The sequence below is a fragment of the Staurois parvus genome, unplaced genomic scaffold (genome assembly GCF_062004578.1).
Source record: "Staurois parvus isolate SC_StPar_1 unplaced genomic scaffold, SC_StPar_1.0 ptg001254l, whole genome shotgun sequence".
Classification (NCBI taxonomy): Eukaryota; Metazoa; Chordata; class Amphibia; order Anura; family Ranidae; genus Staurois; species Staurois parvus.
In genome coordinates, this window is record NW_028319050.1 from 321156 (window position 1) to 465334 (window position 144179).

Below are 144179 nucleotides of genomic sequence, written 5' to 3' on the forward strand. Positions count from 1 at the left end.
ATCTTTGCACTCCCTACAACCTCACAAACACCCCCTTTCCTCTCTCTGATCACAATCTCATCACCTTCACAGTCTCCTCGTCTTCAAACACCTATCCCTCCAAGCAGCCAACAATTACCCGCAGAAACCTTCACAACTTGAACCCGGCTCCTTTCCACTCTGCAACTGACCAACTCTATGACAGAATCTCTCCCCTGTCCTGCCCTGACCTGCCCTCTGCTGTCTACAACAGTTCACTGTCATCAACATTAGACTCCCTTGCTCCCCTAACAACACGAAGCATCAGGCCCCGACCATTACATCCCTGGTAGACTGACCACACCAGACATCTTAAGAGACAGTCGTGCGCTGGAGCGATTGTGGTGTAAATCCAAATCTCAGCAAGCGTTCACCCGATATAAATCTGCTTTCTTCACATACAATTCCTCCCTTCATGCTGCCAAACAAGACGACTTTGTCACTCTCATCAATACCTTGTCATCCAGTCCTTATCATCTCTTCTCTGCTTTTAACTCTCTACTTTCTCCACCTCCACCCAGTACCTCACCCACTGCTTATGAGATTGCAAAATATTTCAAAAACAAGATTGATGCAATTTGTAGGGACATCTCCACTGCACAGACATCCATCCCACTCAGCATACCTTATACTAAACCTCCCTCAACACTTTCCTCTTCTGACCTCGCTACTACTGAAGAGGTCACTAAGGTCTTCTCAGAAGCCCGTCTCACCACCTGCCCCCTGGACCCTGTCCCCTCACAACTACTACAGTCACCCTCTTCTTCCATCCTATGCTCCCTCACTCACATCTTCAATCTTTCCCTCTCTACTGGTGCCTTCCCCTCCCCTCTAAAGCATGCGCACATCACTCCCATACTTAACAAGCCCTCCCTGGACCCCACCAACCTGAACAACTTAAGACCCATCTCCCTGCTGCCATTTACCTCTAAACTCCTAGAACGCTTAGTCTACAATCGCCTGAGCTCCTCCCACCTCACCGACAACAACCTTCTTGACCCTTTACAGTCTGGCTTTCACTCACTACACTCCACTAACACCGCCCTACTAAACCTCACTAATGATCTACTAACTGCTAAAACCAATGGCCACTACTCCGCACCAATCCCAACCAATGACCACTACTCCGTACTCATCCCAACCAATGGCCACTACTCCGGACTCACCCCAACCAATGGCCTCTACTCCGGACTCACCCCAACCAATGGCCTCTACTCCGGACTCACCCCAACCAATGGCCACTACTCCGGACTCACCCCAACCAATGGCCACTACTCCGGACTCACCCCAACCAATGGCCACTACTCCGGACTCACCCCAACCAATGGCCACTACTCCGGACTCACCCCAACCAATGGCCACTACTCCGGACTCACCCCAACCAATGGCCACTACTCCGGACTCACCCCAACCAATGGCCACTACTCCGGACTCACCCCAACCAATGGCCACTACTCCGGACTCACCCCAACCAATGGCCACTACTCCGGACTCACCCCAACCAATGGCCACTACTCCGGACTCACCCCAACCAATGGCCACTACTCCGGACTCACCCCAACCAATGGCCACTACTCCGGACTCACCCCAACCAATGGCCACTACTCCGGACTCACCCCAACCAATGGCCACTACTCCGGACTCACCCCAACCAATGGCCACTACTCCGGACTCACCCCAACCAATGGCCACTACTCCGGACTCACCCCAACCAATGGCCACTACTCCGGACTCACCCCAACCAATGGCCACTACTCCGGACTCACCCCAACCAATGGCCACTACTCCGGACTCACCCCAACCAATGGCCACTACTCCGGACTCACCCCAACCAATGGCCACTACTCCGGACTCACCCCAACCAATGGCCACTACTCCGGACTCACCCCAACCAATGGCCACTACTCTGGACTCACCCCAACCAATGGCCACTACTCCGGACTCACCCCAACCAATGGCCACTACTCCGGACTCACCCCAACCAATGGCCACTACTCTGGACTCACCCCAACCAATGGCCACTACTCCGGACTCACCCCAACCAATGGCCACTACTCCGGACTCACCCCAACCAATGGCCACTACTCCGGACTCACCCCAACCAATGACCAGTACTCCAGACTCACCCCAACCAAGGGCCACCACTCCGTACTCATCCCAACCAAGGGCCACCACTCCGTACTCATCCCAACCAAGGGCCACCACTCCGTACTCATCCCAGCCAATGGCCACCACTCCGTACTCATCCCAGCCAATGGCCACCACTCCGTACTCATCCCAGCCAATGGCCACCACTCCGTGCTCATCCCAGCCAATGGCCACCACTCCGTGCTCATCCCAGCCAATGGCCACCACTCCGTGCTCATCCCAGCCAATGGCCACCACTCCGTGCTCATCCCAGCCAATGGCCACCACTCCGTGCTCATCCCAGCCAATGGCCACCACTCCGTGCTCATCCCAGCCAATGGCCACCACTCCGTGCTCATCCCAGCCAATGGCCACCACTCCGTACTCATCCCAGCCAATGGCCACCACTCCGTACTCATCCCAGCCAATGGCCACCACTCCGTACTCATCCCAGCCAATGGCCACCACTCCGTACTCATCCCAGCCAATGGCCACCACTCCGTACTCATCCCAGCCAATGGCCACCACTCCGTACTCATCCCAGCCAAGGGCCACCACTCCGTACTCATCCCAGCCAAGGGCCACCACTCCGTACTCATCCCAGCCAAGGGCCACCACTCCGTACTCATCCCAGCCAAGGGCCACCACTCCGTACTCATCCCAGCCAAGGGCCACCACTCCGTACTCATCCCAGCCAAGGGCCACCACTCCGTACTCATCCCAGCCAAGGGCCACCACTCCGTACTCATCCCAGCCAAGGGCCACCACTCCGTACTCATCCCAGCCAAGGGCCACCACTCCGTACTCATCCCAGCCAAGGGCCACCACTCCGTACTCATCCCAGCCAAGGGCCACCACTCCGTACTCATCCCAGCCAAGGGCCACCACTCCGTACTCATCCCAGCCAAGGGCCACCACTCCGTACTCATCCCAGCCCAGGGCCACCACTCCGTACTCATCCCAGCCAAGGGCCACCACTCCGTACTCATCCCAGCCAAGGGCCACCACTCCGTACTCATCCCAGCCAAGGGCCACCACTCCGTACTCATCCCAGCCAAGGGCCACCACTCCGTACTCATCCCAGCCAAGGGCCACCACTCCGTACTCATCCCAGCCAAGGGCCACCACTCCGTACTCATCCCAGCCAAGGGCCACCACTCCGTACTCATCCCAGCCAAGGGCCACCACTCCGTACTCATCCCAGCCAAGGGCCACCACTCCGTACTCATCCCAGCCAAGGGCCACCACTCCGTACTCATCCCAGCCAAGGGCCACCACTCCGTACTCATCCCAGCCAAGGGCCACCACTCCGTACTCATCCCAGCCAAGGGCCACCACTCCGTACTCATCCCAGCCAAGGGCCACCACTCCGTACTCATCCCAGCCAAGGGCCACCACTCCGTACTCATCCCAGCCAAGGGCCACCACTCCGTACTCATCCCAGCCCAGGGCCACCACTCCGTACTCATCCCAGCCCAGGGCCACCACTCCGTACTCATCCCAGCCAAGGGCCACCACTCCGTACTCATCCCAGCCAAGGGCCACCACTCCGTACTCATCCCAGCCAAGGGCCACCACTCCGTACTCATCCCAGCCAAGGGCCACCACTCTGTACTCTTACTACTTGACCTCTCTACGGCTTTTGATACGGTTGACCACCCCCTCCTCCTTAAAAAACTCCACTCTCTTGGCCTCCTAGACTCTGCTCTCTCCTAGTTCTCCTCCTTCCTATCACAGCGCTCCTTCAGTGTTACCTATAACTCTGCCTCCTCCTCTTTACTCCCTCTCTCTGTAGGGGTCTCTCAAGGTTCTGTCCTTGGACCCTATCCTCCATCTACACCTCCTCCCTTGGTCACTTGATAAACTCCCATGGCTTTAAGTAACATCTCTATGCTGATGACACACAAATCTATCTTTCTACCCCTCACCTCACCCCTTCAGTCTCCTCCTCACCTCACCCCTTCAGTCTCCTCCTCACCTCACCCCTTCAGTCTCCTCCTCACCTCACCCCTTCAGTCTCCTCCTCACCTCACCCCTTCAGTCTCCTCCTGACCTCACCCCTTCAGTCTCCTCCTGACCTCACCCCTTCAGTCTCCTCCTGACCTCACCCCTTCAGTCTCCTCCTGACCTCACCCCTTCAGTCTCCTCCTGACCTCACCCCTTCAGTCTCCTCCTCACCTCACCCCTTCAGTCTCCTCCTCACCTCAACCCTTCAGTCTTCTCCTCACCTCACCCCTTCAGTCTCCTCTCACATTACTAACCTACTAAGTGACATATCGGCATGGATGTCACTCCACTTCCTCAAACTCAATCTTTCCAAAACTGAGCTCTTAGTATTCCCTCCAGCCCATGCCCCCCCCGACTTCTCCATCAAGATCAATAACACAATCATCAGTCCCTTCCCTCATGCCAGTGTGGGGGAGATGTACATGTTTTGGGGTGGAGCAGAGGGGTTAAGAAGTGAGATTTTGGGAATGCAGGAAAGTAATATGAAAAGGAGGAGTAGAGGGGACATATGAAAGGTACACGGAGTGGGACTCAGACTTGTAAGAGATGTTTTCTGGGGTGTTTGCTTGCAGTCTGTCCAGCATGCAGGAGAGTTACTTGTATCTTCCTTCTGCTTGAGTTCTCCTGCTTTAGTTCAACTGCTTCTTAGCACTCCATCAACGCAGCACTCACTGAAAAGCAGCACCCCCATCAGTGACTGTGCCCCCCCCCCCATCAGTGATCTCCCCCCATCAGTGACTGTGCCCCCCCATCCGTGATCTCCCCCAACAGCTGATTTAAATTTATAGGGAGATGGCCAAATGAGCACTCATCTCCTCCCCAATTAGGAACTGATAAGGATCAGATGAATATGGGGGATGATTCTCAAACAGACCAGACACAGGCTACAGTCATAAAACGGTAATAAGATGTTATGTTCTATTTACACCCAGTAACCCCCCATCATGTCCGTCCTCTGCCTCCATAGTCCTCTCCATCCTCTGCCTCCATAGTCATGTCCGTCCTCTTCCTCCATGGTCACTGTGACGTCTTTTATCTCCAGCAGATGATGATACTCAATATTTAGAAGGACACAAGGACCTCTACAAGGACGTCATGATGGACAATCAGCCGCCCCTCACATCACCGGGTAAGAGGAGACTTTATTGTAAAGGAGAGAGCAGTACGGAGGATCCACCTAGATCCCCCATCATCTGATAAACACATAGAAACAATGGATTCAGTCAGTGTGTGTGTTTCCTACAGATGGATCCAGTCATGGGAACCTACCAGAGAGATGTCCCTTTCCTCTGTATTCCCGAAATTCCACACAGGAAGATCACAACTATGCAGAACATCATCAGGTAGATGTGTATAAATCATAACTATTAGTGATTGTTCATCAAGGGTGTTTGTTACATTGAATTTACTTTTGAATGTTCAGAGTGGAATCCTCGGGGATGATAATATTGATGTTAAAGAAGAGTATAAAGAGGAGGATGAGGAGTATGGAGTGATGGAGGAGTTTTCAGAAGGACACAAGGATATGATGGAGCCACCTAATACCAGGAACCCACCAGAGAGATGTCCCCGTCCTCTGTATTCCCGGGATTCCACACAGGAAGGTCACACCATCCCTCAGTATTACAAGGTTGGTGGGGCGGAGCATCTAGAACATGGACTTGTAGAGATGATGTGTGGATTTTTTAGGTGATATTTTCTCTCATTTCCTTGATTTAGAGTGGAGATCCAATCGATATAGAATTTGAGGTGAAAGCAGAAGAAGAAGAGGCGTATGTGAGGGATGATCAGCAGTCTATGGAGGAGGATGGAATAACGGGGACATTTATAGAGGAGGACACTCCTACAGAGATCAGCACAGGTGGGTCATGAACACTAAATCCATTCCTCCACCCATACTGCTCACTGATTGGTCCAGAGTAGGGCGGGGGCTGGGTGATATCAGCCTGTAATCCCCTGGTCACTTTCCTGAGCTGTGTTCCCCGTCCTGTATTCCTGGATTTCTCTCGGATAATCTTCCTTTGTGCTGCAGACACAATTTATGTATCTAGACTGGATTTATGGAGGTTCTGGGGTTCAGCTGGCAGCAAAATGTTCATTTTCACCATAGACATTACTAGACCTAGGTGCCCTGGACATGTGCTTTTGATCTTATTCCTCATGGTGGTGACATAGCAATTCTCCCAGTATTTGTCACCTGTGCCGGGTGGAGGGATATGTCTGTAGTGTCTCAGACCCAAGTCACTGAGTGCAGTCTCAGGAGATGGGAGGCAGCGGTGTGGGACCTACATAGTTACATAGTTAGTCTGGCTGAAAAAAGACAGTCCATCTAGTTGTACCATTAAAAATAAAAGTTATAATCCGACACCGACAGCTGATCCACCAGAAGGCAAAAACCCAGCAAAGCACGATCCAATCTGCTCCTGCAGGGGAAAAAATTCCTTCCTGATCCCCCGAGAGGCAATCGGATATTCCCTGGATCAACTTTCCCTATAAATGTTATATCCAGTTATATTCTGTGTATCCAAGAAAGAATCCAGGACTTTCCTACAGCAACCCCCCCTTAGGTATTATACATGGAGATCATATCCCCCCCCTTTTGTATTATACATGGAGATCATATCCCCCCTTATGTATTATACATGGTGATCATATCCCCCTTATGTATTATACATGGAGATCATATCCCCCCTTATGTATTATACATGGAGATCATATCCCCCCTTATGTATTATACATGGAGATCATATCCCCCCTTATGTATTTATACATGGTGATCATATCCCCCCTTATGTATTATACATGGAGATCATATCCCCCCTTATGTATTATACATGGAGATCATATCCCCCCTTATGTATTATACATGGAGATCATATCCTCCTTATGTATTATACATGGAGATCATATCCCCCCTTATGTATTATACATGGAGATCATATCCCTCCTTATGTATTATACATGGAGATCATATCCCCCCTTATGTATTATACATGGAGATCATATCCCCCCTTATGTATTATACATGGAGATCATATCCCCCCTTATGTATTATACATGGAGATCATATCCCCCCTTATGTATTATACATGGAGATCATATCCCCCCTTATGTATTATACATGGAGATCATATCCCCCCTTATGTATTATACATGGTGATCATATCCCCCCTTATGTATTATACATGGAGATCATATCCCCCCTTATGTATTATACATGGAGATCATATCCCCCTTATGTATTATACATGGAGATCATATCCCCCCTTATGTATTATACATGGTGATCATATCCCCCTTATGTATTATACATGGTGATCATATCCCCCCCTTATGTATTATACATGGAGAGCATATCCCCCCCTTATGTATTATACATGGAGAGCATATCCCCCCCTTATGTATTATACATGGAGATCATATCCCCCCCTTATGTATTATACATGGAGATCATACCCCCCCTTATGTATTATACATGGAGATCATACCCCCCCCTTATGTATTATACATGGAGATCATATCCCCCCTTATGTATTATACATGGAGATCATATCCCCCCTTATGTATTATACATGGAGATCATATCCCCCCCTTATGTATTATACATGGAGATCATACCCCCCCTTATGTATTATACATGGAGATCATATCCCCCTTATGTATTATACATGGAGATCATATCCCCCCCTTATGTATTATACATGGAGATCATATCCCCCCCTTATGTATTATACATGGAGATCATACCCCCCATTATGTATTATACATGGAGATCATACCCCCCTTATGTATTATACATGGAGATCATATCCCCCCTTATGTATTATACATGGAGATCATATCCCCCCTTATGTATTATACATGGAGATCATATCCCCCCTTATGTATTATACATGGAGATCATATCCCCCCTTATGTATTATACATGGAGATCATATCCCCCCCTTATGTATTATACATGGAGATCATACCCCCCCTTATGTATTATACATGGAGATCATATCCCCCTTATGTATTATACATGGAGATCATATCCCCCCCTTATGTATTATACATGGAGATCATATCCCCCCCTTATGTATTATACATGGAGATCATACCCCCCATTATGTATTATACATGGAGATCATATCCCCCCTTATGTATTATACATGGAGATCATATCCCCCCTTATGTATTATACATGGAGAGCATATCCCCCCCTTATGTATTATACATGGAGATCATATCCCCCCTTATGTTTTATACATGGAGATCATATCCCCCCCCCCCTTATGTATTATACATGGAGATCATATCCCCATTATGTATTATACATGGTGATCATATCCCCCCTTATGTATTATACATGGAGATCATATCCCCCCTTATGTATTATACATGGAGATCATATCCCCCCCTTATGTATTATACATGGAGATCATATCCCCCTTATGTATTATACATGGAGATCATATCCCCCTTATGTATTATACATGGAGATCATATCCCCCTTATGTATTATACATGGTGATCATATCCCCCCTTATGTATTATACATGGAGATCATATCCCCCTTATGTATTATACATGGAGATCATATCCCCCTTATGTATTATACATGGAGATCATATCCCCCCTTATGTATTATACATGGAGATCATATCCCCCTTATGTATTATACATGGAGATCATATCCCCCCTTATGTATTATACATGGTGATCCTATCCCCCCTTATGTATTATACATGGAGATCCTATCCCCCCTTATGTATTATACATGGAGATCATATCCCCCCTTATGTATTATACATGGAGATCATATCCCCCTTATGTATTATACATGGAGATCATATCCCCCCTTATGTATTATACATGGTGATCATATCCCCCCCTTATGTATTATACATGGAGATCATATCCCCCTTATGTATTATACATGGAGATCATATCCCCCCCTTATGTATTATACATGGAGATCATATCCCCCCTTATGTATTATACATGGAGATCATATCCCCCCTTATGTATTATACATGGAGATCATATCCCCCCCTTATGTATTATACATGGTGATCATATCACCCCTTATGTATTATACATGGAGATCATATCCCCCCCTTATGTATTATACATGGAGATCATATCCCCCCCTTATGTATTATACATGGAGATCATATCCCCCCCTTATGTATTATACATGGAGATCATATCCCCCCCTTATGTATTATACATGGAGATCATATCCCCCCTTATGTATTATACATGGAGATCATATCCCCCCCTTAATCTCCTCTTCTCAGTAGAGAATACATTCAGTTCCTCTAATCTCTCCTCATAGCTGATCTCCTCCATGCCTCGTATCAGTTTGGTTGCCCTTCTCTGTACCTTCTCTAGTTCCCCAATGTTCTTTTTGTGAATTGGAGCCCAAAACTGAACTGCATATTCCAGATGAGGTCTTACTAATGATTTGTACTCGGGGGGGGGGGGGGGGGGGTGATATCTCTCTCTCTGGAGTCTATACCTCTCCTAATACAAGAGAGGATTTTGCTTGCTTTAGAACCCGTAGCTTTGCATTGCATGTAATCTACCAGAACCCCCCCGATTCTCCACCATTGATCCTCCCAGATCCTTCACCATTGATTCCCCCAGATCCTTCTCCACCATTGACCCCCCCCCGGATCCTTCTCCACCATTGACCCCCCCCCCCCCGATCCTTCTCCAATATTGACCCCCCCCCCCGATCCTTCTCCACCATTGACCCCCCCCGATCCTTCTCCACCATTGACCCCCCCCGATCCTTCTCCACCATTGACCCCCCCCCCCGATCCTTCTCCACCATTGACCCCCCCCCCCCGATCCTTCTCCACCATTGACCCCCCCCCCCCGATCCTTCTCCACCATTGACCCCCCCCCCAGATCCTTCTCCACCATTTACCCCCCCCCCCCCCCGATCCTTCTCCACCATTGACCCCCCCCCAGATCCTTCTCCACCATTGATTCCTCACAGATCCTTCTCCACCATTGATTCCTCACAGATTCTTCTCCACCATTGACCCTCATCAGATTCTTCTCCACCACTGTCCCTGTCAAACACCTCCTGGCGGTATTTCTAGCAATCCACAGGACAGGATTCCCAGGAGCGTGGAGTCTAAGTCCCAGTCTGCTTGTTCACCAGGGCCCCTGATGGTGGGGATGGACTTGGAGCAGACAGTGACTAGGTTGCGGCCCCTGAGTACACCTGCCCGTGGTAGAGGGATCTGCCAGAGGTATATGCAGGTAGAGAGCCTGACGCGAAGAGGCGGAAGGCTGGAGCCGTGATGACTGGATCTGTGCAGGATGGATGGCAGAAGTAGTGAGCGTGGTCAGATGGGCCAGATCGGTAACAGTGGGGTCAACGTAGTACAAGGCAGCAGGCAAAGAGTTGTCGGGTCACTCGCCGGGTTCAGTAACAGGAGGTCAGATCAAATAGGGATATCCAGGAGAGAAGTCAAATGAGCCAGAGGTCAGGATCAGGAGAAGTCAGCAGAGGTCAGGATCAGGAGAAGTCAGCAGAGGTCAGGATCAGGAGAAGTCAGCAGAGGTCAGGATCAGGAGAAGTCAGCAGAGGTCAGGATCAGGAGAAGTCAGCAGAGGTCAGGATCAGGAGAAGTCAGCAGAGGTCAGGATCAGGAGAAGTCAGCAGAGGTCAAGATCAGGCAGGGTTGGTAACAAGTCAATCAGCAGATACACAGGAACACAGGATATAAGACCATACGGCAATGAGAGTCTGTGCAGGGCAGGTTTAAATACTGTGCCCTGTCATTGGTGCCAGGCGAGCATCCGCGATCGCGAGTGTACATGCGCGGCCACCACTGCCCAGGTCCTAGTGCCCGCCGGATAGAATGAATCGGCGTTCTGCACATGCGCACACCCGCATGCTGCCGCAATCCCTGACATTGCTCCCCCCCACGGGCATCCTCCGGATGCCCAACCAATCTCTCCTCCATGGGTGGCTACGATAGAACTCCCGGACAATTCTAGGGGCGTGAACATTCTGGGCCGGCTCCCACGAATTCTCCTCAGGACCATAGTCCTTCCACTTAATCAGGAACTGTGTCTGGCCGCCTCTTTTCCTGCAATCTATGATTGCTTCAACCTCAAATTCTTCTTGTTCATTAATGGTTATGGCCTCCGGAGGTCTGGACCTTCGGTCCGGGAAGGGATCTGGCACTGCTGGCTTCAGTAGCAACACATGGAAAACTGGGTGAATCTTAAAAGTTCCTGGAAGTGCCAGTTCATACGCCACTACATTGATTTTCCGCTTCACCCGGAATGGACCCTTAAATTTCGGCCCCAGTTTTTTCAAAGGAGAAGACATCCTCATATTGGTAGAGTCTAGCGAGACCTGGTCCCCCGATTGCAGGCTTAGTTCAGCTCTTCTTCTGTCGAAAGCCCTTTTGCTGTCCTCCTGGGCCTTTGCAACAGCTTCTTGAAGCACCTTGTTATTGGCAGAAAAAAAAACAGCATATTTTGCGTAGCGGGGACTGGGCTTTCAGGAATCGGGTCAGGTAAAAACGTGGGGTGACACCCGTAATTGGCAAAAAATGGGGATTGCCCTGTAGCAGAATGATTTGTGTTATTGTACGCAAATTCAGCCAATGGCAAGAGCGCCAGCCAGTCATCCTGGAGGAAAGATTTGTAGCATCTCAGGTACTGTTCCAACGTCTGGTTCGTCCTTTCCGTCTGCCCATTTGTCTGTGGGTGGTAGGCAGACGAGAAGGACAGTTTGATTCCCAAAACCTCGCATAATGCTTTCCAGACTTTAGATGTAAACTGGACCACTCGGTCTGAGACAATATCTTCTGGAATTCCATGGAGCCTTACCACTTCTTTCACAAAGATTTGTGCCGTTTCCAGAGCCGAGGGTGGGTTCTTTAGCGGCAGGAAATGGGCCATCTTTGACAAGCGATCCACAATTACGAAAATCGCTGAATGGTCTTGAGATGGTGGAAGCTCCACTATAAAATCCATGGAGATCATCTGCCATGGCCAGTCAGGTATAGGCACAATCTTTAGCCATGCTTGGCCACCAGAACGTATGCTAGAGTAACTCTAGGATCTTTGCAATTCCAAAATGGCCTGCCAGTGTATGGTGATGGCAGTGCCCCAGAACTAAGGTTTGGACCTCCTCGGGTACCACAATTTGCCCTTCTTTCCAAAAGAGACCTTCCTTGCTCTGTAGAGAGAGCATCGGGCTTTGTATTCTTGGACCTGGGTCTATATGTAATGTGGAACACAAATCGGGAGAAGAAAAGTACCCATCTTGCTTGGTGTGGTCTCAGGCATTTGGCTGTCCTCAAATACTCCAGATTCTTGTGGTCTGTGAAAATCAAGATTGGATGTGTGGACCCCTCCAGCAGATACCTCCACTCTTCCAGTGCCGTTTTTGATAGCCAGGAGTTCCCGGTCTCCAATGTCATAATTCCTTTCTGCTGATGTGAGTTTTCTTGAGAAGAATGCCACTGGGTGCATGAGTTCTCTGGGACAGAATGTCCCCCACTGCGTTCTCAGAAGCATCATCTTCCAGAATCTATGGCAGAGAGGAATCAGGGTGACTAAGGATGGGGGCAGTAGTGAACAGCTCCTTCAATGTCTCAAATGCTGCTTGAGCCTCAGGTGTCCACCAGAAACGGGCCCCCTGCTTGGTTCTTGATGAACTTTCTGTAAAAGTTTGCAAACCCTATGAAGCGTTGCACGCCCTTCTTGTCCGTGGGTACTGGCCATTCTAAAATTGCCAAGACCTTTTGGGGATCCATCGCAACCCCCGTGGTGGAGATGATCAGCCCCAAGAATGCAATGCTGTTCTGCTCGAAGCTGCATTTATCAGCTTTGGCATACAACCCGTGTTGGCGTAAATGTTCCAACACCCGTTTGACATGACCCCTATGGGTTTCCAAAGAAGAGGAGAAGATCAAAATATCGTCCAAGTAAACGACCACAAAAATGTCCAGTTAGTCTCTAAATACGTCCTTAATGAAATGTTGGAATGTAGCTGGGGCATTGCAAAGTCTGAAGGGCATGACAAGGTACTCAAAGTGCCCAAATCTAGTGCGAAATGTGGTCTTCCACTTGTCCCCCTCCCGTATGCGGACCAGGTTATACGCGCCCCACAAATCTAATTTAGTAAACACGGCTGCTGTCTTTAACCTTTGGAATAGTTCTGGAACCAAGGGAAGGGGATAATGATTCTTTATCGTAATCTTATTTAAGTCACGATAATCGATACAGGGCCTTAGGGATTTGTCCTTTTTCTTGATAAAAAAAAAAGATTCCTGCTCCGGCTGGTGATGTAGAGGGGCAGATAAACCCTTTCTGGAGGTTATCATCAATGTATTCCTTGAGTATCCCCAATTCCCGCTCCGATAGGGGGAATATCCGTCTGAAAGGAATCTCAGATCCGGGTAGGAGGTCGATGGGACAGTCGTAGGTTCGGTGTGGAGGAAGAATGTCTGCCTCCGTTTACTAAACATGTCTAGATAGTCGTGGTAGGCCGGGGAAATGAGCTTGGCGTCCCCATGAATACATAGGAGAGACTGGGGAGTCAAGGAGGTCGGGGCGTGACAATGTTCCTGGCAATAAGGTGATAGGAACTGGATAGACCCAGTTTTCCAATCAATCTGGGGATTGTGCCCACAACCAAGGGAGTACTAGGATAACTGGGAACAGAGGGGATGCAATGGCATCTAGACGGAGGAACTCTCGATGATGGTTAGCCACCGTAGTACAGATAGGTGGGGTCTCGCGGTCTACTAATCCTGACTTAATGCGTGACCCATCAGCCAAAAAGATATTAAGCCCACATTCCTTGATCTGGAGGGGGATCCTCTGTCGGTTGGCAAAATCTAAATCGGCAAAGCAACTACATGCCCCGGAGTCAATAATTGCTGTTGCTGACACGGTTCTTCCTGGAAGCTGAAAAGAAATGGGTATGGCTAAGTAATTGGAATGGTTAGAACATTTGGAGGATACGTTGGAAAAAACAGAAGCACACTTGCCCAGTTTTGCTGGGAAAGAACGCACCACATGACCTGCTTCCCCGCAGTAAAGACAGAGGTTGTTCACCCGGCGCCTCTGGCGTTCCTCCACTGACAACGATGGTCGTGCCAATCCGAGCTGCATAGGTTCTGGCATCTCCTCAGACTCCAAGTTCCGGCTTCCTCCTGGCAGGGATTGGACTGCAGCACGGGGAAGTACCCACGTGGGTCTCTGCCCTGAGTTGGACCTCTCTAACCTGCGTTCCCGCAGTCTGCGGTCAATCTGTATGGCCAGGGTGATGAGATCTTCCAAAGAGTCAGGTAGGCCCACCCTGGCTAACTCGTCCTTAAGGGACTCGGACAAGCCCATGCAAAACTGGTGATGTAGTGCGGCATCATTCCACCGGGTGTCCCCCATCCAGCGTCTGAACTCAGATGCGTACTCTTCCGCTGCCCGGCGGCCCTGTCTGTGGGAGTACAGGGCCGTCTCTGCGGATGCTGCCTGCTGCGGATCGTCATATAGGACTGCCATCGCATTGAAGAAGTCTGTCACGGTCTCCAGATGGGGATCGTGGGTCTCCATTAGTCAGTGAGCCCAGGCCTGGGGCTCGCCCTGGAGTAAAGAGACGATGAACCCCACCTTCACCGATTCAGAAGGAAATGTCCGTGGCTGCAGGCTGAAATACAGCTGACTTCTCCTGATCCGGAAGGCCCTGAATTTAGCTCGGTCCCCGCTGATACGTTCCAGCAATGGTACGCGGGGTTCCGGTGGAGGCAACGTGACTAATGATCGGGCAGGAGGTTCTGAAGGCTCTATGGCTGCAGAAGGAGAACTCGTGCTCTGGGATGGAGCAGCTGGTGCGGCTAACATCTGAATCCGGTTCTCGAGGTGTGTGTAACCCTCCTGCAGCATTTTGATGGCTTGAGTTAGTGCCGCCAGATGCTGACATATGTTCTCCAGTGGGGATGGCCCTCTTCCAGGCTCAGTCATGGCCGTATGGTTCTGTCAGACACCGCCTGGCAGTACCTCTAGCAGTCCACAGGACAGGATTCCCAGGAGCGTGGAGTCTAAGTCCCAGTCTGCTTGTTCACCAGGGCCCCTGATGGTGGGGATGGACTTGGAGCAGACAGTGACCAGGTTGCGGCCCCTGAGTACACCGTGGTAGAGGGATCCGCCAGAGGTATATGCAGGTAGAGAGCCTGACGTGAAGAGGTTGGAAGGCTGGAGCCGTGATGACTGGATCTGTGCAGGATGGATGGATGGCAGAGTAGTGAGCGTGGTCAGATGGGCCGGATCGGTAACAGTGGGGTCAGCGTAGTACAAGGCAGCAGGCGAAGAGTAATCAGGTCACTCACCGGGTTCAGTAACAGGAGTTAAGATCAGTAGGAGTATCCAGGAGAGAAGTCAAATGAGCCAGGGGTCAGGATCAGGAGAAGTCGGCAGAGGTCAGGATCAGGAGAAGTCGGCAGAGGTCAGGATCAGGAGAAGTCGGCAGAGGTCAGGATCAGGAGAAGTCGGCAGAGGTCAGGATCAGGAGAAGTCGGCAGAGGTCAGGATCAGGAGAAGTCGGCAGAGGTCAGGATCAGGAGAAGTCGGCAGAGGTCAGGATCAGGCAGGGTCGGTAACAAGTTAATCAGCAGATACACAGGATACAAGACCATACGGCAATGAGAGTCTGTGCTGGGCAGGTTTAAATAGTGCGCCCTGTCATTGGTGCCAGGCGAGCATCCTCGATCGGGAGTGCACATGTGCGGCCGCCCAGGTCCTAGTGCCCGCCGGCTAGAATGAATCGGCGTTCTGCGCTTGCGCAGACCAGCTTGCCGCCGCGATCCCTGACAGTCCCTCATATCCTTTTCCACCATTGACCCCCAACAGATCCTTCTCCACCATTGACTCCTCCAGATCCTTCTCCCCTATTGACCCCCCCACAGATCCTTCTCCCCCATTGACCCCCCACAGATCCTTCTCCACCATTGACCCCCCACAGATCCTTCTCCACCATTGACCCCCCACATATCCTTCTCCACCATTGACCCCCCACATATCCTTCTCCACCATTGACTCCCACAGATCCTTCTCCCCCATTGGCCCCCCACAGATCCTTCTCCACCATTGACCCCCCCACAGATTCTTCACCAGCATTGATCCCCCAAAGATCCTTCTCCAGCATTGTCTCCTAGATCCTTTTCCACAATTGACTTCTCCAGATCCTTCTCCACCATTGACTTCTCCAGATCCTTCTCCCCCATTGGCCCCCCACAGATCCTTCTCCCCCATTGGCCCCCCACAGATCCTTCTCCACCATTGGCCCCCCACAGATCCTTCTCCACCATTGGCCCCCCACAGATCCTTCTCCACCATTGGCCCCCCACAGATCCTTCTCCACCATTGTCCCCCCAAAGATCCTTCTCCAGCATTGTCCCCCCAAAGATCCTTCTCCAGCATTGTCTCCTAGATCCTTCTCCACAATTGACTTCTCCAGATCCTTCTCCAACATTGACCCCCCACAGATCCTTCTCCAGCATTGTCCCCCCACAGATCCTTCTCCAGCATTGTCCCCCCAAAGATCCTTCTCCAGCATTGTCTCCTAGATCCTTCTCCACAATTGACTTCTCCAGATCCTTCTCCACCATTGACCCCTTCAGATCCATCACCATTGACTGCCCAGATCCTTCTCCACCATTGCACCCCCAGTTGTACCCCCCTAGTATGTATGATGCATATTCTTAGCCCCCAAGTGCAGAACCTTACATTTATCACCATTAGCCCTCATTGGCCCCATAGTCCCCCAATTACACAGAGCATTGAGGTCGGCTTGTAAGTTGGAGACATCCTGTAAGGACGTTATTCCCCGGCACAGCTTGGTGTCATCTGCAAAGACTGGAATGGGATTTATAATCTCACACCCCATATTGTTTATATATATTAATAAGTAAGGGTCCCAACACTGAACCCTGGGGTACCCCACTAATAACACTGAACCCTGGGGTACCCCACTAATAACACTGAACCTTGGGGTACCCCACTAATAACACTGAACCCTTGGGGTACCCCACTAATAACACTGAACCTTGGGGTACCCCACTAATGCTGAACCTTGGGGTACCCCACTAATAACACTGAACCTTGGGGTACCCCACTAATAACCCTGAACCTTGGGGAACCCCACGAATAACCCTGAACCTTGGGGAACCCCACGAATAACCCTGAACCTTGGGGAACCTCACGAATAACACTGAACCTTGGGGGCCCCCACGAATAACACTGAACCTTGGGGTACCCCACGAATAACACTGAACCTTGGGGTACCCCACTGACACCCCCAGACCATTCACAGTATGAATCATTAACCACTACTCTCTGAATACAATCTGTTAGCCAGTTTTCTATCCATTTACATTCAGATTTTTCCATCCCGTAGACTTTACCTTACACATTAGCCGTGTGTGCGGAACTGTGTCCAAGTATACCACGTCCACCACCACCCCTCTGTCCAAGTATACCACGTCCACCACCACCCCTCTGTCCAAGTATACCACGTCCACCGCCACCCCACTGTCCAAGTATACCACGTCGTCCACCGCCCCCCCCCCCCCCGTCCTAGTATACAACCCCCACCACCACCCTTCTGTCCAACTGTCCAAGTATACCAAGTCCACAGCCACCCTTCTGTCCAAGTGTACCACATCCGCAGCCACCCCTCTGTCCAAGTGTACCACGTCCATTTGCATTCAGATTTTTCCATCCCATAGACTTTACCTTACACATTAGCCATTGGGGGAACTGTGTCCAAGTATACCACGTCCACCGCCAACCCCTCTGTCCAAGTGTACCACGTCCACCGCCAACCCCTCTGTCCAAGTGTACCACGTCCACCGCCAACCCCTCTGTCCAAGTGTACCACGTCCACCGCCAACCCCTCTGTCCAAGTGTACCACGTCCACCGCCAACCCCTCTGTCCAAGTGTACCACGTCCACCGCCAACCCCTCTGTCCAAGTGTACCACGTCCACCGCCAACCCCTCTGTCCAAGTGTACCACGTCCACCGCCAACCCCTCTGTCCAAGTGTACCACGTCCACCGCCAACCCCTCTGTCCAAGTGTACCACGTCCACCGCCAACCCCTCTGTCCAAGTGTACCACGTCCACCGCCAACCCCTCTGTCCAAGTGTACCACGTCCCCCGCCACCCCTCTGTCCAAGTGTACCACGTCCCCCGCCACCCCTCTGTCCAAGTGTACCACGTCCCCCGCCACCCCTCTGTCCAAGTGTACCACGTCCCCCGCCACCCCTCTGTCCAAGGATTTGCTCACCTCCAATCTAACCTGTTTCATGATAGTTTAATCCCAGCTCACCTCTACATGTTGTCTACAGTAAACATTTAAACTTCCACTGATTACAGAATACTAATACTGTGAGTCCTGACCCTTATACTATATAACTTGTACATTACATACTCCTGACCCCTGCACTATATACTCTATGTTGTACATTACATACTCCTGACCCCTGCACTATATACTCTATGTTGTACATTACATACTCCTGACCCCTGCATTATACTCTGTTGTACATTACATGCTCCTGATCCCTGCACTATATACTCTATGTTGTACATTACATACTCCTGACCCCTGCACTATATACTCTATGTTGTACATTACATAGTCCTGACCCCTGCACTATATACTCTATGTTGTACATTACATACACCTGACCCCTGCACTATATACTCTGTTGTACATTACATACACCTGACCCCTGCACTATATACTCCATGTTGTACATTACATACTCCTGACCCCTGCACTATATACTCCATGTTGTACATTACATACTCCTGACCCCTGCACTATATACTCCATGTTGTACATTACATACTCCTGACCCCTGCACTATATACTCCATGTTGTACATTACATACTCCTGACCCCTGCACTATATACTCTATGCTGTACATTATATACTCCTGACTTCTGCTCTCCCCCTCCCCCCACTGCTATATATACACATAATATGGATTCTCTTTTGTTCTCCCCATTTCATCCCAGCTGAACATTTTATATTGGATGATATGATTGGAGCACAGATTTTACATGGTGATAATAATGTGATAACATCCTCCAGCTTTGGACCCTTAAACAGAAAGTGATAATGAGGGAGGAGTCAATACCCCAATGATGGTGGTCTTCAGGATCAGTCCAGTCTTCATCTTGGTTGTTCTCCCCCCATCCTCACTCTCTGACCTCTGGTGGGGCTCAGCCCCGCTGTTCTTCATGACTAAATCATGGAGTAAATAAGGAAGTGCAGTACTTCTTGTGTTGGGAAGATGGCGATGAGTGATAGAGGGGGTGGGGCCCCTCGTCCTATAATCCCCTCATCACTGTCCCTCCTATAAAAGACAGTTCTGGTTGTTTCCTCACTCTCTGACTAAGGTCCATGAGTAAAGAAATGACCTGGTAGGAGGTCAGAGGAGCCATTTCCTAGTTCCCTTGAGGGTGGAATTGTAAGCTCCTCAGAGACCGAGTTGCCTGATGTGAGCGGAGTCCTGGTTTGGGGGAACCAATCAGCTCCTGTCTAGTAATCCTCTTTGTCTTTGTATTTTAGTCCAGGGCTGGGAGATGAGGAAAACCTCCGAGGATTGTCTCACTTTGTCTCCAGACTGGAAAGTAGAAGATGAGGACATCACACAGTATAGTCCAGGAGAAAACCCGGCTCCCTCCAATGTCCATCCGGCACCACCCAGTGTAGATGGACCATCGGATTCCTCGTATCCTGAGGAACCTCAGACTGTGCGGGACTGGGCCGGCCTTCCAACAGAGAAGAGCTTCTCCTGTACTGAGTGCGGGAAATGTTTTTCAACTAAGTACTATCTTTACACACATCAGAGATCTCACACGGGCGAGAAGCCGTATTCCTGTCTTGAGTGCGGAAAATGTTTTTCAGCTAAGTACTATCTTTACATACATCAGAGATCTCACACGGGGGAGAAACCGTATTCCTGTATTGAGTGCGGGAAATGTTTTTCAACTAAGTCCTATCTTTCCATACATCAGAGATCTCACAGGGGGGAGAAGCCGTATTCCTGTCCTGAGTGTGGGAAATGTTTTTCAACTAAGAACCATCTTTACTCACATCAGAGATCTCACACGGGAGAGAAGCCGTATTCCTGTCCTGAGTGTGGGAAATGTTTTTCAACTAAGTCCTATCTTTCCATACATCAGAGATCTCACACGGGGGAGAAGCCTTATTCATGTCCTGAGTGCTGGAAATGTTTTTCAACTAAGTCCTATCTTTCCAAACATCAGAGATCTCACACGGGGGAGAAGCCGTATTCCTGTCCTGAATGCGGGAAATGTTTTTCAGAGAAGTCCAGTCTTTACGCACATCAGAGATCTCACACGGGGGAGAAGCCACATTCCTGTCCTGAATGTGGGAAATGTTTTTCAGGGAAGTCCAGTCTTTACACACATCAGAGATCTCACACGGGGGAGAAGCCATATTCCTGTCCTGAATGCAGGAAATGTTTTTCAGAGAAGTCCCATCTTTACAGACATCAGAGATTTCACACGGGGGAGAAGCCATATTCCTGTTCTGAATGTGGGAAATGTTTTTCAGATAAGTCCAGTCTTTACAGACATCAAAGGTCTCATACGGGGGAGAAGCCGTATTCCTGTCCTGAGTGTGGGAAATGTTTTTCACGTAAGTCCTATCTTTCCAAACATCAGAGATCTCACACGGGGGAGAAGCCGTATTCCTGTCCTGAATGCGGGAAATGTTTTTCAGAGAAGTCCAATCTTTACACACATCAGAGATCTCACACGGGGGAGAAGCCACATTCCTGTCCTGAATGCGGGAAATGTTTTTCAGGGAAGTCCAGTCTTTACACACATCAGAGATCTCACACGGGGGTGAAGCCACATTCCTGTCCTGAATGCGGGAAATGTTTTTCAGAGAAGTCCAGTCTTTACAAACATCAGAGATCTCACACGGGGGAGAAGCCATATTCCTGTCCTGAATGCGGGAAATGTTTTTCAGAGAAGTCCCATCTTTACAGACATCAGAGATTTCACACGGGGGAGAAGCCATATTCCTGTCCTGAATGTGGGAAATGTTTTTCAGCTAAGTCCAGTCTTTACAGACATCAAAGGTCTCATACAGGGGAGAAGCCGTATTCCTGTCCTGAGTGTGGGAAATGTTTTTCACGGAAGTCCAATCTTTACACACATCAGAGATCTCACACAGGGGAGAAGCCGTATTCCTGTCCTGAGTGCGGAAAATGTTTTTCACAGAATTCCGATCTTTACATACATCAGAGATCTCACACGGGGGAGAAGCCATATTCCTGTCCTGAGTGTGGAAAATGTTTTTCACGGAAGTTCCATCTTTCCAAACATCAGAGATCTCACATGGGGCAGAAGCCACTTTCCTGTCCTGAGTGAGGGAAATGTTCCTCGCTGAAGTCCTGTCTTCCTGTACATCAGGGGTCCCACACAACCCTGGAGGTGTATTAGTGCCTTGCATGCGGGAAATGTCTTCTAGATGAATGTTGCTGGACATCCCAGCTCTCATGTGGGGAAGAAGCACACCCTGATATACACCTCAGATATACTCCATGGCTGATCTTCATCATGGAAGAAACAGTTGATAAGGAGATGAGAGGCCCCCAAAGACATGGATGAAGTGGAGTAAATGTCGGGGTGCAGAGTGGTCAGTAGATCCTGGAAATGAAGGACACAACTTCAGCCCTTCTTGGGTGTCGGAGTTGCGTTTCCTGATAATGATATAGCGGGTTACAGAGCTAGAAGCCGGGAGAGCCCAGATCTCGTTATCGGGGAACTTTACACAGACAACAAGAACTTCTGAAGTTGATGTCCTTCATTTCAAGGCTCTACAGAACAGTGGTGACCCCGAAGCATCTCTCTGTCTTCAGTCCATCCTTCTCCCATCCCCCAACAGGAGGGAAGGAGAACTCCGCCCCAAACTAGGAGGGAACATTCTTCTCATTATTTCCCTTGGCTTCTGTGTGGGTTTGGGTGGTTGGAGGAGTGCGGCACGAGAGGGAACACAGCTTGTTGTTCTATGTCTACATATGGGGTCTGGGTAGATGGGATCCACCGGAAAATATTGCTACTCTTTGATTTTGTGCAAATCGTTTCTGTTTTCACTTTGAAGGGCGATATTATGTGTGGTTTGTAAAAGGGATTGGCCCAATAGATACCGCCCCACTTAGAGAATAGATGAACTAATATGACCAGCATTCATTCAGCCATGTCACATGTTGGGATCTTTTCATACAGGGATTTCCTATGATCATTGGCTCCATCTAGTGGCCATAATGTGGTATTAAACTGTTTTTCCTGAGTGAGGTATTTTGGAAGTAATACATCATTATGGCCACTAGAGGGAGCTGATGATTATAGGAAGTCACTGAATTTATTAAAATATGGCCAGAATTTGTCACAGCTGGACACATGCTTGTCACACTCCCCCAATATATTTTTTGCATAGACCCCTTAGTTTACTATGTTAGGGGTAATTTCATACAAATACCTGAGATCATACATTTTCAAACATTGAAGATATAAATTACATAAAACCACAGAATTAAACCAACCATTGATTTAAAACCAAACATACCTCATTTGGCCTTTAGATGATACTACGTATCCTAGCAATTAGCACATCTAGTGTCCAAATTCTCAGGGAACACCTGAACAATTGATTTAGCTGACTAAATCAATTGTTCAGGTGTTCCCTGACACTTTGGACACTAGATGGTGCTAATTGCTAGGATACTTAGCGTCATCTAAAGGCCAAATGAGGTATTTTTGGTTTTAATCACAGTGTCTGCAATACAAAAAATGATTTATAAAAATAACTTAATCTGAAAAATTCTTTAAGAACTCAAACAAGATCTGTGTAGGTATAGACTGCAGAGTATGAAAATCAATATTTGTTTACATAAGTCACTTACAAACACCATAAACAATAGTCAGATTGTGATTTACACTGACACTAAGATGTTTCTGTAAAAGCTCTAAAATAGAGTGAATTAAATTCAATAATCAGTTTCTCCCTGTAAACATCATAACCAATAAAAACAGACAATAATCTGTCTCCTGCAGAAGGAATAAACTATGCAGAATAGTCCACCACTATGGCCTAAGAACAGGAACATTTTTATAAATGACTTAACTTGAAATGATGTTATCATGGGGAGAGTTATTAGGTTACACAAAGGAATGTGGCAATTGGCTTACTAGTCTAAGCAAGCAAAATCAACAGAAAATATATAATTACCCTCCAAGTATCAGGTAATCTTTTTGGAGAACTGATGATCAGACTCAAAGATGGCTGCCAATTAACGGTTGGGATTGAGCTTCCACAAAATGGCATCTCTTCTTCAGTTGATAAGTGTCTTTAGATGATCTGAGTGTGAGATGATGTCTACCTTCCAGATGGCTGTGTAGATGATCCTCCCTCTGTGAGTTTTCCTGCCGGTTTTATCTAGTTATGACTAATAGACTCATCAAATCTGAAAAAACCTGGCCAGAAGGCGGAACCTTCTCTGTGATTGGGGAATCTGATTCTCTAACCCATGTTTACTCAAGCATTACCTCCCATGGCCACTGGGTGTCATCCTTGGATAAGAATTGTCTGGTCTGAGTTTTTTTGGGGTCAGAAGTAACTAATCTGTGATCAGAAAAAATGAATATTTCACTATAACAAATTGTTCCTTGTGAAATCTATAGAATGCCTGGGAGAGTAGATATTATTCCTCATTTACAATCATTACGTTTTGGTGTAACAGTGATTAAATGGAGAATTGTAACTATCAGGAGGTTGGATTACATAAAGCGATTAGAATAATAGTTGTACACACAGAGGAGAGATAATAAAAGAATAATTTGTATACTGATCTACTGATTGATTACGGCTTTGGTAGCATGCATACAATATTCCTGACAATACCGATAAACTCCAACACACTAAATATATATCATGGGATTACAAATCAGCAAACATACCATAATATACGTCCTACATTCTTATGAGACAATCTGGTATTTTATCCCCATCACGTCTTTTCATATAGCATGAATTATATGGAAACAGGGAGGTTCCTTTTTGTACCTTTTCATGAAAATGAAATGAGTCTCAGCAGTGTTACTGGAGTCACCTTGTTACATAGTTACAGAGTTCATCTGGATGGAAAAAAGACACCAATCCATCCAGTCCAACCAACAGAAAAAGCAAAAATGTATGCAGTAAGTAGTACAAGTGCCTAAGTATATAGGTAACAAGCTGCTATGCACAAAAAAGGTACCAATATCACCCTAGGAAATAGCAATGTATATATAAAGTGCAGCGCTCGATGTTAAAACCAATGTGTGTAAAGAAATGAAAATAAATCCTTATTAAATTGTAAATATATATAAATAAAAGTTCAAAAGCCGAAGAAGATAGTCCAGCAAATCAATATAAAGATATAAGTGCTCGGGTGACTTAGAGATCCGGTACCTGTGTGGTAATGATAAGGCAATGCGCACTCACCGGACGCGCATAATAAATGCGGTTTTGTGTATAAATAATCCCGATGTCATCTGATTGTGGGTGGTCCTCCCTCTGTTGGGTATGAGGCTGATGGTCCTCTTCCACTAGGGGTCCCCCTATGAGCTCCTGGTAGGTGGTATCCCTCTGGTTAGGCTGGGTAGCAGTAATCCATCCCGGGAGTGTGTCTGTGGACTAAAGTACTCCCCCTTCTCGCCAGAGATTCTGGGCAGCAGCACGCAAATGTCATCACAGCTGGCTTTCCACTCTAATGCAAGGTGGATCCGTTTACCCTGAGTTTATTCTTGATCCAGTGCTGTGCTCTGCTGCATCTCTTCTTTCTTTTCCCTGGTCCCACTAGAGCAGTGGTCTCCAAACTTATTGGTTGATGGGTGGAGGGAAGTGAAACATAAAAAACAAAACACACAAATAGAACATTACATGAGGAAATGCACATCTTACCGTAAAGGTCTCAGTAATCTATAAACAGAAGAATCCAGAAAAGAACTCTCACAGATCTGCAGCTTTGTAGAGTTAGCATTCATAATACACGGCTCAAAAAATGAAAGAAAGACTTATTAATCAGGGTCTAGCATCAAGTCAATGAGACTCCTGAGATATTGATCTGGTCAGTGAAGTCGCAGAGGGGGCTGTTCATCAGTTTCAGCTGCTTTGGTGTTAATGAAATTATGAACAGGTGCACTAGATGGGCAACAATTAGTCAACCCTCGAAACAGGAATTTACAGGTGGAGGCCACTGACATTTTTTTCCTTACTCATCTTTTCTGACTGTTCTTCACTAGTTTTTCTTTTGGCTCGGGTCAGTGTCACTACTGGTAGCATGAGGTCATACCTGGACCATACAGAGGTTGCACAGGTAGTCCAACTCCTCCACGATGGCACTTCAATACTTGCCATTGCAAGAAGGTTTGCTGTGTCTCCCAGCAAGAGCATGGAGGAGATTCCAGGAGACGAGCATGGAGGAGATTCCAGGAGACAAGAGCATGGAGGTGATTCCAGGAGACAAGAGCATGGAAGTGATTCCAGGAGACAGGCAGTTACTCTAGGAGAGCTGGAAAGGGCCGTAGAAGTTCCTTAACCCACCAGCAGAACCGTAATCTGCTCCTTTGTGCAAGGAGGAACTTCATGAGGGTGGCCTGAGGGCCCAACATCCTCTAGTGGGCCCTGTGCTCACTACCCGGCACCATAGAGCTGGATTGACATTTGCCATTGAACACCAGAATTGGCAGGTCCACCACTGGTGCCCTGTGCTTTTCACAGATGAGAGCAGGTTCCCCCTGAGCACATGTGACAGACATGAAAGGGTCTGGAGAAGCCGTGGAGAACATTCTGCTGCCTTTAACATCATTCAGCATGAAAGTTTTGGTGGTGGGTCAGTGATGGTCTGGGGAGGCATATTCATGGAGGGACGCACAGAGCTCTACAGGCTAGACCAGGGGTGGGCAAACTTTTTGACTTGAGGGCCGCAATGGGTTCATATATTGGACCCGGGGGCCGGACCAAGAGTAGATGAATGATGTGTATGTGTCATCCATAGTAAGTATAGTAATATTCCCCCATAGTAAGCATAGTAATTCATCCCCCATAGTAATTCATCCCCCATATAGTAATTCGTCCCCCATATAGTAATTCATCCCCCACATAGTAATTCATCCCCCATATTAATTCATCCCCCATATAGTAATTCATCCCCCATATAGTAAGTCCCCCATATAGTAATTCATTCCCCATATAGTAAGTCCCCCATATAGTAAGTCCCCCATATAGTAATTCATTCCCCATATAGTAAGTCCCCCATATAGTAATTCATTCCCCATATAGTAAGTCCCCCATATAGTAAGTCCTCCATATAGTAATTCATTCCCCATATAGTAAGTCCTCCATATAGTAATTCATTCCCCATATAGTAAGTCCTCCATATAGTAATTCATTCCCCATATAGTAATTCATTCCCCATATAGTAAGTCCTCCATATAGTAATTCATCCCCCATATAGTAAGTCCCCCATATAGTAAGTCCCCCGTGTCAATTCACTTACCTTTGCTCCGCGCGTTCCTCTCGTATTCCCGCGCCGTTCTGGTCTTCAGGGAGGACTGTGAGAGAAGAGTTCGTCACGCTGCCCCGCCTACATCCAGGCTGCCCCGCCTACATCGTGACAGCTGCAGAGTCCTGACGCCCGAGAGGAGGGAGGGGGCGGCCATCCGAGAGGGGGGGCGGCCATCCGAGAGGGGAGGAGAGGAGGCCGCCCGCCCGCCCGAGAGGAGGGAGGGGAGCGGGCGCCCGGCACGCATCTAAGTTTGTAAAGAGCCGCGGCTTGCCGACCACTGGCCTTGCGGGAGCCTAGCTCCGCGGGCCGGATTAAAAGGTCCGCCGGGCCGTATACGGCCCGCGGGCCGTAGTTTGCCCATTGCTGGGCTAGACAATGGCACCCTGACTGCCATTAGGTATTGGGATGAAATCTTTGGACCCATTTTCAGACCCTACACTGGTGCAGTGGGTCCTGGGTTCCTCCTGGTGCATTGGGTCCTTGGTTCCTCCTGGTGCACGACAATACCCGGCCTCATGTGGCAAAAGTGTGCAGGCAATTTCTGAAGGATGAAGGAATTAATACCACTGAATGGCCCCCATGCTGTCCTGACCTAAATCCAATAGAACACCTCTGGGATGTCATGTTTAGATTCATCCAAGCCGCCAAGTTGCACTTTAGACTGTCCAGGAGCACAGTGATGAAATCCCCCAGGACACCATCCATGGTCTCATTAGGAGCATGCCTCAACATAGTCAGGCATGCATGCAAGCATATGGGGGCCATACAATCTACCGAGGACCATTCTGAGTTGCTGCAATTAAATTTCGGTAAAATGGACTCGCCTGCTGCATCATTTTTCTTGATTTTTGGGGTGCCTTTGAATTCAGTTTTCTGTAGGTCGATCATTTTCATTTCCATTAAACAATGGGGCATCCTTACATTCCTAACACATTACCCAGCCCATGTCAGTATAAAGATCCAGCAGGAGATTGTTCCTCATTGAGATCTGATGGGTTTTCAAAGTGTTCCTTTCATTTTTTGGAGCAATGCGTAACATAAATGTAAGGGTCGGGTAGCTGAGATGTGAGGTGATCAGTAGAAATATGTAATTGTGAATCTAGTTTCATTCCATGTTATTACAGATAAGTGTTCAGTATTCGGTCAGAGACATATGTTCACCAATTAGCATCTGAAAGGACAGAGCAGCTTCTAGGCTAGAGGTGTCACCTGGATGCCAATACAATGTTGTCACCTATGTAGCCAGAGTTTGCCACCTTCTTGAACCTAGAAGAAGAATCCTAGTCATTTCTGCTACAAGAGTCAGCAGGAGACCTTGAGAAGGCTCCGAAGTTTCTGTCAGCTTTGATTTATATCCACAAATCAAAGGAATGTATTTCATCTCTCATAAAAGCTAAAATATTTGTTGCAGAGAGATGAAAATACTTCCTTCTGATTGGACACACTGTAGGCTACATCTGCATGTAAAACTGTATTTGTAGCCCCTGTGGAATCCCAGAGAAACACAGGAAACAGTTATATGGTGCCTGATTGCAACAGCTGAACAGCGATTGGTTCTGTTGTGTTCGGACTAACACACTGGTGTCGGAAATTCTATCCCTGACCAAGTGATCTAAACCATTCAGCTCTGGGCACTTCAGAACCCAGAACATCCTATGGGCTGCTACAGGAACACCCCCCAGGGTTGATTGGCCAAGGGCTAATGTGCAGTCCACATCCATATTTCAATAAATTGAGTACCCTGAGATATGGACGGGGTGATTTGTACGGAGCCGGTTCCATGTGACTGGTGAATCGTGGACTTTCTCTGACTTGCTCCAGTCACAGGATAAATCTTGGTAAAAGTTTTATTTCTGTTTTTATTCCCTTTTATTTTATAATGAATAGCCAATTGTGTGTCTTTTTGTATTTTCTGCAACTTTTTTTTCTTTGTACATATTTAATACATTGCCCACTTTTGGGATATTAAATCATAAAATGAATAAGTGACTTCTGTGTACTAAGCTCGGGCTCATATCTCCGGAGAGATTGTTGTATTGTAGAGTCTATGTGCTCAGTCTAAGTTCATTGCCAATCTGTATGCAATTGTACTGTGTGTTGGCAGATTGCCTGCAGATTGTAACATAGATCTGCCAGACGGGGATCTGTGTGTGTGTGGTGGCCCAGTAGACCAGTCTGTGGACAAACTGTTGGGTGGTGGCAAGCTACCGTGTGTTGTGTGTCTAATGTGGGGGTCTGTGGACAGTGGAAGAGTGATTAACACCGGGGTTCTAGCTTGTAGGATAGCTGGAGGAATCCTAGAAGGGTGTGCCAATTTCTAGACTGCTCCTCAATCCTTAGCGTGCACCAGATTGTATATAAGATTCATATCTGCCTGTGTGTGGTCAGCCAGCTGGATTGGAGTGGAGTCTCCCTCTAGTGATTGCCAGAGGTAATGCGGGCTGTGAAAGGGTATCCTGACCAGTCTTATATGCTCAAAGTCCCCCTCATTCCCTCTTTACCCCAAGTCACGGGCGGACCATGCCTTGGTTAGCTAGTCGTCATGGGCATGCATTTTATCCGTGACACAGTGTATAATCCATGATGTGGGACTTCTCTTGTCCTCATTACATTGGAGTACAGAAACTCTTCCATTGTGACGTTTATTCCCAAGCTCTCCCAGAATCCCTCAGCTTGGAATAATGGCCGCTGTGTCTGCAGAAACGTAGAGAATACTTCCATATACCGCGTCTCTTCATCTTGTTCATCCTTCTCGTTGGCAGAACAATGACATCTCAGCTAGACTAGAGGATGTGGGGACCACCACGGGATTATTTGGTGTTTGTAATCACCTCCCCCTTGTTCCTGCACTGAGGGGTCCCGGCTTCCATTCCTTCTCTATACACAGAACTAAATACTTCAGTTGGGGAGAAGTTTGTCCCTTGTGGGACTTGAGACCTGAAAATGACCCTTGTCTATTATTTGGTATAATAACTCCCATGGTTCAACCCGGGGAAACGATGAAAATATGATCTTCCTCATAGAAATTCTAACAAAAGGCAACATTTTCCATTTTAAGTCAAAATTCATTTTAAATTGTTCCCCATTCACACAGAAGGAATGTACATGCTTTGTCACTGAGCGCACTGCTAGACAAATGTTTTTATGAATAGACCCCTAAATGTCAGGAGATATAATATATTCTATTATATTGTATTATGTTATGTTAAATTATATAAAGACGGGAAGTATGGAGCAGATAAATGAACAGACCTCCTAGTAATGTTGTCAAGGATTCACTTAAACGATCACCCTGTCACGTGTCCGCCACACACCACGCCCACAGCGACTAGCTAACCGTGACGCACGCGTGCGGCCGCGACAGGGTGGTAAAGAGGGGGAATAAAGGGATTTACACTTAAATATCTCAAACCGTATATAAGATCAGCCGTGATACCTTTTCACAGCCTGCACTACCTCTGGCCACCACCAGATGGAGACTCCACTCCAATCCAGCTGGTTGACCACACACTGGCAGATACAATCTTACATACAACCTGGTGCCCTGATTAGAGTTGAGGACCAGCTTAGTAATCACACACCCTTCTAAAGGTCCCTTCAGCTATCCTAGCTCGAACCCCGGTGTTGATAACCCTTCCACTGTCCACACACCCCCACACCAGACGCACCACAAAGGTAGCCTGCCACCACCCAACAGTTTATCCGCAGAATGGTCTGTTGAGACACCACACCCACACAGATCTCCGTCTGGCAGATCTGTTACCTTTGCAATCTGCGTGCAATCTGCCCACTCACAGTGCAGTTGCATACAGATTGGCAATGAGCTTAACCGAGCGTTTTAAAGGCACTAAAATACAATACAATATAACCCAATCTAATCTCTCCGATCTAATCTCCCCAATCTAGTCTCTCCGAAGATATGAGCACGTGCTTAAATACACAGAAGTTCACTAATTAATTTTAAGATTTAATTTCCCAAAGTGGGCAGTGCATAAAACATGTACAAAAGATAAAAGGTTACAGCAAATACAACAGATATAAGAAGACACACAAATGACTGATTACTATAAAATAAAAGGGAATAAAAAGACAGAATAACACTTTACCCTGCGGCTGGAGCAAGCCAGAAACTTGGCAATCCGCTAGTCAATCGAACCAGCTCCGTACGAATCACCCTGTCCAGATGTCCATGCGTTCAATTTATGGCGATTTGGACATGGGCGGGACATTAGTCTTCGGCCAATTGACTCTGGGGGAGGTGGTCCTGACCTGCCCACAAGAGGTACTGTGTATGGACCTGCCCAAGTTCAATTGGGCCGAGACTGGCCTGAACACCAAGTTGGGGATTGGATTTCTGACACCAGCGCGTCAGCCCGATCGCAACAGTACCAAACACCATCCGACTGTCGCGCCCCCGCGCCATCTAATCATTCCATGCATTTCCCTGGCTTCCTCCCCAAGCCACAAATATGATTCTTATATGTAAATGTAGTGTACAGAATGGTCTGCACAAAGGAAGCATTTCCATCTCTCTCCAATTAATATTTCATCTTTTATAAGAGATTAAACATACTTCTTTGATGTGAATATTACCTATAGAGCTTTCCACATAAGTCAGACAGTCTGTCTGCTGTCACTGGTTTTCCTCAGAAGGTGATAACCTGATTGACACACAAAAGTTGTCACCTCCAGGAACCTGGCTTTAGACTAATTAATGCTAAATGATGATTGGGTCTGTAAGGCCTATTGAGGAATTGTGTATACATACACCTCTGACCCCATATCAATTGTTTGTACCTTCTATTCATTTCCCTACTGCCCAGGGGCTCAATGTACATCCTTAATGACCAGTCTGTTCCTGCACACACCTTTGTAATGAAAGGGCCTGACATAATCTAATCTACTCAACCTGTCATGGCTATGATACCATATTTCCACTCAAATCTTACATGTCCGTTACAATAAATTTTACATGTCCGTTACAAATGTCATTACCAGGCTGCAGCTAGGGGGAGCTCTAATGTTTGAAGTGTTCCCACAGGAGAGTGATTCCTTCTAGCTCACATATACTTTTTGTATGTCTAGTAAAATTGGACTTTTGAGGTAGAAGATTATACATTGTAGCGCCCTCCTAGTTCAGCCAGGGGGATCTACACCCTAATGGTTGGTCAGAAGCTGCTTAGCAGCTGAGGTGTGATAGCCAGAGGGGTCACAATGTGGTCAGGGGGGCTGAGATGAATATATAGGTAGTGCAGCGCTAGACAATAATATCACAGAGACAAATATAATGGAATAATACAAATAAACTGATGTGAGCACATATAGAAAACTCTTACAAGGATGTGATAGAAACACATAAGTGTATAGAAGTAAATAGAACCCCAATATTCCAGATGGCCTATAAAGTGCAATAGTCCTTGTGTCCCTCAATACATGCTACATGGGTGCATAAACCCCTTCATAGTGTGCGGCATGCACAACACAATAATAAAGTGTCCTTAATGGAAACAATCAATTCATGATAATAATTATGATCTTCATGCCGGTGTGCAACCAATCAGTGACAGTCCTCAGTGGCTGGGGTGCCCCCTCACCTTCCTGCCCCGGCCCCACAGGGCCAATGAGCCTTGCAGTATTGCTGTTCCACAGGAAAGCTTCCTTGTTAGTAGTAATGTTGGGACTCTCTCCTCCTCTGTACCGGGGTCTCCCCTGAACTCTCCTGCTTCTCAGGGCCAATGACCTTCCAAACTCGTCCCCAATGAAGTAAGAAAATCCGATATAGTGTGAAACCTTTTATTGTTAAAATATAAAGACTTGGATCTACTCACATCTGTAGATGTTTTCACAGCATTAGTTCCACTACAGCATGGGTGTACTGCATGTGTGGATATATCCGGGTGCACCAAGATGGCGTCAACGCCGGATATGACGTCATTGCGCTGCCGCTCGAGCTCCTCCTACTGGTGTATCCCTGACTGATAGATGTCCTCTGTCATCTCACACAGACCTGTCAGAGCAGCACTCATGCTTTCAATAGCTAATTCTTTCATCTCCAGCTGTTCTCTAATAGCTCTGGTCTCAGTATTTAGCAACCCCGTGTCCTTAGAGTTCCTCTCCAGTATATCATCAATAATGTTTGTGTCATTATTTATCATGAGTGTGATTCCCCATCCCGTGTAGGTAGGGAACCATGACCACACCTTATCCCCCATCCCGTGTAGGTAGGGAACCATGACCACACCTTATTCCCCATCCCGTGTAGGTAGGGAACCATGACCACACCTTATCCCCCATCCCGTGTAGGTAGGGAACCATGACCACACCTTATTCCCCATCCCGTGTAGGTAGGGAACCATGACCACACCTTATCACCCATCCCGTGTAGGTAGGGAACCATGACCACACCTTATTCCCCATCCCGTGTAGGTAGGGAACCATGACCACACCTTATTCCCCATCCCGTGTAGGTAGGGAACCATGACCACACCTTATCACCCATCCCGTGTAGGTAGGGAACCATGACCACACTTTATTCCCCATCCCGTGTAGGTAGGGAACCATGACCACACCTTATCACCCATCCCGTGTAGGTAGGGAACCATGACCACACCTTATTCCCCATCCCGTGTAGGTAGGGAACCATGACCACACCTTATTCCCCATCCCGTGTAGGTAGGGAACCATGACCACACCTTATTCCCCATCCCGTGTAGGTAGGGAACCATGACCACACCTTATTCCCCATCCTGTGTAGGTAGGGAACCATGACCACACCTTATCACCCATCCCATGTAGGTAGGGAACCATGACCACACCTTATTCCCCATCTCGTGTAGGTAGGGAACCATGACCACACCTTATCACCCATCCCGTGTAGGTAGGGAACCATGACCACACCTTATCACCCATCCCGTGTAGGTAGGGAACCATGACCACACCTTATTCCCCATCCCGTGTAGGTAGGGAACCATGACCACACCTTATTCCCCATCCCGTGTAGGTAGGGAACCATGACCACACCTTATCACCCATCCCGTGTAGGTAGGGAACCATGACCACACCTTATCACCCATCCCGTGTAGGTAGGGAACCATGACCACACCTTATCACCCATCCCGTGTAGGTAGGGAACCATGACCACACCTTATCACCCATCCCGTGTAGGTAGGGAACCATGACCACACCTTATCCCCCATCCCGTGTAGGTAGGGAACCATGACCACACCTTATTCCCCATCCCGTGTAGGTAGGGAACCATGACCACACCTTATCACCCATCCCGTGTAGGTAGGGAACCATGACCACACCTTATCACCCATCCCGTGTAGGTAGGGAACCATGACCACACCTTATCACCCATCCCGTGTAGGTAGGGAACCATGACCACACCTTATCACCCAGCCAGTGCCATTAGTACAGTGTCAGTATATAGAATGTTTCACTGATCACTGTATTCCTGCCACTAGTGACATCACATAGTGTCAGGGTCAGTAAGCCCCTCCCAGCCAGGGTCAGCTGGCGTAAGATTGGCCGCACACTGTCGCACTCACGCTATAGGTCGCTGATCACCGCCATTACTAGTATAGTGTTTGTACGGATCAATATATTGATCATGAACAGAACTATACTAGTGCCGGCTTTGTATAGTGTCCCCAATACTCAGTGTTAGCCGGATCGGCCCGGTCACTGCCAGCACTAGTGTTCAGCCCCTCCACTGTTCTTCACAGAAGATTTGTACCAATTGTGGGCCAAGGCAATTTATACACCACAATACATGGCCGCCCCCCAAATTCAGCTCTTGTCACACAATTCACATGGAACTCTATCACCGTTTATTAAATTAAAACTTTTTTGGGCCGAACCCCCAACATGGACATTACAGAAAAGAATGAATTGCAGTCATATTGGTCCGCAGACCCGATTCATGGTATGTCCGTGTTCTCTGCTGGTACATATATGTCCAACATGGACCAGCAATGTACTGGAACGTCGCTGGACTTGGAGTGGTTATACCGGGAGGATGCTTGCAGCTACAGGCACCATTCTAGTGCTGGTTTATTAGCTGGTGGTTGGCTTTCATGTAAAAGTAATCCTAGTGGCCAATTAGCTGCAGAATTGTTTTTACCATCATTTTAAATGATTTCCTATAGCAGCAAATCTGATGAGATGAATGAAGTGGGTGTAAAGTGGAAGCAGTGGATGTGCATGGAGCAGCATCTTGAGCACAAAGCACTTTATGTTGTGGATGGATTTGCACACAGTTCAGTTTCCTTCATTTATTGATAAACCCCATAAGACCAATGAAGTGGGTGTAAAGTGGAAGCAGTGGATGTGCAGAGAATAGGATTTGGAGCCCCGAGCTCTTTATCTCTGAATGTCTCCACATATTTGTAGTGTATTTGTGATGATTTCTGTGCACACACAATAGGACAGCGCTGTGACACATAATGCTCTTCTAGATGACAGGGAATCCTTCCCTTTGTTACAGCAGCAGTCCGCTAGAAGGTTTTTGTAGGTTTGGAGTTGTTACACATAGCGCGGGTTTTATCCATTTATAGTGATGACATCATTGCCCAAATCTGGGGGTCACCAGCCATTTCCACCCTTTACTCCCAGCTGGGGGGCTTTGTATCCATATACCAGATGTTCTACAGGACTAAATCTGCAATCAATGTTACTGCAAAATCAAAGGGGCCAAAACCCCTCCCCCGAGGAGTCATATATTTCTGTCCCCCTTGGTGGGAGTGGAGGTGACCCCTCTATAAGGATCTACAGTCCATACACACCCAGCACAAGGCCGGGGTCACACTACCAGACGCTTCTCGGGGCTGCAGTTCCTCTGAGCTCCACAAGGTGGGGATCTCACTTCTACCCAGACAGGAAGTCTCTATGGAAGACAGACAGGAAGTGATGTCAGGTACAGGCAGGAAGTGATGTCAGGTACAGGCAGGAGGTTCTATGAATGAGGAAGTAGAGAGGAGACATTCCTGGATCTGGCAGCAGAGGAGGTAATACGTAGATGAACCCCTTCAGGGGGAGGAGTTGATGATAATATATTTGCTCCCAAAGCTGGCCTACATGGTTCAGTTTTATCGTTCAGCCAGCGGGATGACCATAAAAACTGAAGTGATTCCCCCATCCGCACATTGGAGGTGGATGGGGGAATCCTCCCCGCTGCACTCTTGTATTCTGACAATGGGGGGACTCCTCCGCTCTCAGAATACACAGATCAGCACTGAAGCTATTGGCTGCAGCCGCTGGGGGAGTGGCTTTTATCTGGCAGTGGCCACACATGGATGGAAATGTGAGCGATCCCTGCTGAACCAGCTGAATTTCCATGGATCTATGGTCACCTTCAGTGACTTCCTCCCCTCCCCCTCATCTCCTTCATGATGGAAGTCATGCTGAGATCATCTCCCATTGGCTGAGCAATATTCTCATTTGTCTCTCAGCTCCTTCTTGCTATTCCTCGTCCTGCCTGTTGTTTCCTTGGATTGATTTTCTGTGTAGTGACCCCGGCTTGGTCTCTTGGATGCGCTCGTCTGTTGCTTGCCCTGACCTTTCTCCTGATTCCTGGATCTCCTCCTCATCTCTCCTCCATATCCTCTTACACAGCTTTTCTCCACACCTGCAGTGACCCTGGGGGGAGGAAACTTGGCACCAGCACGCCGCCAAATCCATCCCCACCATTAGGGGCTCTGGAGACAATTGTCTGCTATTTACACTCCGTTCCTCCGCACGTCACCTGATCACATGACAGCTTACTTCCACAGATTCCGGACAGATTTCTGGATGGTAAAGGTCAAAGTTCACTCTTCAGTTTAGGAGAGGTAGGACGCACCCAGGAACAAGGATTTGGTTTATAGGGGAGCCTCATATAGAGGACCCCTCAAATCTCCCCATCCAAATGTCCCTCCATCCAGAGTCTATATGTCCTATGACATCACACTGACCTCACAGCTCCTCCTCCCAATGTCTCTCCATCCAGAGTCAGAGAATCCTATGACATCACACTGACCTCACAGCTCCTCCTCCCAATGTCCCTCCATCCAGAGTCAGAGGATCCTATGACATCACACTGACCTCACAGCTCCTCCTCCCAATGTCCCTCCAACCAGAGTCAGAGAATCCTATGACATCATACCAGGGGTGAACTGACCATTCGGAAACTCGTGCACTGCCCGAGGGCCCAGGGTCAGTTGGGGGCCCCATGAGATGCCCATTGTACCTTTTTCATAGGCTTTTTTGAGTTTGGGCAAGGACACAGGGGCCCCATGATCCCCTATTGCCCGGGGGCCCCATGAGTTGTCAGTCCACCCCTGCATCATACTGACCACACAGTTCTCCTCCCAATGTCCTTCCAACCAGAGTCAGAGAATCCTATGACATCACACTGATCTCACAGCTTCTCCTCAAAATGTCCCTCCGGCTGGCTTCTTTTTCTGATGCTCTTAGAATGTGGGTGTCCCTTGGTATTCTCAATAGTTAGAACAAGCCTATACCCTGCGTAGTGTGGGGGTCCTGTGGGGGGAATTATACCTCAGCCTGAAGTGGGGCTTTAATAAAATGGAGACCTGAATGGAGAGGTGAGGAGGATTCTGGGAATATCATTTGATGTGACTATTTGTGTTCAGATGTAGAGTTTTCCTCCTGTGAAGTCTGGAGATCATATGACATCACATTGCCTCCACCTCCCTCCCTGATAGAAGAGAGAAAGAAGAAGAAGATTCTAGAAGTCACCAGAGAGATCACTGAGCTGCTGACAGGAGAGGTGAGCGGTGCCGGGAATTCTGGGACATTCTCCAGTAACAGACAAGGGATGTGTCTGGATGGTGACTGTATCATTGTGTGTGTCAGGTTCCTATAAGGTGTCAGGGTGTCACTGTCTATTTCTCCATGGAGGAGTGGGAGTATTTAGAAGGACACAAGGATCTCTACAAGGACGTCATGATGGACAATCAGCCGCCCCTCACATCACCGGGTAAGAGGAGACTTTATTGTAAAGGAGAGAGCAGTACGGAGGATCCACCTAGATCCCCCATCATCTGATAAACACATAGAAACAATGGATTCAGTCAGTGTGTGTGTTTCCTACAGATGGATCCAGTCATGGGAACCCACCAGAGAGATGTCCCCGTCCTCTGTATTCCCGGGATTCCACACAGGAAGGTCACACCATCCCTCACCATCATCAGGTAGATGAGGAACAATCACTGATAGTATCATTAGGATCTGTACATTATCTGCATTGTTACCATTGATGTCATTTTATTATATATTCAGAGTGGAAACCTGAGAGATCCTAAAGTTGAGGTTAAAGAAGAGATAAAAGAGGAGGAGGATGAGGATGGGGGATGGAGGAGTCAGAGCTTCTAAAAGGACACAAAGATCTGTACCAGGACACCATGGTGGAGTCATCCAGCTACAGGAACCCACCAGAGAGATGTCCCCGTCCTCTGTATTCCCGGGATTCCACACAGGAAGGTCACACCATCCCTCACTATTACAAGGTGGGTGGGATGGAGCATCTAGAACATGGACTTGTAAAGATGATGTGTGTTTTTTTTTTTTTTTTATGTGACCTTACATTTTACAGATGATATTTTCTCTCATTTCCTTGATTTAGAGTGGAGATCCAATCGATATAGAATTTGAGGTGAAAGCAGAAGAAGAAGAGGCGTATGTGAGGGATGATCAGCAGTCTATGGAGGAGGATGGAATAACGGGGACATTTATAGAGGAGGACACTCCTACAGAGATCAGCACAGGTGGGTCATGAACACTAAATCCATTCCTCCACCCATACTGCTCACTGATTGGTCCAGAGTAGGGCGGGGACTGGGTGATATCAGCCTGTAATCCCCTGGTCACTTTCCTGAGCTGTGTTCCCCGTCCTGTATTCCTGGATTTCTCTCGGATAATCTTCCTTCTCTGTGCTGCAGACACAATTTATGTATCTAGACTGGATTTATGGGGATTCTGGGGTTCAGCTGGCAGCAAAATGTTTTTCAGCACAAGCAATACTAGACCTAGACACTTGGGGTGTGTCTTGGGTGTCCTTCCTCATGTCCAGATCTAGTAAGATCTCTGACAGAACATTTCTCCCAGGGTTCCTTGCTCTGTGTTCTGCTGGCTGTGCCGGGTGGAGGGATATGTCTGTAGTGTCTCAGACCCAAGTCACTGAGTGCAGTCTCAGGAGATGGGAGGCAGCGGTGTGGGATCTCTGCAACTTGTCTACAGTAAACATTTAATGTTCCACTGATTACTGAATACCAATATTATGAGTCCTGACCCTTACACTGTATAATTTCTATTGTACATTACATACTCCTGACCCCTGCACTATATACTCTATGTTGTACATTACATACTCCTGACCCCTGCACTATATACTCCATGTTGTACATTACATACTCCTGACCCCTGCACTATATACTCTGTTGTACATTACATACTCCTGACCCCTGCACTATATACTCTGTGTTGTACATTACATACTCCTGACGTCTGCTCTCCCCCCTCCCCCCACTGCTATATATACACATAATATGGATTCTCTTTTGTTCCTCCCATTTCCTACCATTTGGACATTTTATATCGGATGATGTGATTGGAGCACAGACTTTTACATGGTGATAATAATGTGATAACATCCTCCAACTTTGGACCCTTAAACAGAAAGTGATAATGAGGGAGGAGTCAATACCCCAATGATGGTGGTCTTCAGGATCAGTCCAGTCTTCATCTTGGTTGTTCTCCCCCCATCCTCACTCTCTGACCTCTGGTGGGGCTCAGCCCCGCTGTTCTTCATGACTAAATCATGGACTAAATCAGGAAGTGCAGTACTTCTTGTGTTGGGAAGATGGCGATGAGTGATAGAGGGGGTGGGGCCCCTCGTCCTATAATCCCCTCATCACTGTCCCTCCTATAAAAGACAGTTCTGGTTGTTTCCTCACTCTCTGACTAAGGTCCATGAATAAAGAAATGACCTGGTAGGAGGTCAGAGGAGCCATTTCCTAGTTCCCTTGAGGGTGGAATTATAAGCTCCTCAGAGACCAAGCTGCCTGATGTGGGTGGAGTCCTGGTTTGGGGGAACCAATCAGCTCCTGTCTAGTAATCCTCTTTGTCTTTGTATTTTAGTCCATGGCCGGGAGATGAGGAAAACCTCCGAGGATTGTCTCACTTTGTCTCCAGACTGGAAAGTAGAAGATGAGGACATCACACAGTATAGTCCAGGAGAAAACCCGGCTCCCTCCAATGTCCATCCGGCACCACCCAGTGTAGATGGACCATCGGATTCCTCGTATCCTGAGGAACCTCAGACTGTGCGGGACCGGGCCAGCCTTCCAACAGGGAAGAGCTTCTCCTGTACTGAGTGCGGGAAAGGTTTCCATTATAAATCAAAACTTAATGTGCATAAAAGATCTCACACAGGAGAGAAGTCACATTCTTGTTCTGAGTGTGGGAAATGTTTTTCACGTAAGTCAAATCTTAACACACATCAGAGATCTCACACGGGAGAGAAGCCATATTCATGTCCTGAGTGCGGAAAATGTTTTTCGCAGAAGAGCAATCTTTACAAACATCAGAGATCTCACACAGGGGAGAAGCCTTATTCCTGTCCTGAGTGCGGGAAATGTTTTTCAGACAAGACCAGTCTTTACGCACATCAGAGATTGCACACGGGGGAAAAGCCATATTCCTGTCCTGAGTGCGGGAAATGTTTCTCAGTGAAATCCAATCTTTACGCACATCAGAGATTGCACACGGGGGAGAAGCCGTATTCCTGTCCTGAGTGTGGGAAATGTTTTTCAGCAAAATCCAATCTTTACACACATCACAGATTGCACACGGGGGAGAAGCAGTATTCCTGTCCTGAGTGCGGGGAATGTTTTTCAGAGAGGTTCAATCTTTACAAACATCAGAAGTCTCACATGGGGGAGAAAAAGTATTCCTGTCCTGAGTGTGGGAAATGTTTTTCAAAGACATCCAATCTTTACACACATCAGAGATCTCACACTGGGGAGAAACCATTTTCCTGTCCTGAGTGCGGGAAATGTTTTTCAAGGAAGTCAATTCTTTACAGACATCAGAGATCTCACACGGGGGAGAAGCTGTTTTCTTGTTCTGAGTGCGGGAAATGTTTTTCAGTGAAGTCTGATCTTTACACACATCAGAGATCTCACACGGGGGAGAAGCCACTTTCCTGTCTTGAGTGAGGGAAATGTTCCTCACTGAATACATGTGCCAGAAGACCCCCCAATGGGACTTTATTGCAGCAGTGATAAATTATACATACAGGTGTACCTCGGTTTATGAACGCCTCGGTTAACCTAATTTTCATGTTACAAATAAAAATCCATTGAAAATAATGCCTCGGGTTATGATTTTTTGTGCACTACAAAGCAAGTTTCCCCAGGATGCATTGCACCTGGGAGGTTTATAGCGCCGCCCTCATGCATGCTGGAGTCTGGGTAGCACGAGGCGTTGAGTGTGGAGGAGTTGGAGCGGTTTTTGCATCGAGTTTTGTAGCCATTCTGAAATTTGTTTGCAGAGGTTTTTGGACTTTTTGGAACTTTTTTGGTGCATTTCTCAAGTGGTGGAAAGGTGGGGAGCAGAGCTTCATCATTTGCATGCATTGTGGGGGGGTTTCCATGTCAGCTCATGTGCCGTACACGCCTGTTACTGTGTGTTTTACATTGTGGGGCGGTTTCTATGTCAGTTCATGTGCTGTACACGCCTGTTACTGTGTGCTTTGCATTGTGGGGTGGTTTCCATGTCAGCTCGTGTGCTGCACATGCCTGTTACTGTGTGCTTTGCATTGTGGGGGGATTCCATGCCAGCTCATGTGCTGTACACGCCTGTTACTGTGTGTTTTACATTGTGGGGTGGTTTCCATGCCAGCTCGTGTGCTGTACACGCCTGTCACTGTGTGTTTTACATTGTGGGGTGGTTTCCATGCCAGCTCGTGTGCTGTACATGCCTGTCACTGTGTGTTTTGCATTGTGGGGTGGTTTCCATGTCAGCTCGTGTGCTGCACATGCCTGTTACTGTGTGCTTTGCATTGTGGGGGGTTTCCATGCCAGCTCATGTGCTGTACACGCCTGTTACTGTGTGTTTTGCATTGTGGGGTGGTTTCCATGTCAGCTCATGTGCTGTACACGCCTGTTACTGTGTGTTTTGCATTGTGGGGCGGGTTCCATGTCTGCTGCTCATGTGCTGTACACGCCTGTTACTGTGTGTTTTGCATTGTGGGGCGGTTTCCATGTCAGCTCATGTGCTGTACACGCCTGTTACTGTGTGTTTTGCATTGTGGGGTGGTTTCCATGCCAGCTCATGTGCTGTACATGCCTGTTACTGTGTGTTTTGCATTGTGGGGTGGTTTCCATGTCAGCTCATGTGCTGTACACGCCTGTTACTGTGTGTGTTTTACATTGTGGGGTGGTTTCCATGTCAGCTCATGTGCTGTACACGCCTGTTACTGTGTGTTTTACATTGTGGGGTGGTTTCCATGCCAGCTCATGTGCTGTACACGCCTGTTACTGTGTGTGTTTTACATTGTGGGGTGGTTTCTATGCCAGCTCATGTGCTGTACACGCCTGTTACTGTGTGTTTTACATTGTGGGGTGGTTTCCATGCCAGCTCATGTGCTGTACACGCCTGTTACTGTGTGTGTTTTACATTGTGGGGTGGTTTCTATGCCAGCTCATGTGCTGTACACGCCTGTTACTGTGTGTTTTACATTGTGGGGTGGTTTCCATGCCAGCTCATGTGCTGTACACGCCTGTTACTGTGTGTGTTTTACATTGTGGGGTGGTTTCTATGCCAGCTCATGTGCTGTACACGCCTGTTACTGTGTGTTTTGCACTGTGGGGTGGTTTCCATGCCAGCTCATGTGCTGTACATGCCTGTTACTGTGTGCTTTGCATTGTGGGGTGGTTTCCATGCCAGCTCATGTGGACAGATTTTTGGGGTTTCCATTATCTTGTGTGGATAGACTTGGGGCTCTTGGACTGGAACACTGAGCCTGGGTGGGGTGGAAAGCATTTTTTTATTTTCTGCTCACTTAGTGCCTGTGGTGTCATGGCACCCAAGAAAGCAGTGGAAGCTGGGAAGAGGAAGAAGGAGATGATTCTGGTCAAGGTCTAGAAAGAAATCATCAGGAAGCATGAAGGAGGAATGTGATTGACTGACCTCACCAAATAGTATGGAAGGAGTGCACCCACAATCGCTACCATCCTAAATATGAAAGAGAAGATAACCGGGAGAGATGCAGCCAAGGGAGTCTCCAGGGTCTCCAAGCAACGGCCACCTGTTCTGGATGAGGTTGAAAAGTTGCTCCTGCTCTGGATTGAAGAGGAGCAGCATACAGGAGACACAGTGACCAAGGCGATCATCTGCGAAAAAGCCAAAGCCTTGCATGCTGACCTCGACCAATAGCCAGGAACGTCAGCCAATGCAGAAGGCTTCAAGGGGAACAGGGGGTGGTCCGAAAGGTTCAAGACCAGATCTGGCATCCACAGCGTGGTCAGGCATGGAGAGTCCACGATTTCCGATGTTGCTGCTGCAGCTGAGGAATTTGCTACTGAGTTCCTGGAGGTCATGGCTTCAGAGGGCTACCTTCCTCAGCAGGTCTTCAACTGCGACAAGACTGGGCTCTTCTGGAAGAGGATACCAAAGCGTACTTTTGTCACGGAGGAGGAGACCTCATTGCCTGGGCACAAGCCAATGAAGGACCATCTCACAATTCTGTTCTGCGCCAATTCCAGTGGGGACCTTAAGATCAAGCCCCTGCTTGTCTACCACTCCGAGAACCCATGGGCCTTCAAGAAAGAAGGTGAAGAAGGAGCAATTGAGCATTTTTTGGCGGTCCAACCCAAAGACTTGGGTCACACGCCTCTTGTTTGTGCAGTGGGTTTTTGGTCCTGCTGTCAAGCAGTACCTTATGGACAATAACCTGCTACTCAAGGCCATGCTGCTCATGTCCAATGCTCCTGCTCATCCTCCAGGCCTCAAGAAAGATGTTCCTTCTGCCTAACACCACTCGTGTTCCTTCTGCCTAACACCACTCCACTACTCCAGTCAATGGACCAGCAGATCATCTCTAATTTTAAACAACTCTACACAAGGGAGCTTTTCTGGTGATGCTTTGAGATGACAGATCCATCAAGCCTCACCCTCCATGAATTTTGGAGAGACCATTTTGACATTGTGAGCTGTCCGCAGATTATCACCATTGCCTGGGCCGGGGTCAGCCAGAGAAACCTAAATTATGCTTGGCGCAACCTGTGGCCAGATTGTGTTGTGACACCTGACTCCGATGCTTCTGCACCTGCACCAGAGTCAACAGTGTTGGAGGAGGATGTTTCCTTGGGGAGAACCATGGGGCTGGAGGTGACTGAGGAGGATGTCTGCGAGCTGGTGGAGGGACATGACCGTGAGCTAACCACCGAGGACCTGGTGGAACTGCAGAAGGAGGCAATGGAGGAGTGGATCTCATTTGAGGAGGAGGAAACTAATGAGGAACAGCTCTCTTCCAGGGAACTCAAGGCATGCTAAATGCGGGTAAACCTACAGACTTTTGTACAGCAGCACCATCCAGATAAGGCTCTAGCCCAGAGACTTGTGAACAATTTTGACACCGACATCATGTTCCCTTTCCAAGGGATGCTTAAAAGGCACCAGAGGCAGCAGGCAATGGAAAGGTTTCTACCAAAACCGCCTAGACATGAAAAAGAACCTGCTTGTGTTAGTGCTGCCCAGTTGCCCTCCTCCTCCTTCTCCTCTTCCAAAAAGTGTTGAAATTGTTTTGAAAAGGTTTTTAAATATTGAACAGTTGAAGTTTGCCATGTTTTCCCTGTTGAAGTGTGATTTATGTAGAGTTGACGTGTACTGTGCCATGTTTGAAATGTTTGCCATGTTTTAAACATTGAATTTGGATGTTTGAAATGTTATTGCTTGATTAATCATGTCCCTGTACAGGATTTATGCCTTTAAAGTGTATTTTATAAAGAGTTTTGAACAGATAAAAGACTCTTTTTGACTTTTTTCTGACCTCGGGAACGGATTAATTGGTTTTCAATTCATTCCTATGGGAAACTGCATTTCAGTTTACAAATTTTTCACAATATGAAACATTCCATAGAACACATTAAATTCGTAAGCCGAGGAACCACTGTATATCCAACAAGACATTGTGGTAAAAGAATTGTCAGCTTTATTACATACGCATTATTTGTATAAAATACATAAATTCTAAAGGAAACATCACTCTGACAGTGTTCTTACATAAAGACTCTTTGCACAAGGTCAAAGGCCACACAGGAAACAAACTTACCCCAACGTGTTTCGATCATTCCGCATTTTAGCTCTTCAGGGGGCATAAAGACAAGGAAACTTTCTAGTAAACATGTAAATAGTAATAGGTAAATATATACCAGAAAATAAACAAATGGTCAACAGAAATTTTATCTCATATCCCAAAATAATACTTACAACAACATATGTCAGAGCAATATGTAAAATAGATGACATCCAAGATGAGAGACATGATTCCAGGTCCCGGAGGAATGTACCATCCAAGAAAGCAAGAGTGGTCAGATGTAAATCACCAGGAACCAAGAGCAATTAGGGAGCACCAAAACAACCCCCAATGGGACTGTAAGTAGTATAGAGAACAAAGTAAATTAGATTTAAAAAAATCAAACCAATTGAATAGACCTGATAAAAAATACATTCAAAATGGTCCATAAAGAATATACCAAAAAGTGGAACTGACCAAATAATATGCCATACAAAAAACAAACAGTGAAAATGATTATCAATCCGAGCACCAGATGTTATCAATTAGCGTGTGTCAAGTGCTGGGTGTTATCAATTAGCGTGTATCAAGTATCTGGTGTTCTCAATTAGTGTGTCGAGTGTCGGGTGTTGTCAGTTAGCCTGTGTGGAGTACCGGGTGTTCTCAATTAGCGTGTGTCGAGTACTGGGTGTTGTCAGTTAGTGTGTGTCGAGTACCGGGTGTTATCAATTAGCATGTTGAGTACCGGGTGTTATCAATTAGCATGTTGAGTACCGGGTGTTATCAATTAGCATGTTGAGTACCGGGTGTTATCAATTAGCATGTGTTCAGTACCGGGTGTTGTAAATTAGTGTGTGTCGAGTATCGGGTGTTGTCAGTGTGTGTCGAGTACCAGGTGTTGTCAGTTAGTGTGTGTCGAGTACCGGGTGTTGTCAGTGTGTGTCGAGTACCAGGTGTTGTCAGTTAGTGTGTGTCGAGTACCGGGTGTTGTCAATTAGCGTGTGTTGAGTACCGGGTGTTGTCAGTTAGTGTGTGTCGAGTACCGGGTGTTGTCAATTAGCGTGTGTCGAGTACCGGGTGTTGTCAATTAGCGTGTGTCGAGTACCGGGTGTTGTCAATTAGCGTGTGTCGAGTACCGGGTGTTGTCAATTAGCGTGTGTCGAGTACCGGGTGTTGTCAATTAGCGTGTGTCGAGTACCGGGTGTTGTCAATTAGTGTGTGTCCAGTACCGGGTGTTATCAATTAGCGTGTGTTCAGTACCGGGTGTTGTCAATTAGCGTGTGTTCAGTACCGGGTGTTGTCAATTAGCGTGTGTCGAGTACCGGGTGTTGTCAATTAGTGTGTGTCCAGTACGGGGTGTTATCAATTAGCGTGTGTTCAGTACCGGGTGTTGTCAATTAGCGTGTGTTCAGTACCGGGTGTTGTCAATTAGCGTGTGTTTAGTACCGGGTGTTATCAATTAGTGTGTGCAGAGTACCGGGTGTTGTCAATTAGCGTGTGCAGACTACCTGGTGTTGTCAATTAGCGTGTGTCGAGTGCTGGGTGTTGTCAATTAGCGTGTGTAAGAGAGGTGACCTGTTGTCCTAACTGGAGCCTAATTATTGTTGTATTTCAGAGGGACAACAGCTCTGTAGAGTTGACTCCGTAGGCTTTGCTTGTCGGAAGTGCAGGAGTGCAGCAGGACAGAAGTGCCGAGTGTGATCAGCAGATGAAAACTGTAGGAGTTTGGAAACAGCCGGCTATCTTTGGTTAGTATTTGTGTTTCAGTTTGAGAAAAATCTTCTTTAAAATGTCTGGTTTAGTTCAGTGCAGTACTTGTTTGGCATTTGTTTTTCGTGGTGCTTTTTGGAAGCTGGGATGTTGTCCCATTTGTATGCAGATTTCTATCCTACATGATGACATTGCTTGTCTAAATTCATTGGTTGGTGCCCTGCAGTCTGAGATCAGGAGGCCATCTTAGCCAATTTGTTCTGTTGAACTGCCCTGCAAAAAGCCGCCTCTTCCTCCAAGACTGCTCAGGAGAAGGGCGGTGTGGACAACTGTTGGGTCAGGAAGAGTGAGGCCTGTGGACCATAAATATGAAGCTTTTGTTGTGACACTGCATCACTCCTATAGTGTTCTCTGAGCTAGAAGCAGATCCAAAGGTTGCAAACTTAGCGGATTGTGAGATAGGAAGTAGGACCCTGAGAACAAAAGTGCTTTGCCAAAAGAAGCTGTTTTGTCTGAGGTTCCATTCCAGGCAAGTGTTGTGGAAAAGGCTCCTAAAAGGAGAAGTCATCATCTTGTTAGTGATTCAGTTGTAAGAGGTGTTTCTTTAGGAAATCATGCTGAAGTGTCAAAGGAAGTTAGATGTCTACCTGGTGCTACTGTTAGAAGAGATAAAAGGAGTATTTTAAAAATTGTCAAAAAAGCTAGTGAAGAGTGCAGCGTTGGTGTTGTCATGTACCTTGGCACAAATGATTTGTCCCAGAATGATGTGTGTTCTGTACAGGAATTTCAGTATTTGGGACAGGATCTTCAACAGTTAGGGTGTACAGTTATATTTTCAGAGGTCTTACCTGTCCATAATGGACAACAAGAGGAAGTACTTGGTATAGCAGAGTCCAATGTTTGGTGAAAGGATTGGTGCAAAGCTGAAGGTTTTGGTTCTGTTAGTCATGATGCCATCAGGTGGTCTGACATTGAGCTGTACAATAGAGATGGTCTGCATCCCTCACACAAGGGCGCTCAGCTCCTTACTATGGAATTTAGGAGGTTTTTGGACATGCATTTAAACTGAGAAATGGGGGCAGAGATGTCATTGTTGAGGATCATTTCTGTCCCCAGCAGGCTGAAACAAATGTGAGGTTGGTGTTGCTCAGGACGGGGCTGATGGGGTCACTTCAGTTACAGTTTCGGGTGGTAAACATAAAGCAGTAGATGGCAGTGCTTGTCATGTCATTGCACTAATGCTCCGAGTTTAGGCAACAAGCTTTGTGAGCTGACAGCTCTTATGTCTAGGGATCACTTGGACCTTCTTGTAATTACAGAGACGTGGTTCAAGGATTCAGATGACTGGGAACTATACCAGGGTATACACTATACAGGAAAGACAGAGAAGGGGGGAGGAGAGGTGGAGTTGTCATATATGTCAGAAATAGCATAAGGAGAACATTAATTCAAACAACAAATGAAATACTGGAAACCCTCTGGGTCTGCCTTCCAACCAGAGAGGGATCTTCCCTTAGAATTGGTGTCATATACAGACCCCCAGGACAGACTGAAGATTAGGATGACTTCTTGATTGATGAGATAACTCAAATGGCAATGAAGGGGGAGGTTTTCATTTTGGGTGACGTCACCACGCCTGACATTAACTGGAAATCTCAAACTGCTATTACAAGCAGGAGCAGGGATGGAATGGAAGCACTGAATGGGGCTCTCTAAAACAGTAAAAAGTCCAACCCAAGGCGATCATATTCTAGACCTAGTACTGACAAATGGGGATCAACTGTCTAATATATAACTCATGCCGGAATGTAATAACTGAGTGGGATCTCACCACATACTCAGATGCTGGAAGATGCCGCTCAGTATATTGTTCATGTTAAAAGTTTGTGGTTGAACACTCTGTAGGTTTGGATGTTCGATTGCGAACCAAACAGGGGGGTGTTCAGTCCATCACTATTCACTATCCTTTCCATGACTTTCCTCCCATAGGGCAACATAATCTCAAATCTCTATGCTCCTTTCTGGAGAGCTGGGACCAAGCTTTAACCAGTCCATCACAATGATCATCTTGTCTATTGTTTCTAGAATGTAATGCTTTCAGGGCCAATGTACCGGCAAATAAATACAAATCTTTAACTGCTTCCAAGCACTTTGGAAAGGTCAATGATTTTAAAATCGCTTTCCTATATTGTTTATCCACCCTGTGCATATCTTGTTCTATCCCTGAACTCTTGTGCCTGGGGCCTCCCTGCCCACTCTGTGCTGTGTGGTTACACTTCGAGTGAATACCCCCAATTGTGGAGAACCCCCTCCCCCTTACTTCTTATACCTACTCCTTGACTAAGGTCTTTCCTCTTTCTCCTTCTTCTATTCCTCCCCCCTCCCCTCCCCCATGCTCCCATTTATTGCGAGTGATCCACCAATATCAACTTGGTGCTTATGTGCAAAAAATGAACAATGTGACTGGATTGAAGTTCCTTCAGTCTGAAGTTCCATGACAGTGAGTGGGCTTTTATATCTTGTTGTGGTCATGTGCTTTATGGACTCCTAGTAATATGGGTGATGTCCAAGCCATGCATAGTTGGCATTGATGGTCCCTGTAAATCCATATCTATGGACATTTGTGCATTATTAACTAGTTGCCGACCGCAGATAGCCGAATGACGGCTGCACTGCGGCCGGCCAGTTCTGAGTGGACATCATATGACGTCCTCCCAGAACGCGCTCTCCTGTGCGCCCCAGGGGGCGCGCACCCGGCAATCTCCGTGATCACTGTGTCTGTAGGACACAGCTGATCACGTGATGTGGTAAAAGGCCAATCACAGCGGCCTTTTACCATGTGATCAGCAGTGTCCAATGACACGCTGATCAGAGGGAAATGCAAGTGCCGGTTCTCGGCTTCACTTTCCTCACGCTGTCAGATCGTGAGGAAAGTACTGCCGAGAACCAGCAGTTGTCAGAGCGGGGATCGGCACCGATCATCAGGGCACTGATGATCAGTGCCCTGATGATCGGTGCCCAGCAGTGCCACCCGCAAGTTCCGCCCACCTGTGCCAAGCAGTGCGCCCACTAGCTCCGCCCACCTGTGCCCAGCAGTGCACCCACCTGTGCCCAGCAGTGCACCCACCTGTGCCCAGCAGTGCCACCTACCTGTGCCACTCTGCAGTGCCACCTACCTGTGCCCAGAAGTGCCACCTACCTGTGCCCAGCAGTGCCACCCACCTGTGCCCACCAGTGCCACCCACCTGTGCCCACCCACCAGTGCAGCCCAGCAGTGCTGCCAGTCAGTGCCACCAGTCAGTGCCCAGGGGTTGTGCCAGTCAGTGCCACCAGTCAGTGCCCAGCAGTGATGCCAGTCAGTGCCGTCTATCAGTACCCATCATCAGTGTCACCTATCAGTGCCGCCTATCAGTGCTGTCTATCAGTGCCGCCTATCCATGCCACCTCATTAGTACTGCCTATCAGTGCCCTTTAGTGCTGCCTATCAGTGCCGCCTATCAGTGCCCATCAGTGCTGCCTCATCAACGCACATCAGTGAAGGAGAAAAAATACCTGTTTGAAAAATTTTATAATAGAAACAAAGAAACTTTTTTTTTTTTTTCAAATTTTTTGCACTTTTTTTATTTATAGCGCAAAAAGTAAAGCGCCCAGTGGCGATTAAATACCACCAAAAGAAAGCTCTATTTGTGAGAAAAAAATGATCAAAATTTCATATGGGTACAATGTTGCATGACCGCACAATTGTCAATCAAAGTGCGACAGTGCTGAAAGCTGAAAATTGGCCTGGTAAATAAGGGGGTATAAGTGCCCGGTAGGCAAGTGGTTAATTACAGGCTAAACCCACCTGGAGACCTGGGGACACTGTACAGGTTCTATATGTAGTCTCGGGGTCCCTGTAGAAGTCCATGTGTGGACATTTCTACCTATGATAAATGACAGGCTAAACCCACCTGGAGACTTTCTCCACACCTGGAGTGTGCTGAGTTCTTGGAGAACGTCTACACAGTGTTTCCAGATTGGCTTTATCACCCCAACGAGCTCGCTCCAGTTCATGGATGTCATCATTATGTTTGGAGGATCTCACCAGTCAGGAGCCTTTCCTGTCATCCTACATGTTCCCTTCTGAGGATTGTTCTATCCTTCCAAACAAATGTATGAAATCATGGATGAGTCCTCCTTCTATGTGATCTAGAAGATCTTCAATCACAATGTCTTTATGGATGAAGTGGATGGCCCAGTTTATATATTATTTATTGCTTTACAGCTTTATTCCCTCCAGGATTCATTCTTTATTTATAGAACCATTCAAGGAAGTGTTCTTACTTTGAGAGATCTCCACCACCATTCCTCTGTGACCATTACATCCTTGTCATTTATGTCTAACATCTTCATTATCAGTGGATTGATAGATATTCTTATACTTTAGGATGTATATTTGCATTTTCTTCAACAAAAAGATACATTTCGGAGGTATCTGTTTCATTGGGTTTACCTTTTGTTTTTAAGTTGTGTTCTGTGTCTTTAAGACTTTTCTTTAACAAAGATATTTTATTACATAAACAATTGGTTGCAAAAGATCTAGATTTATTTTTCTTACTTTTTAAAAAAATTGTTGATCTTCTGTGGTAGCCCTCAAAGGTAGATATTATACAGGAATGGCTATTATGAGACATTTTCAGGGCTGCAGTTCCTCTGAACTCCACAAGGTGGTGATCTCATGTAAACCCAGACAGGAAGTCTCTATGGAATACAGACAAGAAGTGATGTCAGGTACAGACAGGAAGTGATGTCAGGTACAGACAGGAAGTGATCTGAACAAAGACAGGACATTTCATGTGGCTCAAAGAAGAGTAGACATTGGTGGAAGTGGCAGCAGAGGAGGTAATAAGATTTCCTATTTCCACCCAGTACCCCCCATCATGTCTGTCCTCTTCCTCCATAGCCACATCCATCCTCTTCCTCCATAGTCACGTCCGTCCTCTTCCTCCGTAGTCACGTCCGTCCTCTTCCTCCGTAGTCACGTCCGTCCTCTTCCTCCATAGTCACGTCCGTCCTCTTCCACCATAGTCACGTCCGTCCTCTTTCTCCATAGTCACGTCCGTCCTCTTCCTCCATAGTCACGTCCGTCCTCTTCCTCCATAGTCACGTCCGTCCTCTTCCTCCATAGTCACTGTGACATCTTTTATCTCCAGCAGATGATGATACACACATATATAGCGTGGGAACCCAGATGAACCCCTTCAGGGGCAGAACATTCCCCCACTTCCGGGGCCGGAACATTCTCTTCATTGTGGAGATAAATTCTAGTAATATGGTCCTCTAAACAAACAGCACTGACAATAAATAGACAAGACAAGGACCATCCTGACCATACATGGCCTACAAAGGGCAATGATGACACTACACAGGCAGCCAATGGGCAATCATTACACTATGCAGCCAACACAATGATGGAGTGCCGGGGTCAGGAGTATGGAGCATAGAGCCCCTTACATTGCTGCTCAGGAGGAAGGAAACATTCCAAATGAATGAAGAGTAATCACCACTGAATTGCTATGTTCCCTCTTTTATACATTGTGGAGGGTCTGGTTTGAATATGTCCAAATAAAGGTGATTTATTTTTTTGGATGTGCAGCCAAACAGATTTTTCTTCTCTACCCGGAACAAAACATTTCCCAGCCGGCCATGAAGAATATGTTCGATCATTGGTGTCAGAAGGAGGAAAATACTGAGGGGTCTGAGGGATGAAGGGGAGCTGAGAGGACTCTCAGGGGGTACTAAGGATGAGAGACTTTGGGGCCCCTGAGGGTGTAGAGTAGATGGTGAAATCTGGGTTGATAGGGTTGGCAGGTAGTATGTCTCTGAGGGAAGAGAAGGTTGTAGGGCTCAGGGGGACTCTGAGGTAGGGAGGGGGGCTCTTGGTCTCTGGTTGTCCTCCCACCTGCACTTATTTTCCAGACCTTCTTACAGAACTCCAGCCAGGAAAGGAAGGCAACCTTCACCTTCTTATCATCTGACCGGTCAAATAACATTTTCCAAGATACCAAGTGGAATGAAGAAGGGAAGTCTTTCCCCCCTTGGTGGGCACTTATTCTTAGAGGAGGTTTGTTGGTGCATTATCAACTAAAAGGTAGTCAGGGGCTCAGTGCTGAACATCTTCAGGAGACACTCCAATACCTCCCATGACACAGGCTCTGGCAGTGCCCGGTGCTGGAATTCAGAGCCCCAGGAACCCACCACCACTCTGTACAATGTTCTGTGTACTACAGTATACTTGCCAATGATGAAAACAAGACCCTACCCCCTGCCATCCTCCTCCTACCCATACTGGGCTACCATTGGAGGAAGGAGACCAGACCCCTCCCTCACAGCTCTCTACTCCACCAGCACCATCCTATTCTATCCAATCCCTTCTCATACTGCAGAGAGTGACAGTGACATCACTCCTGTCAGTTAGAAAGCTGTCAGAGATTGGAGCCTTGCAGCCGGAGTTCTGGCAATTATCCTGATTAGCCAGTAAATCCAGCCAATAGTCAGCAAGTTCCCCTTCCTGGACACCACGATGACCCGACATTGACCTCACAGCACTGCCTCAGAGGAAACAAGTCATAGGAAGGATCGTATTTATCATTCCTTGTCAGCAGATCTAAAACTCATCAAAACCAGTTCAGAGACCAAACAAACCCAACAGAGAAAATGGGATTTCTGATCTTGCAGGACAAGAGGGTCTCAGGACCTCCAAAGTGTAACAAATACTAAACAGTCCCGACTAAACATCTTCCCATGGGGGGAGTAGTTCTTCAATGTCCAGCAACCCTCCTATTCCCCCCTCACATCCACATCCTATTATTGTGTGACCAATACCATCCAAATCATTCTTACTTTCATTTCCCAAAGTTATCCGTCTACAAGGAGACCTGTATAGATCACATGATGGCACCAATGAGGATGGAGGAGGACCGGAGTCACATGACTGAGAAGATACTAAACCTCACCCTGGAGATCATCTACCTGCTGACCGGAGAGGTGAGGAGGATTCTGGGAGGTCACATGACATCACTCTGATCTGTATTAAAAAAACACAGACCTGACCGGAGAGGTGAGGAGGATTCTGGGAGGTCACATGACATCACTCTTATCTCTATTAATAAAACAGACCTGACCGGAGAGGTGAGGAGGATTCTGGGAGGTCACATGACATCACTCTTATCGCTATTAATAAAACACAGACCTGACCGGAGAAGTGAGGAGGATTCTGGGAGGTCACATGACATCACTCTTATCTCTATTAATAAAACACAGACCTGACCGGAGAGGAGGATTCTGGGAGGTCACATGACATCACTCTTATCTCTATTAATAAAACACAGACCTGACCGGAGAGGTGAGGAGGATTCTGGGAGGTCACATGACATCACTGTCATCTCTATTAATAAAACACAGACCTGACCGGAGAGGTGAGGAGGATTCTGGGAGTCTAACATTATATTCCTATTGGTTCCTCAATACAGAGATTTCCTCTTCTGAAGTCAGGTGATCATATGACCATCACATTGCCTCCATGTGACTCCCTAAAACCCGAGAAACACAACATGCAGAAGATTCTAGAAGTCACCAAGAAGATGATGGAGCTGCTGACAGGAGAGGTGAGTGGTGCCGGGAATTCTGGGACATTCTCCAGTAACAGACAAGGGATGTGTCTGGATGGTGACTGTATCATTGTGTGTGTCAGGTTCCTATAAGGTGTCAGGGTGTCACTGTCTATTTCTCCATGGAGGAGTGGGAGTATTTAGAAGGACACAAGGATCTCTACAAGGACGTCATGATGGACAATCAGCCGCCCCTCACATCACCGGGTAAGAGGAGACTTTATTGTAAAGGAGAGAGCAGTACGGAGGATCCACCTAGATCCCCCATCATCTGATAAACACATAGAAACAATGGATTCAGTCAGTGTGTGTGTTTCCTACAGATGGATCCAGTCATGGGAACCCACCAGAGAGATGTCCCCGTCCTCTGTATTCCCGGGATTCCACACAGGAAGGTCACACCATCCCTCACCATTACAAGGTTGGTGGGATGGAGCATCTAGAACATGGACTTGTAAAGATGATGTGTGGATGTTTATGTGACCTTACATTTTACAGATGATATTTTCTCTCATTTCCTTGATTTAGAGTGGAGATCCAATCGATATAGAATTTGAGGTGAAAGCAGAAGAAGAAGAGGCGTATGTGAGGGATGATCAGCAGTCTATGGAGGAGGATGGAATAACGGGGACATTTATAGAGGAGGACACTCCTACAGAGATCAGCACAGGTGGGTCATGAACACTAAATCCATTCCTCCACCCATACTGCTCACTGATTGGTCCAGAGTAGGGCGGGGACTGGGTGATATCAGTCTGTAATCCCCTGGTCACTTTCCTGAGCTGTGTTCCCCGTCCTGTATTCCTGGATTTCTCTCGGATAATCTTCCTTCTCTGTGCTGCAGACACAATTTATGTATCTAGACTGGATTTATGGAGGTTCTGGGGTTCAGCTGGCAGCAAAATGTTGATTTTTAGCATAGACATTACTAGACCTAGGCACCTGGGGTGTGTGATTTTGATCTTATTCCTCATGGTGGTGACATAGCAATTCTCCCAGTATTTGTTACCTGTGCCGGGTGGAGGGATATGTCTGTAGTGTCTCAGACCCAAGTCACTGAGTGCAGTCTCAGGAGATGGGAGGCAGCGGTGTGGGATCTCTGCAACTTGTCTACAGTAAACATTTAATCTTCCACTGATTACTGAATACAATATTATTAGTCCTGACCCCTACACTATATACTCTATGTTGTACATTACATCATTCTGATATTGTACAGTCCGAACTTTTGTATCCTGTATAATAAGTTGTACATTATATTGGCCTTACTTCTTTCAATCCCATTTCCTACCAGCTGGACATTTTATATCGGATGATGTGATTGGAGCACAGACTTTTACATGGTGATAATAATGTGATAACATCCTCCAACTTTGGACCCTTAAACAGAAAGTGATAATGAGGGAGGAGTCAATACCTCAATGATGGTGGTCTTCAGGATCAGTCCAGTCTTCATCTTGGTTGTTCTCCCCCCATCCTCAATCTCTGACCTCTGGTGGGGCTCAGCCCCGCTGTTCTTCATGACTAAATCATGGACTAAATAAGGAAGTGCAGTACTTCTTGTGTTGGGAAGATGGCGATGAGTGATAGAGGGGGTGGGGTCCCTTGTCCTATAATCCCCTCATCACTGTCCCTCCTATAAAAGACAGTTCTGGTTGTTTCCTCACTCTCTGACTAAGGTCCATGAATAAAGAAATGACCTGGTAGGAGATCAGAGGAGCCATTTCCTAGTTCCCTTGAGGGTGGAATTGTAAGCTCCTCAGAGACCAAGCTGCCTGATGTGGGCGGAGTCCTGGTTTGGGGGAACCAATCAGCTCCTGTCTAGTAATCCTCTTTGTCTTTGTATTTTAGTCCATGGCCGGGAGATGAGGAAAACCTCCGAGGATTGTCTCACTTTGTCTCCAGACTGGAAAGTAGAAGATGAGGACATCACACAGTATAGTCCAGGAGAAAACCCGGCTCCCTCCAATGTCCATCCGGCACCACCCAGTGTAGATGGACCATCGGATTCCTCGTATCCTGAGGAACCTCAGACTGTGCGGGAACGGGCCGGCCTTCCAACAGGGAAGAGCTTCTCCTGTACTGAGTGCGGGAAGGGTTTCCATTATAAATCCCATCTTAATTTGCATATAAAATCTCACACGGGGGAGAAGCCACATTCCTGTCCTGAGTGCGGGAAATGTTTTTCAGCTAGGTCCAGTCTGTACAAACATCTGAGATCTCACACAGGGGAGAAGCCATATTTATGTTCTGAATGTGGGAAATGTTTTTCAGATAAGTCTAACCTTTATCATCATAAGAGATTGCACATGGGGAAGAAGCTGTATGCCTGTTCTCAGTGTGGGAAATGTTTTATAGAAAAATCAAAACTTGTTGGACATCAGAAGTCTCATGCGGTTGAAAAGCCATATTCCTGTCCTGAGTGCGGGAAATCTTTTTCAAGGAAGGCTAATCTTTACACACATCAGAGATCTCATACAGGTGAAAAGCCACACTCCTGTTCTGAGTGTGGGAAAAGTTTTTCACATAAATTTAATCTTTACACACATCAGAGATTGCACACGGGGGAGAAGCCTTATTCCTGCCTTGAGTGCGGGAAATGTTTTTCAAGGAAGTCCCAACTTTACATACATCAGAGCTCTCACATGGGGGAAAAGCCGTATTCCTGCCCTGAATGCGGGAAATGTTTTTCACAAAAATACAGTCTTTACAAACATCAGAGATCTCACACAGGGGAAAAGCCATATTCCTGTTCTCAGTGCTGGAAACGTTTTTCACAGAAGTCCGATCTTTCCAGACATCAGAGATCTCACACTGGTGAAAAGCCGTATTCCTGTACTGTGTGCGGGAAATGTTTTACACAGAAGTCTAATCTTTACATACATCAGAGAACTCATACGGGGGAGAAACCGTATGCCTGTCCTGAGTGCGGGAAATGTTTTTCAGACAGGTCCAGTCTTTGTAAACATAAAAGATCTCACACGGGGGAGAAGCCACTTTCCTGTCCTGAGTGCGGGAAATGTTTTTCAGTGAAGTCCAGTCTGCACAAACATCAGAAATCTCACACAGGGGAGAAGCCATATTCCTGTCCTGAGTGAGGGAAATGTTCCTCACTGAAGTCCTGTCCTCCTGTACATCAGGGGTCCCACACAACCGTGGAGGTGTATTAGTGCCTTGAGTGCGGGAAATGTCTTCTAGATGAATGTTGCTGGACATCCCAGCTCTCGTGGGGAAGAAGCACACCCTGATATACACCTCAGATATACTCCATGGCTGATCTTCATCATGGAAGGAACAGTTCATTAGGAGATCAGAGGTCCCCAAAGATATGGATGAAGTGTGGGACCGGGTTGGCCATTGATGGCAGGAGAAGAAGTTTTCAATGTATTTTCCATCAATGGAAGACATTCCAGCAGCTCAGATGTGATCCTAATAACATTGGTTCCCCCATTCACACAGGAGGAATGGACATGAACTCTCACTGAGGGAATTGCTATACAAACATTCTATGAATAGACCCCCAAATGTCAGGAGACGTTTCTATAAAGACGGGAAGTATGGAGCAGAGAAATGAAGAGACCTCCCAGCAATGTTATTACCAGGCTGCAGCTAGGGGGAGCTCTAATGTCACCCCAGCAGAGGGATCCCATCTAGCCCACATTAACCCTCTCACTGCCAGAGCTGTTTCTGCATGATTTTGCACACATGGGAAAATGCAGATTTTGGTCCTGAAGATGAGATAAACCCCCAAACATCTATTCTGTGACATCAGAGGCCCTGGAGAATAAAATGGTGGTAGTTCCAGTTTTGTATTTCACATGATTAAGCTCAATGATTTATCAAGATTAAATTTCAGTAAATAAATACAATAAATGTAATATTAGAGAACACAAATGTAAGATTTTACTTTTTTTGTGGGGTAAAATGTAAAATATGAGGTTGTGCCGAGTAAATAGACACCCAACATGTCCATCCTTGGAATGGTGTGTGCTGATGAAATGATGGAAAATGTTGGCGCCCTAAACCCCCCCAAGGTGATCATTAACCCTTGTGCTGCCATGGATGGGTGTTGTACTGACCTATAGAACTGCTTCCAGCTGGCCAGGTCAGTACAACATATGTCCATGGCTTTCCCCTTCTGCTATAACCTCATGGTCTCCTGAGCTTCCAGCCACTCCACAGACCCTCTGCCTGTCCTCTAGGATGGCTCCCTGCACCTCTAACATCCCCCCTACAGCACCGATCCCCCCACGCAGCACCCATTGCTCGCCCACAGCACAGATCTACCTTTAGCTTCCCTGCTGCTGGCCTCTTCTCCTCTCCCCTCCCACCAGCTTCAGCTGCTGCAGGGGAGCCACAGGGAATCAAAATGTCTAAATATTTCCTCCTGCCGCTCAGACTCCCCCCTTGTCCTTAGACCTCTTACTGATCCTCTGAAGCACCTTCCCTGCAGTGCTGCTGGACGGCTTCCCCTCTACCCCCGCCCATGGCTGTAGCTGCTGCTGGAGTGGAAGATCAGTGTGGTGTTCAGGATGGAGAGTGGGGGGTGGGCATGTCATGTTTACCAGCCCCTTCCTGAATGAACACAATGAGTGATCAGTACCAATCCCTCATGTGGTCATTCATCACTGAAGCATAGTAAAGAGTGTTTTCTGTGCTTTAGTTTCATGAATGAATAGAAGCCTCTGTACAGTAGACTCCTATTTATTCATCTACAGTGCAGCTGAGGTTGCATTGAGGACTCTGAGGATTTCTTTAGTCCTCTGATATCTAACCACCCCCCTCCCCCACAAAAAAATAAATACAATAAAATTATAAAAACAAAATAATAAAAAAGTGGGGCGTCATCCTTACAGGGCACATTACAGCATAGGCCCATGTCAGGCCTTGTTCACCCGCATGTGTATACAGCGGTGCTCTGTGTATCCCTGTACAACCAGTCCCATTGATGCCAATTGGCACGCAGCGGCTGCACACACACAGCTGCTGATCTCAATCTGACATCCATGTGGATGCATGTCCCAGAAGTCACACTGTCTGCATTCAGGGCTGTACACCCTCATGGATGTCAGGGTGGGGGCAGCAGCTGTGTCCTCCATTCAGTCTCTGAATCCCCAATGACACCAATGGGACCGCACAGCACATCTGTCCATCACCGTGTGGGGAACCGAGGCCTGGCAGGGCGTACACTATAGGATTTCCTGTGTGAACGAGGCCTTAGTAGGACTATAGCAGGAATGTTGTACGTTGTGTTGTGTTTATGTCTCTAATAATGATTTTAGTGTATTTTTACGTTTTCCCAACTATTGCGGGTCTAATATATCTGTAGCACTTTTTATTATTCCACTGGTTCTATGCTTCCAGAAAATGTCTGGTTTGGGGGTCATTTACAAAGTCTGGAAATATTAAGTGAAAAATTATAAGCTTCAGATTTTTAGACTAAATTACACATTTACTGTTTTGCAAATATTTGATTTTCACCATTTCCCAAAAAGGCGCAATCTAAAATGTACAAAGATTTCTTATTGATTACCGCAGTTCAGTTTTAGATTTAGTGGGAAGTTAGCGGGAATTTTGTGAGTTTTGTTGTTTGTCTCGGCTAACAATGACTTTTATGTATTTTTTTAATGAAAATATATATATATATTTATTTACATTTGCACAAATATCACGGGACCTGAAAAATCACTAGCACCTTCTTGTATTCTACTGGTCCTAAGCTGTCATAAAATGTACAGTTTGGGGGGTCCCCTTCTTTTTATTCTACCTGCCTTATGCTTTCAGAAAATGTACGATTTAGGGGGGGTCACCTTTTTATTCTCCCACTTCTATGCTTTCAGAAAATGTATGATTTAGGGGGGGTCACCTTTTTATTCTCCCGCTTTTATGCTTTCAGAAAATGTACAGTTTGGGGGGAGGTCACTTTCTTTTTATTCTGCCAGTTCTATGCTTTCATAAAATGTAGTTTGTGGGGGGGGGGGGCAAATTCTCTTCATTCTACCAATCCTATGCTTTCAGAAAATGTGTGATTTGGGGGGGGTCTCCTTCTCTTCATTCTACCCATCCTGTGCTTTCATAAAATGTACGGTTTTATACAATTTGGAAACTGTAAGTGAAAAATTATAATTTTTAGACAAAATTGCTCTTTGACAGTTTTGTGTAGATTTGATTTTCTCAATTTTCAAGGCTGTTTGTAAAAAATAAAAAAATGGAAACTTTTAAAAAATGGTCTGACCACCTGAGTTTAACCGCCTCCTGCCCACCGTACAGAGAAATGGGGGATGGGGAGGGAGCTCTCTTGTTCTGGGAGGACATATGACATCCTCCCACTCTATCTGCGCATGCACACCCCCGGGGACACAGTGGATCACTGATCATGGTAAAGAGCCAATGATGTAGGCTCTACCATGTGATCAGCTGTGTCCAATCACACCTGATCACATGTAAACAGGAAATGCTGCTATCGGCAGTCCTCTCCTCTACACTTTTAATCAGGGCAATGATCATCAGTGCAGCTCCATCAGTGCTGCTTTTCAGTGCCCACCTTTGCCTCCAATCAGTGTACATCAATGCCAAATATCAGTGCCCATCAGAGCAGCCTTTCAGTGTCCACTAGTGATGCCTGTCAATGTCCATCAGTGCCTCCTCATCAGTGCAGTCTATCAGTACCGATCAGTGCTGCCTATCACTGCTGCCTATCAGTGCTGCCTTTCAGTGCCCATCACTGATACCTGTCAATGCCCATCAATGCCTCCTCATATGTGCAATCTATCAGTACCCATCAGTGCTGCCTATCAGTGCCAGTTGGTGCTGCCTATCAGTGCCAGTCAGTGGCACCTATCACTGCCAGTCAGTGTCACCTATCAGTGCCCATCAGTGCTACCTTTCAGTGCCCATCAGTGCTACCTTTCAGTGCCCATCAATGATGCCTGTCAGTATCCATCAGTGTCACCTATCAGTACCATCTATCAGTGCAGCCTCATAAGCACACATCAGTGAAGGAGAAAAATTACTTATTTACATTTTATAACAGAAACTTTTTTCAAAATTGTGTAATTTTTTAGTTTGTTTAGCAAAAAATAAAAGCCCCCCGGTGGTGATTAAATACCAACAAAAGAAAAGAAAAGAAAGCTCTATCTGTCTCAAAAATGATGAAAAGTTGGTGTCATTCAAAGTGTGAGAGCGCTGAAAGCTGAAAACTGTCCTGGGCAGGAAGGGGGTGACAGTGCACGGTAGGCAAGGGGTTAAAAGGGGATCTCAGGGCCCAGCAGAGAAAGGGTTAATGCACAGATTGGATCTGATCTGCGCAGCCAGAGGTTCTGGTGCTAGAATGAATGGGGGATGGGGGGTGACATCCCCGACATGTTCAATAACAAATCAGAAAGCAGGAAGACTGGACTCCATGGCATTGACTCATCACAGATGGGGGTTGTATAGAGCCATGACCCATTTCAGGAAGACATCACCTAGACCCCAGTGAGTTAGGGTGGGGGGTAGATAGGACCATGATGGTGTCTCATCTGCTTCATACATATCCAAAGAAAGCAGCATCTGTTCTGATCTCTGATGGACTCGATGGTTCAGGAGGATTGTGTGTCAGACATTGTCGGCTGCTTGTCTATAGGGAACAAAGCCCACTTAGACTTTATAAATGAGGAGATTTGGGGATAAATTCAGCCATTTAGATAGAAGTTGGATGAGGATTTAGACATCGACATTTAGGAAAGAGATGGGATGGAGATGAGTCCAGGACGGGGTGTCCTTATCAGGTTTGATCATCTTTACTCCCCCCAGGATGAAGGGATTGGGGTTCATGGGTAGTTTTTGGGGATCAGCTTGGGGCCAACAGGGAGGTCTGTTCTGTTTCCTCCAACTCTGCGCTGATGTTATCTCTTTTATAGATTTTATATTTTAGATGAAAACAGAGCCTCAGTCATTCCATAACAAACCTTCTAGTAGCAACAGATCCATGAGGCCAACAATTTCCTGAGAAGAATATGCAGCAACATTGCCACTGGAAGGTGGAAGGAATGAACAGAATCCACACGTTCCTACTAGACTCAAGCTAAGATCATACAAAGAGATCTTCACGTGTGACATTGATAAAGAAGAGCAGTCAGAAAAATGGGATTATAAAGAGCTGACACTCAGAAAGTCAAATCATACATATGAATAGATATATATATATAGCTCAAAAAAATGAAAGGAAGACTTTTTAATCAGAGTCTACCACCAAGCCAATGAACCTCCTGGGATATTGATCTGGTCAGGTAAGTAGCAGAGGGGGTTGTTCATCAGATTCAGCTGCTTTGGTGTTAATAAAATGAACAACAGGTACACTAGATGGGCAAAAATGAGACGACCCCCAAAACAGACATGGTTTTACAGGTGGAGGCTGTCACAATCATGCACACAGAGATGGGCGCGGTCATCCATTCTGTTCCAAACAACTACATTTTGGTATTTCTCTTAAACTCCCAAATCAGTCTCTCTCCTCCGATTTCCCCCTCCCTCAGGAACGCGTTCAGCGTACCTTGCTAAGGGGCTGTCTATACAATCCTCTTGCCAAATAAGGCTTGGCTTGTCCATCGTGGGAAGAGATTTTGTGTAGGAAAAAGACGCAGTTAGTTCTTGTGAGGAGTCAGACAAGTGAGGACCGTTCGATATAACATCTATCGGAGAGAAAGCAAAGGAGAATCTCGCGGCAACAACGAAACCCAATGAGAGACCAGAAATCCCTTTTTTAGCTCATCAGACTTGAAACTGCTTAACCCCAGGAATTTATTTGGCAAGTACTTATTTACCTAAACTTCTTTCTGTTATCTGTTTGCTGTGCTGTATTGCTCTGTATATTTATATATATATATATGTTACATCTTCTTCCTGTAAATATTTCTACTGCACCCTTTTGACCTTTTAGTAATAAATCTTACTTTCTGAAAGTGTTGAATTGTTTCTATAGCTCTTAATTGCAATTTACGAGTCCCTGCTGTGGGCAGCACAGTGGCTTAGTGGTTATCACATCTGCCTTGCAGTAAATGGGTCATGGGTTCGATTCCTGACCATGCCTCCTGCATGGAGTTTGCATGTTCTCCCTGTGCTTGCGTGGGTTTACTCCAGTTTCCTCCCACACTCCAAAGGCATGCTGGTAGGTTAATTGGATCCTGTCTAAATTGGCAGTAATATGTGTATGTATGAATGTAAGTTAGGGACCTTAGATTGTACACCCCTTGAGGGTTAGGGACTGATGTGAATGTTCAATATATATACATATATATATGTAAAGCGTTGTGTAAATTGACAGTGCTATATAAGTACCTGAAATAAATAAATGAGTGTTTAACCCTCTGTACAACCAGTCTGTAGAGATAGTGGTATACTGTCAATTAACCAATCATCCTAGTGTATTGCTGAGTTTCCTCTTTCTCTGTATAAAAAGGAGGTGGTGGCAGTGTGAAGGGTTAATTGTGTAATTAACCTGACCCAGTAACAAACGCATTCAGGCTGCCGGTAAGTCGATCTGCGGTCCATTAGCTGGAAAATCGTTGTGCTGGGTGTGGCATTGTTACGCACGTGACAGCGCAGTTTTAGATTGGCTAGTCCTTCGGTCACAAGTTTGGTGAGAGGGGCTGGGGTCTGACGCCGCGATCGTCACAGAGGCCACTGACATTTTTTCCCTAATCATCTTTTCTGACTGTTTTTCACTAGTTTGGCATTTGGCTAGGGTTGGTGTCACCACTGGTAGCATGAGGCCATACCTGGACCCTACAGAGGTTGCACAGGCAGTCCAACTCCTCCAGGATGGCACATCAATACGTGCCATTGCCAGAAGGTTGGCTGTGTCTCCCAGCACAGTCTCAAGAGCATGGAGGAGATTTCAGGAGATGGACAGTTACTCTAGGAGAGCTGGACAGGGCCATAGAAGGTCCTAAACCCATCAGCAGGACCGGTATCTGCTCCTTTGTGCAAGGAGGAACAGCACTGCCAGAGCCCTATAAAATGACCTCCAGCAGGCGTGAATGTCTCTGACCAAACAATCAGAAAGAGACTTCATGAGGGTGGACTGAAGGCCCGATGTCCTCTAGTGGGTCCTATGCTCCCTGCTCGGCACCACAGAGCTGGATTGGCATTTGCCATTGAACACCAGAATTGGCAGGTCCACCACTGCTGCCCTGTGCTTTTCACAGATGAGAGCAGGTTCACCCTGAGCACATGTGACAGACATGCAATGGTCTGGAGAAGCCGTGGAGAATGTTATGCTGCCTGTAACATGGTTCAGCATAACTGTTTTGGTGGTGGGTCAGTGATGGTCTGGGGGGGCATATCCATGGAGGAACGTACAGACCTCTACAGGCTAGACAATGGCACCCTGAATGCTATTAGGCCATTGTCAGACCCTATGCTGGTGCAGTGGGTCCTGGGTTCCTCCTGGTGCAGTGGGTCCTGGGTTCCTCCTGGTGCAGTGGGTCCTGGGTTCCTCCTGGTGCATCACAATGCCTGGCCTCATGTGGTGAGAGTATGCAGGCAGTTCCTGGAGGATGAAGGAATTGATACCAGTGAATGGCCACCAAACCTAAATCCAATAGAACACCTCTGGGATGTCATGTTTTGGTCCGTCCAACTCTGCCAGATTGCACCTCAGACTGTCCAGGAGCTCAGTGATGCCCTGGTCCAGATCTGGGAGGAAATCCCCCAGGACACCATCGGTCGTCTCATTAGGAGCCTCCCCCGACATTGTCACTCAGGCATGCATACAAACACGTGGGGGCCATACAAACTACTGAGTATCATTCTGAGTTGCTGCAATTAAATTTCAGCACAATGGACTCGCCTGCTGCATCACTTTTTCACTTTGATTTTCATGGTGTCTGAATTCAGTCCTCTGTAGATCAATCATTTTCATGTCCTTCAAACGATGGGGCGTCCTTACATTGCCCTGTCCATATCAGTATACATATTCAGCAAGAGAGTTTTCCCCATTGAGATCTGATGGGTTTTCAAAGTGTTCCTCTCATTTTTTGAGCAGTATATATATATATATAAAACGTTTTTCATCATCTCAATAGGGCTGGACATGTTGGGTATCTATTGACTTGGCTCAACCTCATCTTTTATATTTTACTAACAAATTGGTAAAATAATGTATTTGTATTCTCAAAAATTCGAAAATATCACCATTGTATTCTCCAGGGCCTCTCCTTTCATGATATATAAGTTTGGGGGTTTAACTAATCTTCAGGCCCAAAGTCTGCGGTTTAATATGTACGCAAAAGAAAAATGCAGAAACAGCTCTGGCAGTGAGAGGGTTAATGTGGGCTAGATGGGATCCCTCTGCTGGGGTCACACTGTACACATTAGAGCGCCCCCTAGCTGCAGCCTGGTAATAACATTGCTGGGAGGTCTATTCACTGCTACATACTTCCCACCTTTATAGAAACATATTCTGCAGCACAGTGGCTCAGTGGTTAGCACTTCCTCCTAGCAGCTCTGTCATTGATTTGAATCCCAACCACTTCCCTACCTGTCTGGAGTTTGCATGTTCTCCCTGTGCCTGTGTGGGTTTCCTCTGGGTACTGTGGTTTCCTCCCACACTCCAAAAACATGCTGGAAGGTAATTGGCTCCTGTCTATATTGGCCCCTAGTATGTGTATGTATGAATGTGAGTTAGGGACCTTAGACTGTAGGCTCCTCGGGGGTGGGGACTGATGGGTAATAAATATGTAAATTGATGTCCCTATATAAGTAGCTGTAATCATCTAGGAGTCTGTTCATAAAACAATTGCACAGCAATACACCCGGTGAATGTGCTTGTCATTCCCTCTGTGTGAATGGGATGGGGGGAGTAGAGGGAGTAGACTCTGTGCTGGGCGGGGTGAATGGTTTCCATGGATATAAAATGGAGAATACCACATTTGGCAATAAGATGGTTCTAATTTCTATGATACTTAGCGCCATCTAAAGGCCAGAAAAGTATGACATTTATTTATTGACTTTGTAAAATCATCCAGCAGCACATGCAGACTCCACCTCCGCAATATCGCCAAAATACGCTCCTTCCTTACCCCAGACACCACTAAACTACTCGTACACTCCCTGATTGTCTCACGCCTCGACTACTGCAACTCCCTCCTCACCGGCCTACCCCAGTGCAGGCTCTCCCCGCTTCAGACCATCCTCAACTCAGCGGCTAGACTCATCCACCTCACCAACCGCTCCACCTCTGCCACCCCCCTCTGCCTCTCCCTCCACTGGCTCCCTATCGCCCAACGCATCAAATTCAAACTACTCACTCTGACCTACAAAGCCGTTCACAACACTGCCCCTAACTACCTCACCAACCTGATTCCCAAGTACCACCCTACCCGTACCCTTCGCTCTTCACAGGACCTCCTTCTATCTTGCTCCCTGGTCTCCTCCTCACACGTACGTCTGCAAGACTTCTCCAGGTCCTCCCCCATCCTCTGGAACTCACTACCCCAATCCATCAGACTGTCACCTTCCCTCCTCACCTTCAGGCGCTCCCTGAAAACCCACCTCTTCAGGGAAGCCTACCCCACCCTCACCTAACTGCTGCTCTCCTTCATTCCTCCTACCACTCCATCCCCCACAGCCACTTTCTCCTGTACCACTACCCCCTCCCTCCTAGATTGTAAGCTCCTAAGAGTAGGGCCCTCTAACCCCTCGTGTGCTGTTTGTAGTTGCTGTACTGTTTCATGTATTGTCCCCCCCCCTCTATTGTACAGCGCTGAGCAAACCCTTTGGCGCTATATAAACTCAATGTAATGTAATAATCATCCTTGCCCCTAGGTGGATGCTGCACCCATCCCCCGCCGGATCCAAGTGTGAGAACTCAACGATCGCGTGATTGCTGACCATGAGATCTCACAGCCGTTCTGAGCAGAGAGTGGTGACTGTCAGTCACTGCTCTCTGCCCTGCCCCCTCCCCCACACTCACTGGGCTGTGGAGGGGGAGGGTGCGGCTGGATCCAGACTCTGATGTCGGGATCTTTCCCCAGACTGGACGGCTGAGTGACGTCAGCTGACAGCGGGTTTCACCTGAATGAACTGCACTCCTCTGATCCACAGGAGAAGTACAGACAAAAGAGCTTTGCCTGAACTTCTCCTTCATAGAATATGTTCCTCCAACATGTCCTATTCCTGATCTGTGCCGGCTGTCCCATGTCCTGGTATGAAGACATCTCCTCTTCTCTCTGTATTGCTTCCTTTGTGTGATCCTGCCAGTCCTTCTGACCACACTAGGCATGAGAGCTCAGCGTGGTCAGTTCTGTAGCTGTGCTGGGAGCTCAGTCTGCTCTCCTCCAATCATCAGATTTGTCCTGACATCCCCCCTCCCTGCACAGCCATTCACTGGGAAGACCAGTGAACTGAAGACAAGTGATCACATGAACAGTAGTAAGGAGAATGTCACTTCCTGACATCATTGCTCACTACCAGTGAAATCTGTGAATGATCACCGAGGTCACATGGTACAGGGCTATTCCCAACAGACTTGTACCATGTGACAAGCTGTGACCAATCACAGCTCTCACAGTATTTCTTAATGGCTGCAGGAATGCAGCCAGAGAAAAGGAGAAATTATTGCTTTTACAGCCTTTATGGGTGTAAAAAAAACATAAATAATAATATAAAAAAATAAAGTAAATTTTTTTTTGAAAAATTATAATTTTTGGTTATAGACTAATTTGGGTTTTTTTTACTAAAAAGATAGCTGAATACATTTTGGCCAAGATTTATGAAGAAAGATTATTTATTTGCAACATTTTTTTTTTTCCAAAAAATTATTTTATTGACATAAGAGCAGACAGGATAGCATATAGAGCACATACAGGTATAAATCACATTCAGAATATGGATCTGACATGTTGTCTCCCGTTTCGCAGACGGGACTCATTGTAAACTGTAATTCAAGGCCATGTGGAATGGAACAATACATCAAACATACACTACAACCAGGGGATACGCAGAGGAAAGAGAATCCAGCAATGTAGGTGTGTATCATGGCTATGTATTCATGACGTTAGTGTATGATATGGCTGCGGTGATTCATTTCTGTGTTAAGGTGGGGGCTCTATTCTGGATGGTGGTGAAGGAATGATAAGGTGGAGTGACAGATGTGAAAAAAAGGAGAGATGGGAAGGAAGAACAGAACAAAAAAGAGATGCAGGATGAAATGGTGGGGGGATATAGGGGGAGAAGGAGAAAAAAAAAAGGGGGGGGAATTTTTTATGGGGGGGAGAAGTAATAGGTTATGCGGAGGTAGCGTGTACAGGTACTAAGAAATTAAGATGGATCACATCCCCGAGTATTAGCCAAGCCAGAAAGGTAGTTATAAAGCTTAGAACATGGAACGAGTGAGGTCGGACAGCGGGTTAACACGTGGATCAGAGACCCCGTTGGGCTTGTCACAGTACGTCTCTACAGTATTTGCAACATTTTATAAGATAAACACTTTTTTTCAAAGTTTTTGGACATTTTCATTTATATAGCAAAAAAAATAAACCTTCCAGCAATGAATAAATACCACCAAAATATAGTTTTATCAGTCTCAGAGTGCGGGAGTGTGACCTCAGAGTGCGGGAGTGTGACCTCAGAGTGCGGGAGTGTGACCTCAGGGTGCGAGAGTGTGACCTCAGAGTGCGGGAGTGTGACCTCAGAGTGCGGGAGTGTGACCTCAGAGTAAGGGAGTATGAGCTCAGGGTGCGGGAGTGTGAGCCTAGGGTGCGGGATTGTGACCTCAGGGTGCGGGAGTGTGACCTCAGGGTGCGGGAGTGTGACCTCAGAGTGCGGGAGTGTGACCTCAGGGTGCGGGATTGTGACCTCAGAGTGCGGGGGTGTGACCTCAGAGTGCGGGAGTTTGACCTCAGAGTGCGGGAGTGTGACCTCAGGGTGCAGGAGTGTGACCTCAGGGTGCGAAAGTGTGACCTCAGGGTGCGGGATTGTGACCTCAGGGTGCGGGAGTGTGACCTCAGGGTGCGGGGGTGTGACCTCAGAGTGCGGGAGTTTGACCTCAGGGTGCGGGAGTGTGACCTCAGGGTGCGGGAGTGTGACCTCAGGGTGCGGGAGTGTGACCTCAGGATAGGGGTAGTGTGACCTCAGGGTGCGGGAGTGTGACCTCTGGGCGCGGCAGTGTGACCTCAGAGTGCGGGAGTGTGACCTCAGGGTGCGGGAGTGTGACCTCAGGGTGCGGGAGTGTGACCTCAGAGTGCGGGAGTGTGACCTCAGGGATTAGTATAGAGCCATGTCTGATGAAGGAAACCAAGGGCTCTATTTATAAAACATTCATTGGACCAATGAGACAATCATTCCTCCAGCTGTGACAACATCCGGCCCTATGTTAAGTAACACAATGATTTCCTATGATCGCCGGCTCCATCTAGTGGCCACAATGAGGTGATTTTTCTGAAATATCTCCATCAGTAAAACTAGCCCAATATGATATTATGGCCACTAGATGGAGCCAATGATCACAAGAAATAAAATACGGCCAAAACTCCTCCCAGCTGGAGAATTCCGGTCACATCCGTTCAACATTGTTCTCCATAGACCTCCAAGTGTTTGTGAAATCTCCCACCACAAAATGTACTCAGCCAATCACAGGGCAGGACTCCATTTTTATTCTTCTCCTGCTATCAATGGCCAACCTGGTCCCACACTTCATCCATGTCTTTGGGGACCTCTGATCTCCTTATGAACAGTTTCTTCCATGATGAAGATCAGCCATGGAGTATATCTGAGGTGTATATCAGGGTGTGCTTCTTCCCCACATGAGAGCTGGGATGTCCAGCAACATTCATCTAGAAGACATTTCCCGCACTCAAGGCAATAATACACCTCCAGGGTTGTGTGGGACCCCTGATGTACAGGAAGACAGGACTTCAGAGAGGAACATTTCCCGCACTCAGGACAGGAAAGTGGCTTCTCCCCCGTGTGAGATCTCTGATGTCTTTAAAGATTGGACATCTGTGAAAAACATTTCCTGCACTCAGGAGAGGAATGTGGCTTTTCCCCATGTGAGACCTTTGATGCATGAAAAAGATCTGCTTGTTTTTCAAGACATTTCCAGCACTCAGAACACAGAAGTGACTTCTTCCCCTCTGTGCAATCTCTGATGTCTGTAAAGACTGTACTTTTGTGTAAAACTTTTCCCACACTCAGTACAGGAATACAACTTCTCCCCTGTGTGAAATCTCTGATGTCTATGAAGATTGGACTTAACTGAAAAACATTTCCCGCACTCAGGACAGGAAAATGGCTTCTCCTTCGTGTGAGTTCTCTGATGTTTGTGCAGACTAGACTTCTCTGAAAAACATTTCCCGCACTCAGGACAGGAATTAGGCTTCTCCCCCGTGTGAGTTCTCTGATGTGTGTAAAGATGGGATTTCTCTGAAAAACATTTCCCACACTCGGAACAGAAATATGGCTTTTCCCCCGTGTGAGATCTCTGATGTGTGTGAAGATTGGACTTACATGAAAAACATTTCCCGCACCCAGAACAGGAATACAGCTTCTCCCCCGTGTGAGATCTCTGATGTTTATGAAGAGTGGACTTCTCTGAAAAACATTTCCCGCACTCAGGACAGGAATAAGGCTTCTCCCCCGTGTGAGATTTCTGATGTTTATGAAGAGTGGACTTCTCTGAAAAACATTTCCCGCACTCAGGACAGGAATATGGCTTCTCCCCCGTGTGAGATCTCTGATGTTTATGAAGAGTGGACTTCCTTGAAAAACATTTCCCGCACTCAGAACAGGAATTAGGTTTCTCCCCCATGTGAGATCTCTGGTGTCTGTAAAGATTGCACTTCCTTGAAAAACATTTTCTGCACTCAGGACAGGAATATGGCTTCTCCCCCGTGTGAGATCTTTTATGCACATTAAGCTCTAATTTACGCCGGAAACCCTTCCCACACTCAGTACAGGAGAATCTCTTCCCTGTTGGAAGGCCGGCCCGGTCCCGCACAGTCTGAGGTTCCTCAGGATACGAGGAATCCGATGGTCCATCTACACTTGGTGGTGCCGGATGGACATTGGAGGGAGCCGGGTTTTCTCCTGGACTATACTGTGTGATGTCCTCATCTTCTACTTTCCAGTCTGGAGACAAAGTGAGACAATCCTCGGAGGTTTTCCTCATCTCCCGGCCATGGACTAAAATACAAAGACAAAGAGGATTACTAGACAGGAGCTGATTGGTTCCCCCAAACCAGGACTCCGCCCACATCAGGCAGCTTGGTCTCTGAGGAGCTTACAATTCCACCCTCAAGGGAACTAGGAAATGGCTCCTCTGATCTCCTACCAGGTCATTTCTTTATTCATGGACCTTAGTCAGAGAGTGAGGAAACAACCAGAACTGTCTTTTATAGGAGGGACAGTGATGAGGGGATTATAGGACGAGGGTCCCCACCCCCTCTATCACTCATCGCCATCTTCCCAACACAAGAAGTACTGCACTTCCTTATTTAGTCCATGATTTAGTCATGAAGAACAGCGGGGCTGAGCCCCACCAGAGGTCAGAGAGTGAGGATGGGGGAGAACAACCAAGATGAAGACTGGACTGATCCTGAAGACCACCATCATTGGGGTATTGACTCCTCCCTCATTATCACTTTCTGGTTAAGGGTCCAAACTTGGAGGATGTTATCACATTATTATCACCATGTAAAAGTCTGTGCTCCAATCACATCATCCGATATAAAATGTCCGGCTGGGAGGAAATGGGTGTAACAAAAGAGAATCCATATTATGTGTATATATAGCAGTGGGGGGAGGGGGGGGAGAGCAGGGGTCAGGAGTATGGAATGTACAACATAGAGTATATAGTGCAGGGGTCAGGAGTATGTAATGTACAACATAGAGTATATAGTGCAGGGGTCAGGAGTATGTAATGTACAACATAGAGTATATAGTGCAGGGGTCAGGAGGATGTAATGTACAACATAGAGTATATAGTGCAGGGGTCAGGAGTATATAATGTACAACATAGAGTATATAGTGCAGGGGTCAGGAGTATGTAATGTACAACATAGAGTATATAGTGCAGGGGTCAGGAGTATGTAATGTACAACATAGAGTATATAGTGCAGGGGTCAGGAGTATGTAATGTACAACATAGAGTATACAGTGCAGGGCTCAGGACTCATAATATTGGTATTCAGTAATCAGTGGAAGCCTAAATGTTTCCTGTAGACAAGTTGCAGAGATCCCACACCGCTGCCTCCCATCTCCTGAGACTGCACTCAGTGACTTGGGTCTGAGACACTACAGACATATCCCTCCACCCGGCACAGCCAGCAGACCACAGAGCAAGGAACCCTGGGAGAAATGTTCTGCCTGAGATCTTACTAGACCTGGGCATGGGACAGAAAACTCAAAGCACACATCCCAGGTGCCTAGGTCTAGTAACGTCTAAGGTGAGCATCAACATTTTGCTGCCAGCTGAACCCCAGAACCTCCATAAATCCAGTCTAGATACATAAATTGTGTCTGCAGCACAGAGAAGGAAGATTATCCGAGAGAAATCCAGGAATACAGGACGGGGAACACAGCTCAGGAAAGTGACCAGGGGATTACAGGCTGATATCACCCAGTCCCCGCCCTACTCTGGACCAATCAGTGAGCAGTATGGGTGGAGGAATGGATTTAGTGTTCATGACCCACCTGTGCTGATCTCTGTAGGAGTGTCCTCCTCTATAAATGTCCCCGTTATTCCATCCTCCTCCATAGACTGCTGATCATCCCTCACATACGCCTCTTCTTCTTCTGCTTTCACCTCAAATTCTATATCGATTGGATCTCCACTCTAAATCAAGGAAATGAGAGAGAATATCATCTGTAAAATGTAAGATTTATGATTGTGACATCACACACAAAATCCACACATTGTCTCCCTTCACAGAAGCAGATCACATGTGATATGTCGGTACATTTCCCCTAAATACCGCATGCCATCCTGAAACTGTCCATTTCCTATCCCGTGTTGCGGTATTGACCACAAACACTGAACACGCTCAGTAAATACCGCATGAACAGGCGTTACATTCACAGAAGGAAATAAAGAATGAAATGCATGCGGTCATTAATTAGTGGTGGAGACATGCGGCATTCAGGAAATGTGTACTGCTTGGTAAAGAGTGGGCGGCCGCTGGCATCCTTAACAACCAGTAAACAACATGGTTGTTAGGGAGCGAGCGGCCGCCTCGTCCTAACCAACCGATAAATCTGAAAAAAAGAATTATCAGCAATGAAAAATTAAGGAAATGGTGTGGGGTCCCCCCCCTCGGGTCTGGTATGGATTTTGAGGGAGACCCCATTCCAAAATGAAAGAAATACATACCAGTCCCCTATCTGAGCATGCAGCCTGGCAGGTCAGTAAACGGGGGGATGAGCAACTGACCCCCCATCCTGAAACATACCAGTCCACGTGCCCTTAACATGGAGTGGATGCTCTGGGGCAGGGGGGCTTTGCTCCCCCAGAGCACCTTGTCAATGTTGATGGGGACAAGGGACTCCCCGCAACCCAGGCTAGTGGCTGTGGGGGTTTGCAGGCAGAGGACTTACAAAATTTAACAAGGGGGCCCTGAGATCCTTCACCCCATGTGAATGAGTATGGGGCACATGGTAGCCCTAATTATTCACCCCAAAAAAGTATTCTGTTAAATAGACAGCAGGCAGTTTTTGACAAATCCTTTATTAAAAAAGCAAAAATAAAGCAAAATGTCCCCCCGGTGTAGATCCATCATCAATCACGATGCTCCCTGTCACCGCTGACTCGGAAAGAAAAGCTCCGCTCCCAATGAAGACTCCCCTCTGTCTGACAGCTCTGCTGCCTCCTGCCACTAAATATACTAAGGGGCGGTGCCACTCGGTGACGTCACTGACCGGGGCATGTTGTATTGGTGATGTCACTGACCGGGGCATGTTGTATTGGTGATGTCACAAGAGGGCAAGGCTACCCAGTGATGTCACAGGGTAGCAGCGCTCCTTAGTTTATTTAGAAGTGGGAGGTGGCGGAGCTGTCAGATGTCAGGAGGGGAGCTTTGTTTTTTCTTCGAGTCAGCGATGACAGCGAGTATCGTGATTGGATCATTGATGGATCTACATCAGGGGATATTGTTCTTTTTTTTTGTTTTGTCAAAAAAAATTTCTTACCCTTTTTTGGTGAATGAAAAGGGGTACTATGTACTCTATACTCATTCACATTGTGGGGGGGCTGGGATCTGGGGGCCTCCTTGTTAAAGGTGGCTTCCAGATTCCAATAAGTCCCCCACCCACAGCCCCCCACAACCACTGCCCAGGGATGTGGGGAAGGGACCCTTGTCCCCATTGACATGGAGATAAGGTCCTTTTGGGGTGGCAGAGCGCCCCTGACCTGAAGCACCCACCCCATGTTGAGGGTATGTGGCCTGGTATGGTTCAGGAGGAAGGTGGGCACTCACTAAGGGTCTGGTATTGATTTTGGAGGGGAACCCACGCCTTTTTTAAATTATTTTGGCATCGGTGTTTCCCTAAAAATCCATACCAGACCTGTCACAGCTGTCAGCGAGGAACTTGGTGGCCGTCCGCTCCTTGTTTACTGGTTGTTGAGGACACTGGCGGCTGCCCTCTCCTTAACAACAAGCTATTTACAAGCTATGGACACCAGTGACACTGGTGTCCATGTTGCTATGGACACCAGTGGTAAATTCCCCGCAGGCTTCACTGCTAAAAAACAGCATGCAGCATCTTACTACATACTGGGATACGGGAAGATACCGCTTTGTGATTGGAGCCCATAGTCTCTACAAGTCCATGTTCTAGATTCTCCATCCACCAACCTTGTAATAGTGAGGGATGGTGTGACCTTCCTGTGTGGAATCCCGGGAATACAGAGGATGGGGACATCTCTCTGGTGGGTTCCTGGTATTAGGTGGCTCCATCATATCCTTGTGTCCTTCTGAAAACTCCTCCATCACTCCATACTCCTCATCCTCCTCTTTATACTCTTCTTTAACATCAATATTATCATCCCCGAGGATTCCACTCTGAAAGATATAATAAAACATTCATTGTAACAAACATGCTGTGTATAAATCACAACTACCAATAATTGTCATCATCTACCTGATGATGGTGAGGGATGGTGTGACCTTCCTGTGTGGAATCCCGGGAATACAGAGGACGGGGACATCTCTCTGGTGGGTTCCCATGACTGGATCCATCTGTAGGAAACACACACACTGACTGAATCCATTGTTTCTATGTGTTTATCAGATGATGGGGGATCTAGGTGGATCCTCCGTACTGCTCTCTCCTTTACAATAAAGTCTCCTCTTACCCGGTGATGTGAGGGGCGGCTGATTGTCCATCATGACGTCCTTGTAGAGATCCTTGTGTCCTTCTAAATACTCCCACTCCTCCATGGAGAAATAGACAGTGACACCCTGACACCTTATAGGAACCTGACACACACAATGATACAGTCACCATCCAGACACATCCCTTGTCTGTTACTGGAGAATGTCCCAGAATTCCCGGCACCGCTCACCTCTCCTGTCAGCAGCTCAGTGATCTCTCTGGTGACTTCTAGAATCTTCTTCTTCTTTCTCTCTTCTATCAGGGAGGGAGGTGGAGGCAATGTGATGTCATATGATCTCCAGACTTCACAGGAGGAAAACTCTACATCTGAACACAAATAGTCACATCAAATGATATTCCCAGAATCCTCCTCACCTCTCCGGCCATTTCTCTGTTTATTAAAACCCCATTTCAGAATGAGGTGTAAGTTATCCCACACAGGACCCCCACACTACGCAGGGTAAAGCTTGGCATGAGCAATTCTGATGTCATTACATATAACAGGACAAACAGTTCTTCTCTGCTAGTGAGAACAACAAGTACCTGCTGACATCCTCAGAACATCAGAAAAAAAAGCCAGATGGAGGGACATTGGGAGGAGGAGCTGTGAGGTCAGTGTGATGTCATAGGATTCTCTGATCCTTGATGGAAGGACATTGGGAGGAGGGGCTGTGAGGTCAGTGTGATGTCATAGGATTCTCTGACTCTGGATGGAGGGACATTGGGAGGAGGAGCTGTGAGGTCAGTGTGATGTCATAGGATTCTCTGATCCTTGATGGAAGGACATTGGGAGGAGGGGCTGTGAGGTCAGTGTGATGTCATAGGATTCTCTGACTCTGGATGGAGGGACATTGGGAGGAGGAGCTGTGAGGTCAGTGTGATGTCATAGTGTGACGGGAGTGACTTTTGGGTGTGGGGGGACCGCTGTATTATCTTCCCAAATCATTATGTTGAAGTGACCCTGTGCCCGTTAGGGTACAAGGTGTGTAAATGTGAATGTCTTGATACAGTGAGGAACAGAAGTATTTGAACCCCCTACAATTTTGCAAGTTCTCCCACTTAGAAATCATGGAGGGGTCTGACATTCACATTGTAGGTGCATTCCCACTCTGAGAGACAGAATTAAAAAAAAAATCAGGAAATCCCATTGTATGATTTGTAAAGAATGTATTTGTCTCGCACTGCTGAACAGAAGTATTTGAACACCTAAGAAACAGCAAGAATTCTGGCTCTCAAAGACCTGTTACTGCGCCTTTACAAAGTCCACCTCTACTTCACTCATTCATCTAACTTAGTAGCACCTGTCTGAGCTCTTTAAAGACACCTGTCCACCCCACAGTCAGTCAGACGCCAACTACTACCATGGGCAAGACCAAAGAGCTGTCAAAAGACACCAGAGACAAAATTGAGGACCTCCACAAGGCTGGAAAGGGCTACGGGGCAATTGCCAAGCAGCTTGGTGAAAATAGATCAACTGTTGGAGCAATTGTTAGAAAATGGAAGAGGCTAAAGACGACTGTCAGTCTCCCTCGGACTGGGGCTCCATGCAAGATGTCACCTCGTGGGCTATCACTGATGATAGGAAAGGTGAGGAATCAGCCCAGAACTACAAGGGAGGAGCTGGTCAATGACATGAAGAGAGCTGGGACCACAGTTTCACAGGTCACTGTCGGTAGAACACTACGCCGTCATGGTTTCAAATCATGCATTGCACAGAAGGTTCCCCTGCTCAAGTCATCACATGTCCAGGTCCGTCTGAAGGTTGCCAATGACCATCTGGATGATCCAGAGGAGGCATGGGAGAAAGTCATGTGGTCAGATGAGACCAAAGTAGAACTTTTTGGTCTAAACTTCACTCGTCGTGTTTGGAGGAAAAAGAAGGATGAGTTGCATCCCAAGAAAACCATCCCTACTGTGAAGCATGGGGGTGGTAACATCATGCTTTGGGGGTGCTTTTCTGCGAAGGGGACAGGACGACTGCACTGTATTAAGGAGAGGATGAATGGGGCCATTTATTGTGAGATTTTCAGCAACAACCAGCTTCCCTCAGTCAGAGCATTGAAGATGGGTCGTGGCTGGGTCTTCCAACATGACAACGACCCGAAGCACACAGCCAGGAGAACCAAGGAGTGGCTCCGTAAGAAGCATATCAAGGTTCTGGAGTGGCCTAGCCAGTCTCCACACCTAAATCCAATAGAACATCTTTGGAGGGAGCTGAAATTCCATGCTGCTCAGTGACAGCCACGAAACCTGACAGATCTAGAGATCTGTGTGGAGGAGTCGGCCACAAGCCCTGTTGCAGTGCAAACCTGGTCAAGAACTACAGGAAACGTCTGACCTCTGTAATTGCAGACAAAGGCTTCTGTACCAAATATTAACACGGATCTTCTCAGGGGTTCAATTTCTTCTGTTCAGCAGTGCGAGACAAATACATTCTTTACAAATCATACAATAGGATTTCCTGAATTGTTTTTTTTTAATTCTGTCTCAGAGTGGGAATGCACCTACAATGTGAATGTCAGACCCTCCATGATTTCTAAGTGGGAGAACTTGCAAAATCGCAGGGTGTTCAAATACTTCTGTTCCTCACTGTATTGTGTATAGTGCGTGTTCCTTTGTCCCTGCCACATGGTTGCCTATTGTTCTATGCCATGTGCTTCATCAACTTGTTCTGTGTCATGCTGGCCAGCAAACTATTATGGGATGCATGTGTTCCTGTATTGTACTGCCATGTGGTTATTCCTTTGTCTCAGCCACATGGCTGTCTATTGTCCTTGCCATGTGCTATCTGTTAGGGACCAGCTCGTGGTAGCCTCTAGCGTTCCACAGACTAGAATTCCCCAGAATCTAAGCTCCGACCTGCTTGTCCACCAGAGCCCCTGATGGTGGGGATGGACTTGGAGCAAGCCGAGACCAGGTCGCGACCCCTGGGTACAACCAGCTGTGGTAGAGGCACCTGTCAGTGGTACGCAGCAGGTGAGAGTCTGATGTGAGGAGGTAGAGTAAGCAAGGTCAGACAGGCCGGGTCGGTAACAGCGGAGCAGGTCAGTACAAAACAGCAGGCAGAAGAATAAACGGGTCACGGTCCGGGTTTGGCAACAGGAGATCAAAAGTGCAGGAGCAGGCAGGAGAATGGTCAGGCAAGCCAGGAGTCAGAGCAGGAGAAGTCAGCAGATCAGGATCAGGCAGGGTCAGCAGCAAAGTAAACTCACAGGAAAGACCATACGGCACTTGAGCATTGCAAGAGCTGGGTTTAAATAGCCCGCACGACTCCTGACAGGCGCTCCTGGGTCCTAATGCTTGCCCGGCGCAGTCATTGGTGACAGGCACGTCTGGGTCCTAGTGCCCGCCTGCCTGTACATTTTGTCAGGACTCTACGCATGTGCGGATTTGATCGCCGCAGCAATCTTCCCATTCCCTGACACTATCCCATTGTTCTGTGTCTTGGTTGGATGGGGAGGGGTGATGAGGTGTTTCCTGCCCATACTGTACCCCTCCCCACTGATGGGGTGGGCTGATGAGGTGTTTCCTGTCCCTGGTTGTCTTTCCCCGCACTCTGTATGAAACATGTTTGTGTAAAATAAAGAGTTGTTGGCTTCCTGTTTTAAGAAGATCTGGGTGCTGTCTATTTCCTGAGGGATTCCAAGGATGTGGTCCAAGGATAATGATCGGACAGGGGAAGCTGCGGTATAATGGAATATACCCAAGAGTGATCGGGTTCCGGTTCCGTTACACATAGGATTCTCTGACTCCAGATGGAGGGACATTGGGAGGAGAATAGCAAGAAGGAGCTGAGAGACAAATGAGAATATTGCTCAGCCAATGGGAGATGATCTCAGCATGACTTCCATCATGAAGATGAGGGGGAGGAGAGGAAGTCACTGAAGGTGACCATAGATCCATGGAAATTCAGCTGGTTCAGCAGGGATCGCTCACATTTCCATCCATGTGTGGCCACTGCCGGATAAAAGCCACTCCCCCAGCGGCTGCAGCCAATAGCTTCAGTGCTGATCTGTGTATTCTGAGAGCGGAGGAGTCCCCCCATTGTCAGAATACAAGAGTGCAGTGGGGAGGATTCCCCCATCCACCTCCAATGTGTGGATGGGGGAATCACTTCAGGGTTTATGGTTATCCCGCTGGCTGAACGATAAAACTGAACCATGTAGGCCAGCTTTGGGAGCAAATATATTATCATCAACTCCTCCCCCTGAAGGGGTTCATCTGCATATTACCTCCTCTGCTGCCAGATCCAAGAATGTCTTCTCTCTGCTTCCTCCTTACTCACGTTTGCCCTGGAACTCCTGTCTGTATCTGACATCACTTCCTGTCTGTACCTGACATCACTTCCTGTATGTCTTCCATAGAGACTTCCTGTCTGGGTAGAAGTGAGATCCCCACCTTGTGGAGCTCAGAGGAACTGCAGCCCCGAGAAGCGTCTGGTAGTGTGACCCCGGCCTTGTGCTGGGTGTGTATGGACTGTAGATCCTTATAGAGGGGTCACCTCCACTCCCACCAAGGGGGACAGAAATATATGACTGCTCGGGGGACACATTTTGGCCCCTCTGATTTTGCAGTAAATGTGATTGCATTAGTCCCGTTGATTTTCGTATTTCCATGTAATAAAAGGTGTCACATGATGTCGGGTTCCCCTTTCTCTCCTCCCTGAGTGTGTATTTAGAGGCGGAGCTCCTGCTGTAATGGCGGTTGGAGGCGGAGTCTAGGAGGGAGACTGACAGAACCCGCAGCAGACTTGCAGGAGTGAGCGAGGAGGATCCGGTTCCTTTACCATCGGAGATGAGGAGCGTGTGAAGGATGTTTGTGACTCTGGGAGCTGAAAAGCTGGGAGTCCTATTGGTGTGGTGAGGGGGAAGCACTACTAGGGGGCGCCCTCACCATCCCGTGTACAAGAGGTGGAAGAAGGCGGGGTTACACTACAGCTGACACAGTTTGGAGGGCGGAGCACTTTCACACCTTATCAACTTTTCATTGATTGGTGGATTTTTGGAGTACAATAAGTAGATTGAAGGAGATGCAAAGTGGAAGCGGTGGACTTGCAGAGGACACTATACTGAGCACACAATATTGTCTGTCTCCATGAATTTGCACAGGATTTGAGATGATTTCCTATAGCAGCAAATCTGATGAGATGAATGAAGTGGGTGTAAAGTGGAAGCAGTGGATGTGCAGGGAGCAGCATCTTGAGCACAAAGCACTTTATGTTGTGGATGGATTTGCACACGGTTCAGTTTCCTTCATTTATTGATAAACCCCATAAGACCAATGAAGTGGGTGTAAAGTGGAAGCAGTGGATGTGCAGAGAATAGGATTTGGAGCCCCGAGCTCTTTATCTCTGAATGTCTCCACATATTTGTAGTGTATTTGTGATGATTTCTGTGCACACACAATAGGACAGCGCTGTGACACATAATGCTCTTCTAGATGACAGGGAATCCTTCCCTTTGTTACAGCAGCAGTCCGCTAGAAGGTTTTTGTAGGTTTGGAGTTGTTACACATAGCGCGGGTTTTATCCATTTATAGTGATGACATCATTGCCCAAATCTGGGGGTCACCAGCCATTTCCACCCTTTACTCCCAGCTGGGGGGCTTTGTATCCATATACCAGATGTTCTACAGGACTAAATCTGCCATCAATGTTACTGCAAAATCAAAGGGGCCAAAACCCCTCCCCCGAGCAGTCATATATTTCTGTCCCCCTTGGTGGGAGTGGAGGTGACCCCTCTATAAGGATCTACAGTTCATACACACCCAGCACAAGGCCGGGGTCACACTACCAGACGCTTCTCGGGGCTGAAGTTCCTCTGAGCTCCACAAGGTGGGGATCTCACTTCTACCCAGACAGGAAGTCTCGATGAAAGACAGGAAGTGATGTCATGTACAGAGAGGAAGTGATGTCAGGTACAGACAGGAAGTAGAGAGGAGACATTGGTGGAAGTAGCACCAGAGGAGGTAATAAGATGTTAGTCTCTAATTACACCCAGTAACCCCCCATCATGTCCATCCTCTTCCTCCATAGTCACGTCCATCCTCTTCCTCCATAGTCACGTCCATCCTCTTCCTCCATGGTCACGTCCGTCCTCTTCCTCCATGGTCACGTCCGTCCTCTTCCTCCATAGTCATGTCCGTCTTCTTCCTCCATAGTCATGTCCGTCCTCTTCCTCCATAGTCATGTCTGTCCCCTTCCTCCATAGTCATGTCCGTCCTCTTCCTCCATAGTCATGTCCGTCCTCTTCCTCCATAGTCACTGTGACGTCTTTTATCTCCAGCAGATGATGATACACACATATATAGTGTGGGAACCCAGATGAACCCCTTCAGGGGCAGAACATTCCCCCACTTCCAGGGCCGGAACATTCTCCTCATTGTGGAGATAAATTCTAGTAATATGGTCCTCTAAACAAACAGCACTGACAATAAATAGACAAGACAAGGACCATCCTGACCATACATGGCCTACAAAGGGCAATGATGACACTACACAGGCAGCCAATGGGCAATCATTACACTATGCAGCCAACACAATGATGGAGTGCCGGGGTCAGGAGTATGGAGCATAGAGCCCCTTACATTGCTGCTCAGGAGGAAGGAAACATTCCCCAGCCGGCCATGAAGAATATGTTCCATCATTGGTGTCAGAGGGAGGGAAATACTGAGAGGTCTGAGGGAAGTAGAGGAGCTGAGGGGTCTCTCAGGGGATACTGAGGATGAGGAACTTTGGGGCCCCTTAAGGGTAGTGGAGCTCAGGGCCTTAAGGAGGAAGAGTAGTTGAAGGACTCTGGGCCCTTGGTGGGCACTTTTCTTAGAGGACATTGGTTTCTGCAGCATTGCCTAAAAGGTAGTCAGGGGATCAGTGCTATACATCTTCAGGAGACACTCCAATACCCTCCCATGACACAGGCTCTGGCAGTGCCCGGTGCTGGAATTCAGAGCCCCAGGAACCCACCACCACTCTGTACAATGTCCTGGATTCCAGAGAATTCTTGGCAACCAAGAGAACCCCCTGCTGTCCTCCTACCCACACTGGGCTGCCATTGGAGGGAAGAGAACAGACTCCTCCCCCACAGCTCTCTACTCCACCAGCAGCATCCTCCTGCTATCCCATCCAATCCCTTCTCTTACTGAAGAGAGTGACAGTGACATCACTCCTGTCAGTCAGCAGGCTGCTGGAGATTGGAGCCTTGCAGCCGGAGCTCTGCCAATTATCCTGATTAACAGGGAACTCCGGCCAAAAGTCATCAAGTTCCCCTTCCTGGAACTCATGATGACCCAACATTGACCTCACAGCACTGCCTCAGAGCAAACAAGTCATAGGAAGGATCAGATTTATCATTCCTTGTCTGCAGATCTAATACTCATCAAAACCAGTTCAGAGACCAAACAAACCCAACAGAGAAAAGGGGATTTCTGATCTGGATGGACAAGAGGGTCCCGGGACCTCAAATATGCATCAAACACTAAACACTCCAAACTAAATGTGTTTCCAGGAGGACAGAAGTCCTGAACTGGTTCCCACCCGGCCTATTGTACAATGATGGCGGACAGGACCTCTCCTTCTGGAAGGAGGTTGTATGATGTCCTCCCACTCTTGCTGTGCAGGTGGAGGGGGACGCAGCATGGTGATTGGTGGGGAGCTGTGTCCCTCGAGCTCAACGCATCACTGATCAGGGAAAAGATCCAATGATGTTGTCTCTTTACCATGTGATCAGCTGTATCCAATCACAGCTGATCACATGTTAACAAAAGCCGGTTATTGGGATTTCCTGTCCTCAGCGCTGTCACTGTCTGAGGAAAGGAAAACTGATAACCGGCTTTCCTGTGACAGGGGACATTTACTGTGATTAGTAGTGCCCACCAGTGCAGCCCCATCAGTGCAGCATATCAGTGCCCATTAGTGCAGCCCCATCAGTGCAGCATATCAGTGCCCATTAGTGCAGCATATCAGTGCCCATTAGTGCAGCCCCATCAGTGCAGCATATCAGTGCCCATTAGTGCAGCCCCATCAGTGCAGCATATCAGTGCCCATTAGTGCAGCCCCATCAGTGCAGCATATCAGTGCCCATCAGTGCAGCATATCAGTGCAAGCCCATTAGTGCAGCATATCAGTGCCCATCAGTGCAGCATATCAGTGCCTCTTCATCAATGCAGCTTTTTCAGTGCCATTCAGTGAAGGAGAAAAATAGCTTTTTTTGCAAAATTTTATAACAAACGAAGAAAAAAGCTTTTTTTTCTTCAAAATTGTTGGTCTTTTTTTGTTTGTTTAGCAATAAATGACCCCTGCCCCGTTCCCCCCCCCTCCCAGTGGTGAATTAATACTGTACCACCAAAAGAAAGCTCTATCTGTCTAAAAAATGATACAAATGTCATTTGGGTTCAGTGTTGCATGACCACGCAAGGCCACAGGAGGACACGGAGGTGACACCGGGTTAGGACAGGAAGGGGAAGTGGGCTCGGAGATATGGAGACACACAGTATAAATAGGACCATCTACCACCAGCAGCCAATCCTCTTACAGCCCCCTAGAGGAGGGGAAATGCGTCAGTGACAGCTGCGGTGATGTAATTCCCGAATGGTGAGACTCATGTGGATGGGACACTTTCGGTCGGACATTTTGCTTGTATATTATATACAAATGTGAGTGTAGATGGTTTGCTGTAAAGGAAGTTTGTAATAAATGGAATGACACCATGTGGGTGATTGTTGTTATCTCCTCCCTGCATACATCATGAGATGAACCATCAGTTGTATGATATATTGGGGGGGGGAATTGTACACAATCATCCAGGAGGACTACAAGCTCCAGACTAACCAGGACCATGACAGCACATAGGACTCCTATTCCAGTGTAAGAGTCCACATCCTGTGGTGGGGGAGGGGGAGCACTGAAAGGAGAGCACTGGAGGGCAGCACTGGAGGGGGAGCACTGGAGGGGAGCACTGGAGGGGTAGCACTGAGGGGGAGTACTGGAGGGTCAGCACTGGAGGGGCAGCACTGGAGGGGGGGCACTGGAGGGGGGGCACTGGAGGGGAGCACTGGAGGGGGAGCACGAGATCTGCACTTGGATGAAAGGAGGAGCACAAGGCACTTTATTCCGCACGGTCGGTTGGTGCAGTGTGATTGGAGAGGCACAAGGCACTTTATTCCGCACGGTCGGTTGGTGCAGTGTGATTGGAGAGGCACAAGGCACTTTATTCCGCACGGTCGGCGCAGTGTGATTGGAGGAGCACAAGGCACATTATTCCGCACGGTTGGTTGGCGCAGTGTGATTGGAGGAGCACAAGGCACTTTATTCCGCACGGTCGGTTGGCGCAGTGTGATTGGAGAGGCACAAGGCACTTTATTCCGCACGGTCGGTTGGCGCAGTGTGATTGGAGAGGCACAAGGCACTTTATTCCGCACGGTCGGTTGGCGCAGTGTGATTGGAGGAGCACAAGGCACTTTATTCCGCACGGTTGGTTGGCGCAGTGTGATTGGAGGAGCACAAGGCACTTTATTCCGCACGGTCGGTTGGCGCAGTGTGATTGGAGAGGCACAAGGCACTTTATTCCGCACGGTCGGTTGGCGCAGTGTGATTGGAGAGGCACAAGCACATCAACTGATATAAAAGAACTATTAATATCGATTTTATTTTTCTATTCAGTATTTATGAGGGATTTATATTGAATTTGGATGGATTTTCATGCAGTTGGACACGTTGGGAATGGGACACACTTTTTGCCCAGACTAGGCAGAGCCTAGAATAGTACTGTATATGACCGCACAATTGTCATCCAAACTGCGACAGCACTGACATCTGAAAAGTGTTCTGGTCAGGAAGGGGGTGGAAGTGTCCGGTGACCAATACATCCAAATATACTCACTGGCCTTCCTATCAGGTCCACCTGTTCAATTGCTGGGTAACACAAACTGCTAATCAGCCAATCACATGGCAGCAACTCAATGCATTTAGGCATCTAGACATGGTGAAGACAACTTGCTGAAGTTCAAACTGAGTATCAGAATGGGAAAGAAAGGGGATTAAAGGGACTTTGAATATTTTGTGGTTGTTGGTGTCAGGCAAGCTGGTCTGGGTATTTCAAAAACTGCGGATCTACTGGGATTTTCCCACACAATCATCTCTGAGGTTTACAGAGAACGGTCCGAAAAAGGGAAAATATCCAGTGAGCTGCAGTTGCATGGAGGAAAAAGGCTTTGCATATGTCAGAGAAGAATGGGCAGACTGGTTGCTGTGCCATTCAGATGGTAAGGTCAGAATTTGGCCTAAACAACATGAAAGCATCGATCCATCCTGCCTTGTATCAACGGTTCAGGCTGGTGGTGTCATGGTGGGGGGGAGATTTTCTTGGCACTAGCAAGGTGGACATAATAAAGTGGCCGGTGAGTGTAATTCTTACTTTCATTTTCCAAAGTTATCCGTCTACAAGGAGACCTGTATAGATCACATGATGGCACCAATGAGGATGGAGGAGGACCGGAGTCACATGACTGAGAAGATACTAAACCTCACCCTGGAGATCATCTACCTGCTGACCGGAGAGGTGAGGAGGATTCTGGGAGACATCCCTCTTATCTCTATTAATAAAACACAGACCTGACCAGAGAGGTGAGGAGGATTCTGGGAGGTCACATGACATCACTGTCATCTCTGTTAAAAAAACACAGACCTGACCGGAGAGGTGAGGAGGATTCTGGGAGGTCACATGACATCGCTCTCATCTCTACTAATAAAACACAGACCTGACCGGAGAGGTGAGGAGGATTCTGGGAGGTCACATGACATCACTCTTATCTCTATTAATAAAACACAGACCTGACCGGAGAGGTGAGGAGGATTCTGGGAATCTAACATGATATTCCTATTGGTTCCTCAATACAGAGATTTCCTCTTCTGAAGTCAGGTGATCATATGACCATCACAGTGCCTCCATGTGACTCCCTAAACCCTGAGAGACACAACATGCAGAAGATTCTAGAAGTCACCAAGAAGATGATGGAGCTGCTGACAGGAGAGGTGAGCGGTGCCGGGAATTCTGGGACATTCTCCAGTAACAGACAAGGGATGTGTCTGGATGGTGACTGTATCATTGTGTGTGTCAGGTTCCTATAAGGTGTCAGGGTGTCACTGTCTATTTCTCCATGGAGGAGTGGGAGTATTTAGAAGGACACAAGGATCTCTACAAGGACGTCATGATGGACAATCAGCCGCCCCTCACATCACCGGGTAAGAGGAGACTTTATTGTAAAGGAGAGAGCAGTACGGAGGATCCACCTAGATCCCCCATCATCTGATAAACACATAGAAACAATGGATTCAGTCAGTGTGTGTGTTTCCTACAGATGGATCCAGTCATGGGAACCCACCAGAGAGATGTCCCCGTCCTCTGTATTCCCGGGATTCCACACAGGAAGGTCACACCATCCCTCACCATCATCAGGTAGATGATGACAATTATTGGTAGTTGTGATTTATACACAGCATGTTTGTTACAATGAATGTTTTATTATATCTTTCAGAGTGGAATCCTCGGGGATGATAATATTGATGTTAAAGAAGAGTATAAAGAGGAGGATGAGGAGTATGGAGTGATGGAGGAGTTTTCAGAAGGACACAAGGATATGATGGAGCCACCTAATACCAGGAACCCACCAGAGAGATGTCCCCGTCCTCTGTATTCCCGGGATTCCACACAGGAAGGTCACACCATCCCTCACTGTTGCAAGGTTGGTGGGATGGAGGATCTAGAACATGGACTTGTAAAGATTATGTGTGGATTGTTTATGTGACCTTACATTTTACAGATGATATTTTCTCTCATTTCCTTGATTTAGAGTGGAGATCCAATCGATATAGAATTTGAGGTGAAAGCAGAAGAAGAAGAGGCGTATGTGAGGGATGATCAGCAGTCTATGGAGGAGGATGGAATAACGGGGACATTTATAGAGGAGGACACTCCTACAGAGATCAGCACAGGTGGGTCATGAACACTAAATCCATTCCTCCACCCATACTGCTCACTGATTGGTCCAGAGTAGGGCGGGGACTGGGTGATATCAGCCTGTAATCCCCTGGTCACTTTCCTGAGCTGTGTTCCCCGTCCTGTATTCCTGGATTTCTCTCGGATAATCTTCCTTCTCTGTGCTGCAGACACAATTTATGTCTCTAGACTGGATTTATGGAGGTTCTGGGGTTCAGCTGGCAGCAAAATGTTCATTTTTACCATAAGCATTGCATAATGTAGGCACCCAGGACATGTGACTGGGGTCTCCTGCCTTGTGCCTGACTCTTCCAGGGGACCTTCTCTGTTATCTGCTGGCTGTGCCGGGTGGAGGGATATGTCTGTAGTGTCTCAGACCCAAGTCACTGAGTGCAGTCTCAGGAGATGGGAGGCAGCGGTGTGGGATCTCTGCAACTTGTCTACAGTAAACATTTAATCTTCCACTGATTACTGAATACAATATTATGAGTCCTGACCATTACACTGTATACTCTATGTTGTGCATTACATACACAGAAAAAAAATGGCAGTTGACTAGTGCATGACCGCCTACAAAGTGGTTAATTAAATCCCATGCGGAGTAATATTCACTACAAAAGTTCAATGCAATGTTGTATTTATTAGATCACATGGATCATAGAAAGGTTGACATTAACATGGTGAACATGTTGCAATCATAATAAAATCAGAGAATTAAAATGAAAGAACCGTTCAGCGTCTTCACAAACGGCTGTATGGGCAAGAATAAGTCCATATGAGGCAATGGAGTTTCCTTTCTGTATTCATCAGCAATAAAGTTCCATATATATCATCCTAGTTAAGTAAAGTTCTTCTTGGACTGTTCCTTCGTAAAACACAATGAAACTGGATGAACTCCTAGGGAATAAATCATGGAAAAATGATGAATGCAGAGGAAACAAGGGATAGTCATTTTTCATTCACCTAGCAGAATGCACATGCTCAGATAGCCATGTATAGCTCTCCTTCACCTTCTTATTGGCTGTGCCATCATGAATATGTAATAGATGTGAAACCTTCCTGGATAACCAATAAATATTTAAACTAGTGTAGCGCTAAACATTCACTAAAACAAATCCTATATAATTTATGTGAATAATAGTGATAGAATCCTACATAATACGTACACTCTGTGATTAGTGCTATAAACCTCTCAGTGCTCTTGTGTGTCACTTAATTCATACAAGTATGTTATTATATCCCAGAAAACAACACTATTTTATATTTCATTAATTATATACATTTTGTGACAGTGCCACTTCCAAATAAACCAATATCATGTGATGGTGCCACATCAACCTAATCCATAGTCCAATGTTCAAAATCCAAATCAATATGCTCCAAGTGATATCACATATACATGCAGTGTGTCTTTATATATACAGTGCCACTCGTGTGAACACCCTGAAGAAGTCACGAGACCACGTGACGTAACGCGTAGGCACGCTAAGACGCAATTTCCGGTGTCCGGAGTGACGCACTTCCGGTACGGGACGCCATTTTCCAGGTTATCAGGAAGTAAAACACATGTGTGCAGTTTGCCCATACAGGGGAAAGGAAGATTGCTGTACACCAAATGTGAGTTACTCTTTGCTGTTTTTCAATTAAACTCTGGCATATTGGAAATATTACTCTATGGAGGATCTCTCTTTTTTGACTCACTAATATGTGAGTGAGAGTTTACAGAGAATCGCTGGTGAGGATCCTATAAGGCACCAAGGTGAAGGTGTGGAGGAGGCCAAATAGGAGGAGTATCAGAGAGGTACCAAACCAGGATTCTTGAGGATCCAGGGTGATCCTAAAGGCTTGTAGGCCCCTAGGGGTCACTGGAAGGAGGTGAGGAGGCATTGCAGCCGAAGTGGAAAGGAGGGTGTTCACACGAGTGGCACTGTATGTATAAAGACACACTGCATGTATATGTGATATATACATGAGTGATAAAGGGGGTGGGGACCCTCGTCCTATAATCCCCTCATCACTGTCCCTCCTATAAAAGACAGTTCTGGTTGTTTCCTCACTCTCTGACTAAGGTCCATGAATAAAGAAATGACCTGGTAGGAGATCAGAGGAGCCATTTCCTAGTTCCCTTGAGGGTGGAATTGTAAGCTCCTCAGAGACCAAGCTGCCTGATGTGGGCGGAGTCCTGGTTTGGGGGAACCAATCAGCTCCTGTTTAGTAATCCTCTTTGTCTTTCTATTTTAGTCCATGGCCGGGAAATGAGGAAAACCTCCGAGGATTGTCTCACTTTGTCTCCAGACTGGAAAGTAGAAGATGAGGACATCACACAGTATAGTCCAGGAGAAAACCCGGCTCCCTCCAATGTCCATCCGGCACCACCCAGTGTAGATGGACCATCGGATTCCTCGTATCCTGAGGAACCTCAGACTGTGCGGGACCGGGCCGGTCTTCCAACAGAGAAGAGGTTTCCCTGTACTGAGTGTGGGAAGGATTTCTGTTCTAAATACCATCTTAATGTGCATAAAAGATCTCACACTGGGGAGAAGCCGTATTCCTGTCCTGAGTGCGGGAAATGTTTTTCAGTGAAGTTTCGTCTGCACAGACATCAGAGATCTCACACAGGGGAGAAGCCGTATTCCTGTCCTGAATGCGGGAAATGTTTTTCACATAAGACCCATCTTTGCAGACATCAGAGATCTCACATGGGGGAGAAGCCATATTCCTGTCCTGAGTGTGGGAAATGTTTTTCAGAGAAGTCCAGTTTTCACACACATCAGAGGTCTCACAAGAAGCCATATTCCTGTCCTGAGTGCGGGAAATGTTTTTCAGTGAAGTTTCGTCTGCACAGACATCAGAGATCTCACACAGGGGAGAAGCCATATTCCTGTCCTGAGTGCGGGAAAAGTTTTTCAAGGAAGTTCGATCTTTCCACACATCAGAAATCTCACATGGAGGAGAAGCCATATTCCTGTCCTGAGTGTGGGAAATGTTTTTCAGAGAAGTCCAGTTATCACAAACATCAGAGATCTCACAAGAAGCCATATTCCTGTCCTGAGTGTGGGAAATGTTTTTCAGTAAAGTTCCGTTTGTGCAGACATCAGAGATCTCACACAGGGGAGAAGCCGTATTCCTGTCCTGAGTGTGGGAAATGTTTTTTAATGAAGTCCCATCTTTCCACACATCAGAAATCTCACACAGGGGAGAAGCCATATTCCTGACCTGAGTGCGGGAAATATTTTTCACAGAAGTTCAATCTTGTCAAACATCAGAGATCTCACACGGGGGAGAAGCCACTTTCCTGTCCTGAGTGAGGGAAATGATCCTCACTGAAGTCCTGTCTTCCTGTACATCAGGGGTCCCACACAACCCTGGAGGTGTATTAGTGCCTTGAGTGCGGGAAATGTCTTCTAGATGAATGTTGCTGGACATCCCAGCTCTCATGTGGGGAAGAAGCACCCCCTGATATACACCTCAGATATACTCCATGGCTGATCTTCATCATGGAAGAAACAGTTCATAAGGAGATCAGAGGTCCCCAAAGACATGGATGAAGTGTGGGACCGGCTTGGCCATTGATGGCAGGAGAAGAATAAAAATGGAGTCCTGACCTAGATCACTGGGCTGACTTCTGATTGGGGTGCAGCCTATAAGCTAGAGATGGTCTGCACCTAAATGGAAGGGGGTCTGCTGTGCTGGGGGAGGGGTTTATGGGAAGGCTGGAGGAGTATATAAACTAGGATGGAGGGGGAGGGAAAATTTGATTATAACGGGATAGACAGATCAGACAGGGGTCAGTACTTATTGGGGTGGAATAGGGAAAGATGGGGGAGGGCTATGGCAGATGATAAGAAGGTTCCCATATTACAAACAACCAGTGGAATTGGTACCATTTGGATGAAAATAAAAAATACAGAAAATCCGTGTGAACAAGGTGTCAGTGAATGAAAGCGTTTGTTCACCAATGCCAGAAGTCTGCCCAGCACAATAGGTGAGTTGGAAGGTTTGGTGCATGAAGAGAACTAGGATTGAATTGGTATTGCTGAATCTTGACTTCATTCCTCACATGACTGGGCCATTCATATTCCTGACTAGGTTCTCTTTCGGAGAGATGGGGAAATAGGAAAGGTGGTGGTGTCTGTCTCTATGTGAGAAGTGATCTCAGAGCGAGTGTGAAAGAGGACCTAGTTGATGGAGAGTGTGATGAGGCTGAAGTATTATGGGGGGCGGTACTACAAAGGTCATCATTGGAGTTTGTTATAGGCCTCCTGGTGTTAATGAGAAGGTGAAGACTCAGCTCCTCCCACAGATGGAAAGTGCTGCAAGGGCTGGGACAGTGATAATAATGGGGGATGGTAACTACCCGGAAACTGACTGGTGTAATGATACTACAGGAACAGTTAAAGGACAAAAATGTATAAACCTACTACAGGACAATTTTATGGTACAGTCATAGAGGCCCCAACTAGGAATGATGCTCTGCTGGACCTGGTCATCTCCAACCATGCAGAGCTTATTACGAATGTCCATATAAAAGAACATCTGGGTAGCAGTGACCATAACATGATTTCATTTATTGTTAGCTGTAAACAGCAAGCACATACGGGAAAAATAAAACTGCTCAATTTTAAGAGAGCTAAATTTCCAAGGCTGAGATTGCTCTCCAAGACTTAGACTGGGAGGGAATATTGGCATCGATGAACACAACACAGAAATGGGAGTTCTTCACAAAGACTGTATGTGACCACACTGCAAAATATATTCCCATGGGCAACAAGTATAAAAGGCTACAAATCCAACCTATGTGGCTTACGGCCAAAGTTACAAAAGCGATAGATAATAAGAAAAGAGCTTTTATTAAATATAACAATGAAGGAACGCGATCATCGTTTACACATTACAAAGAATAGAACAGAATATGCAAAAAGGAAATAAAGGTGCAAAAATTGAAAACGAATGACAGAAAGATATCAGGACGACCCCGAAACATTCCTCCAATATATGAATAGTAGAAAGGTCCGGTCCCAGCATGTAGGCCCTTTACAGAACCATCTAGAGGGGGGGACAAAGAGAAGGACAATGTATGAAATCCCTTCTTCAGCTCTGTGTATACAAAGGAGCATGGGGGGGCTCTTGTCCATAATGGGCGTGGTACTGACACCCCCCAGATGATCCACATTGGCTCACAATTGATATGATGCAGAAATATTTAGACAGAATAAAGGTGAATAAAGCCCCTGGACCGGATGGCAGACACCCACGGGGCCTTAAAGAATTCAGCTCTGTCATCTCACAGCCATTGTTTCTCATTGTTAGGGACTCTTTAATGACTGGCATAGTACCACTGGATTGGTGTAAGGCCAATGTGGGGCCAATGTTTATAAAGGGGTCAAAATGTTTCCCACGTAATTATAGACCTGTTAGTGTAACTTCTATAGTTGGGAAGATACTGGAGAGTTTAATAAAAGACCACAGAGAGGAGTTCTTGCTGGAAACAAATATTGTAAGCCACAGACAGCATGGATTCATGAAAGACAAAAGTTGTCACACAAATCTGATTGAGCAAAACATTGGACAGAGGGGTGGATGTGGTATACTTGGACAGAGAGGTGGCGGTGGACGTGGTATAGTTGTGCTAAAAAGTTTACATACCCTTGCAGAAATTGTGAAATTTTGGCATTGATATTGAAAATATGACGGATCGGCCAAAAAATGCTCTTTTAATGAAGGATGATGATCATATGAAGCCAATTATTATCCAATAGTTGTTTGGCTCCTTTTTTAAATCATAATGATAACAGAAATCCCCCAAATGGCCCGGATCAGAAGTCCCCATCCCCGTATCAGAAGTCTCCGCCCCCTGGAATGTTTGGCCTTGGTACAGACACACAAGGTGACAAACACGGGTTAAAATGCTAATTAGAGGTTAATGTCCCACATCTGTGGCTTTTTAAATTGCAATTAGTGTCAGTGTATAAATAGTCAATGAGTTTGTTAGCTCTTACGTGGAAGCACTGAGCAAGCTAGATACTGAGCCATGGGGAGCAGAAAAGAACTATCAAAAGTCCTGCGTAACAAGGTAATGGAACTTTATAAAGAAGGAAAAGGACATAAAAAGATATCCAAAGCCTTGAATATGGAAATCAGTGCTGTTCAATCACCTATTAAGAAGTGGAAAGTTCAGGGATCTCTTGATACCAAGCCAAGGTCAGGTAGACCAAGAAAGATTGCAGCCACAACTGCCAGAAGAATTGTTCAGGATACAAACGGAAACCCATGGACAACCTCAAAACAAATCCAGGCTGCCCTGGAAAAAGACAGTGCGGTTGTTTTGAAGGAGCACAATATAATGACACTTGAACAAAAATGATCTGCATGAGGGGCGTGTCCGAGCTGCACAGGAAGATGGCTGCCTGAGACAGGAGCTCCTCACACACCCTGCTGTAATAGCAACCCGAAACAACATCAGGCATCAGAGATCGCCATGACATAAACAGCAACAGACCTCAGATCTGTAACGCTTACCACCCGCGATGACAAAGGGGAAGAAAATCACCAAGGGACCGAAGAATCTCACAGAGATCTCACAGCCTCACACAGCAGGCAGGCAAGATGGCGCCGCCTCTAACACACAGGAACTGTCAGAGCTGCATCAGGAAGACACATCATTATCTTCATCAGCCTCTGACACAGACAGCTGATCCTCTGTCACCAGTGAAGGAAAAGAGCAAGAGACCAGCTTCATCTCCTCTCCTATCACCGTGTACAAAGGCTCCTGGAAGTAAAAAGAAAAGAGCAAGAGACCAGCTTCATCTCCTCTCCTATCACCGTGTACAAAGGCTCCTGGAAGTAAAAAGAAAAGAGCAAGAGACCAGCTTCATCTCCTCTCCTATCACCGTGTACAAAGGCTCCTGGAAGTAAAAGAAAAGAGCAAGAGACCAGCTTCATCTCCTCTCCTATCACCGTGTACAAAGGCTCCTGGAAGTAAAAGAAAAGAGCAAGAGACCGGCTTCATCTCCTCTCCTATCACCATGTACAAAGGCTCCTGGAAGTAAAAAGAAAAGAGCAAGAGACCAGCTTCATCTCCCCTCCTATCACCGTGTACAAAGGCTCCTGGAAGTAAAAGATAACAATTCACACTTCTGCTGAAACAACAGATCTGACTGAAGCAATACATTTACTGGCAGAGCTGCCAGCTTCAGACTCCCCTGTCACAGCCATTACACTGAAACAGATGCTATTGTCCCTTCATAAAGACATACAATCTGATCTTCAAAAATCTGTACATTTTATTCAAAAACAAGTCACCCAAATTGAAAAACGTACAGATGCAGCAGAAAGGAAAATTCAGGAATGTGTTGTAGCACACAATTCCTTGATAGATGCTTATGAGACACAATCACAAGAAATCATAAAAATGAAAAAAAAAAAATGGCTGACATGGAAGACCGCACAAGGAGGAATAACGTTAAAATCAGAGGGATCCCTGAATCAGTCACCGCCAGAGTTATCCATCTACCTGGGGAGACTACTGAAAACACTTCTACCAAACATGATAGAGCCCATAGACTGATGAAACCTAAACATCTGCCACATACCGTCCCTAGAGACGTTATTGCCAGAATACATTCTTTTCATGCTAAGGAAGCACTTATGATAGCTATGAGAAAACTTAAAACACTTCCAGCTCCATATGAAAAATGTGCTATATTTTCAGACATATCAGCCTATACCGCACAAAAACGCAAAGAATTCAAACGCATCACATCAGCTCTAATAACCCATAAAATAAGATATCAGTGGGGATATCCCACAAAAATCTTAGCCAACTTTCAAGGGAAATGAATCCCAATTCTGACCCCTGATGATGGGATAAAAATTCTGGCATCATGGAATATTGCTATACCACCAGAGCCACAATATATGTGTAAAGAAATGCACACCAAATATCCGCAGACTGGGTTTCAATCCCGACAACCTGAACACTGGGACTTTTGGTCTCTTATCTTTTTCCTATTGGGATGTCTCAGTGCCTACTTCTGCATTAGCAGGGTAGAGTTAGCCCCTATACTTCTCAGGTATACTATACACTCCACCAGATAATGGGTCTGCTATGCACACTCATACAAGTTTTTGTTTTGTTGATGTTTTCTTATACTTCTTACTCTTTTATATTCTTACTATGCTTATTACATTCTCCTTATCTTCATATTCAGATAACATTTCTATTGATGAATACATCTCAAAAACCAGATACCCTTCAGAGCATGGGGAGGGATGATCAGTGCTGTGTTGGTACCTACAACTTATAACTAAAATACTAGCTACTAGAGCAATTATATAAAACTCAAAAATGGTCATCATAACGTCCTTTAATGTTAAAGGACTTAATAGCCCTTACAAATGCACATCTCTATGGAGAGAATCTTTAAAAACCAGATGTGATATACTGTGTGTACAAGAAACACATTTTAAAAAAATTAACCCACCTACATGCAAACATAGGAAATTCACACAATACTTTTTTGCAAATGCTAATAAAAAAAACAAAGGAGTAATGATTGCAATAAAAGACACAATAAATATACAAATTCAATCAATATTCTCAGACCCACAAGGTAGATATATTATCTTAGTTGCACATATTGACAATTTCTTAATGACATTGGTAAATGTATATGCACCAAACAAAGGACATAAAACCTTCTTCCAAAGCTTATCAAACAAAATTACTAAGACAAGGAGCTTTAATCATTTGCAGAGATTTTAATGAGGTAATAGATACAAACCTAGACCCCACTAACAAACTACACAGACAATCACATACTCTAACATCATTTATAGAATCAGAAGATCTATATGATACATGGAAATGTCTCCATGGTGACGAAAAAAGACTATACATACTTTTCTCACTCCCAAAATTCACACTCACGGATTGATTTATTTTTAACAGATAAAAGATCTTTACAGCAAATATCTAGAACCGTAATTGGCTCCTTCACATGGTCAGACCATGCCCCGCTCACATCAGAAATGTTTACAATACCATACCCCAACAACCTCTCTGTATGGAGACTAAACTCAGCCCTAATTACCAACCAACATTATAAATCTCAAATAGAGAAGGAATTACTCTCCTATTTCCATGTCAATAACAATACAGAGGTCGATGATTTTGTTCAGGGGAATGCACACAAGGCATACATGAGAGGAATACTCATCAAATTAGGGGCTTATGAAAAAAAAAGGAAAGCTAAAACAATTACAGACATATCGCAAATTAAACTCCTGGAATCACAACACAAACAAAACCCAGACCAAATGATTTTATCTCAGCTATGCTCTCTACGAGAGAAACTAAGGCTTCAACTCATGGAGCAATATGACTTCATGATAAAAAAATTTAAATTTATATCATACATGCAAGCAAATAAAGCAGGACCACATTTAGCAAAACAATTTAAGCGATATCAATCCAAATCGAAAATTGCATATCTAATAGACCCATCTAAGGGAAAACTTATAAATCCACTAGATTTAGCCAATGCTCTTAGTAGATACTATGCAACACTGTATAACATGAAAAACTCTCAAGAATTTACACCTCCTACTAATAACCAAATCAATATGTTTCTGGAGTCACTACAACTTCCTAAGATCTCCACAGAACAACTAGACTCCTTATCACAACCCTTCACCACCTCTGAAATTAATAAAATAATTCATGAGCTCCCTTCTCACAAATCACCAGGACCTGACGGTTATACCAATGAATATTACAAGACCTTTGCTCCAACCCTTATCCAATATCTACATAAATTTGTTAATAAATTCACAACATCTGAAAATATCCCAAAAGAAACATTAGAAGCCCTTATTATCACACTGCCAAAACCAGGCAAACCTCCCAGATCATCAGCCAACTTTAGACCTATATCACTTTTAAATACAGATACAAAAATTTATGCCAAACTACTAGCCAACCGACTTCAATCATTATTAGCAAAACTAATTAATTCAGATCAGGTTGGATTTTTCAACGGACGTCAAGCACCAGACGGCACACGTAGATTCATAAATTTAGCTCAATGGGCAAATTACACACAAACACCATCTCTGCTCATCTCATTAGATGCAGAAAAGGCGTTTGACAGAATCTACTGGCCATACCTACAACCGGTACTGGAAAAATTTGGAATAACAGGTTCGTTCAAGAAAGCAATTATGGCTTTATATACATGCCCAAGTGCTAAAGTATGGTCATCTGGTATACTCTCTGACCCATTTCAGATATCGAATGGTACAAGGCAAGGGTGTCCTTTATCACCTTTAATCTTTGCTTTATGCATAGAACCATTGGCAGAAGCGATACGTATACAACCTGACATTGGAGGTATCAAAATAGGTCACAAAACACATAAAATAGGACTATACGCTGATGACATCATAATTGCTATGACCGACCCCATCATCTCAATAATAGCATTGCAAAAGGTTATCTCACAATTTAGCTTATTATCCATGTACAAAGTAAATGAAGCCAAATCCTTCATGTTGCCGATAGCAATCCCACCTAAACTACATAAACAAATTTCATCAATCTCCCCCTTCTCATGGGCCGCATCATCACAAATTACATACTTATGAATAAAATTAACGTCTCATCACGCAAACACATTTAAGATCAACTTTTCCAATCTACTCATTAAAATAACAGAACTATGTGAAGAGTTCTCCAACACCACTATTTCATGGTTGGGAGAATTGCTGTTGTAAAAATGTTTATCTTACCACACATTTTATATTTCTTTTGAGCCATCCCAATACCATTACTATCTTCATCCATACAAAAACTACAATCACTATTAAACACTTACATCTGAGAACACATAAAGGCACGGGTCAACAAATTGACACTATACACTTCTTGATCAAATTTAGGTATGGGAGCCCCCAATCTACAATTATACCATAAAGCAATAGTGTTGGATCAGACACAGCATTGGTGGACACATCAAAGAGACAAACGATGGGTACAGATAGAACAGTCCCTTATCCATAGTGACACTCAAGCCACATTGGGAGCTCTTACTCTCACCCATAGAGCCCCAAGATACTGCCTAGACACAATCAATGTGACTCTCTGCACCTGGGTGTCTATTCTACGAATCTCAAAGGAAAATCACCTTACAATTAATGGCTTCATTTCTCTACTCTCCATATCATCGATGACACCTGATCTAGAACTTAAATCCTGGTCAAAAGCAGGCCTTAAAAATCTTGCCCAACTCTATGCCAATGGTACCCTACAAACATTTCAACAACTTTCTGAAACATACAAAATTACGCATAGGACTTTTTCAAATATCTAAGAATTCATCATGCATTACGCAACCTGGAATACCAAGAGGATTCTCTCCTCAGATCTTTGACCAACTTTTATGAAAGAATATATTCTCACAAACGAGGTATCTCATTCATATATAATATCCTTCTTCAACATCAGGAAAAGTACCAACAATGCATAAATGGGAACAAGACATTGGGAAACAATTCCAGATTCAACAATGGCAAACAGCAGGAAACTGGACTAGGAAAACTACCAGATGCATTAACCATTGGGAATCAGCCCAAAAGATATTACACAGATGGTACATAACTCCACAACATTTGGCAGCACGTTCATCCAACCGCTACTCCTCATTATGCTGGAGGAACTGTAACCAACAAGGATCCTTGTACCATATATGGTGGGAATGTCCACAAATTACTCCATTCTGGTCAGATATCTTCACGTTTATAACATCAATTACAAACTGCTCTCCAATTCCTGATCCAGCCCTGGCACTTTTGGGAATAGTTATAGACTCCTGGCCACCACAGTCCAGAACTGTACTAATGCATATTTTGATAGCGGCACGATTGAGTATTGTCAGGCTTTGGAAACAAAATACAACGCCATCCATTCACATAGTAACTGAAATCCTGAACAAAAACACAGCCTTCGAAAAAACCTTTGCTCCAATACACGACTCATCTGCTAAATTCCGGAAACACTGGGACTTATGGTGCAAAGATCATCGATGTACCGTTACACAAGGAACTACAAGATGTACCAATCAAACACCACTAGAGATACAGCTACTCCACTCTATTATTATCACCCTATTATCCAAAAAAGGAAATATGTAATCATTTCAAATCTCATTCTTTATTCTACTTCTCTCTAATCTCCACTTCTCACAACCTTCCTTTCTTCTCTAAACTAATGACTTACTGAATATTTCAAACAAACAATGTATACTCATCAAAAAAAGAAATGTATTGATGACAGTAATGATTACAAAGTCACATTGTTTATTTTGTAAGATGTTTGAATTTTGTAAGATGTTGAATATGCTCATACTGTTATCTATATCCTTTACAAATCTGTAATACATTATTGCCACAATACTGTTAATTGTTGTAAACAATCAAATGACCAATAAAAAAACAATAGTTATAAAAAACAAAAAACAAACAAAGGGGCCGGGCTGCACAGTGACTTATCACTGTGATAGCCAGATTCTATCACAGCAATCATATGACCCAGAATCAGGAGTCCCGGGTCCCGATCATTAGAACGGGAGCTGGGGCTCTCAGAGACACCATGGTCTTTGTGCTGGGAGCGTGCAGTGCGGCGCGTTCCCAGCACAAAGACAGGTACTCAAATATGCAGCCCCATGGAAAAAGCCCAGGTCTGTGAGGTGTCAAGGGGTTAAGGAGGTCAGAGAAGTAAGCACAGGTGGGGTGGGAGGACCATCAGAGAGCAAGATCCCTTATGAGCCTTATGCTTATCATCCCTTATGATCCCTATATGTCTGCAGTCTCTGACAGTCTCCTGTACTATGTCTGCAGTCTCTGACAGTCTCCTGTACTATGTCTGCAGTCTCTGACCGTCTCCTGTACTATGTCTGCAGTCTCTGACCATCTCCTGTACTATGTCTGCAGTCTCTGACCATCTCCTGTACTATGTCTGCAGTCTCTGACAGTCTCCTGTACTATGTCTGCAGTCTCTGACAGTCTCCTGTACTATGTCTGCAGTCTCTGACCGTCTCCTGTACTATGTCTGCAGTCTCTGACCGTCTCCTGTACTTTGTCTGCAGTCTTTGACCATCTCCTGTACTATGTCTGCAGTCTCTGACCATCTCCTGTACTATGTCTGCAGTCTCTGACCATCTCCTGTACTATGTCTGCAGTCTCTGACCATCTCCTGTACTATGTCTGCAGTCTTTGACCGTCTCCTGTACTATGTCTGCAGTTTCTGACCGTCTCTTGTAGTATGTCTGCAGTCTCTGACCATCTCCTGTAGTATGTCTGCAGTCTCCTGTAGTATGTCTGCAGTCTCTGACCGTCTCCTGTAGTATGTCTGCAGTCTCTGACCGTCTCCTGTAGTATGTCTGCAGTCTCTGACCGTCTCCTGTACTATGTCTGCAGTCTGTGACCGTCTCCTGTAGTATGTCTGCAGTCTCTGACCGTCTCCTGTACTATGTCTGCAGTCTCTGACCGTCTCCTGTACTATGTCTGCAGTCTCTGACCATCTCCTGTAGTATGTCTGCAGTCTCTGACCGTCTCCTGTAGTATGTCTGCAGTCTCTGACCGTCTCCTGTAGTATGTCTGCAGTCTCTGACCGTCTCCTGTAGTATGTCTGCAGTCTCTGACCCTCTCCTGTAGTATGTCTGCAGTCTCTGACCGTCTCCTGTAGTATGTCTGCAGTCTCTGATCGTCTCCTGTAGTATGTCTGCAGTCTCTGACCATCTCCTGTACTGTGTCTGCAGTCTCTGACCCTCTCCTGTAGTATGTCTGCAGTCTCTGACCGTCTCCTGTAGTATGTCTGCAGTCTCTGACCCTCTCCTGTAGTATGTCTGCAGTCTCTGACCGTCTCCTGTAGTATGTCTGCAGTCTCTGATCGTCTCCTGTAGTATGTCTGCAGTCTCTGACCGTCTCCTGTAGTATGTCTGCAGTCTCTGACCGTCTCCTGTAGTATGTCTGCAGTCTCTGACCGTCTCCTGTACTATGTCTGCAGTCTCTGACCATCTCCTGTAGTATGTCTAGCAGTAAATATAAAGCACAACCCTTTGGTGTGTTGGGGGGCAGTTGAGGCCCCCAGTGTCTCATCAGTTGGCCATCACTGGAGTACATGGGAGTCAGAACAAGTCCTTTGTGGATAAAGTGGATCCATCACTATGAAGGCCTCCTTCACCAGTCCTGCAGTCTCTTCCTCCATCTATAAAGGGATCCATCACTATGAAGGCCTCCTTCACCAGTCCTGCAGTCTCTTCCTCCATCTATAAAGGGATCCATGGTGGCTCTGGGGTGTCTGGAGTTTTCCAGCTGAATGGAGATTTTACATGGAAGTTCTGCGTCACAATGACAAGTCAGGTGATTGGTTGTGGCTGCGGCTCAGTCCCATTGACTTCAATAGACAGGTATGACAGGTGGTGCCACCTGTGAGACTCGGCATGTGCAGGTCAAATTGCCGCACTGTGAAGCTAAGCATGGAGGTCACAGCAATGTGTACTCACCCAATCAACTGCTTTCTTCATTTAGAGGTAGGTGATCAGGGGGCGGGTCTGTGACATCATCCTCTTCTAAGCCCCTCCCATCTGACCATGCCCATTACTCTCCATGGCATGCCGAGCAGAACTTGGTTTTCATGTGTCTGCGTTGGGCTGATTTGTGGTCACCATGGATTGAATTATTAGGTGTAAACCAGGCAGACGGCTTGTTCTGGGGATTGTCAGTGATCACATGTCCTGTTATATGGATTCAATATCCATCGTCTGACATCCTAACAGGAGTTCTGTCATTTTTCAGGATGTCAGGAAAAACATGTCCTCCGTCAGTAAATGTTCATGTTGTGTCAGTAATAAAAGTCACGGAGGGTTGGGAACCCTGCAAGGGGGGCAGAGATATGTGACTGCCTAGTCCAGCCTTTCTCAGCCAGGGTTCCTCCAAAGGGTTCTAGGGCTTCCTTGTCACTTCATTGGGCTGTATATGGAAGTGTCACCGACCAGCCGTTTCTGGATACACAGCTTTGTCATCATTGAACACACACCATTTTGTTTTCATTCAATACAATTTTTATTGTAATTTCACTTTCAACAAGATTACAAAAATAATCAGGAAATAGTAAAGGCAGAAATCTGATTGGTCAGGAAGATCCCTTGTCTGGAATGTGGGGGCGGAGTCATTATTATTGGTGTACAATACAATACACAACGTGTTCCATTATTATAACAAAGTATTGTAGAAAAGATCCCAACATGTGACATGGCTGAATGATTGCTGGTCATGTTAGTTCATCTATTCTCTAAGTGGGGTGGTATCTATTGGGCCAATCCCTTTTACAAACCACACATAATATCGCCCTTCAAAGTCTTTGAATGATTTGCAGAAAATCAAAGAGTAGAAATATTTTCCGGTGGATCCCCTCTACCCAGACCCCATATGTAGACATAGAACAAGCTGTGTTCCCTCTCGTGCCGCACTCCTCCAACCACCCAAACCCACACAGAAGCCAAGGGAAATAATGAGAGGAAAGTTCCCCCCTAGTTTGGGGCGGAGTTCTCCTTCCCTCCTGATGGGGGATGGGAGAAGGATGGACTGAAGACAGAGAGACGCTTCGGGGTCACCACTGTTCTGTAGAGCCTTGAAATGAAGGACATCAACTTCAGAAGTTCTTGTTGTCTGTGTAAAGTTCCCCGATAACGAGATCTGGGCTCTCCCGGCTTCTAGCTCTGTAACCCGCTATATCATTATCAGGAAACGCAACTCCGACACCCAAGAAGGGCTGAAGTTGTGTCCTTCATTTCCAGGATCTACTGACCACTCTGCACCCCGACATTTACTGCACTTCATCCATGTCTTTGGGGGCCTCTCATCTCCTTATCAACTGTTCCTTCCATGATGAAGATCAGCCTTGGAGTATATCTGAGGTGTATATCAGGGTGTGCTTCTTCCCCACATGAGAGCTGGGATGTCCAGCAACATTCATCTAGAAGACATTTCCCGCACTCAAGGCACTAATACACCTCCAGGGTTGTGTGGGACCCCTGATGTACAGGAAGACGACTGCAGTGAGGAACATTTCCCTCACTCAGGACAGGAAAGTGGCTTCTCCCCTGTGTGACATCTCTGATGTCTGGAAAGATGGGACTTCCGTGAAAAACATTTTCCACACTCAGGACAGGAATACGGCTTCTCCCCCGTATGAGATCGCTGATGCGCGTGAAGATTGGACTTTGCTGAAAAACATTTCCCACACTCAGGACAGGAATAAGGCTTCTCCCCTGTGTGAGATCTCTGATGTTTGGAAAGACTGGACTTCTGTGAAAAAAATTTCCCACACTCAGAACAGGAATATGGCTTCTCCCCCGTGTGAGATCTCTGATGTGTGGAAAGATAGGACTTTTCTGAAAAACATTTCCAGCACTCAGGACAGGAATACGGCTTCTCCCCTGTGTGAGATCTCTGATGTGTGTAAAGACTGGTCTTACATGAAAAACATTTCCCGCACTCAGAACAGGAATACGGCTTCTCCCCCATGTGAGATCTCTGATGTGTGTAAAGATTGGACTTCCTTGAAAAACATTTCCCACACTCAAGACAGGAATACGGCTTCTCCCCCGTGTGAGATCTCTGATGTCTGTAAAGATGGGACTTCACTGAAAAACATTTTCCACACTCCGGACAGGAATATTGATTTTCCTTCCTGTGAGATCTCTGATGTATGTGAAGATTGGACTTTTCTGAAAAACATTTTGCACACTCGGGACAGGAATACAGATTCTTACCCGTGTGAGATCTTTGATGTCTGTAAAGACTGGAAATATGTGAAAAACAGTTTCCACACTCAGGACAGGAATACGGCTTCTCTCCCGAGTGAGATCTTTGATGTGTGCAAAGACTGGACTTCACTGAAAAACATTTCCCGCACTCAGAACAGGAATACGGCTTCTCCCCCGTGTGAGATCTTTTATGCACATTAAGACCATGTTTAGAACGGAAACCTTTCCCGCACTCAGTACAGGAGAAGCTCTTCCCTGTTGGAAGGCCGGCCCGGTCCCGCACAGTCTGAGGTTCCTCAGGATACGAGGAATCCGATGGTCCATCTACATTGGGTGGTGCCGGATGGACATTGGAGGGAGCCGGTTTTTCTCCTGGACTATACTGTGTGATGTCCTCATCTTCTACTTTCCAGTCTGGAGACAAAGTGAGACAATCCTCGGAGGTTTTCCTCATCTCCCGGCCATGGACTAAAATACAAAGACAAAGAGGATTACTAGACAGGAGCTGATTGGTTCCCCCAAACCAGGACTCCACCCACATCAGGCAGCTTGGTCTCTGAGGAGCTTACAATTCCACCCTCAAGGGAACTAGGAAATGGCTCCTCTGATCTCCTACCAGGTCATTTCTTTATTCATGGACCTTAGTCAGAGAGTGAGGAAACAACCAGAACAGTCTTTTATAGGAGGGACAGTGATGAGGGGATTATAGGACGAGGGTCCCCACCCCCTCTATCACTCATCGCCATCTTCCCAACACAAGAAGTACTGCACTTCCTTATTTACTCCATGATTTAGTCATGAAGAACAGCGGGGCTGAGCCCCACCAGAGTCAGAGAGTAAGGATGGGGGAACAACCAAGATGAAGACTGAACTGATCCTGAAGACCACCATCATTGGGGTATTGACTCCTCCCTCAGGAGGAGCAGGAGGTCGTGGGAGGAGCGGAGAGGACGGTTTGGGTGATATTTGGAGACAAGATCGGTGATGTAACTTGGGACAGAGTTATAAATGGCTTTATATGTTGTTAATGTTTTGACTTTTATTCGTTGGGCAATGTGAATCCACTGGAGGGATTGGCAGAGGGTTGGAGGACACTGAATGGAAGCCAGTGGAGGGATTGGCAGAGAGGGGTGGAGGACACTGAATGGAAACCAGTGGAGGGATTGGCAGAGAGGGGTGCAGGACACTGAATGTAGGTCGGTGGAGGGATTGGCAGAGAGGGGTGGAGGACACTGAATGGAGAACAGTGGAGGGATTGGCAGAGAGGGGTGGAGGACACTGAATGGAAGCCAGTGGAGGGATTGGCAGAGAGGGGTGGAGGACACTGAATGGAGGCCAGTGGAGGGATTGGCAGAGAGGGGTGGAGAACACTGAATGGAGGCCAGTGGAGGGATTGGCAGAGAGGGATGGAGGACACTGAATGGAGGCCAGTGGAGGGATTGGCAGAGAGGGGTGGAGGACACTGAATGGAGAAAAGTGGAGGGATTGGCAGAGAGGGGTGGAGGACACTGAATGGAAGCCAGTGGAGGGATTGGCAGAGAGGGGTGGAGGACACTGAATGGAGGCCAGTGGAGGGATTGGCAGAGAGGGGTGGAGAACACTGAATGGAGGCCAGTGGAGGGATTGGCAGAGAGGGATGGAGGACACTGAATGGAGGCCAGTGGAGGGATTGGCAGAGAGGAGTGGAGGACACTGAATGGAGGCCAGTGGAGGGATTGGTAGAGAGGGGTGGAAGACACTGAATGGAAGCCATTGTAGGGATTGGCAGAGAGGGGTGGAGGAAACTGAATGGAGGCCAGTGGAGGGATTGGCATAGAGGGGTGGAGGACACTGAATGGAGGCCAGTGGAGGGATTGGCAGAGAGGGGTGGCAGATACAGAACGGTTAGTAAGGTGGATGAGTCTGGCAGCATCATTCATGATAGACTGAAGAGGGGATAGCCTGCGATGAGGTAGGCCAATGAGGAGGGAGTTACAATAGTCAAGGTGAGAGATATTAAGAGAGTAGTTCAGGATCAGGATGTACCAATATTGGTGTAGAAATGAAAAATAAACTTTAGCTTACTAAAAGCAGTGTGTGCCTCAGGTGACCATACAAAGGGCACTCCTTTCTTTGTCAGCTCTGTAATTGGTGCGATTACCTTAGAGATGTTTCTTATGAATTTCCTGTAAGTTGGCAAATCCAACAAATTGTATTTCCTTCACGTTTCCAGGTACAGGACAATCCACCACTGCCTTGATCTTCTCGGGATCCATGCTCACTCCTTCTGAAGAGATAATAAATCCTTGGATCTGGGTTTGTTCAAACTCACATTTCTCCAGTTTGAAGTCGGTTCTTCCTTAATCTTTTGAATACAGTGCAGACACGCTTGAGATGATCCTCCAAGTGATCGGAAAGGATGAGAATATCATCAGATATACAATAACAAACTGGTCCAACAGATGTCAAAACACATCATTGATGAAGTGCTGAAAAGTCGTGGGAGCGTTGCATAGGCCAAAAGGAATAACTAGGGACTCGAAGTGCCCATATCTGGTTGTAAAGGTGGCTTTCCATTTGTCTCCTTGATGAATGTATACAAGGTTATATGCCCCCCGTAAGTCAGGTTTTGTAAAGACTTTGGCAGAGCGGAGTCTTTCTAGAATTTCAATGATTAATGGAAGTAACGGTTTTAATAGTGATTTATTCAAGTCCCTGAAATCGATGCATGGACACAAGGTGCAATCCTTTTTCTCAACAAAGAACAGGGCTGCCCCTGCAGGAGATGTTGAGGGTCTGATAAAGCCCTTCTCAAATTCTCATCAAGCCACTCCCTGAGCACCTTTAATTCAGGTTCTGACAGATTGAGAAGGCGGCTGAATGGTATTTCTGACCCTGGAAGCAGTTCAATGGGACAATCGTAAGGGTGAGGATAATTGATTGTCATTCTTTTTATCATGGATATCTCGGAACTCATAGTATTGTGGAGGCAGGTTGTCATATGACTGGGTAGTTACCACATTAACTTGTGATTCCCTGATTGGTAGAAAACATGTACAACATGGTTCCCTACAATGCTCCTTGCAATGAGGGGACATAAAATGTATAGTCCGTTCTCCCCAATTGGTGGAGGTGTTATGGGTAGAAAATCAAGGAATGCCCAAGATGACAGGAAATTTAGGGGATGTAATCAGCTGAGAGCTGATGGTCTCATAAAGGTCAGCCTCAAATTAGAGTACCAGGGGAACCGTTTCATGGGAAACACCGGTCCTAAAGGTGAATCTTCAACCGTCTCCATATCAATGGGGCAGATTTGTTTCTTGGGAGATTATTGTTGTTGTGGGCAAATTCTATGTCCATAAAGTTCCACCCGACCCCAGAGTCCAGCATAGCAGAACATGGGATTTCATGGCCCTCAGTGATAAGTTTGATAGGGACAACAAAATGAGACTGTATAGAATACACTTTTATGTCTTCATAAATCAATGGGGAGATAGACTGGTAATGGAGTATATTTGTTCAGGCACTATACTTGGGGATTTCAACATCCCTGTCAACATTGACAACCCGGCCACATCCCAACTCCTCCACTTAACCTCCTCCTTTGCACTTGCACAGTGTATACAATCCACCACACACTCCGACGGAAGTATCCTGGACCTTGTCTTCTCCAACCGCTGCGCTCCCCACAACCTCACTAACACCCCCTTCCCTCTCTCTGACCACAACCTTATCACCTTCTCTATCTCCTTGTCCTCTAACCCCTACCCCTCTAAATGTCATACTACCACCAGTCGTAACCTCCGCAACCTGAACCCTGCCCCCCTCCATTCTGCAGCTGATCAACTCCATGACAGCATCCTCCCCGTCCTGCCTTTTCCTGGCTATGACTGCCTATAACAACGCGCTGTCAACAGCCCTTGGCTCACTAGCGCGTTTAACCACACAAAACATCAGACCCCGACCGCTCCAGTCCTGGCAGACTGACCACATCAAAACTCTTAAACGACACAGTCGTGCCCTGGAGCAACTATGGCACAAAACCAAATCCCAACAAGCCTTCACCCGCTACAAATCTGCCTTCCACACCTACACCTCCTCCCTCCATGCAGCCAAACAAGCCTACTTCCTGACCCTCATCAAGGCCCTCTCCTCCAATCCTCGCCGACTCTTTTCCACCTTCAACTCTCTTCGCCACCCCCACCTCACTCACCACCCTTGAGATTGCCAATCACTTAAAAAACAAGATTGACACAATTCGCAAGGACATCGCCGCAGCTCACACTCCCCCCAAACCCGTCCCCTCTCACACAGCAACCCCCTCATCACCCCTCTCCCTCAACACACTCTGCAGAGACTTCGTCGCTGCTCAAACTCCCTCCAACCCCATCTCCTCTCACACAGCTACCCCCTCATCACCCCTCTCCCACGGCCCCACCACTGCTCTGACCTCCACCCCACCCAACATTCCTCACACTGAAGCCCCCTCAACACTCCACACCTTCGACCTTACTAACATTGAGGTCTCCAGTGTCTTCTCTGATGCCCGCCTCACCACCTGCCCCCTTGACCCCATCCCATCACAACTCCTACAACCTCCCTCCCCCTCCATCCTACGCTCCCTCACCCACATCTTTAATCTCTCCCTCTCCTCCGGCACTTTTCCCTCCCCTCTGAAGCACGCACACATCACCCCCATACTTAAAAAACCCTCCCTGGACCCCAATGACCCGAACAACCTTAGACCCATCTCCCTGCTCCCATTTACATCTAAACTCCTCGAGCGCCTAGTCTACACCCGTCTATGCTCTCACCTCAACGACAACAACCTCCTCGATCCCCTACAGTCCGGCTTCCGTCCCCTACACTCCACCGAAACCTCCTTACTCAAACTCTCCAACGACCTGCTAACCGCCAAAGCTAATGGCCACTATTCAGTGATCCTACTCCTTGACCTCTCTGAGGCCTTCGACACAGTCGACCACCCCCCTCCTCCTCAAAAAACTACACTCCCTCGGCCTCAGAGATTCCGCTCTCTCCTGGCTCTCATCCTACCTATCACAACGCTCTTTCAGCATTACCTATAATGCTACCACCTCCCCCTCACTCCCCCTCTCTGTTGGGGTCCCTCAAGGCTCTGTCCTCGGGCCCCTTCTCTTTTCCATCTACACCTCCTCCCTTGGCAAACTCATACACTCTCACGGCTTCAACTACCACCTATATGCCGACGACACACAAATCTCTCAACCCCCCACCTCACCCCCTCAGTCTCCGCCCAAATCACACACCTACTGAGCGACACATCAGACTGGATGTCACTCCACTTCCTTAAACTGAACCTCTCCAAAACCGAGTTTCTTGTCTTCCCCCCCAGCCCGGACACCACCCCCCATTGACATCTCCGTCACATCAAACAACGCCACTATCAAACCCGCCCCGCAGGCCAGAGTACTTGGTGTCATTCTGGACTCCAACCTATCCTTCCAGCCCCAAGTCCAATCTTTAACAAACTCATACAGACTCCACCTCCACAACATCGCCAAAATCCGCACGTTCCTAACCCCAGAAACCACTAAACAGCTCATCCACTCCCTCATCATATCACGACTCGATTACTGCAACTCCCTCCTCACTGGCTTGCCTCACCACAGGCTATCCCCGCTTCAGTCGATCCTGAATACGGCAGCCAGACTCATTCACCTTTCCAAATGCTCCATTTACACCACCCCCCTCTGCCAATCCCTCCACTGGCTTCCGATTGCCCAACGGATCAAATTCAAAATCCTAACACTGACGTACAAAGCCGTCCACCATACTGCCCCAAACTACATCACTGACCTGGTATCCAAGTACCACCCAACACGCACACTCCGCTCCTCCTGTGCCACCATCCCCTCCCTCCTAGATTGTAAGCTCGAAAGAGCAGGGCCCTCAATCCCCTCATGTTTTGCATTGTATTGGTATTGTTCTGTCACATGTTCTGCCCCCTTTGTAATGTACAGCGCTGAGCGAACTATTGGCGCTTTATAAATACTGTATAATAATAATATACTATCAATCGCAATTGTTCTTTTAACTTTGCTGTGACAATTAACTGTGTAATGTCCAGAGTCCCCACAATACAGACATAAGTTCTCCAAACATCTTCTCTTTCTTTTGAGTAGAAATGGATTACTTAATAGCATCTACCTGCATAGGTTGGATGTGTTAGAATCTGGGGAAACTTTTAGATCCTTCTGAATGAACTGATCAGTAGGAAAACGTATGTCACCATTACTTCCAAACATTCCCAGTCTCTCCTTCCTCCTTTCTGTAAGTCTCTGATCAATTCAGATGCATAATTGGATGAAAGCTTCAAGATCATTAGGAGTCTCTACTCTGGTGAGCTCATCATTTACCTGTTCAGAGAGCCCTTGGCAGAACTGATTCTTTTGTGCTGCTGGGTTCCAGGTGGTATCTGAGATCAATCATCAGAATTCAGCTGTGTACTCAGAAACAGAGCGTCTACCCTGCAGTAAACTATACAGCTTTGCTTCAGCAGTAGCACAATGGTTGGGATCATCAAAGTCCTGGTTCAATGCAGTCATGTCCTATATGGGGAGAGGCCCAAGCTAGGGCTTCCTCAGTCAGGAGGTTTATAACAAACAATACTTTCTATTTCTCAGAATTAAATACAGCAGGTTGCATCTGGAAAAAAATGTGGCATTGGTTAAGGAGACCTCTGTAATGGCGTCGGTCTCCATTGAACTTGACTGACAGATGCATGCCTGTGTTAGCAACATCGCGGGAACATAAGTCCAGCAATCGTCTTTACAGTCATGGATTTCCTCCGGTTGCCCCTTTAACACACTTTCCAGAACATTTTTCTTAGTAGGTAACACCGAACTCTTGCAGTTCTGAAAGTTGGTGCCTGAAAGGAGCCACGGCATTTGCTATAGCGGCCTCCATGTTTGGGTCAGATTTTCCTGTGCCGGTCAGAGGTCAGGCTCAGAGACCAGAAGTTATAGCAGAAGACCAACCAACAGGATAGGTATACAGGCAGGTCACCCTGACAGATGACGCGGGCTCACCTGAGGTGCGGGGTCTAAGCACTAACCAGTATCACCAGAGCTCCAGATGGTGGGTATGGGTTTTGCTGCATGTTAATACCAGGTCACAGTAGTAGTAGTCAATAAACAAGCCAAGGGTCAGTAACAAGTGGTTGCAGGTTGGGATGAAGCAGAATCATAGACCAGAAACAAGCCAAAGGTCAATAGCAAAGCTACAGACGGTAGCAGGAGAGATAAGAGCAAGATATTGGATGGAGAAGGCACAATAATCTGCCAAACAGGAAGTGCAGAGACATGGCTTAAATCATGAAATTAATGGGAGGAACAAAGAGTTCAAGGCTCAGCAGAAAACACAGCAATGGATAAGCAGAGTGCCGTCCATTATATCAGGTAGCTCAGTGAGAAGAGTTTCTGCCAGACACAGTAGAGTTCCTGGGTTCAAGTCCAGCTCATGAAAGTGACCAGGGGATTACAGGCTGATATCACCCAGTCCCCGCCCTACTCTGGACCAATCAGTGAGCAGTATGGGTGGAGGAATGGATTTAGTGTTCATGACCCACCTGTGCTGATCTCTGTAGGAGTGTCCTCCTCTATAAATGTCCCCGTTATTCCATCCTCCTCCATAGACTGCTGATCATCCCTCACATACGCCTCTTCTTCTTCTGATTTAACCTCAACTTTTATATCTATTAAATCTTCACCCTAAAATAAGTAAGAGGAAATATCATCTGTAAAATATAAACTAACATGAAAAATGCACAAATTGTCACAAGTCCATGTTCTAGATTCTCCAGCCCACCAACCTTGTAATAGTGAGGGATGGTGTGACCTTCCTGTGTGGAATCCTGGGAATACAGAGGACGGGGACATCTCTCTGGTGGGTTCTTGGTATTAGGTGGCTCCATCATATCCTTGTGCCCTTCTGAAAACTCCTCTATCACTCCATACTCCTCATCCTCCTCTATAAATTCTTCCTTAACAACAATATTATCATCCCCGAGGATTCCACTCTGAAATAAATAAATTATTGTAACAAACAAACCTGTTTATAAAGCAGAACTTCAGTTGTCAATCATCTACCTGATGATGGTGAGGGATGGTGTGACCTTCCTGTGTGGAATCCCGGGAATACAGAGGACGGGGACATCTCTCTGGTGGGTTCCTGGTATTAGGTGGCTCCATCATCTCCTTGTGTCTTTCTGAAAACTCCTCCATCACTCCATACTCCTCATCCTCCTCTTTATACTCTTCTTTAACATCAATATTCTCATCCCCGAGGATTCCACTCTGAAAGATATAATAAAACATTCATTGTAACAAACATGCTGTGTATAAATCACAACTACCAATAATTTTGGTTAATCTATATGTCCTTTGACATCACAGTGACCTCATAGCTCCTCCTCCTAATGTCCCTCCATCCAGAGTCAGAGAATCCTATGACATATAGACTCTGGATGGAGGGACATTGGGAGGAGGAGCTGTGAGGTCAGTGTGATGTCATAGGATTCTCTGACTCTGGATGGAGGGACATTGGGAGGAGGAGCTGTGAGGTCAGTGTGATGTCATAGAACATATAGACTCTGGATGGAGGGACATTGGGAGGAGGAGCTGTGAGGTCAGTGTGATGTCATAGGACATACAGACTCTGGATGGAGGGACATTTGGATGGGGAGATTTGAGGGGTCCTCTATATTAGGCTTAAATGCAAACCAAATCCTTGTTCCTGGGTGCGTCCTACCTCTCCTAAACTGAAGAGTGAACTTTGACCTTTACCATCCAGAAATCTGTCCGGAATCTGTGGAAGTAAGCTGTCATGTGATCAGGTGACGTGCGGAGGAACGGAGTGTAAATAGCAGACAATTGTCTCCAGAGCCCCTAATGGTGGGGATGGATTTGGCGGCGTGCTGGTGCCAAGTTTCCTCCCCCCAGGGTCACTGCAGGTGTGGAGAAAAGCTGTGTAAGAGGATATGGAGGAGAGATGAGGAGGAGATCCAGGAATCAGGAGAAAGGTCAGGGCAAGCAACAGACGAGCGCATCCAAGACACCAAGCCGGGGTCACTACACAGAAAATCAATCCAAGGAAACAACAGGCAGGACGAGGAATAGCAAGAAGGAGCTGAGAGACAAATGAGAATATTGCTCAGCCAATGGGAGATGATCTCAGCATGACTTCCATCATGAAGGAGATGAGGGGGAGGGGAGGAAGTCACTGAAGGTGACCATAGATCCATGGAAATTCAGCTGGTTCAGCAGGGATCGCTCACATTTCCATCCATGTGTGGCCACTGCCGGATAAAAGCCACTCCCCCAGAGACTGCAGCCAATAGCTTCAGTGCTGATCTGTGTATTCTGAGAGCGGAGGAGTCCTCCCATTGTCAGAATACAAGAGTGCAGCGGGGAGGATTCCCCCATCCACCTCCAATGTGTGGATGGGGGAATCACTTCAGTTTTTATGCTCATCCCGCTGGCTGAACGATAAAACTGAACCATGTAGGCCAGCTTTGGGAGCAAATATATTATCATCAACTCCTCCCCCTGAAGGGGTTCATCTACGTATTACCTCCTCTGCCACCAGATTCTCCTCTCTGCTTCCTCCTGACTCACCTCTCCCTAGAACAGGGGTGGGCAAACTTTTTGACTTGAGGGCCGCAATGGGTTCATATATTGGACCCGGGGGCCGGACCAAGAGTAGATGAATGATGTGTATGTGTCATCCATAGTAAGTATAGTAATATTCCCCCATAGTAAGCATAGTAATTAATCCCCCATATAGTAATTCATCCCCCATAGTAATTCATCCCCCATATAGTAATTCATCCCCCATATAGCAATTCGTCCCCCATATAGCAATTCATCCCCCATATAGTAATTCATCCCCCATAGTAATTCATCCCCCACATAGTAATTCATCCCCCATATAGTAATTCATCCCCCATATAGTAATTCATCCCCCATAGTAATTCATCCCCCACATAGTAATTCATCCCCCACATAGTAATTCATCCCCCATATTAATTCATCCCCCATATAGTAATTCATCCCCCATATAGTAAGTCCCCCATATAGTAAGTCCCCCATATAGTAATTCATTCCCCATATAGTAAGTCCCCCATATAGTAATTCATTCCCCATATAGTAAGTCCCCCATATAGTAATTCATTCCCCATAAAGTAAGTCCCCCATATAGTAATTCATTCCCCATATAGTAAGTCCCCCATATAGTAATTCATTCCCCATATAGTAAGTCCTCCATATAGTAATTCATTCCCCATATAGTAAGTCCCCCATATAGTAATTCATTCCCCATATAGTAAGACCCCCATATAGTAATTCATCCCCCATATAGTAAGTCCCCCATATAGTAATTCATCCCCCATATAGTAAGTCCCCCCTGTGTCAATTCACTTACCTTTGCTCCTCCGCGCGTTCCTCTCGTATTCCCGCGCCGTTCTGGTCTTCAGGGAGGACTGTGAGAGAAGAGTTCGTCACGCTGCCCCGCCTACATCCTGGCTGCCTCGCCTACATCCTGACAGCTGCAGAGTCCTGACGCCCGAGAGGAGGGAGGGGGCGGCCATCCTAGAGGGGGGGCGGCCATCCGAGAGGAGGGGAGGGGAGAGGAGGAGAGGAGGTCGCCCGCCCGCCCGAGAGGAGGGAGGGGAGCGGGCGCCCGGCACACAGGAGAGCCGCATCTATTGTAAAGAGCCGCGGCTTGCCGACCACTGGCCTTGCGGGAGCCTAGCTCCGCGGGCCGGATTAAAAGGTCCGCCGGGCCGTATACGGCCCGCGGGCCGTAGTTTGCCCATTGCTGCCCTAGAACGTCCTGAGTGTACCTGACATCACTTCCTGTCTGTACCTGACATCACTTCCTGTCTTTACCTGACATCACTTCCTGTCTGTCTTCCATAGAGACTTCCTGTCTGGGTAGAAGTGAGATCCCCACCTTGTGGAGCTCAGAGGAACTGCAGCCCCGAGAAGCGTCTGGTAGTGTGACCCCGGACATTCTGGGGCCCCTCTGCACACTGGTATATACCCTTCAAGCAGACTATGCAATAAATAGGGATATTTCACACATATTGCAATACAGGCTTAAGCTGGTCAACAGGTTTTGCCCCTCCAAGGTCTATGATAAAGCCATAAGATGGGTGAAACATGTCGGGGGGTCTGGTGTAAGAGTGGGGACTGTGTCGGCTTCCAGCTATACACGGTGGACTTGCCAGTGGGATCTCCATGGAGTGCGGTCTCGTTTTTGGATTTTGCTAAGCAATCCTAATGGATTTCTCATTCTGATGACCAGAGCTATAGACGTTTCTGCTGCTCATAACAGCGGGCTCTTTACCCCTGGTTCACATCTGTGCAGTCATGCAGTCCATGGTTTGCACAGGCACGAGAGACCATTAATTTGAATGGACTCCTGTGCCCTGGGAGTCCATTCACTTGGGAAATCGCAGTCGTGCGGGAACCAAGGTTCCCAATACAGTTGGGATTTCCAGTGCGGGCGACAGGCCATTAAAATGAATGGTATCCGCCTGCGGGTCCCGCATTCCTCTGCGTGGGTGGTGCAGGTATTTGTGCGAGTCCCACAGCGGCACCACCCGCACAGATGTGAACCAGGGGTTATTAACCCCTTTACGCCGGGCCGCACATTTGCGTGCAATTAACAAAAAACATATGTGCTGAGAGCACGCACCCTGCACGCACCCTGCACGCTCCCAGCCCACATGTCTGGTACTCACGCAAGGTCCCGGGCTGCTCTTTCAATCGGGACCTTTCCCAATCATGTGACCACCCTGACAACGCGTCATGGCGGTCACATGATCTGTAGACCCCGCCTCCTGGCTTGTGGAACTCTTAAAGGGCCGGGAGGTGCCGGCGGGAAGGGGTTAAACTAAAGGATGAGTTAGCGTGAGTCCCAAACCAATGAACTGTGCTGTGTTGTCTGTACTAATATTCTGATTCCGCCACATTCTACCATCTGATTCTGCCAGGATTCTGCCCTCTGCGGACTTTTAATAGCCATATATGACGTGACATTTTTGGAGGAAATATTTTCACCAGCGGTGCACTCTGGATGTATATACTGAGATAAAGGGGGTTACTAAAATATTTGAATTTTACCTTTCCAAAAGATAAGTAATGGATAGTTCATGTTATGACAGGTTTGCTTTTCCTATATAATGTTTATAGATGTTATACACTCATATTACCTACTCTCCTCTCCTTTAGGAGCACCCTGAAAATCCATCTCTTAAGGGAAGCCTACCCCGCCCCCTGCTAAGTGCCGATCTCCTCCACTCTTCCTACCACTCCATCCCCCACAGCTTTTCCTCCTGTACCACTATCCCCCCCTCCCCTCCTAGATTGTAAGCTCCAAGGAGCAGGGCCCTCGAACACCTCGTGTATTGTATTGTTACTGTACTGTCTCATGTATTGTCTCCCATTGTAATGTACAGCGCTGAGTAATGTACAACCCCTGCCCCTTCCAAACATGTACCAGCAAGAGGCCTCAACATGCCTCTGCAAGGTACATGTCCCAGTTCATCAGCAAAACTACAAAAGTATCCATGGGATGGCTTTTCATCTGAGGGCCACATGGTTATTAAAGCTCTTTCCAGCAGGACATCACTTTGGGGTATGGAAGTGGTTGGTTTAGGGACACATTTGAAGTGCTGGGAGGATAATTTGATCCACTAACATTATCTCTACACCAAACTGCAGCTGTAAAGTTGGACATCTCCCTACAACTCTTGGGACAATTAGCCTGCATGTGACCCCGCTGTCTTCATCTACAGCATCTAGTCTGGGGTGCTCTTCCTTTATGTCCACCTGTTTTCCAAACCAAGAGGTCCTCCCCTAAACCTTGGGATGTTGGTGGGATTGACCTGAACCTTTACATAGTTAACAGGGTAGATCCTTGATGAATTTACGTCTTGCATTAAGCCTGTCCCAGATTTGTGCTCTACTCCTAGCGCTCTGGGTCACACTCCTTAGAAACAGACTATTAAATTCTCACAGGTTATTCCCTTGGAGAATGTCAACAGAAAGTCCTGCCATTACCCCAACAGACGAAATCCCCTGTCGAATTCACCACACAGATCAATGATGGTCAGGAAAGCACCTGTATCACAGAAACCAATGACTTTTTGTACATCTATGCAGAGCTCCTGTAACTGCTTCTGCCTTATCTTGGGGTAAGTGGCTGGACTCCATAAACTCCTAGAAGGGCACCAGTTGTTGTTGGAAGCATCAATTCACTTTAAGATGGTGAAAGGCTCTTTCCTTCTGGCACCAGAGCTACACTGGGATCAGGACAGGTGTTTTGAGTCTGGGGAGGGTGAAGTTCCTTGGGAATCTAGCCTGGAGATGCCTGCGTTGTCCACATCTGTAGCATGGGTGGTCCAAGGGTGACCAGAGGGCTGGGGTTCGAGTGGCATTTCTTCAGAAGTTTGGTACATATCCACATAGTGTACCAGCTTGGGAGAGGTGGACCTGAGAGTCTTTTTCTAACAGGGCAGCTGGCCTGGTAGTGACCGGTTTGTCCACAGCCAAAGCAGAGTCTCTCTATAGTAGGCCTGGGGACCTTCTGTGGGGGAACTGGATTGTCGGAGAGATTTGGTTGAGGAAGCAGCGCTATCTGGGGACTCATCCAGCAGTGGGGAGGTTGCTGCTTCCTCTAGAGTGATGGGTTTCCATTCACACACCCACTTTTGGAGCTCAGGGGGACACTTGAACAACAACTGCTCCTTCAGGATCACATGAATAATTTCCTCAAAGGGAGGTCCCTTTATCCCCTGCCAGTGATCGACGACAGGCTAAACACAACTTATGCACAAACATTTTGAAAGAGGTCTCTGGGAGGTGAGGGGTAGTCTGAAACTGGTCCCAATAAGACTATGTGATACCGCTTCCATCCCTGCCCTTTTTATTTACTCATAGCTGCATTTCTTTATGGGATCCATCATTTGATAGGCCTCAGCGGCCCCTTCATCTAGCAGACCTGCCACATGGGAGGTACTTCCAGCAGCTTGCATTGGTGTTCAAAGTCCTGAACGAACCCTTCCTCATCTCTAGTATGTTCTTTGTAAGACTTAAAGTATTTGCTGGAGATTCTTTGGGTTTCCCTTACCACAGGGACAGGGACAGGGACAGAGGTGGCTTCTCTGTTCTTTGTAGCCTCCCACTCTGTTTGTCTCTTTTGTGTATTTTCAGTGACTGCAAGTTTCCTTTCTGTTGTGGCACCCTCCCCCAAAATGGCCATCTCAAGTACCAGATAACCCATGGGCTCTTACTGGCTTTCCTGGGTAGCTCTGGTACATACTCCCAGGGTGGTGCCTGACCCATGTTGGTGCTCAACTCCTGTTGGCCAGCTTCCTCCAGTATCCAGACCAGCTGTTTTTTAGAAAGTCCCTTGTAGCTGAGACCCAACTCTCCAGCCTTTTCTTGTAGGTTGGGACATCTAACCATGGTGTGCAGATTCTTGTGATCCATCTCCAGTGCTCTTGTCCCACTGCTGGCAGTTTGTGATGAACTAAGAAGGCAGAGAGAGAGCAAATGGAGGCAGATCACACAAAACCCAACATATTAGTGTTTATTAGGGAACATGAAGGCAGAGTAGGGATAACAAGACACAGTGCAACCAAATAGTCCTCTGGGTAGCAATGTAATACCACACAGATTGTCCACATAGGATGGACCAGCAAACTGAGGAATCGCTACACCAGGCTACCAGATGGTACGGCAAGGGGAATGTTCCCAGCCCAAAGGCTGAAAGGTAAAGACCTCCGGCAGCTGTTCATTGCAGTGTGAACCAGGCCCTAGAATTTTGGAACTGTTCCCCTCCTTACTTCATGCTTCATGTTTTTTCTTTGATTCTACACAAGTTCTTGGATCTCCAGATAGTCAAGCCCTGCTGTTACAAAGCCTGATTTTTCCAGCCTTATGGTGTCAGTGGGCATACTGGATTGACTATTGCAGCCAAAAAGGTTTTGAGAGACAGAAGTATCTAGGCCTTTTGTTGTTTCTGCTCTTTTGAAGGCTAGGAATTCTAACTTAGGGAGACTTCCCGCAGGTCCTTACAATCATATTTTGTGTTTTGTTGACCTAAGAGGTTTCCTCCTTGTTTTGGTCCATGTCTTGGTTTCCTTCTTGGGGTGGGGGGTGAATGTGTTCCTGGCCTTGTGTATAATCAAGAGTCAGATTTCAGCCTTGGCAGTCCCTTCTTTCAGGGGCTGATTGCATTACACTTTCTAGTTGCATGCGTTGGTACTAGATGTCATGTATGTTGTTCCTCCGGTCAGCCTGTCATTGGGATCTCTTTCTGTTTTTACAGAATACTCTGAGCCCATTCAGGACCTTCCTTTTGTTCCCTTTGTTCTTTCACAAAGATGGATTTTTTACCTTAGCTCATTATTTATTATGTTTTTTACATAAAGCGGTTTGTACCTTTCCATCTCAGCCGGGACAGAGTATTACCTCCCTTTACCCTCATCTCAGCCAGGACAGCGTATTACCTTCCTTTACCCTCATCTCAGCCGGGACAGCGTATTACCTTCCTTTACCCTCATCTCAGCCGGGACAGCGTATTACCTCTCTTTACCCTCATCTCAGCCGGGACAGCGTATTACCTCCCTTTACCCTCATCTCAGCCGGGACAGCGTATTACCTTCCTTTACCCTCATCTCAGCCGGGACAGCGTATTACCTCCCTTTACCCTCATCTCAGCCAGGACAGTGTATTACCTCCCTTTGCCCTCATCTCAGCCGGGACAGCGTATTACCTCCCTTTACCCTCATCTCAACCGGGACAGCGTATTACCTTCCTTTACCCTCATCTCAGCCAGGACAGTGTATTACCTTCCTTTGCCCTCAGGCTCAGTAACTGGGGGAATAGGTTTTTATCACGTTGGGTATTTGTTTGTCTATCAGGTTACCTGTAGTTGACAGCCGCAGTTTGGCAACAGGATTTCTCTTTGTTGCTCCTGAGGACCGAATAGAAGGATCCCGCAGCTTCCATGTCTATGTTTATTCCCTGAATTTGTCGGCTTGTTGCTCCAGTTTCCAGTATGAAAGGACAGGTTCCCCCTTTATAAGGGATGACACTACCTACCTTCAGTGTATCATGTTGGTGAAGCCTCTACCTGGTCTTCGGTGCACTCTTTATGATGTTACCAGGTGGATGTTGGAGTCACTAAGGACTCTTCCCTTTGGACACATTGGTTTTTGCAGGCTGCTGCATGAGGTTCTTTCCTATTTCTGGTTGTTTTTGGGACCTGTTGGCTTGTTGTCCTCCCCTCATGTTCTAGGTGGGACATCCCTGTTAGTAAGGAATGTAAAAGATATTCTGTGTCCTGTGATGAGCGACAAAGAAAATGATAATTTTTGGTTTACCTGTAAAATCCATTTCTTGGAGTCCCTCAGGAATCCCAGAGATCCGTCCCCTCCTGTTATGGGCTATGGCTTGCTACAAACCTTTCCTATGTCGGAGATATGCTCTACAAGGGGACGTCCTGTCTATTGTTGGCCAATGTCCGATCACCTGTAGGTGGGCATAACAGTGTTAGGAAGGATTTATAAAGATGCTTCGTGTCCTGTGATGTATTCTAAGAAATGGATTTTACAGATCATTGATGCCATTTGTTACTAAGAGACAGGAATTGTTCATTGCTGAAGGAGCCCCTAGAAACCTTTGGAGGACCCCTGGCTGAGAAAGGCTGGACTAGGCAGTCATATATTTCTGTCCTCCCTGGTGGGAGTGGAGGTGACCCCTCTATAAGGATCTACAGTCCATACACACCCAGCACAAGGCCGGGGTCACACTACCAGACGCTTCTCGGGGCTGCAGTTCCTCTGAGCTCCACAAGGTGGGGATCTCACTTCTACCCAGACAGGAAGTCTCTATGGAAGACAAGCAGGAAGTGATGTCAGGTACAGACAGGAAGTGATGTCAGGTACAGGCAGGAAGTAGAGAGGAGACGTTGCTGGAAGTGGCAGCTGAGGAGGTAATAAGATGTTATGTTCTATTTACACCCAGTAACCCCCCCGTCATATCCGTCCTCTTCCTCCATAGTCATGTCCGTCCTCTTTCTCCATAGTCACGTCCGTCCTCTTCCTCCATAGTCACGTCCGGCCTCTTCCTCCATAGTCACGTCCGTCCTCTTCCTCCATAGTCACGTCCGTCCTCTTCCTCCATAGTCACGTCCGTCCTCTTCCTCCATAGTCATGTCCGTCCTCTTCCTCCATAGTCACGTCCGGCCTCTTCCTCCATAGTCACGTCCGTCCTCTTCCTCCATAGTCATGTCCATCCTCTTCCTCCATAGTCACTGTGACGTCTTTTATCTCCAGCAGATGATGATACACACATATATAGTGTGGGAACCCAGATTAACCCCTTCAGGGGCAGAACATCCCCCACTTCCGGGGCCGGAACATTCTCCTCATTGGGGAGAGGTGTCACCTTCTCACCTCATCCTTCTATACTAAAGGATTTTATGACTTTAATTAGTGGTGGGGGATGGGGGGATATTTAGGGGGATTGGAATATCTATGTCTTTGTTTCATAAGATTCAAATAGGAAGAAAGAGAGAAAAATGTCATTTGTAGTAAATGTCCTGAACACAATGGACACGTCCTCCACTCACTCTGATGGGAATACATTAGACCTTGTTTTCTCCCATCTTTGCACTCCCTACAACCTCACAAACACCCCCTTTCCTCTCTCTGATCACAATCTCATCACCTTCACAGTCTCCTCGTCTTCAAACATCTTTCCTTTCAAGCAGCCAACAATTACCCGCAGAAACCTTCACAACTTGAACCCGGCTCCTTTCCACTCTGCAATTGACCAACTCTATGACAGAATCTCTCCCCTGTCCTGCCCTGACCTGGCCACTGCTGTCTATTGTAACTCCCTCCTCATTGGCCGACCTCATCGCAGGCTATCCCCTCTTCAGTCTATCATGAATGCTGCTGCCAGACTCATCCACCTTACTAACTGTTCTGTATCTGCCACCCCTCTCTGCCAATCCCTCCACTGGCCTCCATTCAGTGTCCTCCACCCCTCTCTGCCAATCCCTCCACTGGCCTCCATTCAGTGTCCTCCACCCCCCTCTGCCAATCCTTCCACTGGCCTCCACTCAGTGTCCTCCACCCCTCTCTGCCAATCCCTCCACTGGCTTCCATTCAGTGTCCTCCACCCCTCTCTGCCAATCCCTCCACTGGCCTCCATTCAGTGTCCTCCACCCCTATCTGCCAATCCCTCCACTGGCCTCCACTCAATGTCCTCTACCCCTATCTGCCAATCCCTCCACTGGCCTCCAATCAGTGTCCTCCACCCCTCTCTGCCAATCCCTCCACTCAGTATCCTCCACCCCTCTCTGCCAATCCCTCCACTGGCTTCCCATTGCCCAATGGATAAAATTCAAAACATTAACAATAACATGTAAAGCCATTTATAACTCCGCCCCAAATTACATCACCGATCTTGTCTCCAAATATCACCCAAACCGTCCTCTCCTCCCATGACCTCATGCTCTCTAGCTCCCTTGTCTCCTCCCATGCTCATCTCCAGAGCTTCCCCCATCCTCTGGAATTCTCCACCCCAATTTATCAGACTATCGCCTATTCTACTCACTTTTAGGTGATCTCTGAAAACCTCTCTCTTCAGGGAAGCCTATCCAGCCCTCAGCTAATAATGGAATCTTCTCCTCCTCCTACCAGTCCATCCCCCACAGTTACTACCTTTTGCACCACTAGCCCCTCCCTCTTAGATTGTAAGCTCCCAGGATCAGGCCCTCCTATCCCTCTTGTATTGAACTGTATTGTTGCTGTATTGTCTCCCATTATATTGTAAAGCGCTGAGCAAACTGTTGGCGCCATAAATCCTGTATAATAATAATAATGTCCTGAAAGCATATTTCTCCATAATGATCCTAGTCACAGATATTCAGCCTAAAATATGATCAGTAAAGTCTCCGGATTACACAGAGATCTGAGAAATATGATGTGTCCTGGCAAAACCCAAAGACAAAGTTCATCTTTCATGTTTGGAGAGGTGGGATGCACCTGGGAGCAATGTACAGAAACCTCACAGAGCGCCCCCCACAGCTCCTCCTCCCAATGTCCCTCCATCCAGAGTCAGAGAGTCCTATGACATCACACTGACCTCACAGCTCCTCCTCCCAATGTCCCTCCATCCAGAGTCAGAGAGTCCTATGACATCACACTGACCTCACAGCTCCTCCTCCCAATGTCCCTCCATCCAGAGTCAGAGAGTCCTATGACATCACACTGACCTCACAGCTCCTCCTCCTAATGTCCCTCCATCCAGCTTTTTTCTTTTTATCCAGTGCTCTTAGGATGTGGGCGGACCCTTTACATCCTCACAACTAAAGCAGAACTGTAGATCCTTCATTCTATGTAATGACGTCAGAATTCCTTTTATCTGCGTAGTGTGGGGGTCCTGTGGCGGGAAATTATACCTCAGCCTGAAGTGGGGCTTTAATAAAATGGAGACCTGAATGGAGAGGTGAGGAGGATTCTGGGAATATCATTTGATGTGACTATTTGTGTTCAGATGTAGAGTTTTCCTCCTGTGAAGTCTGGAGATCATATGACATCACATTGCCTCCACCTCCCTCCCTGATAGAAGAGAGAAAGAAGAAGAAGATTCTAGAAGTCACCAGAGAGATCACTGAGCTGCTGACAGGAGAGGTGAGCGGTGCCGGGAATTCTGGGACATTCTCCAGTAACAGACAAGGGATGTGTCTGGATGGTGACTGTATCATTGTGTGTGTCAGGTTCCTATAAGGTGTCAGGGTGTCACTGTCTATTTCTCCATGGAGGAGTGGGAGTATTTAGAAGGACACAAGGATCTCTACAAGGACGTCATGATGGACAATCAGCCGCCCCTCACATCACCGGGTAAGAGGAGACTTTATTGTAAAGGAGAGAGCAGTACGGAGGATCCACCTAGATCCCCCATCATCTGATAAACACATAGAAACAATGGATTCAGTCAGTGTGTGTGTTTCCTACAGATGGATCCAGTCATGGGAACCCACCAGAGACATGTCCCCGTCCTCTGTATTCCCGGGATTCCACACAGGAAGGTCACACCATCCCTCACCATCATCAGGTAGATGATGACAATTATTGGTAGTTGTGATTTATACACAGCATGTTTGTTACAATGAATGTTTTATTATATCTTTCAGAGTGGAATCCTCGGGGATGATAATATTGATGTTAAAGAAGAGTATAAAGAGGAGGATGAGGAGTATGGAGTGATGGAGGAGTTTTCAGAAGGACACAAGGATATGATGGAGCCACCTAATACCAGGAACCCACCAGAGAGATGTCCCCGTCCTCTGTATTCCCGGGACTCCACACAGGAAGGTCACACCATCCCTCACCATTACAAGGTTGGTTGGATAGAGCATCTAGAACATGGACTCATAGAGACAATGTGTGGAGTTTTTATGTGACCTTACATTTTACAGATGATATTTTCTCTAATTTCCTTGATTTAGAGTGGAGATCCAATCGATATAGAATTTGAGGTGAAAGCAGAAGAAGAAGAGGCGTATGTGAGGGATGATCAGCAGTCTATGGAGGAGGATGGAATAACGGGGACATTTATAGAGGAGGACACTCCTACAGAGATCAGCACAGGTGGGTCATGAACACTAAATCCATTCCTCCACCCATACTGCTCACTGATTGGTCCAGAGTAGGGCGGGGACTGGGTGATATCAGCCTGTAATCCCCTGGTCACTTTCCTGAGCTGTGTTCCCCGTCCTGTATTCCTGGATTTCTCTCGGATAATCTTCCTTCTCTGTGCTGCAGACACAATTTATGTATCTAGACTGGATTTATGGAGGTTCTGGGGATCAGCTGGCAGCAAAATGTTGATTTTTACTCTAAGCATTGCACAATGTAGGCACCCAGGACATGTGACTGGGGTCTCCTGCCTTGTGCCTGACTCTTCCAGGGGACCTTCTCTGTTATCTGCTGGCTGTGCCGGGTGGAGGGATATGTCTGTAGTGTCTCAGACCCAAGTCACTGAGTGCAGTCTCAGGAGATGGGAGGCAGCGGTGTGGGACCTACATAGTTACATAGTTAGTCTGGCCGAAAAAAGACATCCATCTAGTTGTACCATTAAAAATAAAAGTTATAATCCGACACCCACAGCTGATCCACCAGAAGGCAAAAACCCAGCAAAGAACGATCCAATCTGCTCCTGCAGGGGAAAACATTCCTTCCTGATCCCCCCGAGAGGCAATCGGATATTCCCTGGATCAACTTTCCCTATAAATGTTATATCCAGTTATATTCTGTGTATCCAAGAAAGAATCCAGGACTTTCCTACAGCAATCCCCCCCTTATGTATTATACATGGAGATCATATCCCCCCTTATGTATTATACATGGAGATCATATCCCCCCCTTATGTATTATACATGGAGATCATATACCCCCTTATGTATTATACATGGAGATCATATCCCCCCTTATGTATTATACATGGAGATCATATCCCCCCTTATGTATTATACATGGAGATCATATCCCCCCTTATGTATTATACATGGAGATCATATCCCCCCTTATGTATTATACATGGAGATCATATCCCCCCCTTATGTATTATACATGGAGATCATATCCCCCTTATGTATTATACATGGAGATCATATCCCCCTTATGTATTATACATGGAGATCATATCCCCCCTTATGTATTATACATGGAGATCATATCCCCCCTTATGTATTATACATGGAGATCATATCCCCCCTTATGTATTATACATGGAGATCATATCCCCCCTTATGTATTATACATGGAGATCATATCCCCCCTTATGTATTATACATGGAGATCATATCCCCCTTATGTATTATACATGGAGATCATATCCCCCCCTTATGTATTATACATGGAGATCATATCCCCCCTTATGTATTGTACATGGAGATCATATCCCCCCTTATGTATTATACATGGTGATCATATCCCCCCCTTATGTATTATACATGGAGATCATATCCCCCCTTATATATTATACATGGAGATCATATCCCCCCTTATGTATTATACATGGTGATCATATCCCCCCCTTATGTATTATACATGGAGATCATATCCCCCCTTATATATTATACATGGAGTTCATATCCCCCTTATGTATTATAAATGGAGATCATATCCCCCCCTTATGTATTATACAAGGAGATCATATCCCCCCTTATGTATTATACATGGAGTTCATATCCCCCTTATGTATTATACATGGAGATCATATCCCCCTTATGTATTATACATGGAGATCATATCCCCCCCTTATGTATTATACATGGAGATCATATCCCCCCCTTATGTATTATACATGGAGGTCATATCCCTTATGTATTATACATGGAGATCATATCCCCCCTTATGTATTATACATGGAGATCATATCCCCCCTTATGTATTATACATGGAGATCATATCCCCCCTTATATATTATACATGGAGATCATATCCCCCCTTATGTATTATACATGGTGATCATATCCCCCCCTTATGTATTATACATGGAGATCATATCCCCCCTTATATATTATACATGGAGTTCATATCCCCCTTATGTATTATACATGGAGATCATATCCCCCCTTATGTATTATACATGGTGATCATATCCCCCCTTATGTATTATACATGGAGATCATATCCCCCTTATGTATTATAAATGGAGATCATATCCCCCCTTATGTATTATACATGGAGATCATATCCCCCCTTATGTATTATACATGGAGATCATATCCCCCCTTATGTATTATACATGGAGTTCATATCCCCCTTATGTATTATACATGGAGATCATATCCCCCTTATGTATTATACATGGAGATCATATCCCCCTTATGTATTATACATGGAGATCATATCCCCCCCTTATGTATTATACATGGAGATCATATCCCCCTTATGTATTATACATGGAGATCATATCCCCCCCTTATGTATTATACATGGAGATCATATCCCCCTTATGTATTATACATGGAGATCATATCCCCCTTATGTATTATACATGGAGATCATATCCCCCTTATGTATTATACATGGAGATCATATCCCCCTTATGTATTATACATGGAGATCATATCCCCTCCTTATGTATTATACATGGAGGTCATATCCCTTATGTATTATACATGGAGATCATATCCCCCCTTATGTATTATACATGGAGATCATATCCCCCCTTATGTATTATACATGGAGATCATATCCCCCCTTATGTATTATACATGGAGATCATATCCCCCCCTTATGTATTATACATGGAGATCATATCCCCCTTATGTATTATACATGGAGATCATATCCCCCCTTATGTATTATACATGGAGATCATATCCCCCCCTTATGTATTATACATGGAGATCATATCCCCCCCTTATGTATTATACATGGAGATCATATCCCCCCCTTATGTATTATACATGGAGATCATATCCCCCCCTTATGTATTATACATGGAGATCATATCCCCCCCCTTATGTATTATACATGGAGATCATATCCCCCCTTATGTATTATACATGGAGATCATATCCCCCTTATGTATTATACATGGTGATCATATCTTCCCTTATGTATTATACATGGAGATCATATCTTCCCTTATGTATTATACATGGAGATCATATCCCCCCTTATGTATTATACATGGAGATCATATCCCCCCCTTATGTATTATACATGGAAATCATATCCCCCTTATGTATCATACATGGAGATCATATCCCCCCTTTATGTATCATACATTGAGATCATATCCCCCCCTATGTATTATACATGGAGATCATATCCCCCCCTTAGGTATTATACATGGAGATCATATCCCCCCCTTATGTATTATACATGGAGATCATATCCCCCCCTTATGTATTATACATGGAGATCATATCCCCCCCTTATGTATTATACATGGAGATCATATCCCCCCCTTATGTATTATACATGGAGATCATATCCCCCTTATGTATTATACATGGAGATCATATCCCCCCTTATGTATTATACATGGAGATCATATCCCCCCTTATGTATTATACATGGAGATCATATCCCCCCTTATGTATTATACATGGAGATCATATCCCCCTTATGTATTATACATGGTGATCATATCCCCCTTATGTATTATACATGGAGATCATACCCCCCTTATGTATTATACATGGAGATCATATCCCCCCCATTATGTATAATACATGGAGATCATATCCCCCCTTCTGTATTATTCATGGAGATCATATCCCCTCCTTATGCATAATACATGGAGATCAAATCCCCCCTTATGTATTATACATGGAGATCATATCCCCCTTATGTATTATACATGGAGATCATATCCCCCTTATGTATTATACATGGAGATCATATCCCCCCTCATGTATTATACATGCATATCATATCCCCCTTATGTATTATACATGGAGATCATATCCCCCTTATGTATTATACATGGAGATCATATCCCCCCCCATGTATTATACATGGAGATCATATCCCCCCTATGTATTATACATGGAGATCATATCCCCCCATGTATTATGCATGGAGATCATATCCCCCCCATGTATTATACATGGAGATCATATCCCCCCCTATGTATTATACATGGAGATCATATCCCCCCATGTATTATACATGGAGATCATATCCCCCCCCCTTATGTATTATACATGGAGATCATATCCCCCCTTATGTATTATACATGGAGATCATATCCCCCTTATGTATTATTCATGGAGATCATATCCCCCTTATGTATTATACATGGAGATCATATCCCCTCTTATGTATTATACATGGAGATCATATCCCCCCTTATGTATTATACATGGAGATCATATCCCCCCTTATGTATTATACATGGAGATCATATCCCCCCTTATGTATTATACATGGAGATCATATCCCCCCTTATGTATTATACATGGAGATCATATCCCCCCTTATGTATTATACATGGAGATCATATCCCCCTTATGTATTATACATGGAGATCATATCCCCCCTTATGTATTATACATGGAGATCATATCCCCCCTTATGTATTATACATGGAGATCATATTCCCCCTTATGTATTATACATGGAGATCATATCCCCCCTTATGTATTATACATGGAGATCATATCCCCCCTTATGTATTATACATGGAGATCATATCCCCCTTATGTATTATACATGGAGATCATATCCCCCCCTTATGTATTATACATGGAGATCATATCCCCCTTATGTATTATACATGGAGATCATATCCCCCCTTATGTATTATACATGGAGATCATATCCCCCTTATGTATTATACATGGTGATCATATCCCCCCTTAATCTCCTCTTCTCAGTAGAGAATACATTCAGTTCCTCTAATCTTTCCTCATAGCTGATCTCCTCCATGCCTCGTATCAGTTTGGTTGCCCTTCTCTGTACTTTCTCCAGTTCCCCAATGTTTTTTTTGTGAATTGGAGCCCAAAACTGAATTGCATATTCCAGATGAGGTCTTACTAATGATTTGTACCCGGGGGGGGGGGGGTGATATCTCTCTCTCTGGAGTCTATACCTCTCCTAATACAAGAGAGTATTTTGCTCGCTTTAGAACCCATAGCTTTGCATTGCATGTAATCTACCAGAACCCCCCAATTCTCCACCATTGACCCTCCCAGATCCTTCACCATTGATTCCCCCAGATCCTTCTCCACCATTGATCCCCCCCAGATCCTTCTCCACCATTGACCCCCCCAGATCCTTCACCATTAACCCCCCCACATCCTTCTCCACCCTTGACCCCCAGATCCTTCTCCACCATTGATTCCCCACAGATACTTCTCCACCATTGATTCCTCACAGATCCTTCTCCATCATTGACCCCCCCCCCAGATTCTTCTCCATCATTGACCCCCCCCAGATTCTTCTCCACCATTGACCCCCCCTCTAGATTCTTCTCTACCACTGACCCCCCAGATCCTCCTTCATAATTGCCCCCCAGATTCTTCTCCACCATTGACCTTCATCAGATTCTTCTCCACCACTGTCCCTGTCAAACACCGCCTGGCGGTACCTCTAGCAATCCACAGGACAGGATTCCCCAGAGCGTGGAGTCGAAGTCCCAGTCTGCTTGTTCACCAGGGTCCCTGATGGTGGGGATGGACTTGGAGCAGACAGTGACCAGGTTCACGGCCCCTGAGTACACCTGCCCGTGGTAGAGGGATCTGCCAGAGGTATATGCAGGTAGAGAGCCTGACGTGAAGAGGTTGGAAGGCTGGAGCCGTGATGACTGGATCTGTGCAGGATGGATGGATGGCAGAGAAGTGAGCGTGGTCAGATGGGCCGGATCGGTAACAGTGGGGTCAGCGTAGTACAAGGCAGCAGGCAAAGAGTAGTCGGGTCACTCGCCGAGTTCAGTAACAGGAGGTCAGATCAAATAGGGATATCCAGGAGAGAAGTCAAATGAGCCAGAGGTCAGAGCAGGAGAAGTCGGCAGAGGTCAGAGCAGGAGAAGTCGGCAGAGGTCAGAGCAGGAGAAGTCGGCAGAGGTCAGGATCAGGAGAAGTCAGCAGAGGTCAGGATCAGGAGAAGTCAGCAGAGGTCAGGATCAGGAGAAGTCAGCAGAGGTCAGGATCAGGAGAAGTCAGCAGAGGTCAGGATCAGGAGAAGTCAGCAGAGGTCAGATCAGGAGAAGTCAGCAGAGGTCAGATCAGGAGAAGTCAGCAGAGGTCAGGATCAGGAGAAGTCAGCAGAGGTCAGGATCAGGAGAAGTCAGCAGAGGTCAGGATCAGGAGAAGTCAGCAGAGGTCAGGATCAGGAGAAGTCAGCAGAGGTCAGAGCAGGAGAAGTCAGCAGAGGTCAGGATCAGGAGAAGTCAGCAGAGATCAGGAGAAGTCAGCAGAGGTCAGAGCAGGAGAAGTCAGCAGAGGTCAGGATCAGGAGAAGTCAGCAGGGGTCAGGATCAGGAGAAGTCAGCAGAGGTCAGAGCAGGAGAAGTCAGCAGGGGTCAGAGCAGGAGAAGTCAGCAGAGGTCAGGATCAGGAGAAGTCAGCAGAGGTCAGGATCAGGAGAAGTCAGCAGAGGTCAGGATCAGGAGAAGTCAGCAGAGGTCAGGATCAGGAGAAGTCAGCAGAGGTCAGGATCAGAAGAAGTCAGCAGAGGTCAGAGCAGGAGAAGTCAGCAGAGGTCAGGATCAGGAGAAGTCAGCAGAGATCAGGAGAAGTCAGCAGAGGTCAGAGCAGGAGAAGTCAGCAGAGGTCAGGATCAGGAGAAGTCAGCAGGGGTCAGGATCAGGAGAAGTCAGCAGAGGTCAGAGCAGGAGAAGTCAGCAGGGGTCAGAGCAGGAGAAGTCAGCAGAGGTCAGGATCAGGAGAAGTCAGCAGGGGTCAGAGCAGGAGAAGTCAGCAGGGGTCAGAGCAGGAGAAGTCAGCAGGGGTCAGAGCAGGAGAAGTCAGCAGAGGTCAGGATCAGGTAGGGTCGGTAACAAGTCAATCAGCAGATACACAGGATACAAGACCATACGGCAATGAGAGTCTGTGCAGGGCAGGTTTAAATAGTGCGCCCTGTCATTGGTGCCAGGCGAGCGTCTGCGATCAGGAGTGCGCATGTGCGGCCACCCAGGTCCTAGTGCCTGCCGGATAGAATGAATCGGCATTCTGCTCTTGCGCAAACCCGCTTGCCGCCGCGATCCCTGACAGTCTCTCATATCCTTTTCCACCATTGACCCCCCCCCAGATCCTTCTCCACCGTTGACCCCCCACAGATCCTTCTCCACCATTGACCCCCCACAGATCCTTCTCCACCATTGACTCCTCTGGATCCTTCTCCACCATTGACTCCTTCAGATCCTTCTCCACCATTGACCCCCCACAGATCCTTCTCCACCATTGACTCCTCTGGATCCTTCTCCACCATTGACTCCTTCAGATCCTTCTCCCCCATTGACCCCCCTCAGATCCTTCTCCGCCGTTGATCCCCCACAGATCCTTCTCCAAGATTGACTCCTCCTGATCCTTCTCCACCATTGACCCCCCAGATCCTTCTCCACCATTGACCCCCCCCAGTTGTACCCCCCCAAGTATGTATGATGTATGCATATTCTTAGCCCCCAAGTGCAGAGCCTTACATTTATCACCATTATCCCTCATTGGCCCCATAGTCCCCCAATTACACAGAGCATTGAGGTCGGCTTGTAAGTTGGAGACATCCTGTAAGGACGTTATTCCCCGGCACAGCTTGGTGTCATCTGCAAAGACTGGAATGGGATTTATAATCTCACACCCCATATTGTTTATATATATATTAATAAGTAAGGGGCCCAACACTGAACCCTGGGGTACCCCACTAATAACACTGAACCTTGGGGTACCCCACTAATAACACTGAACCTTGGGGTACCCTACTAATAACACTGAACCTTGGGGTACCCCACTAATAACACTGAATCCTTGGGGTACCCCACTAATCACACTGAACCTTGGGGTACCCCACTAATAACACTGAACCCTGGGATACCCCACTAATAACACTGAATCCTTGGGGTACCCCACTAATAACACTGAACCTTGGGGTACCCCACTAATAACACTGAACCTTGGGGTACCCCACTAATAACACTGAACCTTGAGGTACCCCACTAATAAAACTGAACTTTGGGGTACACCAATAATATCACTGAACCTTGGGGTACCCCACTAATCACACAACTCTGGGGTACCCCACTAATAACACTGAGCCTTGGGGTACCCCACTAATAACACTGAACCTTGGGGTACACCACTGACACCCCTAGACCATTCAGAGTATGAATCATTACCCACTACTCTCTGAGAACTATCTTTTAGCCAGTTTTCTATCCATTTACATTCAGATTTTTCCAGCCCGTAGACTTTACCTTACATATTACCCGTGTGTGGGGAACTGTGTCCAAGTATACCACGTCCACCGCCACCTCTTTGTCTAAGGATTTGCTCACCTCCAAACTAACCTGTTTCTTGATGGTTTAATCCCAGCTCACCTCTACATGTTGTCTACAGTAAACATTTAAGCTTCCACTGATTACAGAATACTAATACTGTGAGTCCTGACCCTTATACTATATAACTTGTACATTACATACTCCTGACCCCTGCACTATATACTCTATGTTGTACATTACATACTCCTGACCCCTGCACTATATACTCTGTTGTACATTACATACTCCTGACCCCTGCACTATATACTCTATGTTGTACATTACATACTCCTGACCCCTGCACTATATACTCTATGTTGTACATTACATACTCCTGACCCCTGCACTATATACTCTGTTGTACATTACATACTCCTGACCCCTGCACTATATACTCTATGTTGTACATTACATACTCCTGACCCCTGCACTATATACTCTATGTTGTACATTACATCCTCCTGACCCCTGCACTATATACTCTATGTTGTACATTATATACTCCTGACCCCTGCACTATATACTCTATGTTGTACATTATATACTCCTGATCCCTGCACTATATACTCTATGTTGTACATTACATCCTCCTGACCCCTGCACTATATACTCTATGTTGTACATTATATACTCCTGACCCCTGCACTATATACTCTGTGTTGTACATTACATACTCCTGACCCCTGTACTATATACTCTATGTTGTACATTACATACTCCTGACCCCTGCACTATATACTCCATGTTGTACATTACATACTCCTGACCCCTGCACTATATACTCTATGTTGTACATTCCATAGTCCTGACTTCTGCTCTCCCCCCTCCCCCCACTGCTATATATACACATAATATTGATTCTCTTTTGTTACACCCATTTCCTCCCAGCTGGACATTTTATATCGGATGATGTGATTGGAGCACAGACTTTTACATGGTGATAATAATGTGATAACATCCTCCAACTTTGGACCCTTAAACAGAAAGTGATAATGAGGGAGGAGTCAATACCCCAATGATGGTGGTCTTCAGGATCAGTCCAGTCTTCATCTTGGTTGTTCTCCCCCCATCCTCACTCTCTGACCTCTGGTGGGGCTCAGCCCCGCTGTTCTTCATGACTAAATCATGGAATAAATAAGGAAGTGCAGTACTTCTTGTGTTGGGAAGATGGTGATGAGTGATAGAGGGGGTGGGGATCCTCGTCCTATAATCCCCTCATCACTGTCCCTCCTATAAAAGACAGTTCTGGTTGTTTCCTCACTCTCTGACTAAGGTCCATGAATAAAGAAATGACCTGGTAGGAGATCAGAGGAGCCATTTCCTAGTTCCCTTGAGGGTGGAATTGTAAGCTCCTCAGAGCCCAAGCTGCCTGATGTGGGCGGAGTCCTGGTTTGGGGGAACCAATCAGCTCCTGTCTAGTAATCCTCTTTGTCTTTGTATTTTAGTCCATGGCCAGGAGATGAGGAAAACCTCCGAGGATTGTCTCACTTTGTCTCCAGACTGGAAAGTAGAAGATGAGGACATCACACAGTATAGTCCAGGAGAAAACCCGGCTCCCTCCAATGTCCATCCGGCACCACCCAGTGTAGATGGACCATCGGATTCCTCGTATCCTGAGGAACCTCAGACTGTGCGGGACCAGGCCGGCCTTCCAACAGGGAAGAGGTTCTCCTGTACTGAGTGCGGGAAGGGTTTCCGTTATAAATCCGATATTAATAGGCATCAGAGGTCTCACACAGGGGAGAAGCCGTATTCCTGTCCTGAGTGTGGGAAATGTTTTTCAACTAAGTATTATCTTTACACACATCAGCAAACTCACACGGGAGAGAAGCCGTATTCCTGTCCTGAGTGTGGGAAATGTTTTTCAACTAAGTACTATCTTTACACACATCAGAGATCCCACACGGGGGAGAAGCCGTATTCCTGTCCAGAGTGCGGGAAATGTTTTTCAACTAAGTCCCATCTTTCCATACATCAGAGATCTCACACGGGGGAGAAGCCGTATTCCTGTCCTGAGTGTGGGAAATGTTTTTCAACTACGTACCATCTTTACACACATCAGAGATCTCACACGGGAGAGAAGCCGTATTCCTGTCCTGAGTGTGGGAAATGTTTTTCAACTAATTACTATCTTTACACACATCAGAGATCTCACACGGGGGAGAAGCCTTATTCCTGTCCTGAGTGCGGGAAATGTTTTTCAACTAAGTCCCATCTTTCCATACATCAGAGATTTCACACGGGGGAGAAGCCGTATTCTTGTCCTGAATGTGGGAAATGTTTTTCAACGAAGGACTATCTTTACACACATCAGAGATCTCACACGGGGGAGAAGCCATATTCCTGTGTTGAGTGCGGGAAATGTTTTTCACAGAAGTCCAATCTTTACACACATCAGAGATCTCACACGGGGGAGAAGAAATTTTCCTGTCCTGAGTGCCGGAAATGTTTTTCAACTAAGTCCCATCTTTCCATACATCAGAGATTTCACACGGGGGAGAAGCCGTATTCCTGTCCTGAGTGCGGAAAATGTTTTTCAGAGAAGTCTAGTCTTTACACACATCAGAGATCTCACACGGGGGAGAAGCCGTATTCCTGTCCTGAGTGCGGAAAATGTTTTTCAGATAAGTCCAGTCTTTACACACATCAGAGATCTCACACGGGGGAGAAGCCTTATTCCTGTACTGAGTGCGGGAAATGTTTTTCAACTAAGTCCCATCTTTCCATACATCAGAGATCTCACACGGGGGAGAAGCCGCATTCTTGTCCTGAGTGTGGGAAATGTTTTTCAACGAAGGATTATCTTTACACACATCAGAGATCTCACACGGGGGAGAAGCCATATTCCTGTGTTGAGTGCGGGAAATGTTTTTCACAGAAGTCCAATCTTTACACACATCAGAGATCTCACACGGGGGAGAAGAAATTTTCCCTTTCCTGAGTGCCGGAAATGTTTTTCAACTAAGTCCCATCTTTCCATACATCAGAGATTTCACACGGGGGAGAAGCCGTATTCCTGTCCTGAGTGCGGGAAATGTTTTTCAGAGAAGTCCCATCTTTCCAGACATCAGAGATCTTACACTGGGGAGAAGCCACTATCCTGTCCTCAGTGCGGGAAATGTTTTTCACAGAAGTCCGATCTTTACATACATCAGAGATCGCACACAGGGGAGAAGCCGTATTCCTGTCCTGAGTGTGGAAAATGTTTTTCACAGAAGTCCAATCTTTCCAAACATCAGAGATCTCACACGTGGGAGAAGCCAGTTTCCTGTGTTGAGTGAGGGAAATGTTCCTCACTGAAGTCCTATCTTCCTGTACATCAGGGGTCCCACACAACCCTGGAGGTGTATTAGTTCCTTGAGTGCGGGAAATGTCTTCTAGATGAATGTTGCTGGACATCCCAGCTCTCATGTGGGGAAGAAGCACACCCTGATATACACCTCAGATATACTCCATGGCTGATCTTCATCATGGAAGAAACAGTTGATAAGGAGATGAGAGGCCCCCAAAGACATGGATGAAGTGCAGTAAATGTCGGGGTGCAGAGTGGTCAGTAGATCCTGGAAATGAAGGACACAACTTCAGCCCTTCTTGGGTGTCGGAGTTGCGTTTCCTGATAATGATATAGCGGGTTACAGAGCTAGAAGCCGGGAGAGCCCAGATCTCGTTATCGGGGAACTTTACACAGACAACAAGAACTTCTGAAGTTGATGTCCTTCATTTCAAGGCTCTACAGAACAGTGGTGACCCCGAAGCGTCTCTCTGTCTTCAGTCCATCCTTCTCCCATCCCCCAACAGGAGGGAAGGAGAACTCCACCCCAAACTAGGGGGGAACATTCCTCTCATTATTTCCCTTGGCTTCTGTGTGGGTTTGGGTGGTTGGAGGAGTGCGGCATGAGAGGGAACACAGCTTGTTGTTCTATGTCTACATATGGGGTCTGGGTAGAGGGGATCCACCGGAAAATATTTCTACTCTTTGATTTTGTGCAAATCGTTTCTGTTTTCACTTTGAAGGGCGATATTATGTGTGGTTTGTAAAAGGGATTGGCCCAATAGATACCGCCCCACTTAGAGAATAGATGAACTAATATGACCAGCATTCATTCAGCCATGTCACATGTTGGGATCTTTTCATACAGGGATTTCCTATGATCATTGGCTCCATCTAGTGGCCATAATGTGGTATTAAACTGTTTTTCCTGATTGAGGTATTTTGGAAGTAATACATCATTATGGCCACTAGAGGGAGCTGATGATTATAGGAAGTCACTGAGTTTATTAAAATATGGCCAGAATTTGTCACAGCTGGACACATGCTTGTCACACTCCCCAATATATTTTTTGCATAGTCCCCTTAGTTTACAATGTTAGGGGTAATTTCGTACAAATACCTGAGATCATACATTTTCAAACATTGAAGATATAAATTACATAAAACCACAGAATTAAACCAACCATTGATTTAAAACCAAACATACCTCATTTGGCCTTTAGATGACACTACGTATCCTATCAATTAGCACCATCTAGTGTCCAAATTGTCAGGGAACACCTGAACAATTGATTTAGCTGACTAAATCAATTGTTCAGGAGTTCACTGACACTTTGGACACTAGATGGTGCTAATTGCTAGGATACTTAGTGTCATCTAAAGGCCAAATGAGGTATTTTTGGTTTTAATCACAGTGTCTGCAATACAAAAAATGATTTATAAAAATAACTTAATCTGAAAAATTCTTTAAGAACTCAAACAAGATCTGTGTAGGTATAGACTGCAGAGTATGAAAATCAATATTTATTTACATAAGTCACCTACAAACACCATAAACAATAGTCAGATTGTGATTTACACTGACACTAAGATGTTTCTGTAAAAGCTCTAAAATAGAGTGAATTAAATTCAATAATTAGTCTCCCTGTAAACATCATAACCAATGAAAACGGACAATAATCTGTCTCCTGCAGAAGGAATAAACTATGCAGAATAGTTCACCAGTATGGCCTAAGAACAGGAACATTTTTATAAATGACAACTTGAAGTGATGTTATCATGGGGAGAGTTATTAGGTTACACAAAGGAATGTGGCAATTGGCTTACTAGTCTAAGCAAGCAAAATCAACAGAAAATATGTAATTACCCTCCAAGTATCAGGTAATCTTTTTGGAGAACTGATGATCTGACTCAAAGATGGCTGCCAATTAACGGTTGGGATTGAGCTTCCACAAAATGGCGTCTCTTCTTCAGTTGATAAGTGTCTTTAGATGATCTGAGTGTGAGATGATGTCTACCTTCCAGATGGCTGTGTAGATGGTCCTCCCGTTGGGAATGTTCCTGCCGGTTTTATCTAGTTATGACTTATACACTCATCAAATCTGAAAAAACCTGGCCAGGAGGTGGAACCTTCTCTGTGATTGGGGAATCTGATTCTCTAACCCATGTTTACTCAAGCATTACCCCCCATGGCCACTGGGTGTCATCCTTGGATAAGAATTGTCTGGTCTGAGTGTTTTTAGGGTCGGAAGTAACTAATCTGTGATCAGGAAAAATGAATATTTCACTATAACAAATTGTCCCTTGTGAAATCTATAGAATGCCTTGGAGACTAGATATTATTCCTCATTTACAATCATTACGTTTTGGTGTAACAGCGATTAAATGGAGAATTGTAAGTATCAGGAGGTTGGATTACATAAAGCGATTAGAATAATAGTTGTACACACAGAGGAGAGATAATAAAAAGAATAATTTGTATTCTGATCTACTGATTGATTACGGCTTTGGTAGCATGCATACAATATTCCTAACAATACCGATAAACTCCAACACACTAAATATATATCATGGGATTACAAATCAACAAACATACCATAATATACTTCCTACATTCTTATGAGACAATCTGGTATTTTATCCCCATCAGGTCTTTTCATATAGCATGAATTATATGGAAACATGGAGGTTCCTTTTTGTACCTTTTCACCAAAACGAAATGAGTCTCAGCAGTGTTACTGGAGTCACCTTGTTACATAGTTACAGAGTTCATCTGGATGGAAAAAAGACACCAATCTATCCAGTCCAACCAACATAAAAAACAAAAATCTAGGCAGTAAGTAGTACAAGCGCCTAAGTATATAGGTAACAAGCTGCTATGCACAAAAAAGGTACCAATATCACCCTAGGAAATAGCAATGTATATATAAAGTGCAGCGCTTGATGTTAAAACCAATGTGTGTAAAGAAAATAAAATAAATTCTTATTAAATTGTAAATATATATAAATAAAAGTTCAAAAGCCGAAGAAGATAGTCCAGCAAATCAATATAAAGATTTAAGTGCTCAGGTGACTTAGAGATCTGGTACCCGTGTGGTAATGATAAGGCAATGCGCACTCACCGGACGCGCATAATAAATGCGGTTTTGTGTATAAATAATCCCGATGTCATCTGATAGTGGGTGGTCCTCCCTCTGTTGGGTATGAGGCTGATGGTCCTCTTCCACTAGGGGTCCCCCTATGAGCTCCTGGTAGGTGGTATCCCTCTGGTTAGGCTGGGTAGCAGTAATCCATCCCAGGAGTGTGTCTGTGGACTAAAGTACTCCCCCTTCTCGCCAGAGATTCTGGGCAGCAGCACGCAAATGTCATCACAGCTGGCTTTCCACTCTAATGCAAGGTGGATCCGTTTACCCTGAGTTTATTCTTGATCCAGTGCTGTGCTCTGCTGCATCTCTTCTTTCTTTTCCCTGGTCCCACTAGAGCAGTGGTCTCCAAACTTATTGGTTGATGGGTGGAGGGAAGTGAAACATAAAAAACAAAACACACAAATAGAACATTACATGACGAAATGCTCATCTTACTGTAAAGGTCTCAGTAATCTATAAACAGAAGAATCCAGAAAAGAACTCTCACAGATCTGCAGCTTTGTAGAGTTAGCATTCATAATACGCGGCTCAAAAAATGAAAGAAAGACTTATTAATCAGAGTCTAGCATCAAGTCAATGAGAATCCTGAGATATTGATCTGGTCAGTGAAGTCGCAGAGGGGGCCGTTCATCAGTTTCAGCTGCTTTGGTGTTAATGAAATTATCAACAGGTGCACTAGATGGGCAACAATGAGACAACCCTCAAAACAGGAATTTACAGGTGGAAGCCACTGACATTTTTTTCCCTACTCATCTTTACTGACTGTTCTTCATTAGTTTTTCTTTTGGCTAGGGTCAGTATCACTACTGGTAGCATGAGGTCATACCTGGACCCTACAGAGGTTGCACAGGTAGTCCAACTCCTCCAGGATGGACCATCAATACCTGCCATTGCAAGAAGGTTTGCTGTGTCTCCCAGCAAGAGCATGGAGGAGATTCCAGGAGACAAGAGCATGGAGGAGATTCCAGGAGACGAGCATGGAGGAGATTCCAGGAGACAAGAGCATGGAAGAGATTCCAGGAGACAAGAGCATGGAGGAGATTCCAGGAGACAGGCAGTTATTCTAGGAGAGCTGGAAAGGGTCATAGAAGTTCCTTAACCCACCAGCAGAACTGTATCTGCTCCTTTGTGCAAGGAGGAACTTCATGAGGGTGGCCTGAGGGCCCGACATCCTCTAGTGGGCCCTGTGCTCACTACCCGGCACCATAGAGCTGGATTGACATTTGCCATTGAACAGCAGAATTGGCAGGTCCAACACTAGTGCCCTGTGCTTTTCACAGATGAGAGCAGGTTCCCCCTGAGCACATGTGACAGACATGAAAGGGTCTGGAGAAGCCATGGAGAATGTTCTGCTGCCTTTAACATCATTCAGCATGACAGTTTTGGTGGTGGGTCACTGATGGTCTGGGGAGGCATATTCATGGAGGGACGCACAGACCTCTACAGGCTAGACAATGGCACCCTGACTGCCATTAGGTATTGGGATGAAATCTTTGGACCCATTTTCAGACCCTACACTGGTGCAGTGGGTCCTGGGTTCCTCCTGGTGCAGTGGGTCCTGGGTTCCTCCTGGTGCATTGGGTCCTTGGTTCCTCCTGGTGCACGACAATACCCGGCCTCATGTGGCAAATGTGTGCAGGCAGTTTCTGAAGGATGAAGGAATTAATACCACTGAATGGCCCCCATTCTGGCCTGACCTAAATCCAATAGAACACCTGTGGGATGTCATGTTTAGATTCATCCAAGCCGCCCAGTTGCACTTTAGACTGTCCAGGAGCACAGTGATGCCCTGGTCCAGATCTGGGATGAAATCCCCCAGGACACCATCCATGGTCTCATTAGGAGCATGCCTCAACATTGTCAGGCATGCATGCAAGCATATGGGGGCCATACAATCTACCGAGGACCATTCTGAGTTGCTGCAATTAAATTTCGGTAAAATGGACTCGCCTGCTGCATCATTTTTTCTTGATTTTTGGGGTGCCTTTGAATTCAGTTCTCTGTAGGTTGATCATTTTCATTTCCATAAAACAATGGGGCATCCTTACATTCCTAACACATTACCCAGCCCATGTCAGTATAAAGATCCAGCAGGAGATTGTTCCTCATTGAGATCTGATGGGTTTTCAAAGTGTTCCTTTCATTTTTTGGAGCAGTGCGTAACATAAATGTAAGGGTTGGGTAGCTGAGATGTGAGGTGATCAGTAGAAATATGTAATTGTGAATCTAGTTTTATTCCATGTTATTACAGATAAGTGTTCAGTATTCGGTCAGAGACATATGTTCACCAATTAGCATCTGAAAGGACAGAGCAGCTTTTAGGGTAGAGGTGTCACCTGGATGCCAATACAATGTTGTCACCTATGTAGCCAGAGTTTGCCACCTTCTTGAACCTAGAAGAAGAATCCTAGTCATTTCGGCTACAAGAGTCAGCAGGAGACCGTGAGAAGGCTCCGAAGTTTCTGTCAGCTTTGATTTATATCCACAAATCAAAGGAATGTATTTCATCTCATAAAAGCTAGAATATTTGTTGCAGAGAGATGAAAATACTTCCTTCTGATTGGACACACTGTAGGCTACATCTGCATGTAAAACTGTATTTGTAGCCCCTGTGAAATCCCAGAGAAACACAGGAAACAGTTCTATGGTGCCTGATTGCAACAGCTGAACAGCGATTGGTATTGTTGTGTTCGGACTAACACACTGGTGTCGGAAATTCTATCCCTGACCAAGTGATCCAAACCATTCCTGGCCCATTCAGCTCTGGGCACTTCAGAACCCAGAACATCCTATGGGCTGCTACAGGAACATCCCCCAGGGTTGATTGGCCAAGGGCTAATGTGCAGCCCACATCCATATTTCAATAAATTGAGTACCCTGAGATATGGACGGGGTGATTCGTACGGAGCTGGTTCCATGTGACTGGTGAATCGTGGACTTTCTCTGACTTGCTCCAGTCTCAGGATAAATCTTGGTAAAAGTTTTATTTCTGTTTTTATTCCCTTTTATTTTATTGTGAATAGCCAATTGTGTGTCTTTTTGTATTTTCTGCAACTTTTTTTCTTTGTACATATTTAATACATTGCCCACTTTTGGGATATTAAATCATAAAATGAATAAGTGACTTCTGTGTACTAAGCTCGGGCTCATATCTCCGGAGAGATTGTTGTATTGTAGAGTCTATGTGCTCAGTCTAAGTTCATTGCCAATCTGTATGCAATTGTACTGTGTGTTGGCAGATTGCCTGCAGATTGTAACATAGATCTGCCAGACGGAGATCTGTGTGTGTGTGGTGGCCCAGTAGACCAGTCTGTGGACAAACTGTTGGGTGGTGGCAAGCTACCGTGTGTTGTGTGTCTAATGTGGGGGTCTGTGGACAGTTGAAGAGTGATTAACACCGGGGTTCTAGCTTGTAGGATAGCTGGAGGAATCCTAGAAGGGTGTGCCAATTGCTAGACTGCTCCTCAATCCTTAGTGTGCACCAGATTGTATATAAGATTCATATCTGCCTGTGTGTGGTCAGCCAGCTGGATTGGAGTGGAGTCTCCCTCTAGTGGTTGCCAGAGGTAATGCGGGCTGTGAAAGGGTATCCTGACCAGTCTTATATGCTGAAAGTCCCCCTCATTCCCTCTTTACCCCAAGTCATGGGCGGACCACGCCTTGGTTAGCTAGTCATGGGCGTGCATTTTATCCGTGACACAGTGTATAATCCATGATGTGGGACTTCTCTTGTCCTCATTACATTGGAGGACAGAAACTCTTCCATTGTGACCTTTATTCCCGAGCTCTCCCAGAATCCCTCAGCTTGGAATAATGGCCGCTGTGTCTGCAGAAACGTAGAGAATACTTCCATATACCGCGTCTCTTCATCTTGTTCATCCTTCTCGTTGGCAGAACAATGACATCTCAGCTAGACTGGAGGATGTGGGGACCACCACGGGATTATTTGGTGTTTGTAATCCCCTCCCCCCTTGTTCCTGCACTGAGGGGTCCCGGCTTCCATTCCTTCTCTATACACAGAACTAAATACTTCAGTTGGGGAAAAGTGTGTCCCTTGCGGGACTTGAGAACTGAAAATGACCCTTGTCTATTATTTGGTATAATAACTCCCATGGTTCAACCCGGGGAAAC

The 144179-nt window shown here is 46.5% G+C and overlaps 3 protein-coding genes across 3 annotated transcripts; all 3 read left to right on the top strand.

Moving 5' to 3' along the window:
* Positions 1–5198: 5198 nt before the first annotated feature.
* Positions 5199–41140, top strand: LOC149437792 (uncharacterized). The gene is made up of 6 exons (XM_089660608.1): positions 5199–5281; positions 5398–5495; positions 5576–5782; positions 5872–6013; positions 19754–21511; positions 40155–41140. Exons 1-6 carry the CDS (start codon positions 5248–5250, stop codon positions 40985–40987), a joined length of 3072 nt encoding a protein of 1023 aa, XP_089516734.1. The 5' UTR covers positions 5199–5247; the 3' UTR covers positions 40988–41140.
* Positions 41141–54483: 13343 nt separating this feature from the next.
* On the top strand, positions 54484–58322 carry LOC149437793 (uncharacterized). The gene is made up of 3 exons (XM_089660616.1): positions 54484–54492; positions 54530–54568; positions 56411–58322. Exons 1-3 carry the CDS (start codon positions 54484–54486, stop codon positions 57524–57526), a joined length of 1164 nt encoding a protein of 387 aa, XP_089516742.1. The 3' UTR covers positions 57527–58322.
* Positions 58323–87624: 29302 nt separating this feature from the next.
* On the top strand, positions 87625–90996 carry LOC149437794 (uncharacterized). Its single transcript, XM_089660622.1, has 2 exons — positions 87625–87762; positions 90008–90996. The coding sequence occupies exons 1-2, from the start codon at positions 87699–87701 to the stop codon at positions 90979–90981; spliced, it is 1038 nt and encodes a 345-aa protein (XP_089516748.1). The 5' UTR covers positions 87625–87698; the 3' UTR covers positions 90982–90996.
* Positions 90997–144179: the final 53183 nt, after the last annotated feature.

Bases quoted from the DNA above. Each gene is read 5' to 3' on its own strand.
- LOC149437792 (XM_089660608.1), top strand. From the start codon at position 5,248: ATGATGGACAATCAGCCGCCCCTCACATCACCGG. The intron at 5,282-5,397 runs GTAAGAGGAGAC...TGTTTCCTACAG, and splicing joins GCCGCCCCTCACATCACCGG to ATGGATCCAGTCATGGGAAC. The intron at 5,496-5,575 runs GTAGATGTGTAT...TTGAATGTTCAG, and splicing joins ACTATGCAGAACATCATCAG to AGTGGAATCCTCGGGGATGA.
- LOC149437793 (XM_089660616.1), top strand. The intron at 54,569-56,410 runs TTAGAAGGACAC...GTCCATCCGGCA, and splicing joins CCATGGAGGAGTGGGAGTAT to CCACCCAGTGTAGATGGACC.
- LOC149437794 (XM_089660622.1), top strand. From the start codon at position 87,699: ATGGAGGAGGATGGAATAACGGGGACATTTATAGAGGAGGACACTCCT. The intron at 87,763-90,007 runs GTGGGTCATGAA...TTTCTATTTTAG, and splicing joins TCCTACAGAGATCAGCACAG to TCCATGGCCGGGAAATGAGG.